Consider the following 144,179-nt stretch of genomic DNA (forward strand, 5'->3'; position numbering starts at 1 on the left):
GGGAAAAGGTGATCAAACTCGAGGTAATCTATTCTATCTTGATATGGATGATGCTACTTGTCTAGTTGAAGAATTTAATGATGTGTGGCTATGGCAAAAGAGGTAATGTCATGTTAATTTTGATAACTTAGTATCAATAACATGAGAAGAGTAAGAGGTTTTCCTAAGCTAAAGAAGCCTAACAATATAATTTGAAAATAGTGTCAGTTAGGCAAGATGACTAAGTCATGTTTTAAGAGTAAGACGCGTACCTCTAAAGGAATTTTTGAGATTTTTCATACTGACTTATGTGGACCAATTGATGTGCAAAGCTACAAAGGTGATAAGTACATCATACTATTTTTTGATGATTATTCTAGGATGATGACAGTTATGCTTTTGAAACAAAAATTTGATGCTTTTCAAATGTTTAAGTGGTACTTAGCAAGAGTTGAGAAGGAAATAGGTAAAAGTCTAAAATGTTTGAGATCTAACAAAGGGGGAGAATTTACATCAAATGAGTTTGAGATGTTTTCTAATGACAAAGGAATCAAAAGAAAAACATCTACCCCTAGAACCCCTCCACAAAATGGAATTTTTGAAAGGAGAAACATATTTGTAATGGATTGTGCTAGGACACTCATGATAGAGAAGAATGTTGCTTTGAAATACTAGAGAGAGGTTGTAAGTATAGTTGTCTATACCTTGAACCATGTGCAAGTCAAGAAAGGTACTCATTCAACACCATTTGAACTATGGTATGGACTCACCCAATGTAAAATATTTTAAGGTAATTGGAAGAAAGTGTTATATTCTCAAAGATTTCAAGAATGGTAAACTAGATGCAAAAAGTGAAGGTGGTGTATTCTTTGGCTGTTCTATAAGAATTAAAGCTTATAAGTATTTAAATACTAACACTAACAAAGTTGTAGAAAGTGCAAATGTAAAATTTGATGAATATAAGGAAGTACATGAGGCTGAACCTATGAAGGAACCAGAGGTATACAAATCATTCGTATACTTGTATGAAGGTATGTCTATTGATGAAGATATTGTAAATCAAGTTGCAAATCAACAGCAAGTTTCAATGACTGTCAAGTCACATACTATGAATGTCAAGTTGCATTCAAGAATCAAGCTACAATCAGGTGTCGAGTTACAGAATGAAGTTGAGGCACATTCTGATTCTAAGATTAGTGTACATGAAAGAGATATTGAACTACCTAATAGAGAAGTACATAGTGATTCAGAAGTTGATAGATCAAATGAGGAAAACAGAGCAGAACCAAGATTGTCAATGTATGTCAAGAGACATCACCCTGCTGCACAAATTATTGGAGATAAAGATGCAAGAATAATGACAAGGAACAAGTTGATAAATGATATATGTTTTCTTAGCATGCATGAACCTAAAACAATGAAAGATGCCTTAGAAGATGTGGAGTCGAGTAAAGCCATGAAAGAAGAGATTTAATAGATTGAGAAAAATAAGACATGGACTCTAGTTCTTAGACCAGAAGATAAAAATGTTATTGGCACCAAGTGGGCATACAGAAACAAGTTAGATGAAAATGGTGAAGTCATAAGGAATAAAGCAAGGTTAGTTTGCAAGGGGTATGCACAATAAGAAGGGATAGACTATGGAGAAACATTTGCTCATGTTGCAAGATTGGAGAGAGTACGAACTCTGCTTGCTTACTCTGCATACAAAGGTTTCAAAGTTTATCAAATGGATGTTAAATATGTATTTTTGAATGGCATATTGAAAGAAAAGGTTTATTATAGAATAGCTAGAAGGATTTGTTGATGCTAACAAAAACACATGGTATGTAGGCTACACAAATTTTTATATGGTTTGAAGCAAGCACCAAGAACATGGTATGAAAGGCTTCACAATTATCTTGTGAAGATTGGATTTGAGAGGACTGATGATAACAACAAACGGTACTTAAAGGCAAAGAAAAGAAAAGGTATTTTGCTATTTGAAATTTGTGTTGATGATATCATATTTGGAGGTCAAGACACTTTGTGTAAATATTTTGTAAATGAAATGAAGAAAGAATTTGAGATGTCTATGTTTGGAGAGATCAAGTTCTTTGTGGGTTTGCAAGTACATCAGATGAAATATGGTATATACATCACTCAATCAAAATATGTAAATGAAATACTGAAAACTTTTGGATTGGAAGATTCCAAGCCAATAAGCATACCTATGGTGACAGGACATAAATTGTCAAAGAATGATGATTCAGCTGAGGTGAATCAAACATTATACAGGTCTATGATTGAAAAATTACAATACGTGGTACATAGTAGACCTGATATTGCATTATCTATTGGGATAGTTGCAATATTCTATGCTAATCCCAGGGAGAATCATTTGATGGTTGTTAAGAGAATAATGAGATATCTAAAAGGAATGGAAGAATATGGTCTATACTACAAGAAAAATTAAAAAATTGAGTTGAGAGCCTACACTGATGTTGATTGGGCTATAAATATTTAATCCTACCCAACCCTAAAATGGATGATAGAGGTTGAACGGAAAAAAAATCTTAATTTTCTATTTCTAGAGATGGTTGGTAGCAAAGGTTGGCATGTGCGAGAACCTAAGAAAGACAAGGAGTCTAAGGTATTGCTTCATTTAGTGACCAAAGAGAAGAGATTGTTATTAGCAAGCAAGGAAAGAAGGCTTAAGGGTATGGATGCTTGAAGGGTGAACAAGCTATCAAAATTTCAATGCATTGATCTATTACTCAAAGTTCTGTTCTAAATTCTTTATATTTTGAACACAAGGATCTTGTGTATAATTAAATCTTATGTTTAGAGTTCATGCTCCTTATTGCTTACACCAGAAACTGCTTAGTATAGTTAGCACACTAAATTTTTTGTTAAAAATTGGAGATTACTTTGTATTCATGCAATATATTGTTTGACGAATGCAAAAATGAGTGTAGTCCTGAATTATTTTTGTTATGCTAAATGTAAGTAAGTACATTATGGAGATATACCAGTTAATTAATGATTGGTGTCCTAGGTGTTCTCTTCACTCCTTATGGTTGGGTATAATGTGGCTTTAAATGGGAGGGTTAGAGATGGATACACATAATGTTTTGTTTCTCTCTACCCGCAAGTACTGTTAGAATGGATTCGGTATGCTTTGTTTCTTCTATTACCTAATTTTGACCAAGTAGTGTGTGAAAGCCAAGTAGAATGGAGGACTGAAACAAAGATCTATAAAAGGATTTCACATTCTCGTTGATTAACTTGTTAGACAGAAAAAACAAGAAATTGATCTATGAGATACGTTGCTTCTAGCACCAACTATTCTCCTTCTGATGGCTTGTTGTCTTTGTTGCTTCACTTCTCTGATAGTTTGTCACTGCACTATTGACTCCAATAGCTTCTCTTCTATCACTTATCTCATGTCTCTTTCTTTTCTTTTTATGCTTACTCACTCATTTCACTTCCTGGCCTAATTAGGGTTTTTAGATTCTTCCATAAGATTTCTTTGACCTTTTCTCCCTTGTGACACCAATAGACCTTAATATCTCTGATAAGCTAAACTTTGTAATGTCCCCGATAACAAATTTGGCTCCAATAGTAATCACAACTTAATCATAGTATAATAGAATATAGTTTTGACCAATAATGACAACATCATAAAATTCATACCAACAAGGTTCTAGGATTTTGTCAAGGTAACACACAAACCATTAGAATTAAACAATAGCTTTTGGTTTTGATTGTGTATGTAATTTTTGCATCATAACTAGAGGCAATTGTTTAGTATATTTACAAGTGTCATGCTCTAGTTATATTTTTTTGTGTACAACTCAATCCATACCCATCTTTATTTACTCTTACACATTACCATAAGTTTTGTATATTCACTTTGTGCGTCAACTATTTTTCCTCTTAGATTTATTTAGTGTCATTTAAGATTGACTTAGTTCAAGCTTAAATAATTGTTGAACAAACCCAAAAATTTAATTTCTAGATTTAAATTGTAGCTTTCCACCCCTTTCTACTATTCATTAAAAGCCAAAATTTCACATGCTTGTATGATATTTCACATTGTTTAAAGTGCACAAAAGCTAAACTAGGAATATAATGTATGTACATGTGGGTGATAAAAATTATCATTTAGATCGCAATTTTATTTTCTAAAAGAGCATAGAGGCATGTTCACAAATACTCCATAAAGATGGTGAATATGGTTTGAAAATACTCCCATCATCATTAATTATAATAGTGTGTTGGCGCACGAAAACACAATTACCTATCATGTTTGAAATCTCCCCAAATATTTTCATAAACACTACTTGAGGATATAAAAACACAACTACCTAGCATTTTACAATCAAAATTGATATTTCAGATTGAGTTTATTTCACTCAATATTTATCCTAGATAACTCAAGATTGAACAATAAAATAGTTGAGGATGTGGGACTAACATATTAAGGATGTAAATTTCTAAATACTAAAAACATTTCTGATGAAACGTCACTTTATTTATACAATGCTAGTTTTATAACTAAGTGCCCAAATACTTGCGTTCATTGTTGGCAACACAAGGCAAATAGAAACAACAATTGATAGGAAAATTGCAAGAAGCAAATGATGAACGTATTGACTAGATTAATGAATTTGGTAGAGGAGAGGTACATCTATAGTTGATATGTCCAACCTACAATGGAACCTAAGTAGACTGAACAAACACTAATACCTCCCCATGCCACATTTAGATTAGGTGAGGAGATTAGTGGGTCCCAACATCAAAGCCTAATAAGGTACCCAAGTACAATGCATTGTAAAGAATAAGACAAAACCTTTGGGATAAAAAATTCTTTGTTAAATGAAGGTAAAAGATAAGTAGAAAGCCCCATGTGGAAAAATTCAATTGATGAGACAACAAATGGACTTTGAAATGGATATTTAAATCAATTGATATATTTTGAACTTATTTCTCAATCCTAATTCTATAATTTTTAACTAATAGTACTCTAAATGATACAGTACTACCATGGAGTGTGAAGAATGGGACTTGTCTAATGACAAGAACTACATCAAATGTACCAAAGATTTGAGCTCACTTCAAAGATCTATGGATCAAGCACTAAATATTATTGTCTTAGTAAACCACTAAAATTGATTACATGACAACATAAACGACTAAACATTATTGTCATCATAAATGGATTGTGTACCAACTAAAGTTCTAGATTAAGCTCACCATTTTTTTATTAATTACTTCCAACATTATGGATAGGATGGGATACTAATTAAGAAAATAAATGATGATTAAGAATTTCTACATTATTTTCACCAATGTTACAAGACTCAAACTCCATTTAGAGTCTACAAGCCAATCTTTACTAAGAGATTTGAACACACACACCACTAGGGCAACTGTCAACGTAGTAGTCAATGTTTGTAGAAACTCAGCAACATCATAAAAAGAATGGTGCAAAGTAAAAGAAAAAGTAGGCATAGCGAAAAGGTCCTCATGACAAGAGGGGTGAATCACCAAATGTAGTGGGAGAAACAAGAGTTGCATCTGGAGCAAGACTTGAAACAATAGCACAAGCATGACCCTGATTAATAGTAGGCACATTGTCAAGATTTTGTGCAAGGGTTTCTTCTTTGTTAGCAAACTATGACATCCTTAGAGGAATCAAAAAGCAATAGCACAAATTGTCAAATGATCATTTCTTGTAGCCTTCCACCAAGTAGCAACACCTTTTAGGTACAGAAGCATACAAATAGTTACTATGCACCTAGTAGAGTAAGGGCATCATAATCCAACACTTGAGCCATGGCCTTTTGCCAACCATGAGCACCACAACCCCTAAAGCAGTTGTAAGACATCCATATTAGTCAAAATTTAGGAAAAGGAAGAGTGGGCCATTGTAGCCATAGCTTCATCCACCTTTAGGAATTGACCATGAGCTCCCAACAACCTCAAAGCAAGACGTCTCCCACAATGGAGTGGTGAATTTGTAAGACAAACCCACACTGAACACACATTGGGTGGTTCAATAAGAGGGTTAAATAAAGTTGTCAATGGTTTCGCAAGAAAGGAGTGATTCCCCCAAAACCACTTGTTCAACCCCAAATGATAATCTTTAGAAGAAGAAAATGAAGCAATAAAAACCCCAAAACACAAGGGCAGAGCTCAATGTCACCTGAGACCAAAGGTCTCTTAGAGTAGGTTATTTAACAATACAAATCCAGAAGAGCAAGCCAAAGGGTTGCAAATATACCAATCAGTCCATCGCTCCAACCACTTCAAGGCTACAAACCCCGAACGCGAGGTTTTGGCACAAGCAATGGGATGATATTTCACATTTAAGGGCAAGGTGGTAGCAACAAATTTTGTAGCATGGGCATAGCTTCTTCCACCATTAGCAATAGATTTTGGCAAGGGGAATCACTCCACTATTACCCTCGATGCTAGGACCACCAGCATCGAGATCCAAAACAATAGCATACAAACGTAGCCTAGCAAAGGGAAACATGAGACTAGGACCAACACACAAAGAGATGGGGTGTCATTGTTTGCAAGCGAGATACAAGTGTTTCTGCAGATGTCAACAAAATCCCCAAGGCTAGGTTCCGCACACAAGCCAAAATCAGCCCTAGAAGTGGTAAGCCCAAAATAGGAAGAGCTCCAAACATCCCAACACAAGCGCTCAATGCCCAAAATAGGAAGAGCTACAGACATCCTAATGCAAGCGCTCCCAACCCCTCCAATAACATGTGAAATTGTCATCATCACAAGAGTAGCTCCATAGAGTAGCAAGCATTTGAAATATATAATGAGCGAGGAAGAGACATCAACGTTTGTGGTTTTAAAGTAATTAAAATGGTATTTCTAAAAGTTCAATTGTTTCCTAGCATCATTTGTGTCAATTTTTTCTTGCATATTTCTTGTCCAAAGATGTCTCTAATTGTTGTGTCATCATTTCTGTCCAATTTTTCTTGTACATTTCTTGTGCAAAGATGACTCATGTTCTAAATCCTTCTAGTTGATATACTACATGTGCTCAAACTAATGAATTCAATGTCATTTGTTTTACAACTTCATAGAGTCTACTCAACACCTCTTCATCAACCTTCAAATCTAGGTGAAATTGGGATGCTAGAGTAAGGTATTAAGCAACTCCATGTACTTCATTGATCAATGATATGCCATAGGGACCATACTTAGCCTCATTCCTTGAATAAATAGACCTAATTGCCTTCTTCACCCTATGCATGCCCTTATCATTGTAGCCTATTATGGGTTTCTCTCCACCAACTCCTATAACAAGAGGCTCTATGAACTGCAATAATTGTACAATTGAAGCTTTAAATTTTAAGTTTTAATTTTAACAATGAACATAAAAAGTTGTGAACACTAGTAAAGAAAGTCCAGAGAAATGAGAACAAAAATGTAACAGCTAATTTCCCACACAGTCTTCTTGGCTATAACAAACCAGTCTCGTATTGAACGCATTGCAACACGATAAAATGGGTTACAAATCTAGTGATTTCTGGATTGGCCAATTCTTTGTTATTTATGAAATTCGTCCCACAAAGCTTATAAAAACAAAAGTGATTTAGAACCGAAAATATTTAAAAACTTAATCACTAAATATAATTTAGTAAAATTGAGTAATTTTAGATCCTTATCATTAAGAGCCTTGGAACCCCACATTACAAACAATAACATCTATCATTATTTGTCAACAAGGAGACCCAAAACAGATTAATAAACAAACTAAGTACATAAGCTTTACTTTTAACTTTAAAAATTAAAATAATGTGTCATTCTTTTTAAAACCAAAACATAGAAATTAAAATTTAAACATCTCATACTTGTAAATGTAGGACTTGAGGCCAAAGAATTGAATTTGTAGGACTTGTAGGACTTTAGGCCAAAGAATGGAAGCACTGGATTCTGAACCTCATCCCTAGTCCAAATTCCAATGCTGGCAACACCTTCTATCTGCAGACTGATCTATACAACTTCCAAGTCTTCCTTCGATTCTGATTATGAATATTGTATGAACACAATCATGAGATTGTTTTGTTTGCAATTGCAGACATAGATTCTGAGTTCAATATTGAAACTAAATATTCAAAAATCGGGATTTTCAAAATCTGGCTTGTGAGATATTGCTATGGGCATGTAATATTATGACTGATGAAGGATGAAAAAAAGACTTTCTTACATGCATAACTAAACGATGCAAACAAAGCATCTACCCATAAGGCCTAACATCCAGACTCCAGAAATTAATAACTGAAGCAGATCTAATGTTAAATAGTACTTAAAAGTGATGCTGCAAAGACTTTTAAAATGACAACCGGCCCAATTATGAACAGTGTGTAAATGTTTCTTTATTGTTATGGAACAAGCAATTCGTGAAAGCATTTACAATTCAAGGATAGTTACTAAAATACTAAGTGAACAATAGCATTATACATTAAAAGATACTTCAAATTAACAAATCATATTCATTTACAAATCTAAATTAATTTTACTAGAAGTGATTAACGGATCTATGGCCAAGGGTACTTGGGTATGTCAAGCTTTAATTTTAATTACACTTTTATATTTATATAAAATCTGAAATTATGAGTCATGACAATGGTTTTTCAAAACAAAAACAGTGATAAAGTTTGCAAATGTAATGTATTGTTTTCAATTTCAGATTTGCTTTATGTTTGTAATAATAATATATGATAAATGTTTAGATGCATAACAGAGAAGGCATACTTTAAACATGAACAAGAACATCATAAATCATATCACAATGACATTGCAAATGATAAACTTTTGATTTGAACAGTGAAAGTTTATTGTTAATCAATATTGTATCAAAGTTCCAAACCAATTAGTTATTGAATTAAGCGTGATAAACAAGAAGTTGATATGCAAACAAAAAACCCAATAAAAAAAAAATTCAGAAATCTTAATCAAGGTCCTTAGCTATGATGCTCTCCACCGAATACCTGTTACTCGGGATATGTGTACCCGGTGTACTTGAGTACATGGGTACATGTACCAGGGGTGTGGGTACAAGTACCCATGCAACCTTGTCTATAACTAATGTAACCAGATAATATAAAATAAGAAAATATATCAAATCTTCACAATGTTACTAAGAACCACATGTTTCTATGCAATTTAAACCACTTTTTCTCTTGCAATTGATTGAATGCTCACTTGGAAGGTTACTGTTCTATGCCCCAGTTATTTCTACTCAACAACGTTATTTTTCAGGTTAAAACCACATGACAGCATTCACATGTTTTCCCTGCTGATACATGGGAAGTTAAACAGCTAAATCTATAACACTGATATCATATGTGCAAGCAAGATAGCATTTTTCAGGCTAAAACCACATGACACATGACAGCATTCACATGTTTTCCCTGCTAATACATGGGAAGTTAAAACAGTTAAATCTATATCATAGGTGGAAGCAAAAACATTGAACACAGGTAAGTAATTATGATGTATCATATTCCACAGCGCTATCAAATGCAAATGCTTTTACTCAGTAGAAAATTAATTCTAAGAAAATAGGGACAGTGAGACAAAGCAAACAGATATAATTCCCAGAACAAAGGAACAATGAGATTAAGCAACAGCAGATAATTCCCACAACATAGGAATGCTGCTCTTAAGCAACCAGAGATAATCCCCAGAATTAGGAACAGTAAAATCCAGTATTCTAAGGCTGTTCGCCCAATATAAGCAAATCTTCCTAGACACTCTACCAGACAATTCTCTAAGTGCACCTATTAATATCGATATAGGAACTGATAGGGCCAATAACAGGCCAGAAGGTAAGTTCTAATGTGGCTTACTTGAAACACAACACTATTATTTTACTCTCAAACCAGATTTTCAAAGTAAGAGTTGGCTCAAACTGTTTCTGTAGCACAAATGTAAGGTCAATAATAATAACCTTACAGACACGGACCTGTTTATATTCCACCATGTCCACTTAAAAGGATATTTCCAAATATGGCCAGATGAAATGGATTTTTCAATAATGTACACATCCAATTTACAAGACCCAACAAGGATGCCAATGCTACTGCACAGAAGTCCAAACTCTGACTTTTTGGACATGAAATCTATGTCCATTGTATTTCCTGGATATCCATGAAAATAAACATGCAATGCACAAGGAACTTCAAAATGTATCATATTCCTTAAACTGGCCCATTTTGACAATGTTTTCCAGTGATTGAATATATCCTCACAAATTTGCAATGCAATAACTCAAATTTTCAAATGCCAATAATATCAGCACTCCAAAAGCCAGCTCCCAAACCCAAGACTTACTGTCTCTTTTCCATATCGAAGGAAAGGCCTTCCATGCCTTTTAGTGTAGCTTCATAATTCCTAGGACTTGGCATGATCCTACCAGAACCTGATCGCTTCGGTTCTATGGGACTCACTTCAGCTCCACGTAGATGAGAGGATGAATCAGCCTCGGACACAACTGGTTGTCTGCTGCTTGAAACCCCTATTCGTCTTGATGTGCTACCACCTTGACTCATAAGAGAAGACAAATGGCCACGCTCTGGCCTCTCTGTGCGCCCACTTATCTGCAAATCCAAATTCCATGGTAGTTTTTAGCCAACATATCAGCCCACAAAGAGGCAAAACACCAGATTATTCAACCATTTAATTTCAGAGAATGCATAAACTGAAATTTGACAGTTGGTAGCTCCAAATTTGAACATCATGCCAAATTTTGTAGTTCTGAACCCAAAAACAATTTAAGGCACTCAGTAAGTGGAATGAATTTCCTGCAGAAGGGGGCAAAAATCTAACAAGGGATGCCAATAACTAATGAGCAAATGTCTAGAGAGGTTTCCATGAGTCTATACCATTATGATTTATTTGCAATACCATCAAAAAGTTTTGAATGCACAAAATTCAAGAATCACACAATTAGTAGGAAAGTAGCAGCTAGTTCCAAAGAAATCTATCTACTGCTACAAAACACTTCTTGGCAAATTACTATAATTTTCTCAGAAGTATTTGTTTAGCATGAATAAAAATTTGCACCATGTACAGATAAAACTCTCTGAATATCGTGTACAGATAAAACTCTCTGAATAAAAATTTGCATCTCCTATAACAAATTACTTTATAAGTACTACCATAAATACATAGAAAACATGTCCACATGAAACAAATCAGTTCCATGCTTAAAAAGATATTTTCAAATAAAAGGTGTTATCACAAACACCTTCTCAGAAGTACATTTTCTCAAGTCTTGAGACAATAGATAGAATAAGATACAAGAAACTTTCAAACATGAATACAGTCGAGTCAGCGTTGCATTATATAGTTTGTCTGAAAACTAAAGAAATATTTGTGTTATGTTAGCATTAGTTTAATATTGAACAAAATCATCTATGATGTAAGTGAGAATGAAGCACGGTTTTGTTCCTTTTCCTTTTTAACTTTTCGATTTCAAAAATTCACAGAAGCACGCACCTGTGGTTTGCAAACAGAAAAGACTGGCAAAATTGGGCATGAAGTGAGACTTCTATCTAGAAAGAAACTGTCAACGATGGCATACATGAAATCATGCAGAGGTAAATTGGAGTTTTGTGCTTCTTTTTATGACTTGTAACATGTGAACATATGACAACAAATGATCCACCAATACTTGCTATATTTGTATACAATGCAAATCAGTTATCAATGTTGAAAGTGATAGCATTCCATGCCAGAATAAAATTATCAAAAAGTATTCACCTTGAAGTTGACAATCTTCTTCCTTCATATGTCATAATAAACTAAAAAATAAACATATGTAAGCATTAAGCATTTATATATGCATTTATACATCAAATAAATCAGTTGAAATTAAGACTATAATCCATTCTTTTCCCCCCATAAATGAGTTTGTATTAGCTTTATTAGGCCTGAACATTGGAATGCCATGCCACCCAATAGGCTGGACTAGCCAACAAATAAGGACGAGACATGCTCTGGCCATATAGTTTGACTGCCAGTCATTGTCAGATGTCCAGCTCAACAAGCCTTTGCTTTTCCTTGGCAGGTCAGCTTTGACTTCAAAATTTGAAGCTTGATCGCAACTCCTGTTAACAGGGTAAGTGTGTCTATCAATGTGCATTAAATAACCCCATTGAATCGAATTCACTCGAAGAATAAACGAAAAAATTATAGCATTGAAATGAGATTAAAGAGACATCAAGATTGCAGCTTTGTCATTGATGATTTAAAGAAATTACAGCTCCATCATTGAAACAATTGGGTATTGGCACTGAGATAATGAGGCTACCTCTCAATTTCCAAAAACGGAATAGTTCCCTTTTAAACACCTGTCAGACTTACTGTTATCACCAACAAATGGGACACCTGATTCCACTATACCAACAAAAGAAACTAACACTTGTAACAAACTAAGCTTACATGGCATACAATAAGACACTAGAATAACAGTGGCAAAATAGTAAATTGTGATTTTAGTGCCATTTTATGAAGCATATTAGAGATTGACTTTCCTAACGCTAGTAGTATCGTGTATTCTTCAATATCCTACTTGAGAGTGGAGGAGATGGTATCTAATTTATTACTCTTCAATATCCTATTTGAAAGTGGAGTAGTATCTGTGTCCAATGTTCAGATGCTGTTCATCCAATTTAGTGTGTACACGCCAATGATAAGATGGTACCTTTAATTGTCAAAATGGTGGCTTCTAATACACATATTACTAGGTACCACTACAGAAATAAACACATTCAGTTCCTCCAAATTCTAAACAAATTTTGTTTGCCAATAGGTTTTCAAGGTCAATACATAAAGATCCTTGCATAATTCAGAATCCCTGGCTCTCCGGGTGTCCTTGTATTGTATTTCCTATTTTTGAAGAATTCTGACAGATATTCACTTGGAAGCAAATTCAGCCCTAACTGTATTTGTACTGTGCTTGACAGATTCCGTGTTGGATTGAAAGCTAGCTATTATAGTTTCTAAGATAGCCCTAGCTTCTACATGGACCAGTTCCTATGTGAAACACTACCATGAAATAGCCTCTCCATATGGACAAGGATATTATCTGTAATATACAACCCTAACAAGCTTATTGGAAATTCCGCACAGACATTATATGATGCTTGCAGCTATTGCTACAGTGTAAAATAGGGTGATTCACTTTGACCCTTCGTTAAAATCAAACAACAGAAACAGCTCAAAGGAACCAAATAAACCATGCAATAAGATAAAGGATTTTAATCTAGAACCTCTAATTTGGGGAAAAGCGGCTTGCTAGTGTAAACCAATCACTGCCTTGCTTAATTCAACATTTGAGCAGATAACAGAGAGCACAAATGAAGTCTGAAACCAGCCTAAGTCACAAGGTTCGAATTCGAGAAAAAAAACCAACATTAAATTGAACTTATATTAATTTATCTATTTTTAAATATAAGCAAAATATCTACAAATTCGACAAAATAGTTTGAAATTGCCAAATAATTAAACTGAATAGCTTAATATTATTTTGAAATAAAATAATCTTATTAAAAATAACAATATCATATTAAATATCACAAAGTTCGGATTAAGTTTGGGAAGTGTAAAAATTCACTCAAATTTGAACTTCATGGATGAAATTGGTTCCTACCCACAACCAACAAGGAAACTAAATGGACATGAAACTTCTGCATTATTGATCTGTGTTCTCACACACCCTATAACCCCCAACATCAATAAACTGACAGTTCCTTTTGATTTCAATGTTTTGTCTTTTACTGTGACGAGTGTTTGGCTATGATTCTACAATGACAAATACATCCACAGATCCAACTGGTCCCCAAAGTCACGACATATCAGGGACTTAAGACTCTGTTTCAATTTGCAGAAGCAGCCTTTTTTTTCACAGCTCCAAATCTCCAAATTGGCAAGCTATGATAAATGTCATAGTCTTCCATTTTATGGTGGTCAAACCCAACAATATTAGAAAGGCACTTTGCAAAAATAAAAGTCAAGAATCTGTATTACACACCAAAAGTGTGAGCGATCTGTATTCCTGACATTTAATACCCACATTCCTTTTCCTTAATTTCAATTGCTGCCCAAGTACATCTCAGAATGTAATCTTGATTTGTGATTTATTTGTTCACAAAGGAATTTTTAAAGAAAAATTCCAAATAATAACAAATTATTGAAGTAGTTCTTTTGCTAAAAGAAGAGATCCGAGTATTGAAAACTCCATATCTTTTGATCTATTTTGAAGCCACCAAAATAGATCTTAAGCTAAAAACTATTACAAATATAAATGTGGTTTAAATCAATAGCAGGCAATGGAAAACATATATCAATGTAAATTTACAAAAATGCATGGATCAACACATGAAGTGAAATGAGGAAATCAATTTAGAAACTCATCCGTTTTGAAACAAAAATCTAGAAAATGAGTGCAAAGGCATCAATAGTTGAGATTAATTGCAGGTCCATAATTGTCTTAGGTGTTGAGCCCAAAAGAGTGAGGATATTTGACCTCCTTGAGGCTCTTGAGCCCAACAGAGTGACTTTCAAGATAGAGATAGCAAGGCGAGAAAAGGGTGACTTTCCAGATAGAGATAGCAAGGGGCCATGTAGATCAAGTACAAGCATGTTTTCAACACCAAGGGCAAAATGAAGACTTCAAGCACCAGCGAGTTGCAGGTCATTCATCAAGAGGACAAGTGAGGTGGTGTTCGAGATCAAGGTCAAGCATCAAAAGGGACACCAAGATTTCATGTACAAGCAAGTTCAAGGTCATGCCAATAAGAAGATTTCCAACCAATAAAAAAAATTAAGTTTGCACGTCCCATGAATCAGCCAATCATATTATGACAAGAGTACATGTGGAAGGCATCTAGTGCCTCTAACTAACCTCTTTTTCAATTGGTCAATAAAAGCAACATAATTTTCTTATTGGCCCACAAAAGATTTCCTATTTGTAATTGGTCATTTTAAATGTTTGTAACTATTAACCCTAATTAGGGTTGTGTAAATTGATCTTGAATTGTTCTTGGCCCTTCATTGTAATTGAACAATAAAAAGCCAAGGCCTTGTCATTTGTAACTCAATTGTGACTCAATAGAGAGTGGGAGATAGACGTGTTGAAATTGTTGCCATATGCTATCAAAGTAATTGCTAATCCATTATTGGTCTTCATGGTGGATTTCTTGTGTTAATTTTGAGTATTGCATGGTTTCTTCATTTCCTCACTTGGATTAGATCTTATTTCATGTTGATGAGAAGTAGTATTTAGATGAATGGAAGATATTTTGGATTATAAGTTTGTCTCACTTAGACCAAACCACTAGCTACTTTTTGATTATAAGTTTATCTCACATGATTGAATGGAATATTTGTGAGATAAGGATGGTGTTAATGGAATGGTGATGGTTTGAACATCTTACATCTACCTTAGGAATGCACTAGCTTGGTTGATGTCGATGGCTAAACTAAGTTCTGTAGAGTCACAAAAGCATTCGTCAACTCTTACAATCTGGAAGCAGAATAGCTTTCTAAACCATTTACCCCTTTGCAGTTTGTTTGGTTTAAAGCGGTTGAAGTAGTTGATATCCATGCAATGAACAACATAATTCTCTATGTGATACCTGAAGGGCTGGCGTATCACATCATTACAATTGATGTGGAAGTCCTCATTTGATCACACAATCTTACTTATCATATGAGCATCCTTTGGAAATTCGGTGTTTCATCTCAGAATACACTGTGTTCAATTTTGCATGTTGTAGTGATAAAAACTCAAATCAACAGTTGGATTTTTCATTAATCAACCATTTCCTACTGTACAATTTCATTTTACCAAGATTACCACAACAATGACATGTAATAGCCTCCTTTGGAACTCTCCTCGGGTTTGCCTTGTCCATTTTCCTGAAAGGACTTGCCTTTGCCTTTGCCTAGAAAATGATTGGTCCACAATGCTTGTCTATTTGTTGCTCCCAAACTGTTATATCTGCCTGCCCTACTACAAGAGCTTGTTGCACAGTAGTTTTTTCATTGATAACCACCATATCCTCTTCTTCCATCTTGCGACCAATAGCCTCTAGTTGATCATAAATGTCTTTAATCTTCATGAGATGCTCCTCCAAAGACATTTTGTCATTCATCATAACTGAAAACAGCATATTGTTTAGAAAGAATGCTCAACCCTTGTCTAATGTTCATGGAGACTTTTCAGGTGCATCCAAATCTATGTACCAGTCTTGCCAGACATCACTTTTGTAAGCATGTCATTAGTGACTAAAAAACTTGATGAACCTCATTAACTTGTTCTAGTCGTTTTCTTATCGTTGTGGAATGAGCAGCTTTCCCAAAGAACTATCTAATCTAGGCACTAGGGCTCAAAAATTGTGAGCACTTGATTATTTCCATGTGTAATTCTTGTCATTGAAGCGCTGATTTCTTTCCAATATAATTTTGGTTAACAACGTCATCCCTCCCATTTTCCAATGCACAAAAAAAAAGAGAGATCAAAAGAGGAGCTGCAGAAAAGGTCTGACTGGTCAAAATCAAGGGGCCAAAAAATTGAAGGGTAATAGCCTTGCTTGATGGAGAGCTAACAAACACAAACCACTACATTTGAAGTAATAGCATGCAATAGGAGCTAAAAGAAGGCCTGATTTGTGGAAGGTATCTCACAATTATATACAAACATGAGCGCATTGGTAATACACCTTGATTTCCTATTGAAATCGCCATTTTAATTTATCTTGTCTCAGTAACTATTAAGAGTTTAGCCTTGGAAGCACTATCCCTCCAAAACCCATGAATTTATCTATTGATTTAACAACTCAATGTGATCCACCATACCTACTCAAAAGACAAAATGACCTTTGTTTTAATAATGAGGTAGCTTCCTATAATCTATTAACCTTGTCTTGGATCGTCTAAAAGAGAGAAAAGGCCTAAGGTATTCATAAGTCTCATGTACTCCATGTAGTAATAGGGAAGATCACATTTGCAGACTCTTGAGAAAGGGAAAACCAGATGCTGAAGCCACAACGGGGTTAAGCTCAACCTAAGTGTTGAAGAGAACTTTAAGGCGATCTCATGCACCAATTTAAGTAAAGTCATCTTCTCAATGAAGGCAGTAGCACAGACTTATCCTGGGATCTCCACCTTTATTCTTAGCAACTCCATGGCATGGGAATATAGCAAAGCAACCCAATGGTGGAAGGGTTGGGTGATACCATTTGGTCTAAGGTTTGAATAGGTTCAACAAAAAGTATCATGATAGATCACGATCAACTTACATTACACCTGGAAGAACATACTGTAACAGGACTAAGTTGAATCATCGAAGTGGTGAGAGAAACACCCCATCCAGAAACAACATTTTTTCCACTAAGCTAACTCAGTTGTTGCTTGGCTAAGTATCATCAAACTGCTAGATATTAGCAGACACCCTTCTTCTATGGTTCCACAATCTTCATGTCATATCCCCTGCCAGAATATTAGATCACAGCACTTGTAAGATCAAATTTTCATCATTCAAAAACTCATATTGTGGCCTTTATACAAATAAAGATAGAGCCAACTTAAGATTAAAAGATTTGATTAAGGACCAACTTGATAAAAATTATATTAACACCTTAGAGGTTAACCAGATCCAGGATCCAAAACTATAACCTAACCTTTTATTAAGGCAGGCCCAAGGCACAAAAGATTAAATAAGGTGGCCAACTTGTGATAATACATGAACACGGTCATCTAAGAGCAAAGAAATAAATAGCAGCGCTCTGTTATGGAGGAGTATATCTCTTTGATTGATTAAAACTTAAAAGGTGTAACCCCCACATCATTTGAGGAAGGCCAATATTGCTATTGAATTTTGTTTTCTTAAGAGTTATTTCATTTCCTCTAGAGCTACTTATTGACATTGGAATTATTTTGTTTTACTCCAGAATTATTTTTTAAATTTCTAGGTTTTTCCAAACAGTGTGATTGTAAATTCCAAATGATCTAGCTTTGCCAACTGTTTTACCGAAACAATATTCTTACTGTCATCTTCTGGAGTGTAACTGTCCAAATAAAGCTGAATAAATTGAATAAGATGTTGTGCAATGCACATAAGATTTAATAAGCTTTACTAACCACCTCTTTTCCAGTCCCAGTTTCATTTGCTGCTGAGCTTTTATGTTTTGGTGGGCCGCTTGGATTGACAAGGGGTCCAGAAGTTCTTCTCCGTAAGCCTTCAATCACTGCACTGTTACGAGGATTGTCCCTCCCATCTTGTCCTGCAAAAATCAATAATCATATTGTGCCCCAAATCCACTAACAAATTATATATTGAAATAAGAAAATAAACTGGCAGAGACCAATAATATATTTAAATTAAATGTTACATTGTTCAACTGTTCAATACAATTACGAATAATTTAAGATGTTGGAGTCACCTTTTGCTTTATAAAAAAGTTAGATACATAGTTGCATATAGCAATAGTAGAAAGGAAAGTAAACGAAAGCTAGTTTTAAGATATTAGTAAATTTACTAAATTAGAATGATATTTAATAATGTAACAGTAAAACTCATGTTACACTTCTGTTAGCATCATTGAATTGTAATTGCCATCATAATGGCGTGCAACTGTTGCCTATTATTCGCTATTTTTCAATTATATAAAACTGCCCTTTCTTTGAAATAGTTAAGCCTGTTCTCTCATCCCATTCTTTGCTCACACTAACATTGGTACTAAAGCCAACAGAATTTGATCCAGAAGAGAAGTTGGGTAGAAAAGGTAAAGCACATAGGTGTTCCAGGATTCTCCAGCAGACCATATAGTCTTAATTCCAAGATGTATAACGAACAAGATCATAATTTCCGAAATATCAAAACCAATTTCTGCATATGATAAGATTCAGAAGGATAGGAACAAAGCTGCAGGAAAATCTGATATGGAATTTGCAAATTTATACTCGCCAGCAAGTACAGTAAAAAGGAACTTTGATCCCCATCATATCATCAGAAAGGCCTTTGCGAGAATATCTGGGAAGATAATAGAATTTATAGGCTATTCTCAATTCTCGATCAGGCTGAGAGTAGCAGGGATTGCATCCAGTATCATAATTATGAGCCAACCAAATTACTTAACTGTGAAGTGGGCTTAAATTGAGTGATGAGACCAAAACTTGAGTATACCAAGAAGTGGGTTTGACAAATTCGTAGATTGATGGAGAGAGATCTGGCTCTGAGGTGAAGGAAAAGAGGATGATGGAAAAAGGTTTAGCCTGGTGAAGAAGCTGATGAAAAAGAAACCAAGAGAAGAAAGAGGGGAAAAGAATCAACAGAAAGAAGGCATACAGGAAAGCCTAGAAGAAAGGTAACTACCTATTCAAAAGAACCACATGCAAAGAGGCAAAAGGAAAGAAAGACTCGACCCTCTTCTACTTCCTCTTCTCCAATATCTCCTACAACTCCCTCTCAACCACAAGTTATTGCTACAATTCCTTTATCAACATCAATCATGTTCACCATTCCTACAACTGTTTCCGAAGACAATGTAACTATCTCAGATGATCCCAGTGAGCAAGATGAGCAAACCCGGCCTGATTGGAAGAAGCAAGAAATATACCAAAGGAAATCAGCTTCTCAAGGGACTGTACCTTTCCCTAAACTTGATAATATTGAGAAAATATTCAAGGATATGGAAGAACAATAGGGGGAAAACCACCACAGGGTTTTGCATAAAATTTTGGTCGTTGTTAATGATAAATATTGGCCCTTGAGGCATTAAATTTGGGCCTACCATTTGAAAGATTAAATGTATAGAAGGCATTGGTCGCTCTCATTGTAAAGAGGAAGTGAGAGTTATTGCCAAAAGACTGCCCAAATTAATACAGAAATTCATATCAGTGAAGACTTGTGTTGAGTTTGAACGTTAGGATGGATTCTTGCTTCAGTAGCAAGATGATTTGATGAGAATGATCTGAAAATAAGCAAAATGAGAAAACTTGCAGTTTTCTCGCAAGAAAACTCGGCCGAGAAAAATCCAAAATTTCAGCAATAAAATTGCCACTTCTCGGCAATAGTCACAAATTTCTCACAATAACAAATCAGATTTTGCAGGCGACACCAGTAAAACTGGGACGACCAGCATCTTGCCCAATCTTTTTGAGCATTTGCAGGAGAGGAGAAGGATTTTGGAGGAAAGAAATAGTATTTGGCAGCCATGTCGATCAATTGCAAATGGATTCAAAGCAGATTCAAAGAGATATTTCAAGCAAATCCAGATTCACAAGTAAGCTTTCTAAATTCTTTTTCTTTTTAATTAAAATCATTTTGTCTTGTGTTAATTGCATCTAACTTCTAAGTCACAAAGTTCACCAAAATCGGACAACGGCAGTTTGGCTGTCATTTTCTGGAAAAAATATTTCATTACGGTATCTTTAGGGTTTCCGGCATGTTTGTAGCCCGTCATCTTGCATTTTTAGGGTTTTCGGTGTGACTGTAGCCCCGTCATCTTCACTAATATATCAGTTGTGGCTGTAGACAAGTCTATAGGTGTCTGGTGGCTGTAGCCCATCATCTCCAAAGAAGGACACCCTCAAATTAAGGGAATTGTGGATGGATCACCGTTGGACCAGCACTTGTCAAGATTGAAGCACAGTCCAGATCATATGCAACTCATTCGACATCACCATAAGATGAATACACTACAGACTAAACAGCCTGTTGGGCCAAATCAAGGAGTGAGCAATGGCTGCATTAAGAGCATTGGTCAGGTTATTATAATATTAAAATATAAATAGCAGACTGGCCATCGTCTGGACCAAGTAGTGGCACAGGGCACTAATAAATAGCACTGGTCCCAAAATTAAACTATAAAATGTTAAAATATAGGACATCAGACATTACCAAGTTCCCACGGACATTTCCAAATATTGTCATTTTATTTCTAGGTTTCAATAGTTCATAACCTTATTATAATGCATGTAATTTTTATTTCTTTATCAATATTAAAACATTCTTATGTATATTTTCTTATTAGATAAATATAATATTTTGCTTATGTTTTATTAGTAAAATATTGATATTTTGTATGTTTATCTATTACTATAAATTTGTTTATTAATTACTTTTTTATATATATACAGGTAAGGCGAATTTTATGTTTGAATATTTTCGAATTTTTTGGGCCTTGCCGAACTTCAATGTTGTTGAACTTGAACTCAATCCTTGTGACTTAGTCTGACTTTATGGAAACTGTAGAATAACATTTGCAAAGTTCTCTAACGCATTTTAGAATCAAAGATTTAACACCATGTTTTTACAATTTTTCATAAAAAAAATAGTTTTCTCAATATTTATTTTAAGTTCCAGCTTGTATTTAAACTTATTCAAAGTTTTAATCTACTTTAGTTTGCTCCAAGATATGTTTATTAAATTTATAAATTTGTGGCTTCAATTTGTATTCTGCATGAGTAGGTTGATTCTTTATTAAATGGCAAACATATATTCCTCTACAACTAGAGCATCTGTCAGTGCTCCTATAGCTACATGTCCATCTGTTTTTGTAGGCATGTGCTATAAAAGGGCAAGAGACAACGCATGGAAATATGCCTTTGAAGGAACCAAGTATAATAGCGTAATGCACATAAATGTGAAGAACAAATTTCTGGAGGCATATCTCATTTGAAGTACCACCTTGCAGGGATTAAAACACGTAACAAAAGGATTTGTGATGAGAGCACGGAAGAAATAAACATAGAGATGACTGCCTTGCTTGCTGCCCAAGAAGAGAAAAAGTTGCAAAGGGAAAGGGCAAAATTGGCATTGAGTGCAGCCATTTCTGAATCGCAAGGTATGTCTCCATTTTGAGAATCATTTACTATTTTCTAATCACCATTATTAGTTTGAAATCTTTGGATTGTGCTAAAACAATGATCATAATGAAAATATGTGGGTTATGACCAGGTATCCCAGCCACCCTTGATGATGAAGCGGAAATTGAAGGCATAGTGGGCTCTATTCGTGGCTCAGGGCTGCACACCTACCATCCACTCAGCTTCCACTTCCATTGGTTCTAGTAGACTACAAAAATCTTCTCTTGATGGTTTTTTTGTCCATAGAAACACATCTGGAGCACAACCATCACTAGAGAGTACTAAATGGAACAATGATGTGCATCGACAAGTTGACATTCAATGTGCCAATTTTTGGTATTTTAACACCACTGCCTTTAATGCTGCAGCAAGTCCCTATTTTCTGAATTTTAATACTTTTACAATTTTACTATTTACTTATTTTTGTTGAATGTAAAAGAAACCTCGTCAAAGTTGCATATTTAATGTAAGTTTTATTTAATGCTTGTAGATTGCTCAAAATATTGTTTCTAGGGCTAAAGATGTGGTTAAAGATCAAAAATTACAATGGAAACAATTTGGCTGCACCATACTTTCAGATGGATGGATGGATGGAAGAAACTGTACCATCATCAATATTTTGGTTTCTTGCAAGGACAAGTAGTCTTTCTTAAATCCTTGGATGCCTCAAACAAGGAAAAGATTGCTAAAACTTTAGCTCTACTACTAGAACAAGTCATGATGGAGGTTGGAGCTGCTAATGTGGTACAAATAATAACCAATAACACAGCAACATATGTGGCAGCGGGTAGGATCTTACAACATAAGCATGGCACAATCTTTTAGTCTCCTTGTTCAGCGCATGATATTGACCTTCTTATGGAGGATATGGGGAAATTAACAAGGAAGCCCGGCTGTAGAAGGTGCAAGGAAGGTAAAAAAATATATCTAAAATCACCCTCGAGTCCTCCACTTGATGAGAGAATTCACCCATTGGAAGAGTTCATTAGACCCACGATCACAAGGTTTGCAACCAATTTCTTAATGTTGCAATGTCTTATTCGCTCTTTGAATACTTTGAAGCAAAGGTTTATGAGTCAACCATGGCTAAAGTCATGTTATTCTGAGAAGCCTGATGGATAGAGTATTGCAGAGTAACTCAAAAATTGGGTTACAAAAACATGTTCTCAACTTGCTTTCTAACCCTTTAATATTTATCTTGCAGATGCTTGGTGGCCAAATTGGGGTGGAAATGTCCCAAATCTGCAAAAACTTGCCATTTGCATCTTATGTCAGTCAAGTAGCTCATCCAATTGTGAGCGTAATTGGAACTTACTAAAAACCATTCACACAAAGAAGAGGAACAAGTTGGTACAGAAACGTCTAAATGATCTTGTCTTTGTGCAATATAGCCTTAAGTTGTGCTTAAGAAAGGTGAAGTCAACACCAGTTGGTCCACTTCATCTAGATGACATGGTTCCTCATGGTGATTCGACAACACAAGAAGAACATCTATTGTTTACAAGGGATGAGATATATGATTGGAGAGCCAAGCTATGGAGGAGGGTGATTTTGCACAAAGTTAGATGGCATTCATGAGGAGGGTAGTGAAATTGAGAACAGTGAGGACACTGAGAGTGAGGATTCAGATGATGAGTCGTGACCAGCACTAGCACCAACTACGTCCAAGAGGGATATCGAGTCACAGCCACATTTGAGGACTATTAGGGCTAGATCCCCTCCCACTCCCATAGTTTTTACTTGAGCTACTAGGAAGGGGAATAGGAAGATGTAGTTTCATATTGTACCTATTTGCTTATCTTTTTACAAAGACAATTAGCTATTTTTAGTTTGCTTCAAAGTTCAAAGTCTCATACTATGGTTGCCAGCCATCAATATTCCACACAAGGACGCGATTTTGTTACATATTGCATTTATATATTGCATTGATAAAAGTTACCGATTTATCTCCGATATTTGCCAAGAACTTTTTTTTGCCTCATTGATAAGTTGAGGTGAATATATAAATAAAGTATTATTATTTATTTAATGCTTAATAATGTGCTTTATTGTAATTATAGGTGATATGAAACTTCTTTATGGAAACTTGTTTTGTAAATACTGTAAACTTATTTATTGAGCATATTTGCTCATTGCTAATACATCAAATAATTTACTAATTACTTGTGTAATATGGTATCAAAGCTAGCTTGATTTTTTTTCAAAAAAATTTATAATCCTTCAAAACCCAAATAGGGTTTCTCAGCAATTTTTCCAAACAGCAAATTGCACTTGAGCGCTAGGTGGAATCAGGTGAAATTTTCCTCTTTCTCTGGCACTAGTTTTTGATCTATGATCGCAATTTTCCTTAACCAATTTTCTGGGCAGTTTTCCAGCAAATCGCAGCAAGTTTTTGGAGACATCTCAACTTGTTTTTCTTGATTATCTATTGCAAACAACGGCCTTTAGGGTTTTTACAACCCGTTGTCATTGATTCACGACCAGCAATGTTTGATTTCCACCAATTTTAGTCAAACCTACAAATTTTTGGGTTCTTCAAAAATGGCTAAGGGTTTTTGCAAAACTCTCAGATTATTTGTCAACTTAAAAAACTATCTGCAGATTTCTGATGGGTTTTTTGAGAGTTCAACTGGGTTGGCCTCTAATTTTTTTGGGTACCTCATTTTTCGTGCCTCAATTTCCCTATCATTGAAATTTCATTTTGATTTCCAATTCTTTCTGAGCTTTTTGGGATCTCCTTTGGGTCTTCATCAAATCTTTCCGGGTCTTCAAAAATTGACTCAAAATTTGTGCCTCGATTATTGTGCCATTGGTATTGAAATTTGTGATTGTCTCAAGTGCATTTATATTCGTGCATAGAATTTCATGTAATCGGCATCTTCATAATCCCTTGTTTTTTGTTTCTCAAAAAATGTGAAGATGGCATCATTGACAACATTATGTCTAAGGCAATCAAGGAGGGCATGTAGTTGAGCACACTGAGCAAAAAGAATCTACCTTTTACGCCTTCATGGGTAAAAGTCTTGCAGATTGTGTGAAATGTTTTGCCTAGTATATTGACTTAGGTGCTTCATGTCACTTTACTAATCAGCGTAATTGGTTCACTAACTTCTCTCATTTCACTGACTCGATTGTTTGGGGGACGCAAAGAATACACAATGTCAGCAAGGGCACTATTCAAGTACATTCTGGTAGGAGGGATCTCCTTTTCCTCAATGTATAATATGTTCTTGGAATAAAACAAACTCGAGTCAAAATCAAGAGCAAATTCATGAAAGAACGAAGGATCTAGCTACACGAGGACATGTTCAAGGAGAATCAAGAAAGATCAAGTTCATGGATTCACAAAGATGCAAGTGATTCAAATTAATTCCATGAGGAAATTTGAAAGGACAGAGAAATCTCAAGCTATGACATATACTTTGTCTCAAACCCAAACACCAAGCACGCAATAAGGATGATGAGGTGGCAATTGTTTGCTTCCTCCAACTACAAAATTTCAGTTTCAAGCACAATTAATAACAACATGCCAAGTGTCCCATTTTATCACTGGATATCAAAATCATTGTGATTTTCTTATTGGGTCATAAATTGTTGCTTCATGTAATTGGTTGCAAATTCGGCAACCCTAATTAGGGTTTGTGGGAAGAAATCGCAGCCCTTGATCTTCAATCAATCTTGGCCCTTCATTGTAATTGAGCAACTATAAATGGCCAAGGCATTCTCATTTGTCATTCAATAGTTTAGGGGGTGAGATTAGAAAGCTAGAGTAGAATAGGATAGTTAACGGAGAGACTTGATCAAATTGTTGCTAAGATGCTTTCAAAGCAATGGATGATTCATTGTTGGTTCTTCATGGTGAATTACTTGTTATTACTTTGAAGTACTGTGTGGTTTCCTCAAACTTTCAGTTCGAGTTGATTTATTTTCATGTTGAAGTAGTTTAGTGGAATGGATATTATAGAAGCAATTGGTAAATACTTGCTTGATATTAACAGAGACCGAATGGTCAATTTACACAAAAGAATGAGACAATGTTTCCTTTGGAAACGATCGTAAAGAATAGAAACATTCTATTCTAGAGAAAGCAAAAATCGAAAGCAAACTAAAGCTTATTAGATATTTACAATAGATAACCATTAACTGATAATAGACGACTTATCTATTATTGTAATAATGGAAGTTGTTGTGGATGTTTTCTTGTTTGACTCGAACAAATCTGAGCCACTAGCCTCTTGCCAATGGTAAGGGTGTCTTGCATGGTAAGTCGATGAAAACACTCAACTTCAATTGATGTTCAATCTTTGGTTTGCATCCAGCTGATGGATTGGAGAGAGGATATTGATGTGAAAATCATGTGTATTCCTTAGAAGCTTGCACTAGGTAGGTGGGGTTGTTGGTGAGATTACATCTAGTATTAGAAGTAATGGTAAGATAAACTGAAAATCATCTGTATTTCTTAGAGTCCAAGTCATCCATGATTCCTGGCATTCGTAGTTAGAAGTAGGCATAGGAGTAGTAGCTTAGTTACCAGATTCGTGCCCTAGAGGCCAGATCCGAATTCATATTGATCCAGGCAAGATCCTTGTTTTACACAGTGGGTTCGTCTGAATTCACAGCCCACAAATATGGACGAATCTACTGTGTAAAACAAGGATCTTGCCCAAATCAGCACGAATCCAGCATGAATCCTCAAGGATCCAACACGAATCCTCAAAGATTGACAGGTAGGCCAAGGTTTTAAGTGGGTCTAACTTATTTAATATGACTTTTTTTTAAAGAATTGCTTATATATATATATATATATATATGAATCCTCCACAAATCCTAATAGGGGAAAAAATCGCGAATCCAAGGATCTGATTCACGTGCCCATATCGGATTTGTATCCTGAATCGGTAACTAAGAGTAGTTATAGAAAGATTGGAAGATCAAAATCACATTTTCATTGCACATTGTGAAGCATCTTTAGAAGTGCCAAAGTTGATATCCATTAAAAGACTAGCACAAGTCCCTTTGCAATAACCAACATATCATATCATAAAACTGAGTGAAGTCTACGATTAAGAAGGAACCTTGAAGTCATTTCATGATCTTACTTTGCAAGCTTAGCATGAGACATGACATTATATCAAGAGAAGATTGAGTGTTTGGTGTTTCTCCTTGAAGCATTAAGTATTCAATTCTGCATGTTGTTGTGGAACAAAACTCACATCAAGTGCAGTCGCGTGGACTAGTAAGAAGCGGCAAGTTGTGGCCCTCTCCTTGATAGAAGCGGAATACCATAGAGCTATTAAGGAAGCTTGTGAGGCAGTCTGGCTTTGAAGGATGCTTGCGAATATGTAGATATCTCAAGCAGGTCCGACTCCTTTGTTTTGTGATAATCACTAACCATGTGGCACTCATCGTCACCTCATTTGGCAGCTTGTTGAAGTCAAATACATTCGATTGTTGTATGTTACAACAGTGGACCAGACAACAGATATTCTCACCAAGCCCCTCAGTCCAGATAAGTTTGGGGCTCTATTGGCATTGTTGATAGATTGAGCATTAAGGGAGGGTATAAAAATAATGTTTTATTATTTAATTAATACTCAATAATGTACTTTATTATAATTATAGGTGATAAGTCTTCTCAGATCTGAGCTGCAGATTCTTTTTACAAACTTGCTTATTTTGTGAATACTGTAAACTTATTTATATTGAGCACCTTTGCTGATCTTAGCTGCAGATTCTCTGTAGAAACTTGCTTATTTAAATATTTTGTGAATGATGTAAACTTATTTATATTGAGCATCTTTGCTCATTGTTAATACATTTACTAATTACTTGTGTAATAGGATTTTGAACTATAGTTTCAACCTTTTATTTAAGAACTGAAGTTCAATTATTCATTGTTAGTTTTGCATTGTTCGATGTTTTTTAATGAATGGCTGAAGATTGCATCTGTTTTGTAATAGCTGTGATTTAATCAGGTTGAGTAAAAACACAAATTTTAACTTAGCATCAACAAGTTTTCATTTAGTATTCTTTAGCTTTCTAATCCCTACTGTTTTGAAGTTTATTTTGGATATAATCTAGATAAATTGAAAAGCATCCATTCTTGATGATAAATCCGATGGTATTGAAGTTTCAGGTCATAGAGATTGTCAGAGAAATATTGCAGGAATAGAATTCCAACTTTCAAGTTTAAGTCCCCTTATGATACCAACAAAATCAAATACATTCACTCGAGTTATCCGAAGCACACTCAAGACCTGACTACCAGAACCTTGGGGTGATACTATTTGAGTCATCATTTACAGTTTCATTTCAAGAGAGAGTAGGACACCCAATGTATTTTATTCTGTGTTGGAGAGTGTATAAAGTTAACTCCAGTCAAAAATGGGAAGACATTGTAAAATGTGAGTTACAAGAAATAAGAGATTGATGAGGAAGAAATGCTATATATTTTTCTGTGTAATTGAAGGTTGTGAAAGGTTGTAGGTTGTTGAAGGCCATCAAAAATTATGGGCATGATTCAAATTATGGTCAGAAAAATCACAATAAAAAATTCAAAGTTTTGCAGATCACAACGAGAGAGAGAGAGAGAGAGGGTTTTTTTGACTGCAAGAAGCTTTTTCTTTTTAAGGATTTGCAAAATCAAAGGATTACGATTAGGGTGTCAAGAAATCTTTTTTAACAGAAAATCCTTGGGATCATCTCACACCTATGGGCGTGGAGGATACCATTTGAAAAGTCCATTCATATTCTCCTTCTCCCCTTTTGAGCCATTCTAAAATTTATGGTGCTTTTATAGCTAACAATGTGAGCATGTGAAGAAAGATTGCAAAAAAAGGGCAATATGATCTAATCCCACAAGCCACAAACGACACTACTGTGACAGCGACAGATCACAAACTCCCTGACGAGAAGTTTGCATTCACAGTTTTTTCAAACCCTAGTAAAAGGATTTGTTCATTCTTTGCTGCAAGTGCATCCATACATGTGTCAACGGGACTATTAAGTCAATTTTACTACAGGTGATATCAAACTTTTAGTACAAAGTGTCAAGTATGTTCCGTATAAACTAAAATTTGCAATCTATTAGCCAAACTACAGAAAATCTTAATATTCATGTTCCAATTCATGGAACAAAGGGTCTTGCTTGTGATATAAACCAGAATAAATTAATTGCTCAAAGAATTATTAGTCCAGGCTAAACTTGTTGACCCTGCCCTGCATGCTTCACTAGAGAAACCAGTGTCCAGTCATAAACCTAAGCAAATCAAGCCAGAAGCTATTGTCATGCCATTACTGAAAAATGTACTTTCCTCTTCATTAGGTGTTCCAACACATCGACCTTTGAGTGGTTCTTCACCTGTGTATCCAACAGAGAATTGAATGTCTCTAAATCAATAAAGCTTCAGCCCAAATCAAGTTCGTCTCAAATTGAGATATTGTCTGGAGGCAAGGTGTGTATTAGAAAGATATGTAACACTAAATACTAATATTGTAACAGTGTAATTCCCATTACACTTTCTATCAGAATCTGTTGTATGTAGCTACTTTCATAATACCTGTGTGGTTATCATCTATTATTAAACATTCTTCAACAATATGAGGCTTCCATCTTTCACTGAGGCAAGCTTTATCTACCATCTTATTTGTTTGCTCATACTAACAAATCAATATGAATTACAAATTGTAATAGGAGCATGAAAGTGAATAAGAGAAAAATAGTCAATCATAATAGGCGACCATTAATGCCATCTGTATGTTGCAATGCTTGAATCAAAAGAAACAACATTATTTACATCGCTCAATGTGAAAGGTTCAATAGCAGGAATAGGCAATTTAATAGAGGAACATTAAGGTTTGGGATGGCCAGACATGTCAACAATCCTGTAACAGTTGTCTTAAACGCACTCAATTCTAATGAAGAGAAGAACATTGAGGTTTGTAAGATCCTTGACACTGTCACAAAGCAGATACACTGAGCACATATTGAACCAAGATAGATGGGATACTCTGTTAGCAATAGCCAAAGAGGAAAGTGGTCTCATTAGTATATCCCCATCTGAAAGTTTAATCAATCATAAGAATTTAGAGAACCAAAGAAAAGATATAATCCCCCATTAGATCTGAACCAAGAAAATTGCCCCTGATCTTAAAAGGGACCCTTACAAGAAATGTTCTTCATTCTATACCCACGGAAGGAGAAAAAGCCAACAGTAGTTATCAATTACATTATCTTAACTTACTAGAGTAGGTAAAATTGCTGTTTAGATGTATTAGAATGCATTTTGACCTGGTTAATTAGATGGAAGTCAATACTGTTGATATAAATGAATGCAACGTATGTCTTATTGTGAGTAATGAAAAGTTAGGTTTCATCCTGTTCATATTATTTTCTTAAATGTCTTTAGAAAAGGTTGGAATTATTATATATCAATGCATCAGGAAAATGCAATTTCTAAGGGGGAGAGGATGTCACAACCCATCTTCGCATAACCCAAAGAAAATGGAAAAATGGAATCCATGTGGATTTGTTAGGTAAATTAACTACCTTAATGCTCTTGGGTGTATTGGGTCAGTTACAAATGATAAGAAGTTAAAAAGAAATTGGATTCTAAGTAATGGGGGGCGGAGCTGGAAGAAGGGAGGAGGCGGCCAGAATAGGAAGAACAGGAACATTTGAAAGTAGATAAAAATGTTTGTGAAGAAGCTGACAGGTAAAACAGAGAAAAAGGTACGGCTTCCTAAATCCATTACATGTCCATTCTTGATTGTCATTTCAGAGTTTATGAGTGTCTGAAATGAATGGAAATGTTTATGTTGGTAGATGTTAGTAGCATGTTATTTTAAATTTCTTGGAATTCATGATGCAATGAGTTAGATTGTGTAAGGAAACGAACTTAGTAACTTAATAGGCCAGGCTAGTTATCCATGATGCAATGAGTTAGATTGTGTAGGAACAGGACCCGTCCATTCCACCAAGAAATCAATAGCCATCAAAATGGACAAAGCATGTAGACCATTAGGAATCACAGCAAGCGGTCCCTTCTGTAAAATGGTGATTTAATGATGACTCCTCCATCAAATGCATCCATTACTAACTCAAACGCCTGGGACAAATGTCCTTATAGGGAACTGCATTTAGTAAGAACACTTTTAGGAGCTGTTAAGAATGAACGAGCCATAGTTCAAACTGTGACACCGCTGTTAAAAGGAGGTGAACTGTTGACACAGTGCTTGGAGATATGGTAATTCCTCTCATCGTGATTTGCTAAATAATAAGATATGAAAAAATTGTAAGAATAAGTTGTTTCTTGTTTCTTCTAAAACTGTCATATTGAAGCTGGGAGGTGATGGGCCATGCCTATGTGCAAATTATCTAACTTTTCGCTTTGAATGAATTGGTTTGTTTGATCTGGACAATAGAATGTATTCAAATGAATAGAACTGTAGAGAATAACAAGAAAACTGTAAAGACCAACAAGAATGAGTTGGAACTATCAGACAGTCACAATATCCATACCTCTGCTCTTGCTTAAAACTAAGAGGTTAATGGATTGGTAGTATGTGTTTATATTATTGCGTAAGATTGCTTTGAAACAAGTTAGGCCACTGTTCAATGTTTTAAGTGAAATGCAATCATGAAATTCAAGAGCGCATCGTTCCATTAACCGCCTCACCTGTTGTAACTTATAACACCTTGCGCTTAGAGGCTCAAATTAAAACTCATGTGGTGGTAAACATATTTGGATATGGACATATCACAATGGAATTTAGGTGCCTTAATGGTCATCAAATGCATACCCCACTGCTGTTATTCAATATTCCAGGGTGAATGCATTTTCAAGAAAAATGTTACTTATAGTACCGAACTCTATGAGGGTAGAATCTGTAAAGATGGAGGCCCATGAGTTATGTGGTGCTGGCTACCGTTTCAAGAGATTTGAGATCACTAAAAAGAATGCTGATAGGCTTGAACTTAAACATAATAAATTATGTCACATTAAACATGTGGTATCCGTCCACGGAATCATCAGAATGAGACTTACATTCTTTCATAGTAAGTCTATGAACCACTAGCTGAACAGTTAACTGATTTTACATTGTGAAGTAAGAATGAAAGACTGGCTATTGTGTGATTGAATGGGCATCTTAATACATAGTTCTAGTATTTTGTGTTGTAGGCCTGGATTCAACGAGTACTCATGGATCATCTAGCATATTAAATTGTATGTCTATGTGTAAATATGTTGATTTTATTTACTGCATATGTGTAGATACGTTCTTATTTCATTTGCTGCATATGAGTAGATATGTTGTTATTTCATTTCACTGCATATGAGTAGATATGTTGTTATTTTGTACTACATATGTATAGATATGCTAGTTACTTTTATTTTCCCTGCTATATTATATGATTAGGCTACTTAGACATATGTGGAAAGTAGTATGTTTCATGGCTATACCGGATCCATCCAATCCCCTTGTTCCGAGTTGCTAAGCTTCTCATGCCAGGGTCAAGTTGTTCTTCATGTCAGGAAGGACCTCGGGGAAGCTAAAGACTCCATAGTTGGCGTGGTAAAAGCATTTGGGCCACACTCCCGTCTCAAATAGTGGATGGACGATGTTTGATGGCTGTGGAGACTGGGACTTGCAAATGGACACAAGTTCGAAGGAACTTGTTTAAAAAACTCTTCAAGTGATGAAATGTATAAAATCATGTCATTGATGTAATTAATCATTTCATGCATCCATTGGTACATTGTACAAACAAACATATGGTTCTTATTGTTATGTCACGGATCTATGATGTGTAGGTCAACATCATAGAATTAACATCCTAATTGCTTAATTAAGACATTATTTATCTTTGATTTTGATTATAAACATGGATAACTAATTGATAATCTTGATTGTGATTTAATTACTTAAATGGTTGAAAAGTCAACTAGGGTTTTCTTATTTGAAATTCCGCATATCTTGTACATTTGATGAAGTGGCATTGCTTAGTAGGACATAAATCTTACAAATGGTATCAGCGCAGTGTTTAAACCTTAGGGCCTTGGGCTATTGTGCTAATGTGCGTAAAAGAGTATAGGTGCAGGTGTTTGATTTGTCACCATGAGCACTAGAGCTCTTGGGCCTTGAGTTCACTGTGCTTAGATGTGACCCCAGGTTACACAACTGTAAATCAACTAAGCTTAGTCTATGTGTATAGGTATAGACTCTTGGGTTGTTTATTGTCTGAGTTACAATTAATTCCAACAAGAAAGGATAGGATGCTTCTTAAGTATGTTGTGATCATGGGTTGACCTTGCATTCATTTAAAGATGGTCAAAATGGATTGTATGAACCATGTGTTTGCACAACATGCATTTTAGATTTTAAAATGAAGTATTTGATTCTTGCATGTGTGAAGCAAGAAGGATGTAAATTGATATTATCCATTGAGGTAGTCAATTGATAGTTAGGAATGCCTATAAGGTTATGTACTTGATTTGTGATAACAATGGAATGCCTTTTATTGTTTATGTGGCACATGTTGCATAGGTGGTGCAAGATATCTAATATTAGCTTCATGAGATTCTTGGAATAATGTAGTATGATATGAAGGAAGAACAAGGGATTTTGTTTGTAAAGATATTGCATGTTGCATTTTGTAGTTAGGATCAATGCATGAAATTATAAAAGGAAAGATATAATTAACAAGATGTGATGCATGTTTTTGAAGTTTGGTCATGTTCTTAACACTCCTTGGACGCAAGGCGTCATGTAAAATCTACTCCCTATGGTCTATCTTTTCTCAATGATCTATCTTTTGTGATTCTTGTTCACTTTTATTTTACTTGGTTTTGTTCCTCCTTTTTGGGCACTAAGTTGGAAATTTTAAATCTTGATTTCAAGATTTCTTTAATCTTGAGGTGGCTAGGGCATATGTGTGTTTTATGATGCTAGTCCTATGTTTGAAGTGATGTCGTCTATCATGTTCAGTGTGGAACATTGATAGGATGTATAAGGGAGTAGATTGTGAAGAACATGTCATTCTTCTTCTTGCATTAAATTTTTATCATTTTTGTATGAATTTTGGAAAGCTTACCTTCCGGTGTGGGTATTGAAGGTGGACACACAGGGAGCAGTAGAAGTGATGCTTTCCTTTTTCACTCTACCTGCCAATGTAATGCTGGTACTAAAATGCTTTGGCCAAAGCTATGTGCATCATGCTCTATCTCTCTACCACATCCATGATTATGACTACTTGGACATATGTGGGAAGTAGTATGTTTCATGGCCGCACCAGATACCTCTTGCCTTTGGTATTGGCATTCAGCAATTGGGAATTCTACGTGTTAGGTAGGATCCCAAGGAAGTGCCTTTTGTATTATTATTTGCGCATTGCAAGGTTGCGTATTCTACGTGTTAAGTAGGATGCCAAGGAAGTGTGAGGCTTCATGGTTGGGCGGGAAAGCACCTCGACCATATTTTATGTAATGTTTGAATGGTGAGTAGGTCAAACATCACAACTTGTGCTTATATGTTGGTTAAGCACATTTACTCAATGAAACTATGAATATTAATGTTAATATGTAACATTTTTTGACTTAAAATTTCGTTGAAATATTGTGGTGACGAGATGGGCTCGAGGGCCTAGGTCACAAAAATGAGAAAAATGGGTCTCCTTGTGTTCAACAGTTTGGTCAATACTCGGCGTATGAAATATAATCATTGTGGTATCTATCATTCCAACATGTAGGTCGAAAACAACTATAAAGATACATCAATAATTGGAAGATATTTTAACTACTGGTTGATTTGATTGATTCAAGCCAAGCTAAGAAATAAAGAAAGATATTAAAATTACATGATGCTCGCTAACTAAGAATACTGTAATCAAAATGTTACAATAGAAAACTAGTAAGGAAAGAAAAGAAAACCTAGACTTGAAGAAAAAATAATAATTAAAGGGGAGTACTCCAATATTACGAATAGAAATAGCTGCATGAGGAGATTACTCCTCAATGTGGTGAGAGCTGAGGAAGAACAAGCTGGCAACCCAAGCAGGAAGCCAAATCATTCAGTGTTTGTACTACAGCATGCATTGGAGAAGCCAACAGCATTCTCATCAATTACCATGGGGGTACCAATGCAGAATTTTAAAATGCTCTTTTGGGAGATTCCAGCACTAAAAAGGTCAAGGGTGGACAACCCTAGGAGGCAGATGATTACCCTTTAGAATCCATCCTAACACCCAAGACCGAGGAACTGCTGGTAGGAGAAAAGAAACTGGTAAAATGAACTTGACCCTGAGAACTGCATGGCAGCATGCAACTGAGGAGTGGCAAAAATAACCTACTTGGAGTTGAAAATGATAAAGCTGACAACATTTTTAATTAGCTAAGTTACCATTAACATGGATGTAAGTTGTGTATTTTATTTGCAATCGTTAAAGAGTTTGTTATGGTGGCGAAGGAATAGAAAAATTGTTTCAAGCAATGTATGCAGTAGTACCAGGGGAGAAAAACCATATGAGAAACAGTATAAGAAACAGTGAAGGCATCATTATCAAGCCAAGTGAATGTTGATATATGCAACTTCAAATGGCATCAGTAAAATGGTCTAATTCTATTAATACAATTGTCAACACCTGCAGTTGACTACATTAACTAAATTTCACAATAATTCCTAGACACCATCATTAACCTTTCATGCATGTCAATTATTTTCATCAAACAGTATCCATGACTTGAAGATGTTCAATATCAATCATGTTCATCAGTGGATCCGTGGATTCACGATTTTTTTCCCAATTATGATACGTGGAGGATTCGTGTGTGTGTGTGCGTGTATGTATATGTATATATATATATATATATATATATATATATACACACACTAAAAAATAAGAGAAATATACATAATTCTAAAACTAAATCATTTCACAGTATGAATCTATGATTCTAGTATGGATCTACAAATCTAGTATACCTGATAATTGATTTATTTTCACAATTATAAAGAAAATCAACACATTCACATTGAATTACTGAATTACAAAATGAAATTACGCTCACTGAGGATCCTCGGCCTGTGACTTGGATCTTTGGGGATACGGACAACCCTTGATTCTACCTCTGGATTCTCAGGCAGAATCAAGGATCCTGCCTGGATCCTCAAGGATCCAAACACGAATCTGGATCCAGTTTGTCTAGGACGAATCCAGCAACTAAGGTGTACAACCCAGTGCAAAACATTCTTTCTAAGAGTTCACTACACTAGAAGTCTGCAACTTTAAATGCCATTGGTAAAACTTTTACTTCAACCAATAATTTGAATTTAAAATTCTGTTTATCTATTTGACCCTGTTTTACAACTGTCAGAAACCCCTACATTGAGTACACTGACTTTCTCATAAATCCAATGTTGCCAACGTTGCACTTCAAATATGAAAATAATCCTTCTATCACTGTGTTCAAGCTTTGAAGCAATTTGGCTGGATTTCAATGATATTGTCATCTCTGTATAATGGAAAAAGGAATCATTTTTTTGAGCTCTGTCTTGGAAACTTAATAATTTTGTATGTATAGTGTTTTCATTTTAACTTATGATTTCCAACTACCAGAGTGTATAGACTATAGTGATAAAATCATAAAATGCATATGACTGAATTTGTTCCATTTGAAAACATTGGAAAAGTAAAAGGGCACTGGCTTTATGTTTGCACTTTGCATACCACCACAAGCAAGGCATCACAAAGAACGTTGAAATTAGGCAAAAGTTTTAGTTAAGATATCTCGAACAGATTTCATTTACAATACCTGAATGCTTATCAGCTACTACAGCGACAGCAGAGCTAGTCCCTACAGCAGCACCCTGAAAAAGAGTACTCATCAACACGGTACATAATAATTCATCATTAAAAATCCAAAAGCTAAAAATCAAATTAAATAGTACAGATGAGATATGAAGGCTAGTTGAACTTTACAATGGGTCGCTGAGGTGCATTGGCAATCTGTGTCTGTTGATACTTCAAAATGGTCCAGTCAAACACATAGTCAAACTGAAAGCCTGTATACAAACATAACACCAAATATACAACGAAGTATTTAAAAATAACACCTTGTACAATTACCCTCAAACAGAAGAGTCCAGCTCTATCATGGTAGTCCTCCCCTTTTCTATGGTGTTTCCAATTACATAAATAACAGTTTAAGAATATAAAATATATGCAAACCTTCTCGAATGAAAAGGTCACGGAAGATTCTCTTCAAGTATGCATAATCTGGTTTATCATCAAAACGCAGTGACCGGCAATAATGAAAATAGGAGGCAAACTCTGATGGGTAAGATTTACATAAGACCTGAAAAATGCAAATACAAGCATCAATCCTCTAGTCAAATAGAACCTTGATCAAGTAAATCTGGCCAATTCCCCCATAATGGCATAGTTCATTATTCAAAATTCAATACAATTATTACCTCAATAGGGGTGGCAACCTTTTTCTCGCTTATTTTTTCATACTTCTGCTTTTTTGTACCAGCTTTCAGTCCCTGCCATGGGAGACTGCAAACCAAAAATTCTGTTAACCCTATTATAACAGCAGAAAAAAATGAGAGCCTAGTTTATAATTTATATACATCCAGATTCTAACCAGCTTACCTGCCCCTTAAAAAATACATGAGAACATAGCCAAGGGACTCTAAATCATCTCTTCGACTTTGCTCTATACAATGAAAAATTTATTGCAAAGAATGAGAATAGTCAAAATATATTATAGAAAGGACGAAGCCTATAATGTTATCACACATACTACATGTCATAATCAACCTGATTAACACAATCAAATCAACAATTTGGACATACCGATTCCAAGGTGAGTGTTCATGCTTGCATATCGGGCAGTACCAGTTAAATTCTTGTTCTCTCTGCAACATATCCCTAATAATAATTAAAACGCTTATAAACAAGTGCCAAGTCCATTGGCAAGACATGACATTAAATGCAAGCACAAAGAACCACCATTTCAACTATGTAAAAGTTCTTTGATAAAAAGATATGTTGAACAAGAATACATAGAACAGTATCCAATGCAATAGAGCAACTAGAAAAAACTATAACTTTTTATTAACTGGTGTACTGTTTAATGCATGATACCATAAAAATATGACAACAAAAATAGGAACTGTTATTTAAGAAGCAAACAATCTATTCCAAACAATTATGGACCCCACGTCTATGCTAGAACTGGGCAGATACTTCAGTGTGTGGAAGTAGGCAAAATTATGCACACATAAATGTGCCTGTGTGTATGCATGCCATCATGAAAAGCCATGTACATAGCAATATTGTTTACTTTAAATTCCTTCAATTTGCTCCTTTGATGGATTTCAGGTCAGGCACTCAAATACGAGGAACCACCTTTGTCATCTTCCTGGGCTGAGAACTTGCCTGTTAGGATAATTGTCTAAGTAGACCATATGAAAATGGGGGGAACACTCAGAAAATCAAGAAAATTAGATCTAATAGAATGATATCCCAATGGCTTGAGATAGAAGATCAAAGAATAACAGAGTTAGGATGACATCTGATAGATGTCTCATAAAACATTTAATCCCCTTCTGCCACCTCCCCATCCTCAAAGCAGACATCAATATCTAATTGAACCTTGATAGAATAGCACTCATATAAGGTCTTTTATCCAAGAGATTATTATAACTACTCTAGAGTTGTTTGGCTTATATCCTTTAAAATGGGTGTTTATGAAATTTATTTTTCTGTTCACGATTATTTTTTAGCTGTTTTCATTTGAACGGAAAGGATTATGAGATAACAGACAGATTCTGGTATTGTTTATTTGGAATAGGGATATGTGTTGATATACTGTTCTAGTTCATACAACCAATTTCCACATCAAATTTGCTATCTTAATTTTAATGGAACTATGAATAGTATGTCAAAGTCTTTATTTATATATTGGTTAGATTAAAGAAGATGGTAAAGAAAAAGCTCTAAGCACACTCAGAAAGAATAAAGGGACATTAAAGTTCTCCATCCTCAAGTAGACATTAAAGTTGCCAACCAAACAACATTAACGACTACTCTCTCAAATCTTATTAAATAATTTAATCTCACAAACAAATAAAAGAAATATTCCCATAAAATAAAGAAGTTCCATATTTATGCAGTATGAATTTCTCTACTCCAAAGTGTATCACAATGATAAAATATTGTCCTTTTGATGTGGGAAAAAAGAGCATTTTGATTGAAGTATTATATTTCTAGCACTGTTTCTCTAAAAGGCAAAGGTGAGAATTTTATATTTATTTTCATTGTAATTTGTGGAGTTCGTTTTACAAAGGGAAAGAATTATTTGTGATATTTACATGCTCTAGTTTTGTTTCTTAACAAAAGGATATGATTCATAAATTATGCTAATTCATACAACTAAGTTCAAATGAAATTCACTACCAATGTTTCAATGGTACTATGAAGGGTGCATCATAATTTTTTCCTTGTATGCTGGATAGCTTAAACTAAACTCATAAGAATGCTTGCCTAACACACAAAAAAATTAAAAACATGTAATCTCAAATTTACCCACATGCAGATGAAAACAAGTTTATGACAAGTTCACACAAATAATCACGGTAATCCAGTAAGTCCATGCTGCAAGCACAGTCCCATAGGACAAAAGCTGTAAATGTTCAAAATATATAGGCAATACAGAAGGTATCATGTTCATTAGCCCTCCAAGATGAGTGAAATTAAAAAATAGCATTGTGACAAATTGTCAAATTCGGCTAGATTCAGAAGTAAACCATAACTTCATCAGATGAGATTCCGAGGACCAAAAGTAATGGTGAAATTTCCAGGCATATTTGAAGATTGATTCATAGTGAGAAGATCTGAAGAACAAAAATCTAAAGCTATGGAACTCTCAGAGTAAAGATCCAAAGTCAAAATCTGATTCTGTGTAGAGGAACAGACTCCATCAATCTGAATGCTTACCCTTTGGAAGCAAACGTGTTCAAGTTCATTTCCAAAGTAAAGTTGGGAAAAGAAGTGGCATAGCAACCAAATCAATAGAAATATTTCCAGTTTTTCTTTTTCGGAAAACATATGTCTCAATCATACTTTTCGCCAAGAATATGAAGCTTCTATTCCGGAAGATATGAAAATGTGGAAATACTAAATCCGGATGTGAAGACATTCTTTGGAAATACAGCAAAGTTGTTTCTGACGGAGTGGTTCGTGAAGTGTGAACCCGATGTAAAGAAAATAATAGTCCAAGCCCTCAAGGTGTGAAGTTCATTTTGCGGCTTCTCCAAGGAATGAGATAAATCACAAAGGAAAGCTTTGTGTGGAAATGAAAGCGATAGGGTATCCAAGGCACCGAAAGAGTATTGCTCATGATGCGATCCCGAATCAAAGGAAAAGGCAAGCTTACGAAAAGATAGGTTTGTGCTTCCTCCCCCGCACATAAAGAATTGTAGTGCAAACCTTTGTTCCGGATTCCAAAGTTAAAAGGGTTGCTTACATTAAAGCTTGAGCCAATCAATTTGGTAAGTAAATAATCTCACTACTACATGAGATTTAAGTGAATTTTATGTTCATCAAATTTATGAATCATCATATGGGTAGAGGTTAAATGATTTTTAGAGTCGTTAATCTACCCGATTTATTGCAAATCCGACCGTTACGACCGTTAGTTGTAAGTTATTTCGTTCATGTGGCGCCAATTTCTGAATCTATATGATTGGATTTCTGCCAAACAAAGATCCTCATGTCATAACAGCTATTTTGTCAAAGTAGTTTGTCTTCTCAATGTAAAACTATAAGCTGATGGCAATCAGAGCAGCCAGGTATGATCGTGTGATTGGATAAGAGAGTGAATTGAAGTACCTTTCTGATACTTGCTTCAAGTTTTATGACATGGGTGATCTACACAGAAGACTTAATACCCATCCCATCCATTCAATTACACAGAAACTGATAGAAAGTGGGTTAGTTCAAGCTGTCGGATTCCCCATGGTTGTACAAGCGCCAGAGTTGGTCAAAGACTGTATTGAAAGATATAATCTGGAGACAAAGCAAATATTGTTGCCTGACCAATCTATTCTGCTTTCTGTGATGAAGGAATTGATGCAATCTGCCTTCGGGATCCCAATGGAGTAAGAGTATTGTGACATTGATTTATTTTCATCTACATCAATGTTTAACGAGAAAAAGACTCTGAGGAGAGAAGACATGCAAAGAACATGGTTTCAAACCCCTCAAGGAAAAAAGAGTAAGATGCCAAGGACACTTTTTGGAAACAATCTAAAGAGGTAAATTGTTGATATCTTGTGATGAAGGGTGCTCCCCTTAATACCATAAACTCATAACAAAAAGAAACAACAACAAATGCAAGAACAAAATATGGACTTCTTATTTGCATCACAAATGCGGAATTACAGAACTCACAAGTACAATATGCTAACCCACATGAGCGCCTTCATTACAGTAATCTGTATGGCAAGTTGCAAACAATCACCCAGAGCTATCCTAGACAATGTTCGAACCTTTCTTAAATAGGCAATTTTATGAAGCCTGAGAAGCTTCTAGACATTGAAACTTAATACCTAGGGCCGATAGACCCTAACAATACATATAGAGTAGGCCAAATACATCTTTGACAATTATTTTACATATTTGTGGTAGGCCAACTTTGGAAGGCCATAACTCACGAATTGTTGCTCCGATTGGCTATTATAACCACTTTTCGAAAACCCCAGCTCCTGATCTTTAGCCTCAAAACAATGCAAACGCCCTTCCATCGAGTTTTCGGACCTCATTCAGGCACTCTAAGGCCTCCAACAATGAGCCTAAAGATTTTTCTACAAATTTTTCCACCAAAAATCGGCAATACCTTATCCGATACTTAACCTAGAGCAATGAGATTTTTATGGTAGGCTTACATCTCTAAAATGAACCTTCATGTAGAAAATAAGAACATTCCAAGCTTCTATGACAAACTTACTAAAAATAGCAAGTTCTCATAAATAGTAACCACCCTGTCTACTAGTCCTTATTAAAATAGAAAAGACTGAAATGAAAATATTTTTGGGTGATGCAAGATTGCTCTTACGCCCAAGATGCTCCTGCATCAGACACCCGAGGTAATTTGAGAAGTGACCCTGTCACGTCTCAAGTGTTCAGAGGAAAACCAAGACAGTTAACCTCCTCCTTTGCTAGCCATGATGAATCCTCTATTGGCCGCCCTTTCCATTTGACCAAGTATTCCTCATAAGTTCTACTCCTGGTACTTTTCCCAACACGACTGTCCAGTATCTCCTCAATCTCCTTTGTAGCCGAATTAGCTGCTAGAATACTCCACTGGGCTTCTGCAACTTCATCTCCATCACCTCCTTCATAATACTCTGTCAAATCTGAAATGTTAAACACTGGTGAAATATTCAATTCAGCAAGCAACTCCACTTCATAAGCATTTCCAGAATCATGCCTTTGCACTATCTTGCATGGTCCAAACTTCTTCATCTTCAACTTATTATATGTAACCACTGAAAAATGCTCCTTTCTCAAATGAACTATGACTTCATCTCCAATCTGAAATTCCTTATACCTACTTTTCACATCTGCCTTAGCCTTATACTGTGTATTCATCTTTATGATGTGCTTCCTTACCTCCTCATGGATATTCTTCAAATGTTCAGCAAATTTTTCTGCTTTAACACTACTTATCTCTCCTTTATCCAACTGCATCAATTCAGAAGCATTTCTAGGACTACTCCCATATACAATCTAGAATGGTGATTTACCAGTACTCCTATTGACAGAATTATTATATGCAAATTCCACCTATGGTGAAATCATATCCCATCCTTTTGGTTTATCTCCAACCAAGCATCTCAGCAAGTTTCCCAAACTGCGATTCACAGCTTCTGTCTGTCCATCAGTCTATGGATGATGTGATGAACTAAACTTCAAATTTGTCTTCAACTTCTTCCACAACGTACGCCAGAAATACCCAACAAATTTGGTATCTCGATCTGAAACTATACTCTTTAGCAGACCATGTAGTCTCACCACTTCTCTGAAAAATAACTCTGCCACATGAACAGCATCACTAGTCTTCTTGCAAGGAATAAAATGTGTCATCTTTGAAAACCCGTCCACCACCACAAAAATAGAATCATGCCTGCATTGTCCTCGGTAATCCAAGAACAAAATCCATGCTAACATCCTCCCACGACTTCTCTGGTACAAGTAATGGTTGATACAACCTTGTATTCTACTTCACTCCTTTCGCCATTTGACATACTCTACAACTATGTACAAACTTCTTCACATCTTGCTGCAACTATGGCCAATAATAATTCTCAACAACCAAAGCTATGGTTTTATGTCTGCCAAAATGTCCAGGCAATCCTCCACTATGCTTCTCCTTGATGAGATTCTCTCTCATTGAACTTATGGGAATGCACAATTGGCTTCCTTTGAACAATATACTATCCTGGATCATGAAATCCAACCACTTTGTCCTATCAAGTGTAACAAGTTCTGTACAAGCCTTACATGCTTCACCAAAATCAGGATCATCTAGATACAAAATACTGAGTTCCTTGAACCCAATTACCTCGATCTGCATTTCTGTCAACAAAAGTTGTCTTCTACTAAGAGCATCTGCAACTTTGTTAGACTTCCAACTCTTGTGTTTCAAAACAAATGTATAACTCTGCACAAACTCAACCCACTTCAAATGCCTTTGGTTCAATTTTCCTTGACTATTTAAATATTGCAAAGCTTGATGATCAATATACAAAACAAACTCCTTAGGAAGAAGATAGTGTCTCCACTTCTTCAATGCTTGAACTATAGCATAAAATTCCTAATCATAAAAAGAATATTTTCTATTTGCATCATTCAATTTCTCACTAAAGTAAGCAACAGGTCTACCTTCTTGGCTCATAACAACTCCTATTGCAATACCACTAGCATCACAGTCTACTTGAAACACCTTGTTAAAATCAGGAAGTGTTAAAACAAGATCCTCAGTAACTTTCTGTTTCAACAGATTGGAACTCTTACCTGCTCCTACAGTCCACTTAAATTCTTTTCTATCCCCTCTCATTGTTTTAGTCAAGGTTCCACAAATACTGTTAAAACCTCTTATGAACTTTCTATAAAAACTAACCAGTCCATGAAAAGATCTTACCTCTGTCGCACTCCTTAGAGTAGGCCATTCAAGGATAGCCTTCACTTTTTTTGGGTCCATTTTCAGACCTTCTGCAAATTTTTCCACCGAAAATCCACAATAATTTCTCCAATACTTAAACTGGAGCAATGAGATTTTTATGATAGGCTTACAACTCTAAAATGAACCTTCATGTATTAAATGAGAATATTCTGAGCTCGTATGACAAACTTACTAAAAATAGCAAGTTCCTATAAATAGTAACCACCTTGTCTACTAGTCCTTATTAAAGTGGAAAAGACTAAAATGAAAATATTTTTGGGTGATGCAAGATTGCTCTTACACCCAAGATGCTCCTGCATCATCTTGGCACTACTACTAAGATTAAAAGGAAAGCAGGAGATCCTGGATTTTATCGAGCATCACTTCCACTTTGTCCAGGTCGTTTGTGTTGAAGCACTACAAATCAACTTCGCTCAGATTATATGTGAGGAGCTTGCCTCTTGGCTAAATTTGGCAAAGGCATTCAGGCAGTTCTTTATGTCATCATATTTGATATACACCTTAGCCACACATCATCTCTAGCCTGGCCTTCGCAGTATTGAAGACTTTGATGAAAACATCAAGGTGTATGAATTCTATCCCCACCTACAATTGCAGAAGAGTTTTGAGGAGTATGTAAAGGTAAATGATGCATTCACAATGGGGTTGTGCAAATAATTGCAAGGGTGCCCTGAGTGGAGGCTTTCACCAAAAGCCATATCGGCAATCAGCAGTTCGGATGTTGTTTCATCCAATTTCCATCGTTCTCCTACCTAGGGATTGGTGCATTTGATGGCTTCCCAGAGAGACTCCTAGATATCCCGAAGATAAGGTAGTTCTTGTTGAGTTGTGTAGACAAATAGTAGAGGTGAATACCTTATGTTCGAATGTGAAGATAGTCAGGATTCCTTTTCCAATCGTGGTAGGACCTTATTCTTGTGCCTCAAGATCTGATACCCAGAATTTAGTTAAAGCCTTTAAGAACAGAATTAAATTGATTGATTATGAGGTGATAAGACCCCAGTATGACCCTGTTAACTTCATAAAAGATCATCTAAAGTTAGGGTATGCTCATAGGCATGTTCTGAATATTGAAGACTGTTGGGTTGGATGTTATGATGAGTACCAAACCAGATAAAGGTACTGGTCTAGGTTGACACTAGATGAGATTAATTTGTATAATGACATTGTTGATGTTAGTGATCTTGCAGATGATGGCTCTTACATGCGTCCCTCAACTTATGAGCAAGTCAAGAACACTCCTATAGTGTCAACTCCGCCTAACGGCCCTGTTATCGATACAATGAAAGTCCTAATGGGTGCTGTCATCAAAAGGATGGACAAATGGGTAGAGTGGACCAGAGCGAGGAAAAAGAGAACTGGAGCTGCAAGTTCTGCTAGTGGAATAGTTGCTGGAAGTGTCCAATCATCTGCTGCTACATCAACATTAGTTGGACCAGCACAATCTATTGGTGGAGGAGACCAACCTCCTTAGAAGAATGTTCAAATCACTCCAATCTATGAAGGAGGATTTCTGCCAGATACTGGAAAGGTTGGAGAAAAGAAAGATAAAGACAAAGAAAAAGAAAAGAAGAAATCAGTAGCCAAGGCCTCCTCCCCCGTGCTAGTCATCAACCTTGATGGTGACAATAACACTCTGGATGGCCAAGAACAAGAAGTATCCCAACAAGGTGACACTCTAGCCCTCTCTATTACTAAAGCAACCGCCTTTCCTATTACCAACCAAAGCAAAGTAACACCTCCAGTTGCGAAGAAGTTTTTTGATCCTATAGCCTTGCAGTTAGCACTTACTGTCCTTTCAACTAAATCTTGGTTGGAAGAGACTATTGATCAAAAGAAGAGAAGATGTGAGGAAAGTGCTCCATCTAAGGACCTTATTGTACAAGCAACTTCAGCTCAGCCAGCATCAAAGAAGGTAAAGAGAAGCAGAAGACTATAGCAGCACTAGCCACGGATTCTTCTACTGGTCCCGTACTAGTGGAGATTGCAAAACCTCAAAAGGAGGGAAAATTTCATGAGCTAAATCCTAATGATTTTCAGATTAGAACGAAAAAGAAAAGGAGAAATCAGTAGCCAAGGCCTCCTCCACCGTGCCAATCATCAACCTTTATGGTGACAATAACACTCTGGATAGCCAAGAATAGGAAGCATCCCAGCAAGGTGACACTCTATCCCTCTCTGTAACTAAAGCGACTGCCTTTCCTATTGCCAGCCAAAGCAAAGTAACACCTCCAATCTTTTTGATCCTACAGCCTTGCACTCAGCACTAAATGTCCTTTCAACTGAATCTTGGTTGGAAGAGAGTATTGACCGAAAAAAGAGAAGATGTGAGGAAAGTGCTCCATCTAAGGACCTTATTGTACAAGCAACTTTAGCTCAGCCAACATTGAAGAAGGCAAAGAGAAGCAGAAGACTATAGCAGCATTGGCTACAGATTCTTTTGCTAGTCACATGCTAGTGGCGCCTGCAGAACCTCGGAAGGAGGGAAAATTTCATGAGCTAACTCCTAATGATTTTCAGATTAGAATGGTTGACATAGGCATTGCACTGCACGATTCTATGGTCAACCTCTGGAAATCAACAAATGTGAAGCTTGAGGATATACTGGAGGAGTTAAGGTTAGAGAAAGAGCTATTGAAAGCCTCGAATAAAGAATTGATGGACTACATCAGAGCTGCACTTGAAAGAAACTCTACAAGCACATTCAACCCAAGTGTAGAAGAGAACAACAATTTACTACTTAAGCTACAGCAAGAGAGGAAATTTGGGCAAGTTGGTTGTGCCTGGATTGATAAAATAAAGGCCTGAGGTCCCCCTCTCATTGAGAACCTTGGAAATCTGATGTTAGACACTAACAGATTGAAAGTAGTATCAAGCCACCAGACTTCAATGCACAAAGCATCAGAGAGCCTAACAGAGCAATTGACCTTATTGTAAAAGGTGATTGACATGAAGACGAATGTTGTCGTGACCCATGGTATACTCAAGTCAGGCCAGAACCATTGCTTCATTGGAAGCAATCGTTGGAATTTAAAATTGAGAGCTCAGTTAAGTCTGAGCATTAGCTGAAAGATGTCTATGATTTAGTGAAGAAAGTAATGGACAAGATATTTGAACATTTAAAGGTGTTGCACACTGAATCGTACGTCACCAATAATGGCCAGTTGGTAGACATCGAATGAATAAAAACTAAGATTCTGGCATTCGTTGAAGAGGCTACTGACCCATCAAATTTCCAAGTGGCCAAGATTCCAGAGATTTCAGCAAAGGATTGTGTTCTAAGGAGTGCAGCAGAGAAGCTCCAATGAAGGATCTCCAGAGTGGAAGAATTGACAGAAATGCATGATTACTGGATGAGCAGAGCTGACAGTATTCTCATCCCAAGTGTCAATGAGCTGAAGAATGTAACTGATGCAATGAATGCCTACAGAGCCAAAGTTGTAACTCCAAAGAACTGATGCTCTGACAAAGTATTACATTCTTGACAAGTGTCACCTCTTCTCTCTCTCACACTTTCTGATATTGTATCCATTCTTGGCATTTTCCTCGTAGGCTAAAACTTTGTAACGGATGACATATCCAGTCAATCCTATTCTTAGAATGTTCAAAGATGCTCTTATTAAGTAATCATGAAATGTAACTGGCCAATTCTAAAAGAGCCTATAAATGAAACTTTTTGATGATATGGGCAAACCCCTGTAGCTGGGACTACTGTGTGAGACTCTGCGTCCATCTTCTAATTCTGTCATTCGTGTTAATCTAGTTTTAGTTCTTGTATGGTGCTTGGAATGAAATGTGTTGTTAATAAAAGCTGCAGGATTGCAAATAAACTGGATTTTATTTCTTTCTTTTCAGTGGTTATCAACTTTATTTCCCTCATTTACAGTATTGTCTCATTTCCTTTGCTCTATGCAAGTTAGTTCATGTGCATTTTCATTACTGTGTGAGAAATTCGGGTTTAGTTAATGTAAGTTGATGAGTAGGAAACAAACAGTTATTGTGAAATCTCACTAACTTGGGCGATCCGGGTATTGCTTAGTTAATCATACTCTCTTCTTATGCAGTATGCATTATAGATAGTCTTGCATTGTTGCATCTTGCATTCAAGTAGATTGAATAGACTGCATTTAAGTGTTTGAAAAGCTTAAAATTGACTTGTGTGCATTCATAGCTGTGAAGCTTTGTGAGTCATCGTCTAAAATCCGCCTGGATTGTTTAAAGTTTTGGGCAATCTGGTCATACCTCTTCTGCTCTCTAGTTAAAAGCATACACCTAAGTCCTGTTGATCTGCTAAAAACAAAATTCATTGCAAACCTTTGCATACAAGGGAGTTGTACCTTTTCAATTCAGTGTTCCTTGATAGAACAACTACATTAACCCATTATGTCGTTAACTACTTTGTCTTTCACCAAATTGCCCATATTAGGTGTCAGGGTATAAACCAAATCAAGGAAGACAAATTGTAAACCAACAAATTTTGAAAAAAAAAAAAAAATTTAAAGAGTTTTGAAAGTGTTGTTATTGTGCCAATGAATTTGTCTCAAAATTTACATTTAATATTTATAAAAGCTCAAAATTTGATAGACTGCAAACAAAACCCTCATTTTTGTCAATATTGCTTTTTTGTTAAGTTTCAAATTTAATATTATATATGTTTTTAATTTTTTACAAGAGTTATTGCAAACGAGACGCAAGAATGTGCACATGGCAAAGATAGGGAAAGATGTGGATGAACAAATAGTGTATCACTGTGAGATCCCACTCATTGCAACAAATTCAGTGCATCATGGCTTCATTATTCAAACAAAGAGTTTCTTAGTCCTATTGTCACTCCTTTGGTTGGATCCGTTTCCAATGCACATGGCTGATTAAAATCCCCAACCTCCAATTTGAGATGCAAAGCAACATCTAGAAATTACGTCATTTGTCTTTTTGTTAATACTAATTTTGGCATCTTAAAAATATCAATAAAATGATGTGCATCATGATGTTTTATGTGGTTCTAAAGGTGCTCATTTGGTCTAAGTCTAAGATACTGATGCACTAGGGAATCAGCCAAATGTGGGTGCATTGTTATGCATGGATGCATTTGAAGCCTACACGGATGCTGCCAGGAAGCGCATTCCCTGCCTACGGATGCAATCTGAATAGCATCTGGGCGCATCTAGAGAGCATCTAGATTTTTAGCACCCAATCACTTAAGTGACTTTAAAAAACATGTTTAATTGATTTGTTTTATTATATTTTTCCTCATTTTCGCCCCAAAACCCTAAACTGGCCCTTAAAAAGGCCATTCATTGCTCATTCTTCTCATTTTGCTTGCAGCTGGGCTCTCTTCTCATTTGGTCTCCATTTTGGCATTTTGAAAGCAAGGTCATTATTTTTGAAGAGGATCATTCGTAGGGAGTCTAATAGCTTCTACAAAGGATGTCTAAGCATCTAAGGTAAGCATTTGATCCATTTCATGAGCTTTTCTAATGATTTTTTTTAGATGTTCATGATTTTTTCAAGATCTTTCCTTTTTTTAAAGAAATGTAGAAACAAATTTAGCTATATTTTTTTAGTATTTCTGTATCATATATTTGCACTTGTATGTGTGATATTCATAATTTATTTAAATATTTCTAATTTAATTTTTTAATTTTCTTATTAGATTCAAAGTTTGTATTGTGTAAGAATGGCTAACAATCAAAGTTCAGCGGCAGGGCAAGGTGAACAAAGTGATAAATTCAATATTGATGTAGCATCTCCATTATGGAGACACACCAGAAGATTATCACAGGTTTCAAGTCGTTCATACATTTGGAAATGCAATGTATGTCGTAGTAAACTATTCAAAGCTCATATTCTCGAGTCAAAGCTCATTTTATGGACCCTACTGGTAAAGAAGTAGCATTGTGCAAGGGAAGCAAAGATGGAAAAAGGATGAAGAATGCACAGTTAGCTGGATTTATAAAAGAACAAGAAGTTGTTAATCGTTTAGTGAGCAAATCATCAACAAAGAGTAAAGCTAATGTGCCCATTGATCATGTTTCATCCTCCAAACATCCATTCTTGGATGTGGGAGAGGAAGATGAAGAAGTAGAAGTTATTACCCGCAAAAGAAGTTTGTTGGATCAAGCATTCAAAATGGAGGCAAGAGAGCTTGTTGATGAAGCAATTGCACGTTGCCTTTATGCCAATGGTCTTCTTTTCAATTCGGTAAGATTGCCATATTGGAAGGAAATAGTTGTCGCCATCCTTAAAGCACCAGCTGATTAGATTAGCCCTAGGTTTGAAAAGATGTGTACTACTCTTTTTGCAAAAAGAAAAGATTTCTATAGACAAAGCTCTTCAACCAATTAGGACTCCTTGGAAAACTTCTAGTATAACTATTGTCTTATGGATGGAAAAACACAAGAAGCCGATCATTGATTAATGTGATTGTAATTTCCCCCAAAGAGGCAATGTTTTTTAGGGCTATTAATTGTGAAAGACAAGTTAAGAATACAAAATTCATTTCTAGAATTATCATTGAGGCAATAGAGATGGTGGGCAAGGAGAATATGGTCCAAGTGGTCACAGATAATGCCAGGAATTATAGGGGTGCAAGGCTTTGGTTGAGCCTCTATACGACCATATTTTTTGGACACAATGCACCGTACACTCTCTCAACTTAATCATGCAACAAATTGGCACACAAATACAACGGGTGAAGCAAATATACCAAGAGGGAGAGGAGATCAAAATGTTTGTGACAAACCACCACATGTCACAATCCATATTCAGATCATTCTCCAAGTTGGAGTTGTTGAAGGTAAATTTAAAATTTGTAATTAGTTAATTTCATTTATTTATTTATTTTGAATAAGTTTTATATTCATGTCCAAATATCAAATTATTACTTGTTTATAACTTTGTTTTATATTTCTTGTCATATTGTCAGCTTGCTTAGGTTGCTAAGACTAGATTTGCATCTCAAACTATTGTTATGAGACAGACTCCTCAAAGTGCGAACAACATTGAGCCAAATGTTTATTTATAACCAATGGGGTGTATGGAAAGCTTCAAATTCAGAGAGAGCCTTCAAGGTTCGGGGTATATACAATCTTGGATGAGCATTGGTGGGCTCATGTGCAATTTGTATTGGATTTCACCAAGCTTATCATGACTATGCTCCGCTTTGCTGATACAGATGCACCTTACTTGGGGGATGTGTACAATGGCATGGACGCCATCTAAGTCACAGGATTCGGCGAATCCCAAGCATGAGATTCGGATTTTGCCGAATATTAATTTTTCCCAAAATATTCGATGAAAATCGTCAGTGTTCGCGGACAAAAATTGGGATTTTTTTTTAATTGTTATAAACATTTAAAAACTACTATTCTAGGCATTTGGCAACATATTTTAGGGTTTTGGAACCATTTTTTTCAGCCCTAAAACGCACAGAATTCTGAAAACAAAGGATTCAACAAAGGTTTTAACAATGGTTTGTACAGTCATGTAGGGATGGAGTGTGCACATGCGAAATTTCCAGCTCTTGTAGACGATTGTGCATAGGCTCCTGCAGACGACAACAATTTTCCTTTTGCCTGCAATTTTCCGGCTCCCGCGTCTGCAAATTCCTCGAATGTCTTCTTAAATTTATTTCATGTAATTATATAGTTAAGTTTATTTCATGTAATAATATAAAGTAAGTCTTTGTTAAATTTATTTTAATGCAAAAGTCTTGGTTAAATTTATTTAATAATGTTATGTAATAAAGTATTTATTAGGTTGATTTCATTGTAATGTATAAATGTATTGTTTGTTTTATTAAATTTATTAAGTACAAATGAAATAATATTCACTAATCTTAGGTTTATTTCGTTATAATGTAATAATGCATATATTATATTTATTCATTTCAAATTAATTTTTGTTTTATTAAATTTGTTAAGTATAAATGAAATGTTTTAAAAATATATTATTTTTGAAGTAATACAGTTGATTCTTTAAATTTTAAAATGTTTGAGTAAATAGGTCATTAGAAATGTATTTAATCAATCTATTAAATTAATGTGAAATGAAATTTTTATTTTATACTTAATATATACTATGTTTTATACTCTATAAATGTGTCATCATGTTTATAAAGTTTTTAAATCTATTAGGCAATTTTAATTATTTTGATAATATATGGGATATATTAAATATATTTAAGAAATAATTAAAATCATATAAGACGAATTTAATTCGAATTTTTTTCCGAATTTTTTCTCTTGTCGAACTTCATTCGAATTTTATAGTCGTCGAACTCGAATTCAAATTCGAACCTTGTGACTTAGGACGCCATGGTAGAAAACATAATACTTTCCATACAAGCACATGAGACTAACCCCACAGAAAGTGAAGCCTTGTACAACAAGGTGGAGGCAATCATTCATCATTGTTGAGAGAAGATGACTACCCTCATTGCACCTCCTTGCATATGCCTTATCTCCCACGTACTATAGCCAAGAAATGCTTGCTATCTTGAATAGAGTTGCACCATATGTGGATGATGGAGTTGCTACTAGGTGCTACACTCCATTTGCAAGACTCTTCTGAGATGATGAAATGAACAAAAAGGTGAGGCTAGAATTTGTAGAATTTGGCTTGCTTCAAGATCAAAACATACTCCATATGCAATATAGGACCAAAATAACATGAGAGCTATCACATGGTGGTGCATGTATGGTCAACCATTCAAGAATCTACAACCTCTTACAATCAAGATCGTCTCCCAAGTTTCCATTTATTTTTTATTTAACAATTGTATTCTACAATTTAGTGTATAACATTATTTAATTTGATTTTCATTTGTGTGTTTAATTTTATGAACAATATCCAGGTTGCAAATTCTTCCACTGCAGAACAAAATTGGGGTACATACTCCTATATCCATTCAATGAAGCGCAACTGGTTGGGCTCATAGAAAGTTGAGGACTTGGTTTAGATACATACCAACTTGTGTCTTTTGTCACGTAAGAAGGATGGATACGAGAAAGGGTCAACCAAGCTTTGGGATGTAGCCCCTGAATGTGCAAACTTAGATGCAACACTTCAGGATCTTACTGTGATGACAGATGATGATGTTGATAACATCATGGCATGTGCATCTAGCACAACAAGAACCATGTTTGGTTAGAATGAACTTGCAAGTGTTGTCGCTGAAGGAGATGATGAGAATGTGGATTTTTTTGTAAATCCTTATGATTCTGATTGACTAAATTTGATTTGTAAATCTTGAGCCTTGACTCTTGATTGATCAACATTGAACAATGAACAATGTTTTGAATTTGTAATTCAAATTGCATTGAAATCTTAACTTGAGTAATTTACTAATTAGACATTATTATTATTATTTCAATTTGAACTATCAATGGTGAAGTATCATGCTAATTGCTATCGAATGGTTTATTTTGTATATTTCTTGCATTTATTTGCATACATAAATTATAGTATACATACATACATACATATACATATATATACATTTTAAAAATATATATATACATATTTATAATATGGACAAACCAAAACATATCCAAAATCAAAAATTAAAATTCCACGCATCAGCATTAGAACCAACATCGGGAACTTAGGTCTTAGCAGTAGGGGTGTCGCCTCTCGAACCCGCTCTATACTATGACATGGAATGCCCCTTGGGTAATACTCCCAGGTCCCGACAAGGTGTGTTACCCCTAAACACCTGCTAAGGGTACCACCCCTTGACCTTACTAGGGGTGTTGCCCACAAACCCCCCATTTTATTTTTTATGTCTACAAAAGCTTTGAATTTCCACAGTACGAGTTATTATCTACACTCTTGTCATTAGTCTTCTTTGATATTACTCAATTCATCTAAAAAACAACCTTTTCTTTTGGGGGGTGATGTAGTCAACATAAAATGCCTATGCTGTGTTTGATAATATAAGTTATTTGTCAATGTATTAATTTGTGTTTGCACATATATGACCAATGTCTATTTATGTATCTGATCAAATTAGCTTTTATTGATGATGTTAAAGTGTCTCTAAGATTTATTCAATAATGGGTGCATGAAACAAGTTTTAATTCCTTTAAAATCTCTAAATTGCAAGGGTTTTTTTCATTTGACCAAGTCACATGTCGAGTCACTCTCACCAGTCCAAGTAGGAACTTAATTTACTTTTAGTTGCAAAGCAGTTTCACCTTCTAATTGGAAGAAATCTTTACTGTTACACATTGTTCCATTTTGTGCTGTCCTATTAGGGACAAATGAAAAACACTGACATACAAAAAAACTCTAAGATACCTAACAAACTTCATAAAATGGAATACTATTTTATATTATCAATCTCTACTTCTGGCAATTGTACATAATGTAAATTAGAGTACAGCAAAGAACAATTGCTAAATAAATAGCAACACTATCAATGTGCAGGGTAGTCACCTGTAAGGAATATGTTGATGGCTGACTGCATCTCTGTACTTTTTTGCTAGCCCAAAATCAATTACATAAACCTTGAAAATGTGAAACAAAAGTAAATGGAAGTATTTGAAAGACATAATAAAAACTATATGTCTTAAGGAAACCACAAAAACATCTTTAGAACATCTACAGGTAGAGAAGGAAAACCTGATTTGCTCTTCTACCAAGACCCATAAGAAAGTTATCAGGCTTTATGTCTCTGTGAAGAAAGCATTTTGAATGCACAAATTCAACCCTGTTTATCTGCAATATATAAGGTGCCCATAACACTGTCAATAGTTTACCATTACAAATTTTTCACAATAATATACATACATTGAAAGCTAGTAATTCGTAACAGGTCACACCATTTGATCTGCCAGCATTAGTACAGTCTTTAGAGAAAGCTTCCGACTACAGAAATTGAAGAGATCTTCAAGACTTGGACCCAATAAATCCATAACCAAGACATTGTAGTCACCCTCAACACCAAACCATCTTACATTTGGAATTCCAGCTGCAAATAAGAATGGGAAAACCAAGAAACTGTTGAAACAATATGAACCTTAAACTCTTAGAACTCAATACCTGCATGTTCCTTAAGAATAGACACTAGACATTAGTCACAAGGAAGGAGATCCCCTTACTTCCTCCTTGCAGGATCCTGTACAGCTTAGACTCGTAGTGAAGTTGTGGATGCTTAGTCTTCACATTTTCCTGAGAAATTCAATACAGTGTAGAATAAATATATACAGCACATGAATAAAACCATCTACACATTTCAGATAAGTTTCAAACTTCAAAAACATTCTGAGTAATAAGTTATCATAAAGCAGCTAGAACTACTAAAAGTTTACAATATGATACAGACCACAGACACATAACAATATCAGGAGTTGAGGTTCGATAAACTAAAAAAATGCTGGAATCTCTCAAAACTGATCTTCAATCGAAAACCAATACTTAGAAGACCAAAGAATCTTCTTATGACCATTGAAACTGACTGAATAAATAAGTGGACTTGAAAAACAAAATCCTGGGGCACATGCAACATGACAAAAACATAGAACCAGAAATATCACATTTTGAAATTATTTTTTAAAAATGATAATCTGTTTAAAAACTAGAAAATAAACAAAGAAAGTAAAAAGATACTAAGTTATACTCATGTAATGATGTGTCTGTTAATAAATTCCCCGTATAAAGTAATATTTTCAAGCCTGAGATAAAATACCTAAGTCCCATTATTTCTAGAGACTTGAGCAAGTTTCAGTTCTTTAACCTCTTTTCCCTTTTTCATCATCATTATCCAAAGGTTAAATTCTGCGATCTATCGTTTCTTCGTAACTTTCTATTGTATGCCATGTGTATGATTTCTACAACAAAACAGTGCTGAAGAAATCCACAATTAACAATGACAGATTATCTTTTGTCCCAAAATAATGACAAATTGCAGTATTAAGCAAGCTTGTGTACAGAATACAGTAAGATATGAATCACAAGTGGTACATCTATTCTATACATTGTGTACGATAAAAGTTCATATTGGTGATACATGATTGGATGAGCAGCAATTTAACACCTAAATTTGCACTTGTTCTTGTGAGTTCTTCCAATACATTATTTCTATTTTAATGATTCAAAGTGCTATAAAGTGCTAATTGATTTTAGTCAGATCATCATAACCTAGTCCACAGCTCGAATTCAACTCTGTGACCTGTTTAAGGCTCTTAGGAGTTGATCCAAGCTAGTTAGTGGGAAGTGTAATACCCCAAAATTGGCTCATTGCCATGATACCAATTCTGGTCTATTTTGATCATTCCTAAAGTCCTATTTCATTAGACACATTCTTGATCTAACTCGCTGCTTGACTTAATTGTCAGATGCAAAAGACCCTAATCTGTATTCATCACATTTCTTATTTAATTCCTATAGTACGTACTCATATTAGTCACATTAAACCTACTTGATTTAATTATAATTTAATTTAAAAGTATTTATACTTTATTAAATTAAATTATCTCCTAAGGCTAATGTACTATGGGATTAAATTTATTTTATTTAATAAATATGCCTATCTTGATTAATTAAATGTAATTATTTAATTAAATGGGAAAGGTATTTCTAATTAATTAAAGAAAATTATATAATTAAATGGAAAGCTATTCTTTAATTAATTAAACAAAGTTATTTAATTAAATAGGAGTAATTCCCAATTAATTAAATATAGTTATTTAATTAAATAAGAAAGTGTCTCTAATTAATTAAATGAAATTATTTAATTAAATAGGAAATATATTTATGAGAGCATATCTCATTTTATTAAATTAAATCTCTCCAAAATCCTTCTTTAGTTCAAAAAGGGAAATTCTCAGTTCACTATTGATCAAAAAAGAATTAAATCAGCTTTAATCCTAACCGTTAATTGAAATCGATCTCAACCGTTGATGGATTCCAGGAAAGTCTATTTAAAAGACCCTCATCTTTTCATTTTGGAAGAGGATGAATTTGGAATTTGCATCAAATTGCTGCTGGAATTCATACTCACATTTGCTCATATTTTACATACATTTGCATCCTTAGCTTAATTTCATTTAGCATAATATGCATATGATTAATCTAGTTTCCTTTACTTGTTCTTAGATTAGAATGCATTTCTCATTCTAGATTAATCTGCATAATCATATAGATTAATTTCATTTCTTAAATCCTTCATTTTTAGAGGGTCTGGTTGCTTAACACCTCAAATCTGAGGATATCTAACAAGTAAAATCCCTTTAGATAGAAGGCAACATGTCGCCTTGCCAGCTGATTTTCGGATGAACAATCCAATGTTCATTTCGGGATGGCTCCGCAAATAAAGACCGCGTTGAAGTGTGTGTTAGCAGAGACCGCATTTTCACGCATACATTTTTGGCACCCACCGTGGGGCAGAGAAAATCAGTTTTTCTGGCCTCTTTCTGCATTTTTTTAATCATTTTTTTGTTCTCTGTCTGTAATGTTCTGTACAGATTCGGGAATCTTCACGCGAGACTGTTTATTTTCGCGCAAAGATTCTTTTCGTATCGCGCAAGAAATTGCTTGAGTGTGCGAAACTTCGTGCGACACCTGTTTCTTCGCACGGGCCGTAATATAATTTCGCGCGGGTCATAAAACTTCTTCGCGCGGACTTTTAGGAATTTTGCGCGAGACTCTGCTGACAGATGCTTTTTCTTGCATTAATTTTCGTGTTTTCTAGTTTTCTGTGTTTTCTGATTTTTTGGAACAGCATAACAACGGTTTGCGGGACAATTGGAAAAGTGTGATAAAGTTGCTAAAAACAGGTAAAACCTCTACTAAGTGTGTTGCGAGGATTACCAGGTAATTCTCTTTGAGTGATAACACTTCATTTGGACCTAAAACGAACATCTCTCGTATCAAGCTTGTGAGTGTTTCCTTCCATGTTCTCATTTTACAACACATGCATAATCTGATACTAGGTTGTGATCTCCATTAATTTTCATCTAGCAGGCTTAGTTACTAGTGATAGATCTAATTAGCTATCTTGGGTTATTGAACTCGCTAATCCGCCGGCCCCTCGTTTCACCCTGTGGTTGCAAGATCAGCACCACATTAAAGAGGAGGGGTCTACAGGAAAGAAGCATTAAATGCTCCACTAGGCAACCCTTTTGTGCTTTCTAGAACTCACTAGTTTCTGAGTTGTGGACTCGTTTTGGCTTGTGTGAGGGGTTAAATGTTCCACATCTTTGGACTCACCTCACATTAGTTAAAGCGTTAAGTGTACCACCTTGTGCTCTTTGACTACTTTTGGATAGATTTGCTTTTGGGAATTAACATCTGTACACACATAGTAATTAGACCCCCATGAACACTATTCGTGGATCTTGAGAGAGTGGGTTCCTAGTGAAACTCCTCTCTACGACGGATTCCTTGTAGGTGGGGAGGATACTTTGAGCATTTCGCAGATAGATGAATCTTCAACTTGTTGTTTGAGGCATCCTTTCTCCGGAGAGGTTGATAGATCACTGGGAGTTGATATCATAGATCTTTAAGAGATACTCTTAGTTTAGCGTGTCGGATTAATTTGTCTGCTTTGATTGGGCTAAAAGTGAAAAGGTGTCAAAACCTTGAATTTGGAAGCTAAGTCCCCTTGTGGTACACTATTGTGAGTCGGTCACCTTTAGAGAGGGTTAACCGTGGTAGACAATCCCTCTACAGGGCAAACTGCGTTGACGGAACCTCGAGCGATAATAGCCTTTTTTGACGTGGTAGCGACAACCGCTATATAAATGTCCTTGTGGAAGAAATCTCCACGGGTGTGGTTCATTGTGGGTTGTCAGATCTCCCCCACAGCTCTTGAAGATTAAGTTCTCGGACTGTGTTAAAACCTCGGTGCGCCGGGATTGGAGGTCACCCCTGTGAGTCATAAAAGTTGCAAAGTCAAAACATTACTAAAAACCTTAGAGAGGCCAACTTTTATTTTCTAGGGATGTATGCGTGATTGCAAAACTTTTCAAAAACATACACAATTAGCTCTCTTACGGATTAGCACAAACTAAGTCACTTGATTGTTCATGCGCAAGGTTGCTTTTGCCCTTACTCATTGTTTTCAGACGTGCTTGAAATCACCTGCTTGCTGTTCTACGTGCCTGTTTATCTGCCCGGTTACTGAAACGATCAAAAAAAAAATTGTCAAAATCAGTTGTTGTTGTAAAACTGGTCTGCCTTCTTGCGCGAAATCATTTTGGTCTCGCGCGAAATCATCTAGTCCTCGCGCGAAAACATTTTCTTCTCGCGCGAAATTAAATTGCTGTTATGAGTCTTCGCGCGGCCCGTGAACTTCTTCACGCAAAATTAAACTACTGTCACTGACCTTCACGCAAGACGGAAACTTCTTCGCACGGCCTGTAAAACTTCTTCGCGCGACCCGTAAAGGTTTTTCGCACGAGATCTTGTGTTAGCATTGCCAATTTGGGTCTGTTTTAGCTATCTACGACCTGCACGCTGTCCTTTTCTGCGTCCGTTTATTGCTCTTTGTTTGCAAACAGTCCTGAAACAGCGACACTTCGCTTAGCTGAAGACTTGTGTCTTGCTCCTTGACTAGTCTTGTCTCATAAGTAACTTTTGGTCCTTGTCTTAATGCTTGTCATACTTTGTGTCGCATTGGTCGTAATCTTTGGCTGTTCTAGCCTTTAAATCAAACCATTTGTGCCTTAGTGAACAACATTCTTACATATTATCTTGTCCTTTTTGAGACTCAGTCTTAGTGTAGTCCTTGTCCAGGTTCTAGCTTCTTGTCCTTGCCTATGACTGTGGCAACTTGACTTATGTTCTAAAACTTGGTTGTCACTACTTGAAACATAGTACATCAAAATGGCTAATAACCAATGTGCTAAATCCAATATTCCTAGTGAGGAAGAAAAGCTACTTATTGCAAACATGAAGCAACAAATCCAATCAATGAGCACTCAACTTCACAGACTAAAAGAAGAGGAAAACACGTCATCGAACAAATTCTCCTTGAGAGAAATTTTCCCTTCCTTCTATGACAACCAAAAATCACATTCTTGTGATCTTGAATCTAAGATATCTGAGAACCCTTCACAAACGCTCAAGAAATCTAGGAATATCTTTGAAAACAAACCTTGGGAACTTAAACCAAAGCGTGATTTCACACCTTTGGGAAAATCTTACGAATTAACCTTGGAAGAACTTCTTGAAGAAAAACTCATTATTTTACCTAAGGTCACTTTGGCGGGAGTTTCCTTTATGAGTAACTATTGTGCCTATCACAAACATAATTTACATAAAACTTCACATTGTCAAGAGCTGAAAAACAAGATCCAAGATCTCTTTGACAATGGTATAATTCAAAAATCTAAGCTCTCAACTACTAAAGATTCAACTCTCAAGAAGGATTAACCTCATGAAACCATATCTAGTAACGGTTCAAACACAACTTCTACTTCTTCCAACATACATCCACCTTCTAAATTGTCCAATCTTTCCAACACATATTCACCAAAAGAAGAACTCGCTACTCCCTTTGTTGACTATGTGTACCCTCAAGGACTGCCTTTGAAAGAAACTCAAGCCAATAGATACTGGGCTGCAAGTCTTTTCACTACCTTCACAGATCATACTTCTTCATACCCTACTATGCTTATGAAGTCCACTCCAAGTAATTTTCCTTCTGAACTTCAAGAGCCTATTTTGCAGACTCCAAAAATATATTCGAATACAGATTTAGATACTCCCTCATCCTTGGAATTGGTTTCATGTCAAGAGGACTTCTTAAATGATGAAGAAACAAGTGTTGATCAAGACCAAGATTCCTTCATCCCCTTTCAAGTCTTCCAAGATCTCATGCCTCCATCTCAAGAGCCAAATAGTCCTCCATCGCCCATGTCATGCACCTCTACCAAGCAAGATCATGATATTCCTTCCACCATCCCTAAGGAGACTATTAAAGAACAAGAGAAGGATACTTTTCCTATGTTACCTAAAATTCCTTTTGAAGAGAAAAGTGTTCCCTCACTCTCTTGTTCTACCTCACTACATTCACTTCCAAACTATGCTCAAGCTTTAAATACTCCTATAATAGTTGCTCATAAAACTATTGATGGCTTTGGTCATATTGCTCACTCTAAAGATGCTGAATTCCCTACTCATGGTCCATTCACATCTTCTAAATCTATCCTTGGTCCCTATCCATCTAAGCTAAAACCTTCAAGTCTTCCATCCATATTGGGACCTTATGTTCCTCTATCTCCTACTTCCACTCTTAGCCCATTACACGTTCCTCCTACCTTACCCCAAGATCAACAAAGATACACATACTTGAACTCTTCACATCCACCTTCCCATCTAAACCAGTCATATTTGCCTCATTCATCCATAAATCCCAAGTCCTTTGAAAGCAATTTGGATGATCAACTCAAACATAAGTGCATGAATCCATCCTCAAAAGTTCACACTATCTCCCCTAATCGACATGTGAATGTCAAGAAGGAAAATATGCAAAAGAGACCGCAAAGGTCCACTATTCAAAGAGCTCAACCAAAGAAAGTATGGGTTCTTAAATCTATTATTGAAGAAATGTGTTCCAAAGCATCTAATGAAAAATCAAAAGCTATATGGATTCCCAAGTCTCTTTTGAAGGACTTGAATATTGAAAACAAATCAAAGTTGACATTTAAGCTTCCAAAGGCTTTCACTCCACCTTCTTCCCAACATCTTCCTAAAAAGGTTTCAAAGCCTTCTACTCCACCTTCCTCTGAAATTATTCCACCACCTCATACATCTAAACCTCATACTATTTCATCCATATTTCCTCCATTATTCCATCACCCTTCAAGGTGTGTGTCAATGTTGATCTTGCTCACTTTTTCTTCTCACCTTGCGCATCCCTTTCATTACCCTATCCACTCCACTTTTTCTTCTCACCTTGTGCATCCCTTTCATTACCCTATCCACTCCACCTTCTATCCTCCACCTTTTATACTTCCATCCCATTTATCTTATCCATAGCCTAAACCTTGTCCTCCATATATCTTTTCTACTATCTCCCTCCATTACCCTATCGACATCTTTGAGCGTACCTTGTTATGGCCTTGGCTTATCATAACTTACGTTATAGGAGTGCTATCTAACTTGAGAAAGGTTTGAATTCTTTCCAAAAACTCTAAAAATCCAAAAAAAAGAAAAAAAGAAAAAAAGGAAAAAAATGTGCCTTGGTGAAAACCTGGAAACAGGCGCCTTGGTAGCAAAAGTAAAGAAAAATAAATCCGTCCTATGGTGAAAACAACTTCTTGTGGCACCTTGGACAAGTACCATGATAAAAACCTGGTAAACAGGCATCATGCGTAATTCTTCCATCCATGACATCCTATCATGATCTTGCTTATCCTTTAGATGTCCTCATTCCTGAAGTCATTCACCCATAACCTCCATAACAAACTTTTCTATCCTATTCAGTTAACCCTTTGGTCTTGATCAACGAAAGAAAGAAGAAAACTCGATTCTTCGCAATCTCTTGACATGGTTATTTTCTTGGATTACTTACACGATACCCTTCATTACACCATGAGCTCATATTGTTATATCCTTTTCCCTAGCTTGGGTAATCTTGTGAAAACTTTCCTTGAGGGTAACATTCACCACTTCATACTCCTTGCCTTATCCATCTCTACTTATCCACTCGCTTGCTACTACATCTTGTCCTACACCTTGCTAGACACTGAAACAAAATCAAGGTGATCCTTCTTGAGAGCTAGTAATCTCTAAAAAAATCATAAAAATTGGAAAAAGTCTTCAAAAAAATTGTTACCCTGGTGAAAACCTAGCAATAGGCACCCTTTGTAACACCAAAAAAATTGAAAAACAAAAAAGAGTGTCATTGGTGAAAACCTAGAAATAGGCATCATGGTAGCAAAAAAAGAGAATCCTGCCAAGAAGGTGAAAACCTGGTAAACAGGCGCCTCTTATTCCCAATGCTCCATCTTGCAACGCATCTTCTGGCATTTTGTACAATCGCTTTTATGCTTTCATTTTCCTGCTTTTCCTACTTTCAGCTCATGTATCCATGGATTCAGTCTTGTCACAGCTCGAGGGCATTCCCCCTTTAGTGTCACTATTTTTGAGATTCTCCTCATAAAATCTCCTTCGCGACAGTCACCAACGGTTCTCACTGCGTCTGCCTACTGTCGCTACTGTCACTATTTTTGAGATTCTCCTCATAGAATCTCTCTCACGACAGTCACCAGTGGTTCTCACTGCATCTACCTACTGTCGCTAGTGTCACTATTTTTGAGATTCTCCTCATAGAATCTCCTTCGCGACAGTCACAAGTGGTTCTCACTGTGTCTGCCTACTATCGCTAGTGTCACTATTTTTGAGATTCTCCTCATAGAATCTCCTTCGCAACAGTCACCAGTGGTTCTCACTGCGTCTGCCTACTGTCTCTAGTGTCACTCTTTTTGAGATTCTCCTCATAGAATCTCCTTCGCGACAGTCACCAGTGGTTCTCACTGTATCTGGCTACTGTCACTAGTGTCACTCTTTTCAAGATTCTCCTCGTAGAATCTCTTTCGCAACAGTCACCAGTTGTTTCAGCTGTGTTTGCCTACTGTTGCTAAAGTTATGTCTCCAGGTTCCTTTATGGAAAATCTCTTGCGTCAGTCACCAGTCGTCCTGGCTATGTCTATCTACTGTCGCTCAGTCTTTCTTAGGTTCTTCATCGTGAAGATTCCTCTTTGACCTCAGTCACCAGTCGTTCTGGCTGCGTCTGCCTACTATCGTCACCCTACTGAAGAGATCTCTTTCAAACATGTTCTGGACACTGATACTTGACATCAATCCCAAAACATTGAACTCAAAAATGATATACTTGTTTGGATATGCTGAGCATTTTCTTTGTTTGCTTTGTTTTTCTTTATCATATCCCCTCGAGCAACTCGATGATGTCATCTTCGACTAGAGAAGTAATGACTGGGGGCATGATCTTTTCTTTGCTTTCTGTTTGCGGTTTAGTTCCAATAAGTTGATATATTCCTATAAGAGGGGTGTCCACTATAAGAGCCTCCATCTCGTATTGGATGGCCGTGTGTACCTCAACTCCTTTTATACAGATACGTCAATGACATTGGTTCTTCTCCTTGTTTGTTGGAGTGAACTCTTCATGCTATAGTACATACTGATACTCATCCTATTAAGTGAACATACGGGTCACTGCGAGTATATCTAGCACACTTCTGTCTCAGGTTACGAACGCAAAGGTCGTTGCGGACAGTATAAATACTGAGTACTTAGCATAAGATGGATCTCCCGTGTGTTTGGTGTGTCTGTTATGCAAGCAACATTCAGGTCATCCTAGCGTCTATGCTTTGATGCTTATGTTAACTTGCTACATTAAAAGGGACAAATGTTCTGGTCATTTTGGCTTCTTGTGTCTCGAATGCTTACATTTAATCTCGACAAACCAATAACGTATATTATATTCATATTTCCATGATTGCAATGTCAGTGGGAATTGTATAACATACGAGCTTTATTTTATATCCGGTGATGATTAAATATCGAGGCTTGGTAACCAGACCTAGGGTTGCATTTAACATAGTCTTGCATTACATACTTCACTTGCATAAGCATGCGATTCAATTGCAAATCTACTTTCACCTTCTCTGATGACGGATTGCTGATCTCTTCAAAGTATCATGTTCTTTCACGAACTGCACAAATGATTGATTAATCACCCTCTTGGCTACTTTGGTTGCTCTGAACCCATTTTTCGGGATCGAATTCAAAATCTGACACACTTAAGTGGCTCAAAATGCATTTTTAAATTTTTTGTGCAATCCAAATCTTTCTGATACTTTGCAATTCTTGGAATCTTTTCAACTCAAACTTGGTTTTTTGGATCTCGAAATCACTTCGGATCAACCTCCAAATTTCTTTTGATCGTTCTGATCTCTTTATATTTCTTCAGATCGTTCTGATCTCTTTATATTTCTTCAGATCGTTCTGATCTCTTCATATTTCTTCAGATCATTCTGATCTCTCCGAATTTCTTCAGATCGTTCTGATCTCTTCATATTTCTTCAAGATCGTTCTGATCTCTTTATATTTCTTCTGATCGTTCTAATCTCTTTATATTTCTTCTGATCATTCTAATCTCTTCTATATTCTACTAAACCTTGGATTTCTTCTGTATCTTTCATCACTCCCTTACATCATACTTCTGGTGTGTCATCTTTCGATTTCGCTCCCGAGGGGCCAGGATGATTACATCATTGAACTAAATTTCAACTCATTTTGAGTCTCATTGCTTGGGGCATCTGGTTCCCATTTTATGTCCTTCTCACTTGGGGCATCTCATTACTCGAGGCATCTTGTCCCCCTCTTTCTGGCATCCTTGTCATCTACTTCATCTTTTCATCATTTGATCACATCTTATAACATTTCTACTCTGAGTCTGATGGACAGGTATCGGGACAGTCTAAACCCCGACTCCTAAGGATCAAGCCTCGTTCTGGGGATGATTCTGTGACTCATAATTAGATCTTATAAACTTAGGTATCTAGGTGTTCTACCTGGATCCCTTAGGATTAAGCTTCGTGCTGGAGATGATCCTTAAAAGCTTATCTGTTTCAACTTAGGTATCTAGGTGTTCTACCTGGATTCCTTAGGATTAAGCTTCATGTTGGAGATGATCCTTAAAAGCTTATCTATTTCAATTTAGGTATCTAGGTATTCTGCTTGGATTCCTTGGGATTAAGCTCTGTTCTAGAGATAGTCCTTAAAAGCTCATCAATTGGTCTCCGTAGAATCAATTTCGAAACCAATCTCTTTTTTTTTATCTGCGCATCATACTTTCTGATTTTTTTTGAATTGAATGTGCTGCTTGCACATTCATTCAAAGAGGGGCAAAATGTAATACCCCAAAATTGGCTCATTGCCATGATACCAATTCTGGTCTATTTTGATCATTCCTAAAGTCCTATTTCATTAGACACATTCTTGATCTAACTCGCTACTTGACTTAATTGTCAAATGCAGAAGACCCTAATCTGCATTCATCACATTTCTTATTTAATTCCTATAGTACGTACTCATATTAGTCACATTAAACCTACTTGATTTAATTATAATTTAATTTAAAAGTATTTATACTTTATTAAATTAAATTATCTCCTAAGGCTAATGTACTATGAGATTAAATTTATTTAATTTAATAAATACGCCTATCTTGATTAATTACATGTAATTATTTAATTAAATGTAATTATTTAATTAAATGGGAAAGTTATTTCTAATTAATTAAAGAAAATTATTTAATTAAATGGAAGGCTATTCTTTAATTAATTAAACAAAGTTATTTAATTAAATAGGAGTAATTCCTAATTAATTAAATATAGTTATTTAATTAAATAAGAAAGTGTTTCTAATTAATTAAATGAAATTATTTAATTAAATAGGAAATATATTTATGAGAGCATATCTCATTTTATTAAATTAAATATCTCTCCAAAATCCTTCTTCAGTTCAAAAAAGCAAATTCCCAGTTCACTGTTGATCAAAAAGGAATTAAATCAGCTAACTCCTTATTCTACTCAAATTAAATCAGTTAACTCCTTATTATACTCAAATTAAATCAGTTAACTCCCTTTAATTTGGGAATCTTCCTTTATGACTGAACTTCACCTTTAATCCTGACCGTTAATTGAAATCGATCTCAACCGTTGATGGATTCCAATAAAATCTATTTAAAAGACCCTCATCTCTTCATTTTGGAAGAGAATGAATTTGGAATTTGCATCAAATTGCTGCTGGAATTCATACTCACATTTGCTCACATTTGCTCATATTTTACATACATTTGCATCCTTAGCTTAATTTCATTTAGCATAATATGCATATGATTTATCTAGTTTCCTTTACTCGTTCTTAGATTAGAATGCATTTCTCATTCTAGATTAATCTGCATAATCATATAGATTAATTTCATTTCTTAAATCCTTCATTCTTAGAGGGTCTGGTTGCTTAACACCTCAAATCTGAGGATATCTAACAAGCAAAATCCCTTTAGATAGAAGGCAACAGGTCGCCTTGCCGGCTGATTTTCGGATGAACAATCCAATGTTTATTCCGGAATGAATCCGCAAATAAAGACCGTGTTGAAGTGTGTGTTAGCAGAGGCCGCATTTTCACGCATACAGGAAGAGTATCTAAAATTTGGATACCAATCACATCCCTGCTGATCATATTTTCCCATTCACTCTTATTACCTTTTTTACTATAAAGACCTCAAATGATAGAAATAATATTTGCCATGATCGAGCAAATATGATAATTTCAATTCTCGGAGCTGCAAAGTGTTCAATGTGAAAACATTGGAATTTGAACAGAGCTCATTGGAAATTATATCATTTTGTCATCATATCATGGGTTTTTCCATCACAATTGTCTCTTAACATCATATCATGAAGGCATCTTCATCACCATCTTCCAGAGCATTCATTGATTATAACTATATTATGTTGTTTTCCAACCAATGTATACAGGTAACTCAATGTTGCAAATCATTGTATATATTATTAAATTATCTCATTTCATATACAATTTAAAACATATTCATTGAATTCAGCAGTTTTCTACAATTGCCTTTGCTCGATTTGTCTTCTTCTGAAATCTCAATCTTATTACAGATTTGAGCATGAACATGACATCTTTCAAAACCCTTACTGATAATTCTGCTTTCAATCTAGCAGATGGTGATACCATATAATTGCACAGCCGTGCACTGTTCATTGAGCATTGGTGACTTTTCAATAATTTTAAAGTTCAGAAAGTGCATTACTGGGTCTTCAATCCTCTCACATTTAAAACTTGCCAGTGTTGGCATCAGTTCTTTCTCTAACGCCCCAGCTTATCACTTCCACTCACATACCCCAACACATTACCCCTTGGCATCATGCTTTTGCCTCTTTACTGCAGCATATATAGTGGCTCATGTCCGCAACAACATAGATCTACTCCTCTCCAGTCACCCTCCAGCAAACAAATGCATATTACAAGCTTCTTCATTATACAGCAGCTCAATCAGCCTTGGATGTTAAGAATGGACTCTAGTACAAGCACCTTGCTTCCCCTTACAATCTCCCAGTTTGGCCATCCTCACCTTAGACAATCCTTTATGAGCAATATCGGATCTCATGTCAGTCCTCTCAGCCTGATCAATGATAACACCCATTCTGAGATATTAGATGAGGCTTGTTCCCTTTCTATTCTGCTTATACTTTGTCAGGATCGTCTTCCCCCTATTTGGATATTTGTATTAGTTTCTGGACTACGTGCTAGTGTGGTCAACAGCTGCATTCTATTTTTGTTTTCGCCACTTACCCTTTTTGGTCCTATCCATGATTTTCTCTTCCTAGTTCTTTCTATTGTAAATTGGTGTACTTTCAGTTTAATTCATGGTTGAAAAACTTGGACACCACAAAAACTTAGTCAAACCAAAAAAATTGAAAAACTCAGCGAAAAAATTGCCAAATAATTGGCACTTTTGTAAAACATTTGAAAATATATAATTTCTTAAATATTCTTAAACATACACCAAATTTGTAGAATAAATACTGATTTAAAATTTGTCTAAGTCTGGTGAGATCTGATCTGAGATTTATCAACCTTTAGAGAGGTCACTCGCCAAAATTCAACTAACTATCCAAGTCTGAGATCACATGTTAGTTAAGTGTATGAAGTAATGGAGATCAACATTTATCAGACAATCATTTCCATCCACAGAGGCCAAATTAATTTTGATGTAAACCCTTTTTGCTCTTATCCAGTTAAGATGAAAAATAGTATAATATCGTAACTATTACAAATATCATATCAAAATTTATATTAAAAATATATATATCATTAAGAAACAGAAAGAAAAATAATATAATATAAAATAATTTGTAAAAATATATGACTAGGAAATGATTAACTTTAAATATAATGTATAAAATTAATATAATATTATATTTTACCAGCCATGTAAACTGACTGGTAAAAATAACTCACTCACTCTGATTAAATATTATAAAATGATAATTCAGTATTTACTATTTATTATATCATAATGTAGTGTTTATGATAATATGACTGGTAAAGTATAACATAATTATTAATACATATTTATAATTAGAATACATATTACAGCATCTAATAACACATACTAATTAGCATACTAAAATATTAAAATAATTATAATATGCCCAAGTATCTAATATGCCTAAGTATCACAGAAACATGAGTTAGAGTCCAGAGAAACCTGGAATTCAGAATTCCTATGTCATGGCAACCAAAAAACAGCATCACTGTTTTGTATGTGCAAACAAAAATCAATATGCCCATAACAGATGAGTGAGAGACTGCTGACTGTCATGGCAAATAAAAGCCCAAGTTCACTGCAAGTCAATACACATTTTCCTGGCACCACTCACATTTTGACTCTTGTTTGACCAATTTTTTAACAGAAAACCCCACAAATTTTCCAATTTTCTGCTGTTAAAATCTCGACTCATTAATCATGTACTCACCCCCAATTTTAATCGCAATTTTCAACTATGGTTCCATTGACCTATTTTTTGCTTATAGAAAATTCTATAATTTCTTCCATTCTCTCTTTCTTTCTGATGAGTGAGAGACTGCTGACTGTCATGGCAAATAAAAGCCCAAGTTCACTGCAAGTCAATACACATTTTCCTGGCACCACTCACATTTTGACTCTTGTTTGACCAATTTTTTAACAGAAAACCCCACAAATTTTCCAATTTTCTGCTGTTAAAATCTCCACTCATTAATCATGTACTCACCCCCAATTTTAATCGCAATTTTCAACTATGGTTCCATTGACCTATTTTTTGCTTATAGAAAATTCTATAATTTCTTCCATTCTCTCTTTCTTTCTGAATAATTGTATATTTTATTGTTAAAAAAAAAAGATATCCTAATGCAGTCCATTTACTTCCACTGCCATGGACAATTATCCCCTTTTTCCTACCATGGGCAGCAGACTGTCTAGATATTGTTGCATAAGAAAAAACTAAAAAGTATACTTCATCGGTCAGAATTTGAATCATTCAATAACACAAGTCTCAAAAAGTATGCCAAGAAAATGTTCTCTTGCTCTATTTTTCCTTAGATGGAAAGACTACATCATTACTGGAACATCAGTCCTCAATATCACCACATTTGCCCCTCTTGCTCTTGCTCTTGCTCATAATTCAATGCAGCTTTCACTTTCCTCCCCTTCTTGCAAGGGCAACTTTAATCTTCATTTCTTTTAAAAGGAGCTGAATCCAACTCTGTGACCTCTCTTCTTTAAACAATGTAGCCAGATATACTGCTTTGGTCTTCTAAGAGATTGGTTTTAAGAGAGGCACATTAAAATATACAAGGGTTCCCCATCTCACCTTGCCATTTAGCAAAAGGAAGATGTCATCTGCTCGCTAAGCTGTGCCAGTTCTATCCTCTATACATAAGGCACAAAAAATAAGAATTTGCAGTATTATGTAAGTGGCATCATTATTTTGGCTCATACTTATCAAGCCAATTACACGCTATGTTTCTGACACTAGTATCAAGTAAGAAAGAAAAAAGAAAACATATTAGATCTCTCAAATGACTAGGTACATTTAACTGAAAAGTATAAGCTATGTAGTTAAAAATAAAACAAAAACAGGTAAGTGATAAAAAAATAGAATGGTTCACAAATGAAACCTAGGCAAATCAATTCATGCAAAGCAGCAAAAGCTGTATAACATTAAACAAACAATAATCATAAGAAGGAAATCCCTCCTCAAAAAGAACCTCGAAAAGAGTTAAAATGGAGGGCAACAAAGAATGAAGCTCCACCATTCAAGTCAAGAATGAAGCTGCACAATAAGTGGCCCTATGCATATTCTGACGATCTCCTCTACAGAATGGCCCAGGTTAGGAGTGTCCTACTGAACAATCCTAGCAATAAGTAAGATCCCTCTGCTACTCCTAACGCTACCAATACTGCATACATTGAAAAAAACTTGATACTGTGCATCATACCTTGCGCCATGGACTGAAAAAGGTAGGATGCAGACACTATTACTCTGAAAATCATATAAATGATGAAACAATTTTCACACACCCTCTGAGCAAATTGTAATAACATAGAACACAAGATATTTGCTCGCCACAAAACAAAACTGAATGAAACAGTTTAGGATAAGGCTCTCACATTCATTCATATTCTTTGTGTCAACTGATTACTGCTATGACATTGAAAATTTACTGATTGCGGGTTCAGATAGGTCAAGAAAAGTACTAATGACATGATGCCTTAAGTATCCAAGCAGATACACGAACTGTAAAATGCAAACACAACAAAAAGTACCGAACAATCTTAAAATTAAAAGTGCAAACACAACAAAAAGTACTGAACAATCTTAAAATTAAAGTGAAACGGTGAGATAGAAATCACTGACCTATGTTAGTAAAGGAGTGCAAACAGAAACATGGCTATAAAAGATAAATGCAAAAGAAAAAATTGCACATGACCCCCCAAAACCCATAGATTGCATAATCTAAAACATACCAAAAGCACTAAATTGCTAAATAGGTAAACAAAAATGAAACCTAAATGATTAAGATACAGAGTGTTTATTATTGTCTAATATAGATCATTTTGTATTTGTCCCCTCTCACACACACTGTTCTATTTGTCTTTCATCATTATCATGTTTGACTATTCCTTTTCTTATACCTATAGATGTCATCTTCCATCAGGTGAGTTCTTATTTTGACGTTCTACCTAAAATGACTAACTTTTATTTTTAGAAGGCTGCCCAGAGAGTCCTTCCAATGCAAAAAACACCACAACTAACTATATTCATCAAGTTGAACAACTGTATGCTATAGCAGTTTAATGGCTTTTAGTAGCTGCCATTAAGTGACTTATTATCTTGTTTTTTAGATCTTAAATTTATCAGATAATGTTAATAATACAATTGAGATTAAGCAAGTTGTACGTTGTCTCCCTCAGTAGTACGACTTCTTGTCTAATCATTGCAGTTTCTCAAACACAATGCCCAGGTAGACGGTTGCTGACCATCATTTCAATATATCCCGTTGGAAAAAAATCCAGCAATATTCATATGGGGTTCCTAAAGTAGCTAGAGTTGTCAGTATGATTTTGTGAGCCAATTCATGATCAGCATCTGCATAAACAACCATATGATTTGAAGCTTATCTACTGCCCCTACATATCCTATCCCACACATGAGAAGCATCCTTACTTGGCATTGTGTCCCTCTAAGAAGGTCACTTCTTTTAACTTTAAATAGGAAAAAGGAAGGATTATTGTGCTATTTTAGGACACAATGCCTTTTCAATGAGGATCTTAATTGATCATCCTGTACCTATCAATGTTCTTTGATGATGATGAGATGCCCATCTCATATTCTTTGTGGATCGTGTTTGGGGAGTTATATACTGTTACTCCCCTCAGAAAGCATACATCTTTCCTTCTAGGCTTCTTAACCATGAATTCATTTACTATTGAGAAAAACTGAATGTTTTCAAAGATTTTATCATTCATCAAGGCTATATTTGACAGAATTAACCACATGGGCTTAAATTCCTGTTCGGTCAACTCAAAGTATCAACATAATAGTTGTAAATTCATATTACACACCGTATCCACCAAGAGGACTGGGATTTGTAAACAATGTTTGTAAAATAGCCATCAACTATATTTACGACTGTTCAAGATATTCCTCAACACAAAGGAAGAAAGAAAAAACAGAAATAAGCAAAAGTAGGTCAATGGGGCTGGGCCAAAAGCAGAGGACCCCTAGCACATGAGCAGTAACTGCTAACAATCAATTAAAGAAGCATAAATATTACGAAGAGCTAATAGAAAAAAATTCAAGTCCAAAATCATAGATGCTGGGTACAAAGGATTAAATTGAAACAGAAACAAATCAATTCTCCAAGTAATCAGAATTCAATTGCATCATTTTGAAATCAAAGAGAGCAACACGAATGGTTCCATCACCACACATAAGTTGTGAGCATATTTAACCAAGAGAAACCCAATGCAGGAAGAAATACATCTTCCAAAAGGAGTTGAATCCTCTACATAACAAGTCAGTATCAGGTAAGAATCAAAATGCCAAACTAAACATGGAAATGAACTCATTGCAACATCTGTACTCCTCTGGTCATTTTGAGTCCAAGATTCCAAAGTCAGCAAATCTGTTATGATATCATATGGACTCATTTCCCTGACATCAAACAAAGTTTCTATTCATCCCTTCCTTAGATATGAAAACTGTTCAATACATTCACCAAACTCCATTCCCAACATTGATTTGATCAAGAAGGCACAATGTTGCCTTGAGTGCCTTCAGTTATAGTACTTGAGAATATTTCCTGAAGGATTACACATCCTTAGTCCAACTACTTCTACTCTATCATGCCCTGACATGTATACTAGGTGCCTCATTTAATTATGTTCATCAGAGAACATCCTTTACTATTAATCCATTTCAAATTGTCATTCCTTTACATGAGAAGCTCTAGGCCCTCTAAAAGTTTATTTGAAAAAAAAAGGAAACAATTCTCCTATAGCCTGCCACCTTGGGCACCTCCTTTAACCACAACTTCCTTTAATTTCATGACGGAAGACAATTTTCAATTGAATGCATAGTCACTAGCTCATTTAATAAGCTCCAAAAACCATAGCTCAATGGCTTTAATTTCTTCGATTACTTGTGAAGCTTCTCCTAGCTCAAATCAAGCCAAGCCATGCCAGCCAACTTTGAACTGCTACTTCCTTATGTTTAATCATGGGCATGCTTTGTATCAAGCTTGAGAGTCTCTACAATGATCTTGAACTTGAAATCATATCCCTCAAATTTTAATATATTTTCAACCTTTCTTGCATCTATATTTGACTCTTCTTTGTTTTCTTCTTGCTACAAATACATGAAATCCATTTTTGTTGGAGGTAAACTGTTAAAATATGTATATCAAAGGGAGATATTTGTGTTCAAGTCTGCACTGCTCTACTGTACAAATGTTAAACATATACTAAATTCTCTTCTTGTGTTTCTATCATACCCACTACAGTTGCACCCATTTTCTATTCAACACTTTTACACCTAGAAAGCAATTGACCTTTTCATCTTGGCATCCATCTTTCCCATCAATTTTATAAACATCCCCTTACTTGGGCAAAGATAATTTGAAATACAAGGAATATTCTTTATTGTAATCTACACAAACCGAAAATGGTGTGTACAATCCAAGTTTCATATTACTATGCTTGATTGTGCTACTTAGCACACATACTCAAATGTATTCAGTCACAACTTATTGCACATTCAGGAAATGAGATATTGCCGTAGAGATACTTTTGGTTTTCAATGTGTTGTTGCTTTTAAAGTGTGCTCCTCTCAACAGGTTTGCTAAAAGATCGATATATCCCAAAACAATTGCTGAAGTTGAATTATAATTCAATTCAGATTTCCATTTGGGTAACTTATTCTATTATACAATGGTGATAAAACGAAGATGCAACATGGCATGCTCCTACTCAGCTACCTAGTAGAACATGGGGAGAATTTGAAGAGAAAAAATTATCGTATGAAATCGTAAGGCTTGAATCCTTAACAAAATATTCCTGCATGGATTGTACAATGCAAGATCCAATATATGTGGGAACAGTCAACTGAACTTAGCTGATAACTTGAAACATATGAAGTCAACGTTAGAACTATTGACTACAGTATAATTACATGTATCCCTATGTGACAAGATTGATGTGAAATCACATAACTTGGAGCCAAAGAAGCTTTAATATGATTTAAGACAATGGCAGGTTAAGAATATTATAACTGCTGACTGGATCTCTGAGCTTCTGATTGCCAGCATGGTCTAAGAAGCTCTTCACATATAACACAAATCATAATTTAGACATTGTATGCAAGAGAAACAATATAACTAGGCAACCTCAGCTTGATGATGACTTCGAAAAAAGGTACAGATGCAGGCTAGAGAAATGTGCTAAATTTCTATTCAGCATCGTTTGACATTGTCTATGAATATAGCTTCTGGAAATCAAAAGTAATCACTGCAGTCATGATTTGCAGTCAAATCATCTGATGCATCAAATATTAAGAGTAGAAAAGAAAAGGATGGAAATCATGCATTGATGTGCTATAACTTATAAGCAATCATTCTGAATGTCGTCAAAATACTGCCAGGTTTCCACGCATATTTTCTGATTCACGAGTTTGATTAACAATAGGAACATCTAGTCATATATGTGACTTGAGCATGTGTGCATGATTTTATGTCAATAAAAGGCAAAGATAATTCATTTAAAAGCAGAAATTCAGTCAAGGAACTGCACTAAACTTGCCCTCATTAAAATACTGCCAGGTTTCCACGCATATTTTCTGATTCACGAGTTTGATTAACTATAGGAACATCTAGTCATATATGTGAGTTGAGCATGTATACATGATTTTATGTCAATAAAAGGCAAAGATAATTCATTTAAAGGCAGAAATTCAGTCAAGGAACTGCACTAAACTTGCCCTCATTACATGATAGAGATAAGTGTTCTAAAAAAACTATCAATTGAGATCAAGGTGAGGGAAATTTTCAGTAAAACTCAAAACACTGATCCTAACCATACAGCTAGTCTGCTAGTCTGGATTTAGGAAAATTATCCATGTGATAAGCAGATAATTTAGAATTGACCAAACAGAGACTCTGATCAAAAAATAATTAGTCCTTTACTTGCCCGATGTTTTCAATGTTTCACTGATAAGAAGCCATTACAGTGATAAAAACTTCACTCAAATAAAGTTACTGTCATGGCATGCATCACAAAAGGCAATCACATGACTCCATGCGCTTTAGAAAAATGTCATCTTCTAAGCTGCTTAACATTCGAAGCAAAATCCTACATCGTGCTGAAACATTACACATCACAAATGTTGTGCAATGCAATCTTTGACCTTGTATGGCTCACAACAGTAACGCTAAAAAAAAATATCCTAAAACGGGTACAAAATGGTTATAAACCAAATTTTATAAGTTCTACACAGCCAGTTCTACAGCCAGGCAAACAGTCCTGACCTTGTAAACCTCTCACTAATAATATACAACGGGAATTATCCTAAAACAGATAAACTTGTTTGCTGCAAAGACTACAACTCACAATTTGTGATTCTACCCCCCTCAATTATAAGAACCTCAATTAGTTGCCCTAAAACAGATACACTTTTTAGTTACGACCACTGCAAATCAAGGTTTCCCGATAATTCACACACAATTATTGCCAAGCATCAGAGTTTCTCAATTGACATATGCAGACATACGTAACTGTATCAACCTTGGATACCTCTCACCTATAGGATTCCAGAAAATTTACCCTAAAACAGCTCTTCATTACCTACCAAGGCTTCGAATCTATTTCCACTTAAAAAACTTCCATCTCCAGGGTCATGCAACAGTGTTAACCCCGTACGTCTCTCAATTACAATATCTCGCATTAAATGAATAAATTGACAAGACGCCCAGCCTAGATATCAGACCATGCTACCGCTATTCATCGGTACCCACCCTAAACCGAAAAAAACGCTGAAATCAATGGATCGAAAAAGAACAACTGAATTCTACGGTTCAAACTAGAAAGATATCCACAGAAATTGCCGCATCGGCCCCGGGATTCACATTTAAACACGCTATAAGGATAAATGTAAAACAGGGTTAGAAGCTTACAAGCTTGATGGCTACTTCTTCGTTGGTCTGGATATTGGTACCTGAAAATTTACCCCAATCAGCCACTAAGAGCGCCAAATTCAGCGTAAAAGGAAAAGGTACAAAGGAAATGAAACAAGAAGAAAACCTAAATAGATCTCGCCAAACGACCCGCTGCCAATCTTGCGGCCGAGCCTGTATCTGTTTCCCACGCGAGGCTCCATCCAATTTCCGCTCAAACCCTGCTAAATTAAAAAAGCTATTTTCTTCTCCTTATTCCTTTGATTTGTGTATTTACAGTATGTGGCATCTGACTTTCCTTTTGCCCCGATCCGGCCGTTTCATCGGCAAATCCATTCCATCAACGACACTACCACATCCTGTTAGAGCCCGATCCTTTAATGTCCATGTTCGCGTTAAATATGCGTTTTGCGTATTTATATCTGAATATCCTATTCCTTCGTATCGTTATTTTGGAACAGTAAAAAATAAAAGGAGGGTCTTTGGATGAGCAACAAAACTCCCAACCCACCTCCGCTTCCGCCTCGCCGGGGAGAACGCCACTCACGCCACTCCATTGGACTTTCCGTCAACTGCCGTTTTGTCCGTTTCCGTCCGTTACATCTCTTTAATTTACGACAACACGGCAAGGAATTTTCTTTCCCCTAAATTAGAGAATTTCAAACATCCGCTAACTTTTGGCTAAACATTTTTTTAATACTGCGGAATTGTACGTCCCGGATTATTTAGTTAATTAGAATTATAAATATTTCCAGAGTTTGAAAGAATTAGATGAATTAAAAATTTGAAGAGTATAGAAGTCCGGCCTCCAAAGAATCTACTAGCTATATTTAAATTAAATTATATAATTTAATAGTTATGAAAATACTACCTACTTAATATACCAAAATACTTAGCATTAATTAGTTAAATACGAGCAAACACTAGACATTGACTAATTGATGTAATTTTAAGAATATTCTTTTTTTCTTTCGTTTCTATCTATATATCAAGAATTAACTAATTAATATAATTTTATAAATAAGAATTTTTTTCAATTGTTTTCGATCTATATATGAAGAATTTAAAAATATCACATAATAAATCATAGCTTGGGTTGAATATTTAAAATGAAAGAGGAATAATTAAAGCCATCTACTCATCATGCGCCAACTTGCAACCATGTAAAATCTTGTTCCATTTACATGTAAAGTGGCACCTACGAATATAATATAGATACATAGTTGTCTTATTTTTATTTTCATTTTTATTTGTTTATTTTCATTTTTATTTGTGAGGAGAGAATGTGGAGAGAGATTTTATTACAATTAGACCTCTAGATTTTGACATGTTCCTTGTTCACATGAACATTTGAAAATTTCTCACTTTGTCACATGAATGAGCAATTGTATTTTTTTTTAATTATAAACAATTGTATTTTTTTTAATTATAAACAAAACTTACAAGATGAATAAATCTAGAAGGAAAACAACATTTCCTTTGTGTAAATTTAATTTTTTTTTTCAGTGTGCAAATTTAATTAAGCCGAGAGGCTTTCTACAGTGGGAGCAATCTTCAATGTAAACATTTTCTATTTTGAAAAAAATTTGACGTTCATTTACATGTCAGAAAAACAAAATAGAAATAAACTAATTATAATTATAATTAAACTAATTATAAACTAATTATAATTATATAGAGAGAAATATAAAGTATTTTTTTGGCTACAGAAAATAGAGTTAGAGGTAAACAGCACAACATAATAACTAGCACTTGCACCTTTGAAGGGTGCAAGGGTTAAGCCGATAGTCTTGTATTCTTTTGATGGCGTTCTTGAGTATTTTATACTTTTGATGATGTTCTTGATTATTTAACATTTTGGGGTATCTATCAAAAGTGAAAGTAGGTTGAATATGGAGGCATGCCTAATCATTTCACTCTAGATATATGTATAGAAGTTAGTTATTGTCCCACGATTATGTTAATATCCTCATGTAAACTTCCCAACTTCATCCTTCAAAATGTTATGGACAATTTTAATTGGTTACATACTTCACTCTCTTATTAGACACTTCAAACCATTTTGAAACTTTTACAACTACTTGTTTGACAAATGTATTATTTAGGCTCATATTGCTAACCCATTGTAATTAAAATCTCAAATCTCATTTTTTTGTGTTTAACTATTTATACAATAATGATCTTTTTCTATTTCTAATAATGATGATCATGTATTGTGACCCAAAATGTTGATGCTTAAAAATACACACAATCAAATTCAGAAACAATGTTTTTTTTACAAGTGGATGTACCTAATTTGTAAGATGCACTAGCTTCTAAAAAATTATAAAAAAATAAAATACTCAACCAAAAATTACAAAAAAAATTATACAACTTATGGATCTCATTAGTATATATCTTTATACCAAACAACATTTGAAAGTACTATACACACACACACACACACACACACACACACAATAGATACTATATTATGGTTACTACAAATTCCATTCATTCTTGTCTATAAGAATTCTCTTAGATGCAATGAATACTAAACATTCCCTACATTCTCATGTTTCACCAATGTGAGCATTACTTAGAAAAAATGTTACTATAAATTCCTTTCATTCTCATTCCCGTGCTTGACCCACATTCAGTAAAATGAATACCCATTCCCTACATTCTTGTGTTTCACACATGTAAGAATTACTTAAATAAAATAAGTAGTACAACTTCCCTTTCTCATTATTGTTCTTATCCCGCATTCACTTCATTCTCATTCTTGTGCTTAATCAATGTTACGCTTAGATGCAAAATCTCTACACTTCTATGTTGAAATAGCTTGCATTCCCTTCATTCTCCAGCTTGGACATAACCTATGTGAGCATCATTCAAATGTAAATGAGTACTACAAATTCCCTTCTTGGTACCTCTAAACCACTATTTATATAAGAATATCAAAATTTGAATAGGTGAAAATTATCTCCTATCATTACTTAAACTTTAGACTGCTCCCTTAATTTTAGTTGAGAAATGGTTTGGTCATTATTTGTTTAGCAAATTATTATTTTTTAGATCACACATATCATATATATATATATATATATATATATATATATATATATATAATTTATTTATTTTTAAAAATTATTTGCATACTTTCTTAAAACATCTTGAGGACTCTAGTGGTTGCTTGTTAAATAGAATTTATTTTATATGTTCTTACAACTCAATTATCTTCTATGGGCTAAAATTTAAGGTTTTCAATTTTAGTTTATTTTTGTAAGAATTTGCCTTAGGACAAAATTCACCCAAGACCAAGGAACTCAAACACAAGCACAACAGTAGACCAAAGAGAGAGTATGATCAAAATGACAATATATTCATTCAATATGTCATATGAAAGTACACTAGGAGTGCCTATATATAAAGGCCTCTAGAGAGCTTCTAGAATGCATAGAAGTCAGCAACATGATAAGTCATACAATCAGGCACATGTCCATCAAATATGGGTTATCCTCCATTAAGCACGGAAGTAAGTGTGATGATGTGAGGATAAGCCTACAATGGTGTAGCATGCAAATTAATGTTGTAGACAACATGTGCGAAAATGGGAGTGCGAATAACCATGTTGTCTACATGACAACTCAGTGAATGATGCAAACTCCAATGTTGTAGACACCATGTGTTGAATTAGAGTTGCATACTTCTGTGTTGTCAACATGACAACTCATGAGAGTACACAAACTCCTAAGTGTCTCACCTAAATAAATAATAAAATAATGCATTGACCTAAGTAAACTTAAGTAAAGTGTAAATAGTAAATACTTATTTACACCAACACCCCCCCTTAAGTGCAACTTAGGGGAATGCCCTTAAGCTTATGAAATCTAGGATGCAATGCATGATGGGTCCCAGCTACTAGGCCATATTAGGTACCCATGTACATAATGAAATGCAATTTCTCATAAAGCGGAGAAAGAGGGAAAACCTCATGGGAAAAACCCTCCTCCAAAAAGAGAGATGAAAAACACATATAATGTATGGAAGGATGGAGTAATCAAGACCCCTCCATTACGACATACATCCAGTATATACATAAGAGAATGACGAAAAGAGGAAGAGAGAAAGGATAGGCTCCCCCCCTAAAGAAGAATGCTTGTCGATGAAGAAGTTGATCCAAGACTACAAAATGGTGTTCCTCCCCTTAGGAAGAAACAAGGCCAAGGGTACAAATGAGACACTTCCGTTGTGCGTGGAAAGAATCCCATAGGTAAGTGATGTCTCTGAAACCTGCTCAATTGGCTAAAGAACATGTCTCAAAGAACTATTTGTCTCCTCAGCTGTGAAGAAGCCCTCTGCAACTGATGATCATAAGTATCCACAAACACTTCAACCTGTAACGATCGATCATGTAGAGAATGAACAAGAGGGTCAGATGGAGCCCTCGTGACAACTGAAGAAGGTGCTACTACATCAAGAAGAAGAGGCAGATCATCAATATTGTCCCCCAAATCTATCACAGGAGCTAGACCTGGAAGACTGGATGTACCCTGTTGTGTTGGACCTATCACTATGGTGATATATGCATGTGGACTGGATTGATGTAGTGACCTCTCACTGCGACTGTCGATAGAACCCCACGCGTCTGAATCTCTTGAAGCACGATCGCTAGTGTTACTATCAATTTCCACACGATATGATGTGCGGAGAGGATTAGAGGACAAGTTGGATGAACTTTCCTCAGACTGTACATCCTTCTCCACAAAAATTTGATGTGTCTCTGGATCCAATAGTCTATATGCCTTCAAATCATCTTCATAACCAATGAAAGTACAAGGTCGAGGTGATTGTGCCTTGCATCCCCTCAAAGATATCTTTTCCCATGCAGGACAATTAAAGACTTTGAAGTGTGTCACAATAGGTTTTCTACTGCACCATGCCTCAAAAGGAGTCTTGCCATCTAAGGCTAGATGAGGAGATCTATTTAGAATGTGAGTGGCACTACTAATTGCTTCGACTTCTAATGATGGATTGAGAGACTTAGCTTGTATAATGCAACTTGCCATAGACTTAAGAGTTCGGATCCTCAAAGCTACAACATCTGTCTTATGCGGACTAAATGTTGGTGGATTCTGAAGATCAGTTCCCTCAAGTTTGCAAAATCTGTAAGTCTTCTGTTCACACACATGCTTCCATTGTCCATTCTTAGAACTTTGATGGCTTTTCTCGATTTCTGTTCAACATGAATCTTGAAGGCTAGAAACTTGTCCAACACTTCATTCTTATGACAAAGAAAGTATACCCAAGTGTATCTTGAAAAGTTATCAATGAAAGTCAATATGTAGCGACCCTACCTGACTACAAAAGGTCCTACTAATACCATTGAACCATCTGTAGAACACCTGGTGCTCTTGAAGACTTCCCTTTCTGTAACTTCCCTTTTGGATGCATATCCACTAAATTTGTTGAACATTCACCATGGGAAAAGTTAATTTGAGGTAGACCTTTGAACATTATGTATGTACAAAGTTGCTAAAGATAGCAGAAGGAAAGATGTCCATACCACTCATGCCATAATTTGATTGTTGAATTGGATTGTGTTAACAAGGCTTGTGAAGGAGACTTAGGCACAAAGTGAGAGAAAGAGTACAACCTTTTGTCATGATTAACTTTCCCCACTGCAACCAATGAATCATCTTTCAAATTGTGCACCTGCACTGAGTCGAGAAGGAACTCAACTCTATGTCCATCTCCAAGGTGAGTGATTTGGTAGATTAATAGGAGATTTGAACTTAGGTTTGGAACATAGAGAACATCTTGAAACTCTCCATTTTCCATTTCCACATTTCCTTTCCCTTCAACTTCCATTTTAGTATCATCTCCTACGAAGATGTACAATACCTTTGACTGCTTCATTAAAGAAAAATTGGCCTTTGAAGAACCCATATGATAAGAGGCACCTGAGTCAAGGATCCATTCCTTTGAAGGTTTTGAATTTTCCATGAGTGCTTCCCCTTTGCCCTTTGAATCTGAAGAAGACCCTTTATCCTTATAAGCATTAGGCAGTGAAACATTATGTTTCTTCATGATGTTGGTCAATTCATCAATCTTCTTACGATAACACTCATGTTCTTCATGACCCATTGTCTTGCAACAGGCACACTTTTTCTTGCCCTTATTGTTGTCCCCCTTCTTGTTGGAATTTGAGGAAGACTTGCCTTGTTGATTGGATTGTGGTGTTGTCTTTTCTGCATCCTCTGATTTGTTTTGCTTCTTATTCTTACCCTTTCCTTTGTTCGAAGATTGTCCAGTTGAATTTTGAGAACCCTCATTGTTGGCCACCAATGCTTTAGACTTAGGTGAACTAAGAATCCTCATTCATAGCAACTTCATTTCTTTTGTTTCCAATAGATCAACATATTCATCGAAAGAGACTTTCTTATAGGCAGACCCTAATGTAGTCTTTTAGGTGTTATAAGAAGATACAAATGTGGAATACTTTGATGGTAGCTTATTATGTATGAGATAGATCAATTTGTCATCTTTGATAAGACTCCCACAATCAGTAAGCTTTGTGCTTAGTTCATTCACCTTAATGATGAAATCTTGTATAGAATCAAATGACTTAGGACCTAAGGAGACAAGCTCATCTTCAATTTTGAAAACATCCTCTTCAGACACTTTACCATATAGGTTTTCAAGGGTATCCCAAGCTTCCTTGGATGTAGAAGACTTCTTAATTTGATACATGATCTTGTCACCAACCACCAAACATATATCACCTAGGGCTTCCCTATCCATTGCTACCCAAGTTGAAATATCACTTGATGATACATTATCACCTGCTAGTTTAGGAAGTGTACCATCTACATATTGAGAAACTCCATTGTGCATTAAATGATACCACATTTTGATGGACCATGTAGCATAGTTATGTGGAGTTAATTTTGGAAACTTAAAATTTCTCATGATGCAGAAAATGAAAGAAAATGAAAGAAAAGAAGGAAAACAACACCAAGAACACCCCCCATTTTCATTAAATCAAGAAACCCCCCCCAAAATAGATGCTTTTGGCACTTTATAAGTAGTGCGATTACAATGCCACTTGCCAATTTTAGCCTTTGTGGACTTCTGATTTTTCTTGTTATAATCTCTTGAAAGATTAGAAATCTAGAACTTTACAATTTGAAGTAATACAAAGCAAAGAAAGGCCTTATTTCTGAAAGTGACACTTTTGTCCACACAACCTACAATTTGACTACAGATTTGGAAAGTAGATGAAAAATAGCATACTTTCAAAAAAAATAGAACTTGTTTTTGAGTCTAGATGTGCCCGTACGGAGCAATTGAAGTTGCAAAATGCAGGATTAAATAGGTATAGTCGCCAAAAGATGCAATTTCTGACAAATCTGTTCACCAAAACTAGAAAAAAATTGTGCCACTGAAAATTTTAGGAAATTCTATCCAATTAAAAATAATATTGCACCTAATTTGGAGTTCGAATGACTAAAATATGGCCTCTCAAAGTTGGACTGCAAAATCAAAAATCAATCTGGAGAGGGCTTGCATCAAATTTAGGCTTGTAGGTTAAATTTGATGATCATACGACCATCGTAGTAGTTATAATTTGCCTTAGAACGATGTTTAGACAGTTGCCAAATTTAGGCTTGTAGATGTGATGATGTCAACGACTCCAAGCCTTAGGATGATGTCAGGATCGTACGGTGTTGTACGAATCATACAAAACTATACAAACTAGGTCAACGTGGCAAGCTTGCACGGTAGTAGTACAGAAGCCAAGTGTTAGCTAAGTCAGATCCCACGTATGCACTGACTGGATGCCAATTGGTCTGATGATGTAATTTGTTAGTGGTCGACATGTCAGTTATGTTGACTGGATTGGTTAACAGTACAAATTGCTGACATTAGATTGACCACGCTCGACAGATGACTTGAATTTAGGTACGACAACTGGTTGTTGATGTATTCCATGCTAGCAATAAACTGTTCGGTGTTGGTAATTTATGAAATTGATGTTGGGAATAAATTTTTGAGGCCGCCGATTTTATGAGTTTTTGCTAGCTAAAAACTTCACACTACAAACACCAAAACATCTTAACCTTCATTGTCGGGGTGGAAAAATTTAGTGAATGCTAGAGTTGTTACAAATATACCACATTCGTGGGGTGGGAACGTGCAGAGATGTATAAAATTCTGCTCGTGCAGGGTTCAAACAAAGAGTTCCCCCGGCAGTGGGTTGAAAGCTAGGCCGGATTTAAATGGTTGATGTCAAATTTGCTTGTTGTCCATGTCTAGAAAATGATAGATGTGCCAGATTATGATGAGATGCCTGCCAATTAGGAATATATGCTTGTAAAAACAAAATTTATCCCAAATTTGCAGGGTCGGGGTGTGATTGTCTAGTTCTGCTAAAAAAAATTCTCTATTTGGGCAAAAAAATTTGAAAATACCCAATCAAAAAATAAATTGCAAAGATTAAATTAATTCAAATCTGAAAATAAATACATAGATCGAATTAGATCATACCTGGTTTGCAAATTGGTGCCTTTGGGTGCCAGTTTGCAAAAAAAATTTGCCTCATGATCAACTTTCACCTAGCATAGGCAAATTTATAGTTGATCTTCACCAAATCAACATTCCAGACACAATGGCAAGGTCAGATCTGGCTCTAAATGCTCCCAATTTCTACAGATTCTTTGGATTGAAGTCGAGGTGCTGAAGCATGAACGATCTCGAATGGCTATGTGTAGAGAATCTCCCTAAGCTCTGATACCATGTAAGAATTTGCCTTAGGGAAGAATTCACCCGAGACTAAGGAACTCAAACACAAGCACAACAATAGACCAAAGAGAGAGTATGATCAGAATGACAATATATTAATTCAATATGTCATATGAAAGTACACTAGGAATGCCTGTATATAAAGACCTCTGGAGAGCTTCTAGAATGCATAGAAGTCAACAACATGATAAGTTAACATCATTAGATTTCCACAATCCATTAGTAAATAAGAAGTTTTCTAGATTCGATTGTGTGTGCTTTGTTACAATCAACAGTTTGGATCATACTACATGATCCATCATCAGGATGAGAAAGAGCAAGATAGTAGAGATATGCCCTTCTCTACTATCTCTATTATCCTGCTCTATGATCCTCACATCATATCTCTACTATCCTGCTCTTTCTCATCCTGATGATGGATCATGTAGTATGATCCGAAACGTTGATGGTAAAAAAGCACACACAATCAAATCCAGAAAACTTCTTATTAACATGATAAGTCATACAACCAGGCACATGTCCACCAGATATGGGTTATCCTCCATTAAGCACGAAAGTAAGTGTGATGATGTGAGGATAAGCCTACAATGGTGTAGCACGCAAATTAATGTTGTGGACAACATGTGCTAAAATGGGAGTGTGAATAACTGTGTTGTCTACATGACAACTCAGTAAATAATGCAAACTCCAGTGTTGTAGACACCATGTGCTGAATTAGAGTTGCGTACTTTTGTGTTGTCAACATGACAACTCATGAGAGTACACAAACTCCTAAGAATCCCACCTAAATAAATAATAAAATAATGCATTAACCTAAGTAAACTTAAGTAAAGTGTAAATAGTAAATACTTATTTACACCAACAATTTTTATCAAAATGACTTCTTTCCTATAAGAAATGCACCTTTACTATAGGTTCTTATCTTGTGGATTTTTCTATCCCATAATAATATTCTCATCATATTGACATTTGGCTAAAATGAAGGATTTTAAGATTATTTTGACAGACATTAAATATTTTCACATTTGGTTTGTTTTTTATCAAAATGATTTCTTTCATATAAGAAATGCATCCTCAACATAGGTGCTTATTATGTGTGTCTATCACATTATTTAACTTTACGGGAGCTTTGGTTACTTATACTCCCACTTGGTTGACAATAAATTTGGTAATGGTGGCAAATTTGATTGGAGTATGGCATTGCCACACGAATTACCCTTGTGGAGATCTTTTACCATACAACAATATTCCTCAAATCTTTATTAAATTCTAAATAAACTAAACATATAATAAGTGAAAGAAATAAGATATAAATGATAATGAAATGCCACTTAAATTTATATATATAGTTATGTATAAATAAAATAATTTTTGAAGATAGTAAATTAATTATTTTAAAATTAATAAATTAACTTCGTAGAAGTATCTATATCAATATTATGTTTTAGTGGAGGCTTATCAAACCTTTGAGACCTTGCTTTTGAAATCTTAATGATAATATTTTATTTCTAAAAATAGTCTAAAGATAATTGAAACTTTATAATACTAATGTACAAATGAACATCATTTCTTTTTTAAAATAAAAACAATCTTTATTTTTATTAAAATTATTAATATACAGTTATATAAATAGAATAAATTAATAATAAGTTTTTTCTAGAAAATTTTGTTACAAATTTTAAGTGTTGGTGATGTATAATTTATTAAAATTATCTATGTAATTTATTACAAAACATGACAAAATAATTATTTTCTTAAGAATTTTCATACATCTTATTTATATGTTCTCAGTGTTGTAATCTAAAGATACGATTTAGATTTTTTATATTGGCTTAACTTTCAAGCCATCTATAAATGTCTTGTAATGAAAGGTTGAATGGCTTAATTATAGGAGAATTTTATTCTAATTTGTGATTTTGTGATTTTTGGTCGATTTTTTCACAATATGCCTTATGTCCTCAGAGAGTTTTATATTTTGAAGTGTAATAGCATTTCACATGTTTTAAATATGGATATGAAATTAAATGAATCCATTCCAATAAAACCAAATCAATCCCAAAGATAAGGAATTTATACAGTCTATATTAAAGAACTCTTGAATTTGAAGAGAGATAAAAAGTAACCTAATAACAAATGGTTAATTTTTCCTTAGAATTTCTCACTGAGCTTCTTGTTGTGTATGCTTGCCTTCTCCAATCACTTAATGAATTCTCTTATTTGGAAAACCTATTATCCACCAAAAGAACTTGATTTCTTAGCAACTTTGAATGCCATGTAAAGATAACTGGCATCCTAACTTTGTGTACTCCATCAACCCATGTGACTAATTAGGAAGCTGCAGCCAATGCTATTTTCCTATAGTGTCTTTGGGAGACACACCATGAGTACAAGATTCAATTAAAGTATCACCTATCGAGACTTGAAAACCCTAAATAACTTGAGCTCTAGCAAACAAAGGTCAAACAAAATGAACCTACATAAATTTCCTCACTTTGTGCTAGTTTAGGATATGTAAAATGTGTTAAGACTTTAAATCTGATGTACATTTTGTTGTGCATTGATTGGTAACCATAATCAAAGTTTGGCCCATCCTACACTTCCTTGCTTTTGAAAGGGCAATGATCTCAAAACTTTTTTTGACACCATTTTCTTGTTTTGTGGCGTCCGACACCGCCAGATTGTCATAACAATCCGACAATAACTCTCATACTAATAAGCCTATCGGTTGAAATATCTAGCTATACAATTTTTTATTGTTGAAAATAAATTATGTAATAAAAAAATTATTTATTTAAATATAAGATGATTTTTTATTGGAAGGTGTCTAATTGTGAGAAATTATGGTTGGGATCACTTTAGATCAATTGTAGTTCGTCAGAGATGAGAAGTATGGAGAACAATATCATTTTGAGAAATTTAATATAAAATGATACTTGAAATAAGTATAATGTTGCAATGATCTTGGAATTTAAAGAAATATTCTTTGTTTGTACTTTGGTTCAATGAAAATAATAAACTATCTTCATGATATGCACATCCTCAAATTAGTGCTTCTTATGATCCTAAATGTTGCATGCTTTTGTCTTTTAATTAGCTATCTTCTTTGCCTTTCTCTAAATACCAAGAACCAGTGATATTGAAAAGTGCCCAAACAAAGATTATAGGATCATGTGGGTTCTCCTAAGTCAACCCCTTTGAAAGACTAATTAATGGTTAATATAATAATCAAGAGTAGTAGTATGTGTACATTAAGTATCCCATATTGATGTTATAAGCTAGATTCATTTCAGTGCTCCAAATGAAGTTTGTGTAATGACATGTGAATTCTTGATTATTTCTCTTCATAAATAAATGCCTTTAAACACATGAACATGCTCATAAATAATGTCAAATATGTATCCTATTATTGTTAACAGATGGTGGTGTCACTGATATAAAACATTTAGCTACTTGGAGCTAAGAACTTATTGATATATAATTGTGGCATTGACCTTCTATGTCAATCCTCTACTTAGTGTATTAGTGTTGTTGTGAGACTATGAGATGAGATGGTACCATTAATGAGTGTGTTGTCAACACTCTTTGACATGGTATTGAAGAGATAGAGAGGTTGTTAAGAGTAGGTTGTATATCAATAGTGTTTCTATTTTCGAATTGGTATATGCTACAAAAGACAAAAGTTTGTGTTGGTGTTAGATGTTGGTGATCAATGGTTGAGAATTTCTATATTGTGGATGTCCATCTACTTTGTATTTATGTTTGCACTATTGTGTTCAAGATGTTGCATCGTAGTGAAGTGTTGTCATTCTATTGATGATCATAGTTTGAAATGAGAGATAGTAAATTACATGATATCATGATGGTGTCATATGGAAATAAGATGACAATTAGAAGCATCGTAAGATAAGAGTAATTAAGATGATGATTAGATGTACATGGCATTGTGATAAGAAGAGCTAAGATGAGGATTAGTAGTGCAATATTAAGATAAGAGGAATTGAGATTAGGAATAGAGATGTGGCATGGTGTTGTTTTAGTTGAGCTATTGAGTTATTTTGATTATTAAAGACAACATTTGTTGATAAATATTTTGCTAGTTATTTGGAATAATGGTATGTATTCATCTACATTTGATGGCATAGGCTTAAGGTTTAGAACATAAATTATATATTACATGGATTTCATACTACTATCTTATCAAGTCCTCAATATTGTCTTTAATATTTTGTATGCGTTGTTTATTGACAATTTGGGTACATGTTAGGAGTGACCTGAAAATGGTCCACATTTCTCAATATTAATGTTTCTTGGGGTACAACTTGGAGGGATAGCTTGTAAAAAAAATTGAGTGTCTCAATTCATTTTTTCTTGTAGAGGTGCATCACAAGAATTTGTTATTAATGTTATACTTCATGGTTATTCTTTCTTGACCTTCTATTTACGTAGAACTTTATGTTAGAGTGGTTGTGGCCAATTAGATTGTTGAGGAAACATGACATATATTACTAGGAATAATGTCATATGTTCAAGAGACACCTTTGTATGATCCAAATAACATGATTGAGCACTTTGGTGTTGTAATCTATCTAGGGTTATTTCTTTGGGTTTTTTGTGGATGTTTGGTTGACAAGGTCTTGATAAGTAGTAGATGTTTTTGAAAATTCAATTTTTGAGAGAGAAGGTGGGCTTTGCAATTGTACAGCTCCCAGTGAGGTGTTCAACGTATGTAGTTGTACATGGTGAAGACCCCATGGTGTTTCCTCCTTTCTTTATGTGGCTTTCATGTTTTTTGTGTGGCCTTATGTCTCCTTTGTAATTATTTTTTATTCATCCTTGCTTTTGTGTAATATTTTGTGCTCCATGTGTTGGGTTAGGGTCTAAGGTATTATGTCACTGGAGTCGAGTCCCCTCGACTCCCAGCCTGGTTTGCCCGTGTGCAAGTTGGGAGTGTTGCAGAATGATGGCAACCCGGATTCAGGGACAAATATGGACAAGAATGGTCTAAATAATGATTGTTAAGATGGTCATGATAAAGTAGCACCAGAAAATGATAAAGGAGAGATTAGACCTTCATACAAGGTAGTGCTTTCTGAACAGTCTAAACCTTAATACCTGTTGTCAACAACTTTTAATAGAGTATTTTGTAGGAAAGAAGGTGGTTTTGGAGGATCCACAACTGATGGAGATCGATTGGATGGGAGAGTAGATGAAGATGGATCCATCAAAAACCATTGAGATGGTAAGCCTACTCCCCACAAATTTAGAACTCTTTGTCTCTCTCTCTTTCCTAACAAAGACATGGTTATGGCCACTAGGAAAGAACATACGTGTTTGAAAAACATTGTTATTTTCTTTGTTTGCTTAGATAAGGATTCATTGCCTTCGCACAATTTTTTTGATGATTGTATTGCTAACATTTGGGGAAGGAAGTTAGGAATTCAAGTAAGTTTATGTAGAATGATTCAAAAAGGCTTATTTGTGGTATTTTTAAAATCACATGGAATGCAGGAAAGGGTTTTAAAAAAGAATTACTCAAATATGGGTTGGTCTCTATTTAGGAACTTTCAACGGCTGACCAAAGGCAAGATTGAGCAAGTTGTGGCTTGTTCCACTGCACATTGGATTACAATTAGGAGCTTCCAACCAAAATTTTGGCCTTTTATTGCACTAATTATGCAACCTATTGGTTTAGTTTTACAGATTGAGGATGCTAGGTATACCCTACCTCATCTAAATGCTAGGATTTTTCTTGCCCAAGCACCTAATATAGAATTAGTAGATTTTATCTTGATGGAATTCGAAGAAGAAAAAATTGTCTAGGAAGTGTCTCTTATAGGAAATTTATGGTTGTGTTTTCATTGCGAAAATAATGTTCACACAAAAAATAATTATTCGCCTCTTAGTAACTTGCAAAACCCTAGATTTGACAATAATGTCAACTCTAATCCTAAGGATGACAATAAGTCAGGCCAATCTAAAAAGGATGATTCTAAAGTAAATAATTCTTTTAAGGTTGATGCAGTGGATGTTAATAAGGATTCTCTCAAGGATCCTAATGAAGCATTGTGTAGTGATGTAGTTAAGGAGACTATTGATAGTGGTAAATATGTTAGTTTGAATAACCCTTTGTTTGAAGATGATTTTGAACTGATGTCAGTCTCAAGCTCTGGTATTTCCAATTCTGTAATTGATTGCCAACCAAATTCTAGTACTGAAGTTGTTAATGTTGGGGTTAATAAAAAATCTTCACTCCCACCCAAGCTTAATGTAAAACAATATTCTCTTAACACCATTAACGAAAGAGCTAATAATATTAGGACGAGTTCTAATGGACCCCTGAATAGAGATAAGGAACTGATTAGGACCCTAAAATCAATTGTTGTTCAAAAGAATAATGGTACCATAATAGATTCAATGAACGAGGAGCCATTTATTGAAGTTACTAACAAAACCTCTAAGAAAAAGAGGGAAATGATTGAGCGACGACCTCCTTCTAATGATAGTAGGAAATCTAGAAAATATATTCTAGGTTTCTTTAATAGATTGTATAATAATTCCAAACATCAACAATCCAAATGATGCACGTTCACAGTTGGAATGTAAGAGGTCCACTAGTGGAATCTTGGAGGAAATTATACAAGATTATTGGTAAGAAAAAAGCTATTGATGGAACTAAGGAGGAACAAATACAAAAGAGCGCCCTGAACTCCACTCAAAATGGACTACAACTTAAGGGTTGTGATCCTTAGTTGGAGGAGAGGCTTGTTCGGTTTAAATGCCAGTTAAGAAGAATTCAACAATACAAGATTAAAGGGAAAAAAACCAAAGCTAAGATGAATTGGATGAAGGATGGAAACAAAGGATCTAAATATTTAATTAATATTATATTAGCCAAACATAAAAGAGAATTAATTGAGAATATCCATATTAGAGGTGATCTATCTAATTATCCAAGTTGCATTAAGGATGCTTTTTTCAGTTTCTATAAGGATCGGTTTACTTTAGAATTTAAAGAGAATAAAAAATCAAATCTAGAGAAATGTCTCAAACTTATCCCAAAAAAGATTTCAAATAATGAAGTTTTGAAGCTTGAAATGCCTAGAACTCTTGAAGAAGTAGAGAATGCAATTATTTCTCTTGCAAATGATAAATCACATGGCCCTAATGACCTTCCATCTAAATTATACAAACATAATGTGGTGTGGATTGGCCCTGAACTCCTGGAATTTTATGAAGATGCCTTCAATCTAGGGTCACTAGGTGTTGACATTAACAAACATGCTATTAAATTATTGCCAAAGGGTGGTGACAAGTCTCAAATCAAGAATTGGAGACCCATGACATTATTGAATCTATCCTACAAGATTGTGGCTAAAGTTCTTGCTAGAAGAATAGGAGGTCTTCTTAATGAATTTATATCACCAACTCAAATAGGCTTCATTAAGGGGAGATTCATTCTTGAAAACCTAATTACAAGTTGGGAAGTAATGCACTAGGCTAAGAATGATGGTCAAAATGTAGTGATGGTTTTGCTAGACTTTGAAAAGGCCTTTGAGATAATTGAATGGCCCTTTGTTATGGGTATGCTACAAGCTTTTGGTTTTCCTCTTTATTTATGCAAATAGATTGGCATTTTACTTAAGGATTCTTCTACAGTCATTAAGTGAATGGTGAGCTAACCAACAATATTACTTGAGAAAGATCTATAAGGAAGGGATGTGTAATTGTCCCTTCCCTATTTGTTATTGTTGTTGATGCCTTGTTCTATATTCTCATATCTCCTCAACTAGGACCTCTAGTTAGAGGCATCACTCTTCCTAATCAGGAGGTACTCCTTAATGCCCAATTATAGATGATACTACTTTGTTTATTGAAATGGATGAATCAGTTTTGATAACATGAACTACAGGCTTCACTTCTTTTGTTTGGTCTCTGGGGCTAAAGAGGCTTCAATCATTATAATCATTTTATCAGGCCATAAATTGTTTACTTTGTGTAATTGGTTGTAAATTTGGCAACCCTAATTAGGGTTTGTGGGAAGAAATCTCGACCCCTAATGTAAAATCTCGGCCCTTGATATTAAGAATCAACTAATTGATATAATTTATGAATAAGAATATTTTTTCAATTATTTTATATCTATATATATGAAAAATTAAAAATATTTCAAATATTAAATCATAGCTTGGGTTGAATATTTAAAATTAAAAAGGAATAATTAAATCCATCTACTCATCATGTGCCAACTTCCAATCATGTAAAATCTCGTTCCATTTACATATAAAGTGGCACCTAGTGTTGTGATGTGGAGCCTAATCAAACTCAGAGGTTAATTTCTCTCACTTTATTCGGTACAATTTATCCCTAGATTATTACTATAGAGATTTGGGGATAGTGCCCCTTGTGAGGTGTGCACTCCCTATCATAGTACAGGGTGGGGTCGACAGGTAACACCATCGCGTGGGTTTTCGGGCAAAAAATGAATTTACTATTGCAAAAGGTGTCGGTTGTTATTTTTCTTGGATGACTTATTTTAGCCCTAATTTTGTAAAATCTTCTTCGATTTACATATAAAGTGGCACCTAGTGTTGTGATGTGGAGCCTAATCAAACTCAGAGGTTAATTTCTCTCACTTTATTCGGTACAATTTCTCCCTAGATTATTACTATGAAGGTTTGGGGATAGTGCCCCTTGTGAGGTGTGCACTCCCTGTCATAGTACATGGTGGGGTCGACAGGCAATGCCCTCGCGTGGGTTTTCAAGAAAAAAAAGAATTTACTATTGCAAAAGGCGTCGGTTGTTATTTTTCTTGGATGACTTATTTTAGCCCTAATTTTGTAAGTGATAAAATCTTGGATTAAATGCCTTAGGGTCAGGGATTTCATAATGTGTGACGAGATTGTAGCTTCTTGTGGGGGTATTGAGTTGTAAGGGAATGTGAATTGTAATCACTGGATAATAATAATATTGGACTTGTTGTTGGTGGACGTAACCTAGAGATTAGGTGAACCACGTTAAATCTTTGTGTCTTGTATTCTGGAATGCCCCACCTGGAGTTCTATGGAACAAGGATAAAAAAAGGCTAATATAATTTTTGTTTTTTGTGTTAAGGTGCAACAACAATAACAACTTGCACCAGAAAGCAACAGAAGACTAACATAAACTGACAGCAAAGATCCCCCAATCATCACTAGTAATCAACTTAATATCAATGATCACATGAATCAATAAAATATCCAAACTAAATATTTTTTTTAACCCAAAGTTAAAGTTTCTAGCATGGTTAGACATACAAGTCCATTTCCAACTAACCGTAACCTAAACAAGAATATAAAGTAGGGCCCTCAAATGATCATGCAGAAGATAAAAGCTCAAGGTTACAACCACCCATCTATTGGACACCATACTGGCAGACCAATGTTGGACCCTAAAATTTGGCTAAGTCTGGAATCTTGAAGTCTTGAAATTTACTATGTATGGAATCTTGAAGCACCAAATTTTTTTGGATTCTTTATCTTAACTCGTAGAGGGTTGGAACCTATCTCAAATGAATCATCACACATATATAAAATATATCTTAAGTATAAGAAAGAATAAGGAAGAAGAGAATGCCAAGTTATATGATATATTTTATATATAGGAAGAAAGAACTCCCAAAAGGCTACCCAAATCTCCTTCAAGAGTACATCGAACAAGTTAGAAAGTGCTAGTTGTTTTCCTGAGCAGGTTTCTCCCCCATGCGATACTTTACTGGTATCGTATGATACTCTTCGCTACTATATTGTGATACTTTACTAGTGTCGTACGATACTCTTCACTACTATAGTATGATACTTTACCAATATTGCACAATGTTGGAAAAATATTGCCCAAGTTTAGAATATAAGGCCAATTAGCCATCTAAGAGGCAAGGTAGGCTTAGAACCTCCACACTGGGGTGTACCAGAACCACCAAGCTTGGGGAATGATCACTCAAAAGCATAAAAGAGATCAAATAACCCTCACATACTAGAATAAAGAAGCAAAGGTATCTATCCATCTAAACCATAACATCATAACCAAAACATGAACATAAGCAACATCGTAGTGGAAAGGAATGAGGAACCATAAGATACTATCTCAAACATGATATCAAAGGAAAAAATATCACAAGGAAACATACTCTGGAATCCACAAGGAATTCAAGTGAAACATCAAGCTCTAAACTATCCAAAAGAAGGCCAACTCTATACGTTGATCCCTAGTAGTGGTATAGGTAGCTATGCCTCCCAACCATGCAGAACCCATAAGATCACTCCCACCATGTTGAAGGAGATAGTGGTCCAACACAAACACAAAGTACGATCATCCAAGGCTAACACTAAAGCCAAGTAGAACAAGGGATTGAAACCAAGATCATAAGACCATGCAATACAACAGGTCTTGGTTAGACACTCTATGGGATAACTATGTAGGGACTCTAGTGGAATATAGGTTGCTTGGCATAAAAATCCCAATCTATTTCTATGCGGTAATATCAATTCCACTCAGGAGGCCATGTACCATGCCCTTGGCTCAACCGTTTAGGCACGCACCCTCGGCTTAACCATTTAGGTGTTCTCTTTTCTTATCATTAAGTTTTATTACCCCATTGTTAATTTTGGTTATCACTTGTTAGAACCTCTTCACATTACCTTGTTGAAATACTAGTGACCTTGGGGTATACAAGCGAAGCCACTCCACATGTCTACCCTACATACTCATGCTCGTCACATGATGAGTGCCTGTAGGAAATGCAAGTTCCCAACCCAACCCCCGAATGAAAAATCACTCAACCAACCTCAATCTGAGAGTTTAGATCTCGCAAGATCCCATCAAACACATGTGCACGTGCTCACGTGTGGGAGTAAAATTCCACACCAAAACAAGCTAAACAAGGGTTGGATGAGAAAACAAGACACCAAGTTTAAAAACACACTCAATTAAGCATATTGTTGAGAATATAGATTTGACATGAATCCCAATGAAGTTAGGGAAAAGTAACATGATTGGATTGGAAACCTAGAAATAGTTAAATCCACAACCAAAATTCTTGTGCCAAGAAATATCCAAGAAATAGGATGACACACAAAACAAGGTGATGCAAAATTAGTCAAAAATGGAGGTTGTTGAAACTCGACAAAATTAAAACCCATTGTCAGAATGGGGCCCAAACTCCCAAAAGTCCAATAAAATTTGAGTTCCAAACTCATGTGCAAAAATGGCTAGCATAACGGCTCGAAACTTCTAAAATAACAAAAATGAAAACCCTATTTGCTCACACACGCCCAACTGGGCCAAATAGACAAATGGAAACAGAGCGAAACACTAGTTCTTAGCCTTTGACCCTAAAGCAATCAAGAACTGAGGCTGGAATAGACCAGAACCAATAAATCAAAAAATCCCTACCTCATAGCTAAAAGGGCCAAAATAGAGAATGACATTATAAATAACTAGAGTGCCTATGCTGATGAAAAGCTCGGCAAGAGAAGAGTTTCTCGCTCTGAATCCAATGCACCTATCCTCATGATAACACCATGATCATAGCTCACCCAACATACAAAAAAACTAGAAACTCACATGGCGTTTGGAGAATTTGCTCAAATTCCTTGGTTTTCAAATGTGAGAAGTGAAATCAATTTTCCCTTTTTGGGTCATATATGCACTTTTTAAAACAAAGTGACATATAAGAGAAAGGAAATAACATAAGTAAATAAATTCCTATTCACCTCAATTAAATATAGTAATTCCAATTAAATGGAATTCAACTACAAAAAAATTCCCGGTAAAACAAAATAAATTTAAATCAATATAAAATATCCTTAAAAATAATTAAATCACAATATTTAATAACTTTCGCGACCACTACATATTCCTAAATGCACAAACACTTCACTAGTCTAGTCACAAATGTATAATGAGTCCAAATTTACCAATTCACTAGAAGTTTTATTATTTTAATTAAATAGGATAAATCGACCATATAGGGAAGACATTGGCTATATATGAATGACCAAACCACTAACTCCACATGCCACTGCTAGAGATATAAGTCTTGCACAATAAACAAAATGATCAAGCGTTGATGCACAATAATCATATAGTCGAAGCAACAATATGCAAAATCATGTAAATACTCATTTAATTAATTTCATTAAAATAACCTATTTAAATCATTCATTTGCATCATAGTGAAAGTACACTGCAAGAATGATATAAATATTTGTAACATAAACACATCAAACACAATCCGATAAAGTCCATCATATATTCGTAAATAAAGTTTACATTTGAGTATAAAATAACCAGATATCATCATAAGGAATCATGTCACATCACTAGCATCATCATGTAGCTATGATCAAATTGAACAATGTAGCATCTAACATCTATTAGCTATGATATTGGCAATAAAAAATACTCTCAAATTATTGAAGCATCTCAAATGCACATAAACATGAGTATCATAAAGTGTCATCGAACAAAGTAGATCAAGGTACAATATGCAACATAGGAGGCGCTACATATTCTCTTATGTGCAATTTATTATTTTTTGATATTGGTTATATTTGCATGTAATTGTTATTTCTATCTATGGTTAATCCTAGCAAGTGGTATCAGAGAGAGGTGTTATCAATTTTTAATTTTTTAAGCTATCCTCTATAGGAAGTTCTCACGGTCGAGTGGGAGTCTCATGGTTGAGTGGTAGTAATGGAAGATGATGGTAAGGTAAAGGTTGAGAAGTTTAATGGGCAAAACTTTTAGTTATGGAAGATGTGAATGGAGGACAACCTTAATCAGAAGGATTGATAGCTATCATTGGAAGTAAAATCCAAGAAACCAACAACTATGACAAATGAGGATTGAGAGATTCTTGACAGAAAGGCACTTAGAAGCATTCGTTCATGCCTAGCACAATCTGTGGCATTTAATATTACAAAGTAAAGATGACTAAACAGTTGATGCAAACCCTGACAAGGTTGTATGAAAAGACCTCTGCTTTAAACAAGGTATTTCTCATGAAGCATTATTTAATATGAAGATGATAGAAGGTAGATTTATTGCAGATGATTTAAATGAATTTAATATGGTTACCAATCAATAATCTTTTGTAAATGTTAATTTTGATGAGGAAATTAGGGCTCTCTTGATTTTGTGTTCTTTGCTTGAAAGCTAGAATGGATTGGTAATGGTTGTTAGTAATTTTGTCTCTAGATATAATACCCTAAAATTTGATGATGTGATTGGTGTTATTACGAGTGAGGAAAATCATAGGGAAACCTCAGGTGGATCTACATTATGGAGTGCTTTGAACACACAAAGTGGAGGCAAAATGACTAAGAGAAGAAACAATTTTGGAAATCATGGAAAATCAAGAGGAAAGAAGTATCAATCTAGAGGATCAAGAGATTGTTGGTATTGTGGGAAACTAGGGCACAAGAAGAAAGATTGTTGGACTCAAAAGAACAATAAAGGAGACAAACAATAAGGGAACAAGGAGGAAAATGTGGTAAGTAATAAATCCAAAGAGGTTGCTTTGCTTCTTTCTTTAAAAAGTGTTTATGATTTATGGGTTTTAGATTTCAGGGCTTCATTTCATGCTACTCCCCATAGAGGTTTTTTTAAAAATTATGTCCAAGGGGATTTTGGGCTAGTTTATTTGGGGATAATGAACTTTTTCAGATTGTTGGAAAGGGAAAAATTAAGATTAAGTTGCAGAATGAGAATCATTGACTACTACATAAGGTGATGAGGGTCATATTGTTCCTTTGACATTGACTAAGGAGATGTGTCCAAAGACACAAGAAGAGGAGGCTAAAATGTCCAAGGTACCTTATGCTTTAGTTTTACATAGTTTAATTTATGCTATGGTATGTACTAGGCCTTATATTGCACATGCAGTGGGAGTTGTTAACATGTACATGAGTCATCCATGGATTAAGCATTTGAATGCAATAAAATGGATTCTCATATGATTGAGAGGAACATCCAATAATTGTTTACATTTGAGGAACTCTAATACTAATTTACAAGGCTATGTTGACTCAAATTTGGCAGAAGATCTTGATACGAGGCAGAGTACTTCAGGTTATGTATTTACTATTGGGGGGACAACAATGATTTGGATTTCTTAGTTGTAGAAGGTAAATTCTTTATCCACTACAGAGGCAAACTATGTTGCTACTATAGAGGTAGTCAATGAGATGACGTGGCTTCAATTTTTCATAGAAGGGTTGGGTCACCCTCAAATGGACAATTATTTTATTATAGATAACTAGAGTGCCATTCATCTTGCAAAAAATTATGCTCTACATTCAAAGGAAAAATACATACAATTGTGGTACCATTTCATTGAATCGATTTTGGATGATAGACAGTTAAAGCTGGAGAAGAAACATACAAATGATAATCCAATAGATATGTTTACCAAGGTAGTGACAAGGGAGAAGCTGAACTCCTCCTTAGCTTTGATTGGTCTTCTAGACTGAATGGAATAAAAGAACAAAAGAGTCTAGGGTGGTTTGATATTCTAGTGGGAGCTACAGGTTTAGCAATGCTACGATGAGTCTCCAAGTGTGAGGTTATTGGTGTGGAGTCCAATCAGTCTCCAAGTGGGAGATTATTTTGATGTGGAGCCTAATTAGACTCAAAGGTTAATTTCTCTCACTTTATTTGGCACAATTTCTCTCCAGATTATTACTACAAGAGTTTGGCGGTAGCACCCCTTGTGGGGTCCTAGGTCTCTGCCCAAGGTGTGCTCCTTGTTGTTGTACAAGGTGGGGTCGAGGGGCAATGCCCTCGCGAGGGATTTTGGGGCAGTGCCCTAGAAGCCAAAAATGAATTTACTATTTTAAAAGGCATCGACTGCCATTTTTCTTAGACGACTTATTCTAGCTCTAATTTTGTAAGCGACAAAAGCTTGTATAAAATGGCTTAGGGTTAGGGATTTCATAATGTGTGATGAGATTGTAGCTTCTTGTAGTAGTATTGAGGTGTAAGGGATTGTAGATTGTAATCACTAAATAACAATAATATTGGACTTCTTGTTGGTGGATGTAGCCTAGGGATTGGGTGAACCGTGTTAAATTTTTGTGTCTTGTATTATCTTTTGTGCAATTTATTATTTTCTGATATTGGTTCTATTTGCATGTAATTGTTATTTATGTCTATGGTTAATCCTAACACCTAGGAATATAAATATAGATACATAGTTGTCTTATTTTTATTTTCATTCATATTTGTGAGGAGAGAACGTGGAGAGAGTTTTGATTACAAATTAGACCTCTAGATTTTGAATTCTTCCTTGCTCACATGAACATTTGAAAATTGCTCACTTTGTCACATGAATGAACATTTATATTTTTTTAATGATAAACAAAACCAAAAAGTTGAATAGATCTAGAAGGAAAACAACATTTCCTTTGTGTAAATTTAATTTATTATATAGAGAGAGAAATATAAAGTATTATTTTGGCTAGGGAAAATAAAGTTAGAGGTAAATTGCACAAGATAATGAATATTTAGGCTTTAATGTATATAAAAAAATTTTGGTTAAAAATAAATTATTTAAGAAAAAAATTATTTAATTCTCATTTAAATATAGGGTGATTTTATTTATTTATTGGAAGGTGTCTAATTATGAGAAATTATGGTTGGGATCAATTTAGATTAGTTGTAGTTAGTTGGAGATGAGAAGTACGGAGAACAATATCATTTTGGGTAATTTAATATAAAATGATAATTGAAAGAAGTTTGATGTTGTAATGATCTTGGAATTTAAAGAAATATTCTTTGTGTGTACTTTGGTTCAATATAAATAATAAATTAGCTTCGTGATATGCTCATCCTCGAATTAGTGTTTCTTATTTCCTAGATGTTGCATGCTTTTGTCTTTTAATTAGCTATCTTCTTTGCCTTTCTCTAAACATCAAGGACTAGTGATATTGAAAAGTGCTTAAGCAAAATCATAGGATCATGTGGGTTCTCATAAGTCAACCCCTTTGAAAGACTAATTAATTGTTAATATAATAATCAAGAGGAGTAAAAAGTGTCCATTAAGTGTTCCCTATTGATGTTATAAGCTAGATTCAGTTTAGTGCTCCAAATGAAGTTCATGTACTGATATTTGAATTCTTGATTATTCCTCTTCATTAATAAATGCCTTTAAACACAAGAACATGCTCATAAATAATGTCAAATATGTATTGTGTTATTGTTAACATATGGCAATGTCATTGATATCAACCATTTAGCTACATGGATCTAAAAACTTATTGATATATATTTGTGATGTTGACCTTCTATGTTAATCTTCTACTTAGTGTATTAGTGTTGTTGTGAGACTATGAGATGAGATTGTACCATTAATGAGTGGGTTGCTAGCACTCTCTAACATGGCATTAAAGAGATGGACAGGTTGTTAAGAGTAGGTTGTATATCAATAATGTTTCTATTTTGGAATTGGTACATGCTACAAAAGACAAAAGTTTGTGTTAGTATTAGATGGTGGTAATCAATGGTTGATCATTTGTATTTTGTGGATGTCAATCTACTTTGTATTGATGTTTGCACTATTGTGTTCAAGATGTTGCATTGTAGTGAAATATTCTTATTCTATTGATGATCATAGTTTGAAATGAGAGATAGGGAATTACATGATATCATGATGGTGTCATATGGGAATAAGATGATGATTAGAAGGCATTAAGATAAAAGTAATTAGGATGAGGATTAGATGTACATGGCATTAGGATAAGAAGAACTTAGATGATGATTAGAAGTGCGACATTAAGATAAGAGGAATTGAGATGAGGAACAAAAGTGTTGCATGGTGTTGTTTTATTATATCTCATGTGACTCTTAATGAGCTATTGATTTGTTTTGATAATTGAAGAATGCATTTGTTGATAAATATTTTGGTAGTTATTTGGAATAATGGTATGTATCAGTCTACATTTGATGGCATAGGCTTAAGGTGTAGAACATAAATTGTATATTATGTATTTTGTACTACTATCTTATCAAGTCCCTAATATTGTCTTTAATTTTTTTTTATGTATGTGATTTATTGACAATTCGTGTACATGTTAGGAGTGACCTGAAAATGATCTACATTTCTCATTGATAATGTTTCTCAAAGTATTGTTTAGAGGGATGGCTTGTAAATTTTTTTTGAGTGTCTCAATTCATTTTTTTTCTTGTAGAGGTGCATCAGAAGAATGTTATTGATGATATGGTTCATGATTATTCTTTCCTGACCTTCTATTTATGAAGAACTCTATGTTAGAGTGGTTGTGGTCACTTGGGTTGTTGAGGAAACATGACATATATTACTAAGAATGATGTCATATGTTCAAGAGACATCTATGTATGATCCAGATAGCATGGCTGAGTACGCTAGTGTTGAATTCTATCTAACATTAGTTCTTCAAGTTATTTGTGGATATTTGGTTGACAAGGTTTTGATAAGTAAGAGGTATTTTTGAAAATTCAATTTTAGAGAGAGAAGATAGACTTTACAACTGTACACCTCCTGGTGAGGTGTTTAACATCTACAAGTGTACACAATTCAGACCCCATGGTTTTTCCTCCTTTCTTTATGTGGATTTCATGTTTTTTCTTGGTTTATGTGTGGTCTTAGTGTTGGAAATATAAGAGGAGTAACTTAGAGGGGAGGGGTGAATAAGTTACCAGTAAAAAAATTTCCAAATCCCTTAGATGTCAATACAAACTTCTTAACTCAAATCCTTTCATGACTCAATTAGAACTAGATATTCACTTTAAATCAGTTAACAAAGCAATCTTGAGATATTAATGTGTATTAAACGTTAGTAACTTAGTTGCAGAAAGATAAAGCAGTAAGAAAATAACATGAACACATGAGACACCAAGATTTAACGTGGAAACTGAATTTGGGAAAACCACCAATTCAACTAGTTATTACTTTTCACTTTTCTGAAGTGAGCCTTGTTAGGCGCCAACCATGTTAAAGGTTACAAAACACACTATTAGGTGTGACCCAGTTAAAGAATTTGAATCATCATGTTAGGAATGGCCTTGTTAGAGGTCTTTAAGACCCTTCAATATAGAAATACCACCTTGCTAGAGGATTTACAAAATGACTGTTAAGTCAACTTTGTTAAGAGATTTCTTCACTACTACAATTGTTAGAGAGTAACAATGATTGACTTGATCAATGAAGAAACTGATTTGTAGATTCAAATCATTGTTTTGGTTTATCCTCTAGATTCTTCTTGATCAGAATATTCTTTGCAGCTCTTTGGATGTTCTTCCCTTAATTAGATATCCTTCTCTATTTGCATCTTATCTTCTTCCAGTTCTTCATACTTCAATCCACAACTTGACTATTCATATATATTGAATAGGGAGAAAGTAAGACCTATCCTAAACCCAAATTCCCAAAAGGAATGATCCAAATTGATTAACTACAAGGAACTAATCAATGCACAAATGCATCAAGCAATGGAGAATAGGGAAGAAGGAGGAGATCCTATAATCTTGGTTATGGAAAAGTTAGTACTTGAAATATGAAATAAATAGAAGACAAATACTAACCTTAAAGTAGGGTAAATTTGGAAAATGCCAATTTTTGATGTTTGTGTACAATCCCAGAGAATTGTACAACTTGATCCGAATTGGAAATGTCAAGATGAAGAAAACCCAAAACACTTTTTCCCTTTTGAAGGTAGGTCAACCTTGACCCATGTAGAGGGGTACAATCTTACCTCGGGGCATAGTTGTGCCCCAAAAAGTTGACCTTTACATGCACTACTTTGACAAAATTTGTGTTCATAGATCTCGCAAGTTTAATGAAAAGGGTATCCAAATGTGCACTTTACTTTGTTGTTTTACACTTGTATCTATAGGAAAAAGGGTTTTGTTGCTTGGATGGGGGGTTTTCTTAGTCAAACCCCAGTTTGGAATCAACCTTGAAATATAATTGAGATTGCAATATGAATAAACAAAGTAAATGAAACTATTCACCTTACTTATATTGAAATCTTTGTGGAGGATTTGAATCCTTGAATCCACAAGTACAAATGCTCCAAATGATTGTAGAAATGTATGTAGGATGTCTCAAATTAATGGCATTAGATCTTCAATACCAATCTTGAATGGATCTTTTCATAGAACAAGGCTTGGATGAATATGGATGGAGAAATCTTAAACAAGAGGGCTCCATAGAGATTGAATCCTTTAGTGGCTAACAATGGACCTCCTTGATGAATTGGATGCTTAAACACTTTAATGCTTGAATGCTCAATCATGAAAATGGATGTTTTCATGAAAAGTAGATAATAAATTTGTTCATAGATAGTGGATAGATCATTTTCTCATATAGTAGATGTCAAAATGAGGGAAGAAGGCTTTCTTATAAAGAGATCTAGGACACAAACTTCTAGAGAAGGTCGACATGGGAGTATTAAATCCCAATTAACCCTAACCCTAGAAATGGACCTAGATTAAATATAATTTAAGAGTGTACCATTCAAAAACCCAAAACAACTGACACAGAAGTGGGAAAATGAAACTTTCCAAAGCCTGATATCCCTAAACTCCTAAAAATTGAAAAATGGACTTGGGATCAGGGACGAGGTCAACCCTACCCTAAGTCAGGGTTGAGGTCATCCTTGACCTAGGTTAGGGTTGAGGTTGACCTTGACCTAGAATGTCAAAGTCCTCAAATTCATTGAGGAAGTTGTCATAAATAGGAAAACAACTAGATCCATGCAAATATGTATTCAAGAAGCTTGACATGACCCCAAACCACTTACTCAGAGGGCTAAACACTCTTAACATGGAAGTGCTTCCATTTTAAGACGATACATTTAGCCCCCACTTTAGCAAGATTATGGACTCGATGCAAACTCTTGGTAAAATAGATCATAATAAAAAGATAATCTTATTAGAATCAAAGAGACAAAGAGATCCTTAAGCCCCCATAGACTCAAGTCTTAGTCAACTCCAAGATCACAATAAGAGAGACATATCTAGAAAAAGAGAAAGAGTGTGATTATCTTGCCCAATGAAAACTTATGTCCCATTGTGAATCACACAAGAAAACTGCACAACTGGAAAGATGGAATTGAATTGCCTAGTGAATGTGGTCAACCCATCAATGATTTACTCTCAAGAATATTCTATTCTATAAGAGTAAAACCAAAAAGAAAAAGAGATCCAATCTTAAGAATGCCTTCGACCTTAAGGAATCAAAATATATTTAAAACAGGAGGGATCAAGAGGTCTTAAAATATAAATCCATGCTTTAAAGATTAGTCACTAATCCAAAAAGGGAGAAAAGGTATCTTGAAAAATAATAAATATGTATTGAGAAGTGCATGTGTGCAATAAGTGAGCAGGGTGTATGCCCCTATGTTAAAGTCATTGCTAACACTTTAACAGGAGTAATGGCTTTGATGAAAACATAAACAACTCCACTAACTACATTTCCACTATGAGATGCCCCTAGATGAAGACAAATCAAGGGAAATACCACATAAACATACATAGAACACATAAGGGATCTACCTACTGTGGGGTCAATATGATCATAAGATTATATATATATATATATATATATATATATATATATATATATATATATATATATATATATATATATATATATATATATATATATATATATATATATATATATATATATATATATATATATATATATATATATATATATATATATATATATATATATATATATATATGTATGTATGTATGTATATGATATTATTGAAAATGAATTGACATCATTCCCCAAAGATTGTAGAACTACAATCACAAAGGAGGAAAGATCACGTAAGAGATACAAAGAAGAATCTTTTCAGACCACGTCTAGGAGACCAAAAAGAATTAGTGCTACCAAGTCGTAGATCCAAGCAGATTACACAAGGAAACATGTACAAACAATAGCATAGGTACAACATAACATGAAACAACATATGGAAGAATATAGATACATATAGATGAATAATACAACAAGTTAGATTGGTTTATCACCTTGCACCGACAAAGCAATAAAGATCATATAAAAGAATCTAACAAAATTTAGCAAACACACCATAGAAGAAACACAATACAATAGACAAACTCACAAATAGATACCATGAAGGACTAACCAATCAAGGGCGCCACCTACTCTCCCCATCTCATTCTCTATCATTTAGGGAAGGTGGGTAGCTCGTAAGAGGGACTATATCCAACATAGTAGGAATGATAGCTAGTTTCAAACAAGGATCCTCTTGAGAATCAGAATGTTCAATGATAGGTGTAAGTATCAATTGTGAGGAAAGCATATTAGGTAAACCAATGTCAATGTCAATAGTTTCATATTCATCATTAACATCATCAACATCATTAAGAGTATATTCTTCATCTAGATTAATCGAAATAGGATCTAAGATACGAATGGAATCATCAAAATCATGCATCTTAACATCATTATCAACAACAAATTCTTCTAATGGATCATGCATAGTTGTATCCAAAGAAGGTAAAGATTTTTGAAGACATAATTATGAGCACAGTGCTTTATATGACGTTCATTAGTAGATCAATTACGTTTTTTCTTGCTTGAAATTTGTTGAGAACCAAGAGGAATAATTATTGGATCCTTCACAAGTTCTATAGGAGGATTAATAAGATTACCATAAGACTAACAAGCAATAGGAGGAGCTTGATTAACAGTTATAGAAGCCATAGATAAAAGAGGTCTGGAAGGTGTAGGCAAATGACCACGATTAAGATCCATAGGAGGTAAATGTAACTCAAGAATCATACGATGCTTATAGGCTTGATACGAATGGAAAAGATGATCAGGACAAGAAGGACATGAATTAGGTAATGAAGGCCAAAAGAAATCAAGTGTAGCACAATCCCTGGGCCTAGAAGTATGATATAAGCTATGATTAACCTTGTTCACTTCACCATCATAAATAGATTCAAGAAATTTATGAATAGGTGAAGCAAAAACATGCATGACATTTAACCATGGCAAACCAAGCTTAACTTGAAACTGATCAGAAGTAGGAACAACAACAAATGTAGTGTTCACAAATTTTCGACAAAGTTCAACCGGTAAATCAATAGAACCAAATGATGGATAATGAAAACCATTACAAGTTTGAATTCACACATCTCATGTATCATAATAATCACATTGAAAACCTTTCATAAAAAGATTTTCTTCTATAATCACATTGACTAAGGAGGTAGGATCAACAAGACAACTACAAGTGGGTATCTCAACAATATTAGCATAAATACAAAGGGGACCATTAGGAGCTTTAATAGTCTCAGAATCATCAAAGGTAATCAAAAGTTCTCGAGGTCATTTTTTCTTAGTTTGTTGTCGAGGTTTAGGTTGAGGCTTCAATTTAGTCTTAGGTTTTAGTTAGGGTTAAGCCAAAACTTGAGATTGAAGCTGAGGTTGAGGTGGAGATACAGATTGAACCACATGCTCCACTTGATTAACAAAATGATTAAGATCATCCATCTTTGAATCATACACAATATCCATAGAAGATGGATGAGAAATAGTATTAGTATCATGTGTAGGTAAATGATTCATATCGATGTGCAGATTTTGATTAGGAGGAGAAATAAATTTATTCCCAATGCCATCAAAATTATCAATAGATAAAGTAATAGACTCAATTAAGTCTTGAATCTTATGTTTTAAAGAATAACATTTCTCAGTATCATGGCCATTCTGACAATGATATTGACAAAAACCTCTAGAATCAAAAGATTTAGACACCACTGTAGCAGGTAAAAGAGGTCGAATAGGAGGTAAAGTAATCATATTAGCAGTTAACAACCTATTCATAATAGAATGTAAAGATTTAGAAAGAGGAGTAAATGTACTATTTAATCAAAAAGTAGTGGATGTAGAAGTGACATTGTGAGATGTAATAATAACTTGATCAACAACTATATTTGCTTTTTTATTTATCTTGACATAGTTGTTGACTTTTTGAACTTTATTTGGATTAGGAGCAACATCACTTTTATCAACATGAACATGAGCTATTGAAGTGGTGCTCTCAAATTGACTCACTTGTAATTGATAACAATGAAGCATTGCACAAAGTTGTTGAAAAGAGGTAAATTTAGTAAGCATAATCTTATCTCTAATATCCTTTTGCAAATTTGAAATAAACATATGTTGTAGGCAATCTAAGCATGCAAATGCTTAAATCTACCAATAAATTCAGCCAAATTTTCCTTAGAATTTTGTTTTAGATTAAGGTAAAAGCAGGTTTTGAAGGGGCCCATAAACCCTTTACATCAAAAAGAAAGATATACCATGAGGCTCTACTAGGTTTTAAACAGACATGAAACCAGCAGTACAATTAAACCAGGTTAAGCAAGGACCTAAAACCAACAGAAGTGTTCAGAAAGAGAAACCAGCGAGGACACCAGAACTTGGAAAGAAAACAAACTGGAAAGAAAGGAAACCAAAGAAGCCTCCTAGACTAGGAAAATCACCTAGGATTGCTGATCAAATTTGTTCTTCTAGTCACAACTTCCTTAGAAATGTTCTTTCTCCAACGCTTTTTCTTGAAGCAGGAGAAACTCAGGCTTTTGTTATCTAATGAAATCCTAACAATATCCAGCTTATGAATATTGTTTAGCCCCCTAATATACCAAGTAATGATTTTCATATCTATTTTTTAGGGGTAAAATCCAGAATAATTGCTTGCCTGCCATCAGCAATATTCTGCATACTTTCTAACTCTTTGGTTTTCTTAGTGGTTCTTCTTCCAAATTTTTCTGGAGGACCAACATCTAGTTTCACCTTGGAATGTTGTTCTGCTCTTTTTCTATATTTATCCAGAGTAGAAGCAAGATAATTTATCTTGGTTTGTTGAACTATTTCGCTGCTTCTAGTCTCTACCCCTTTAGTAATGTTCTTTATATCAAATATTTTTCTTTGGTTTGGTTTATGCTTTGAGTTATCTCCTTTTTCAATCACAACATCTAAGGGAGGAGGTTCATCCAAAGGAAGGTCATAATTAGCCTGAGATAAAACTTGGAACTCCCTGGACTGAGAAAAAGGAAGATCACCAATCTTTAATTTATTTCTAGCTTCAGCCAAGAATTCACTTTCCTCTAGCACAGATTTATCATCTAAATCTCTCCTTTGATCTTCTATCCTTTGATAAATAACAAATTGTTTTGATAAATCTGCCAGATCATCTATTCTTTGCTCAGGCATTGTGGTATTAGATTGAAAACCATGTCCTTTTTTCTCAAAGATTGCTTTCTCAAATGAAGGTTCTTTATCCACCTTAGCATGTGATGATTTAGAATCTTCTTTGGGTTTCCATACTTTCTTTTGCTGGATCTTGGTCTTTTTCACGTTCGAAACACTATTCAGATGCTTTTTACTTTTGGAGGGACAATTTTTAACTAGATACCCCTGTTTCTTACAAGCATAGCAAGATTTAGGCAGATCTTCAAAAATAATTTCTTGAGTCTTTTTACCAAGTTTGGATATTAGTTCCACCTTGTTTGGGATATGATTCAGGTCAGCCACTTTAACATAAAGTCTAGCACTTTGAAGTTTGGTTCTCGAAACTGTAGCATTATCCAGTGCCACTAATTCACCAAAAGAATTGGCAATACCTTTAAAAATGTCCTCATGCCAGAATTCTAAAGGGAGACCAGGAAGTCTAGCCCAAATGGGGGTGGTTAAGAAAGAATAATATGAAAGATCCATGTTAGGCTCCCATTTTTTAATTGTGAGAGAACATTTACCAAAAGACCATGGTCCCCCACAAAGAACCATATTCATATCTTCAATGCAATTGAAAATAAAAGAGAAGAATCCATTCAACATTGGGGCAATATCAACTTCTCCTCGAATAATCCATTTCCTTTTAACAATTTTTCTAAGAGATTCAAGAACTGGTCTTGCTCCTAAAAATTTTCCCACTAGGGTGAGATCCATGGAGGACACGGAAAAATCAACTAAAGGATTTGGAATAAAAACTTGAAACTCACCTTTCTCCCAGTAAGACTTAGCAGTCACTGACAGGAAAATAGGTTTTCTTGTAGGTTTCTTTCCAAAAAGAAAAGACCAGGGTTTCAGCCTTTCTGAAAACTTTTCCTTGTTAGAATCAACAACATCTTTCTCCTTCTTGAGATTTTGCCCCGACCCATGAAAAGAATCCAATGGGGGGACACGAACCCCACAAAAAGGACCAGATTCGTGCAATTTCTCTCCAATATCCATGTCAGCCAGAGAGTCTGACCCGAAATTCCTCTCAGAACCCCCAACAGATCCTCCAAGGACAAAACATCCTGCCAGATTCTCTTTGACCAGTTTCCTCCCTGCCTGCAAACCAGATATTTTAAATTTTGATTGAGCAAAAAAAGGATCAGATTCACACAAGATCTTTCCATTATCCACATTGACCAAGGATTATGTCCCAACATTCTTCTCAAAACCCCTTCTAGCGCCTGGAGGGTCGGTTCCTCTTGCTAGATACTCTCCAAACAGATTCTCACCTACCCCACAAAAAGGACCAGATTCGCGTAACTTCTTTCCAATATCCACATCGGCCAGAGAATCTAACCTGAAATTCTTCATAGAACCCCCAACAGATCCTCCAAGGATAGAACATCCTGCCAAATTCCTTAGAATTTTGTTTACAATGCATCAAATCAGTCAAAGACACTTCCAGGCCAATGTTGTCTTGAAATTGTTAAATAAAAGCATTGGAAAGTTGTGGAAATGAATTAATAGCATAAGGAGTCAAGGAAGAAAACCATTGTAAGGCCTTTTCACAAAATTTTTGAGAAAACAACTTGGCTAAAATGTTATGATCATGAGCATAATCACTACAAAGGATTTGAAATATTTTAACATGATGAAAAAGGTCTCCCTTACCATTGTAATTCTCAAGACAAGGCATATCGGCTTGCTGAGGAATTGGATTACGAATAATAACTTGAGACAAAGAACTTCCCATGTCACAAGTAGGAAAACTAAACTTGTTTTGAGTTAAGATAACAAGTTATTATTGTAAAGATAACACAGTTTGAGCCAAACTGATAATTGTTGAATCATTAGATGAAATAGGAGAACTAGCAACATTAGAAACACTAAGAAAAGTGTATGAAGCTACATGAATGGAAGACACAACTAGAGGAACACTAGGAACTATAGTTGGTAAAGAATTGGAATAAGTAAGAGGAATATTATGATAAGAAGGTTGTGATGTAGGAAGGGACATATAAGGAACACTCATATGAATAGAGGAAACCATCGTAGTCACCAAAGGAGGAGTATAAGTAGGAATACTAGGGAAAGGGACATAAGAATGTTCTACACTAGTGACAGGAGAAAACAACCCTAAATATTGAGCTTCTTGACTTAAAGGTTTAACATTTGAATGCACAAGGTGAGTAATACCACATAAGAAATTAACACCTTGATCACTATCACAAAGAACTTTATTAAGAGCCTCAATAGCTTGAATATAATATTGATTATGGTTTTCTTGAATAAGCCAATTACCCAATTTATCAAGTTCATTTGAAAGTTTTTAGACTTGTTTAGGAGGAACTCTTACAACATCATCCTCGTCATGAGATGAGTAAGAAGAGTTTTGCTCCATAATAGGATTAGAATAAGGAAGAATCAAATTCTCATTCGGGATCCTAAGGAAAGGAGAAGAAGTCTCAGGCTCAAAGATAACCATAAGTCTATGACTTCATCTAACCCAAATATTAGAAATAGGACTAGAAGTAATAAATCTCATAAACTAATGCAATGTAAATGAACTAATCTAAGAAAACATAAAGCATAAATATTTTTGTATTCTGAAAGAAATTTTGCAATTTTTTTGTATTTTAATTAAAATGAAAGACCATAAATGAAATCTAATATTAATGCAAGAAAAGACCTAACAAATATGAAATGAAATATTACACCACAAAAGACAATAGGGCATCTAATTCCACAAAAGAAAAGAGGGTGAGCATGTCGGGTTCACCAAAATAAATAGGGAGAAAATAGGACCTATCCTCAACCTGAATTCCCAAAAGGAATGATCCAAATTGATTAATTATAAGGAAGTGATCAATGCACAAATGGATCAAGCAATGGAGAATAGGGAAGAAGGAGGAGATCATATAATCTTGGTTATGGAAAAGTAAGTACTTGAAATATGAGATGAATAGAAGACAAATACTAACCTTAAAGTAGGGTAAATATGGAAAATGGCAATTTATGATGTTTGTGTATAGTTTCAGAGAATTCTACAACCTGTTCTGAACTGGAAATGTCGAGACAGAGAAAACCCATAAAACTTTTGTCCTTTTGAAGGCAGGTCGACCTTGACCCAGATAGAGGGACACAATCTTACCCTAAGGCACAATTGTGCCTTGAAAAGTTGACCTTGACTCGCACTACTCTGACAAAATTTGTATTCACAAATCCTGCAAGTTTGACAAAAAGGGTATCCAAATTTGTACTTTAATTCACTATTCCATGCTTGTATCTGCAAGAAAAAGGTTTTTGTTGTTTGGATGGTGGGTTAGCCTTGGTCAAACCCTAGTTTGGAACCAACCTTGAAATATAATTGAAATTGCAATATGAATAAATAAAGTAAGTGAAACTATTCACCCTACTTATATTGAAATCCTTGTGGAGGATTCAAATCCTTGAATCCAAAAGTACAGATGCTCCAAATGAATGTAGAAATGCACGTAGAATGTCTCAAATCAATGGCATTAGATCTTCAAAACCAATCTTGAATAGATCTTTGCATAGAACAAGGCTTGGATGAATATGGATGGAGAAATATTCAACAAGAGGGCTCCATAGAGATTGAATCCTTCAATGGCTAACAATGGACCTCCTTGATGAATTGGATGCTTGAACACTTGAATGCTTGAATGCTTGAAATGCTTGAATGCTCGATCATGAAAATGGATGTTCTCATGAAAAATAGATAATAAATTTTCTCATAAATAGTGGATAGATTGTTTGCTCATAGTTTATATATAGTAGATGTCAAAATGAGGGAAGAAGGCTTCCTTATATAGAGATCTAGGGCATAAACTTCTAGAGAAGGCTGACATGGGAGCATTAAATCCCAATTAATCCTAACCCCTAGAAATGGATGTTTATTAAATGTAATTTAAGAGTGTACCATTTTGAAACCCAAAACATCCGACCTAGAAGCGAGAAAATGAAACTTTCCAAAACCTGAAACTCCAAAAATTGAAAAATAGACCTGGGGTTAGGGATGAGATTGAACCTGACCTAAGTTAGGGTCAAGGTCTTCCTTGAACTAGGTCAGGGTCGAGGTTGACCTTGACTCAAAAAGTCAAATTCCTTAGTTTCACAAAGAAAGTTGTTAGAAAAAGAGAGAGAGAAGCAAAACAATGGAAAAATAGCCAAATCCATACAAAGACCTATTCAAGGTGCTTAACATGACTATAGACCACTTACTTGAAGGGCTAACCACTCTTAACATGGTAGTGCTTCCATTTTAAGATGATACATATATGAAAGCCAATGTCAAGTTAGCTTGAATACCGTTACAAATAAACAAATAACATCAACTAAGTTGACTTACATAAACAAAACAAAATAAAATTATTTTGTTGTAGGTTGGCTGCCATTGGAACTGGGTCACTTAGTTACCACTGAGTTCCTTGGTAACTGACCTAACTTGGCTTACATTGAACCCGTTTGGCAATAGACCTGACTTAATTAACACTTGAATCCTTCAATGACCAACCTAGCTCATTTTGCACTTGATTATTAAACTTGGCTTCTTCTGAACTTCTACTTTACTGCTATTGGAGTTCTCTGAGCTCAATTACTAATGGTAGTGCTTGGTTAGAGTGTAACATTTGTTTAACATAAATGAATATACAATTGGATAATTATTTTTAACACTTAGGTTTCCTTTGTAATTATTTTTCATTCATCCTTTCTTTTGTGTAATCTTTTGTGCTCTATGTATCAAGTTAGGGTCTAACATATTATGTCACCGGAGCTGTGTTCCCTTGGCTCCCAGCCTAGTTTTCTTGTGTGCAAGTTAGGAGTGTTGCAGAGTGATGGCAACCTAGAGTTGAAGATGGATATTAATAGGAATGGTCTGAATAATGATTGCAAAGTTGGTCATAAAAAGCAAAATCTGAAAATGATAAATGACAGATTAGGCCTTCATAAATGGTAGTGATTTTTGACCAATCTAGACCCGAATTCTCATTGTCAACAACTTTTAATGGAGTATTTTGCAAGAAAGAAGGTGTTTTTGGAGGACCCACAATCGATGGAGATCAATTAGATTGGAGAGCAACTAAATATGGAGTTGTTAGAAGCTGTTGAGATGGTAAGCTTGCTCCCCATGACTTTAGAACTGTCTCCATCTCCCAATAAAGACATGGTCATGGCCATTAGGAAAAAACATATGCAATTGAAAAAAAATGCTATTTTATTTATTTTCTTAGATACAGATTCCTTGCCTTTAGGAATTTTTTTTGATGATTGAATGTTAACACTTGGGGAATGAAGTTATGAATTCAAGTAAGTTTTAGAAGAATTATTTGAAAGGGGTTATTTGTTGTATTTTTAAAATAACACGAAATGCAGGAAACTGTTGAAAATAAAGAATTACTAGAATATGGGTCGGTCTTGTTTGAGGACCTTTTAGTGGTCAACCAAAAGAAAGGTTGAACAAGTTGTAGCTCATTCTACCCCACATTGGATCAAAATTAAGAACTTAGAACCAAAATTTTGGCCTTTAATTGCATAAATTATGCAACCTCTAGGTTCAGTTTTACAAATTGAGGATGCTAGGTATACCCCACCTCAGCTAAATGCCAGGATTTTGCTCTCCCTAGCACCTGATATAGAATTCCTATATTTTCTCTGGATGGATTTAGAAGAACTTTTTTTTTTGGGAAGTTTCTCTTTTTAGAAATTTAGGGTCGTGTTTTCATTACAAAAAAGAATGGTCCCACAAAAAAGTGTCTCTCTTAACAATTTGCAGAACCCTAGATTTGATTGTAATGTCAACCCTAATTCTAAGGATGGTGGTAAGTCAGGTTAGTCTAAAAGGTATGATTCTAATGTAAATAATTCTTCTAAAGTTTTTGCAGTGGATGCTAATAAAGATTCTCTCAACAATCCTAATGAAGCATTTCCTAATGTTGTAGTTAAGGAGACTATTAATAGTGGTAAATATGTTAGTTTGAATAACCCTATTTTTGAAGATGATTTTGAAGTGATGCCAACCTTAAGATCTAGTATTTCCAATTCTCTAACCAACTGCCAACCAAATTCCAGTACTAAAGTTTTTATTGTTGGGGTTAATGAAATATACTCACTCTCACCCAAGCTTAATGCATAATAACTTGATCTTAAAACCATTAATGAAAGAGGTGAGAATATTAGGAGGACTTCTAATTTACCCTGAATAGAGATAAGGAACTAATTGGGACCCTAAAATAAGTTGTTTCTCAAAAGAATGAGGAGCCATTTACTAAAGTCAGTAACAAAACCTCTAAGAAAAAGAGGAAAATTATTGAGAGACAATCTCTTTCTAATGATAGTAGGAAATTTGAAAAAGATGTTCCAGATTGTTTTAATAGATTGTATAGTAATTCCAAATCTTAATAGTCCAAATGATGCACGTTCATAGTTGGAATGTGAGAGGCCTATTAGTGGAATCTTGGAGGAAATTATACTAAATTATTAGTAAGAAAAATTCTATTGATGGGACTAAGGAGGAACAACTACAACATAGCACCCTAAACTCCATTGATAAAGAACTACAACTTAAGGGTTGTGATCATCAGTTGGAGGATTGGCTTGTTGGGATTAAATACCAATTAAGAAGAATTCAACAATACAAGATAAAAGGGAAGAAAATTAGAGCTATGATGAATTGGATGAAGGATGGAGACAAAGGCTCCAAGTATTTTTTTAAAATATTATAAGAAGCAAACATCAAAGAGAATTGATTGAGAATGTCTAGATTAGTGGTGATCTAACAAATGATACAAGTTGCATTAAGGATGCTTTTTTTAGTTTCTATAAGGACCTATTTACTTCAAATTTAATGAGGATAACAAATCTAATCTAGAGAAATGTCTCGAGTTATCCCAAAAATGATTTCGAATAATGAATCCATGAAGCTTGAAATGCCTAAAACTTTTGAAGAAAGAGTGTAAATATTTCTCTTGCAAATGATAAATCACCTAGCCCTAATGACATTCCATAGGAATTATACAAATATCATGTGGAGTGGATTGGCACTAAACTCCTAGAATTGTATGAAGATGACTTCAATCAGAGGTCACTAGGTGTTGACATTAACATAGATGTTATTAAATTATTACCAAAGGGTGGTGACAAGTCTAAAATCAAGAATTGGAGACCCATAACATTATTGAATCTATCCTACAAGATTGTGGCTAAAGTTCTTGCTAGAAGAATAGGAGGTCTCCTTAATGAATTTATATTACCAACTCAAATAGGATTCATTAAGGGGAGATTCATTCTTGAAAACCTGATTACAAGTTGGAAAGCAATGCACTAGGCTAAGAATGATGATCAAAATGAAGTGATGGTTTTGCTAGACTTTGAAAAGGCCTATGACATAATTGAATGGCCCTTTGTTATGGGTATGCTACAAGATTTTGGTTTTCCTCATTTATGTAAATGGGTTGGAATTTTACTTAAGGATTTTTCTATAGTCATTGAGTGAATGGTGAGCTAACTAGCAATATTACTTTAAAAAGATCTATAAGGCAGGGATGCCCAATTTTCCTAACTTCCCTATTTGTTATTGTAATTGATGGCTTGTTTTATATTCTCACATCTCCTCAACTAGGACCTCCAATTAGAGGCACCACTCTTCCTAATCAAGAGGTACTACTTAATGCTTAGTTTGCAGATGATACTAATTTATTTATTGAATTGGATGAAATCTATTTTGATAATATGAATCATAGGATTAAATGCTTTTATTTGGTCTTTGGGATAAAGCATCTTCTCATAAATCCTCCATTACTGGTTGGTCTCCCTCGCCCTAGAGTGGATTGTGAGCAAAGGGTGGCAATGGTTTGGGAAAATGAAATTGTTAGGTATTTGGGAACCCTATTCTCTATTGATCCATCTCTTAAAGATATTTGGGCTTGGATCTTCTCCAAAATTGAAAAGAAATATCTAAAGTGGCAAACTCATCTCCTCTCATTGGTAGGCATAGTGCAAGTGGTTTAAAAAGTTTTATCTTCTCACCATATTTACTTCTCTTCTGCATGGGTTTTTTCCAACTATCAAACTGATAGCTTGGAAAGGATTATGAGAGATTGTGTGTGATCTGAAGGGTTAGGGAACAAGAAAAGGCATTGTGTTAAATAGGAGTTTTGTTGTTTATGTAACAAAAATGGTGGACTGGGTATTAAAGATTTGAAAGCTTAGGGTATGGTATTGAAATCTAAATGGACCATTCAAGCCCTCTCAAGAGACTAACCATGCAAGTTTTTGGTTACAAATAATATCTCTAGATCAATAATAAAAAAAGGTAAAAGTTGGATCAATGTTCCTTTGTGTGATAAAGTGTTTGGGAATTTCTAGTTATTTATTTTTGGCTCCAAAGTCTTTCAATCCATTTGGAAGGCATGGTCCCAGGTTAGAAATCTTATCCTATTTAGGGGTGGAAGTGGTGTTTCTCCTACATATTTTGTTTTGAACATATCCATTTGGTGGGGAGCTAAATCTAATGGTAAACCTCTTGCATTAACTCAAAGTCATTCTGCAAAAAAAAGGTATAAATATGGAATCTCTTTAGTTAAAGATATTGTGGTTGACAATAGGTTAGGGTATTGGAATGAAATCTCAAATAAATATCATATTCCTAATACTCAAAAGAAAATTTACTCTATTATTGCTAAAGTTGTGGGTAACTTCTTCCTCAAAATACTATGAATACTAATAAGTTTTTGCAGTGGATCAAATGGAAAGATGCCAATAAACTTCGTAAAGTTTCTTCTAAGAAGATATATAATATTCTTAAGTATGATTGTTCTATTTTTGATAGGGTGAACCATGGTTGTGTGTTGGAGTGTTCGGTCTGTAGGTGGTAGTTTATCTTTAACTTTTTCTAGCACTCCCTTGGTGAGCCAAAAAAAATTACTTTCGATGGTTACTACTTTTGAGAAAACAAATTGTTGGTAACACTTTTCCACATGGATTAGGTAGCCCTATTATGTGTGGTGTATTTTCTAATCTAGAATCTTTTAAGTATCTTTTTTCTGAATGTGTTTATGCCCATGGTGTTTGGTCCATTTTCCTTGGGTCACCCATTATCTTGAACAATAGACATGGTTTGTCTTGGAGTGGAATTTTAGCTGGTTTTGTGTAGTCTTTTGATCTTAAAGCTAACATTTTTTCATTTGTTTTAACTTGTGAAATTTTATGGTTCCTTTGGAAGGAGCAAAATGGAGAGATTTTTCAAAAGAGAAGGAGACAACTTATTGAGTTTGGATGCAAACACATACATTTCAAATCATGTCATAGGTTGATGTCACTTAAGAAATTTCCAGAGACAGGTTCATGGTGTTGATGTAGGAGGGACAAATCTTGATCCACAAGGAGGACCTAGTTTCATGTCAATAATTTACTATTCACAAGGACATGCTCAGTCATAGAGAATTTGATAACCTGAACCAATTCATCAAAGGATTGAGTATTGAAGATATATATACTGATAAAACAAAGTGCTCCATGTTCAAACAACACCCACACATGTCCTGATGTTTGGAAGGACACCTCTCCCAAGTTGAATTTCAATCACTTTGTATTAACATATATTATAGATTGTAGGTTACATCAAGTTATAATTAAGTATAATCAATAGGTAGCTACTTAGGTGCTACCCAATAGTTTTTTTGAGTTTTTTTGAGACTATAAAATTTTAAGGTAACACATATACCTTATATATTAGTGATGTAACCCAGCTACTTTAACTATGTTAATACCAAAAAAAGTAGGAGGTATTTTTCACAGCAAGTCAAACTGTGATATTGCTATCAAGATTTAACCGTGTAGTTATTAAGTCAAACTCATTAACACATGTTTCATGAGTAGTGATTCATATGAATCCATCTCTTATGAGAATAAATGGAACACTTAGCACTCATTGGATCTAGGTGATGTTCATAGAGATGAAGTATCAAGACTTCCCAAAAGGCCACCCATCCTAGTACTACTCCAACTTGAGCACTCTTAACTACAAAGTTTTCTCCATGGTTAAACCCACTCAACTTGCAACCCCATTTGCAAAAGCTTCACCAAGTGTTGAGCCTTATTGACCATTCATTAGAAATCCCCTTAATCTCATCAATTGATAAGTAGGAGGTATTTTCCACAACAACTCAAACTGTGATATTTCTATAAGGATTTAACAATGTAGTTTTTGAATCAAAATCATTGAACCATATTCCATGAGTAGTGATTCACATGAATCCATCTCTCATGAGAATAAATGTGTAAGAATTTTCCTTAGGGAAAAATTCACCCAAGAACTAAGAACTCAAACACAAGCACAACTGTAGACCAGAAAGGAGTATGATCAGAATAAAAACATATTCAATTCAATATGTGTATTAAAGTACACTAGGAGTGCCTATATATAAAGGCCTCTGAGATGCATCTAGAATGCCTCGGAATCAGCTACATGATAAGTCATACAACCAGGCACATGTCCACCAAATATGGGTTATCCTCCATTAAGCACAGAAGTAAGTGCAATGATGAGAGGATAAACTTACAAGGGTGTAACACACAAATTAGTGTTGTAAACAACATGTGCTAAAATAGAGTTGTGTACTTCTATGTTGTCAACATGACAACTCAAAAAGTGTGCAAACTCCTAAATGTCTCACAAAATAAAATAATAAAATAATGCAATATAATAAAATAATGCATTAACCTAAGTAAACTTAAGTAAGTGTAAATAGTGAATACTTATTTATACCAACACACCCCCTTTTTGCAACTTAGGGGAATGCCCTTAAGCTTACGAAAACTAGGATGCAATGCATGATGGGTCTTAGCTACTAGCCCATGTTAGGTACCCATGTACATAATGAAATGCAATCTCTCATAAATCAGAGAAAGAGGGAAAACCTCATGGGAAAAACCCTCCCCCAAAAAGAGAGATGAAAAGGGATGCATGGATGGATGGAGTAATCAAGACCCACCCCCCCCCCCCATTACGACATACATCCAATATATACAATAGTAAAGAAGGAGAAGAACAAGACTTCATAAGAGGAAAATGTCCCCATCCCAAATGAAGAATGCTGACCAATGATTGCTGCTCCAAGGAAGAAGTTGGTCCATGAATGCAGAATGTTGTTCTTGCCCTTAGGAAGAAATAATGGCAAAGGTACAATCTTGAAGATGTTTGCTGGTCCTAAAACCTGCTCAAGTATCCCTATGCTGATATTAATGTTTGCCCCTTCCAACTATGCTAAAAAGAACGAATGCAGATCTGGTAAGGATGTCTGTTCAACCTGTTCCAATGAGCCATCTATCTCCCCAACTGATAAAGAGACCTCTGATAACTGCTATTCATAAGTATCCATAATCACGCCAACCTATGAAGATTGATCATGTAGAGAATGGACATGAGGGTCAGAGTGAGCCCTCACAACAACTGTAGAAGGATCATATTCATCAAAGAGAAGATGTAAATCATCAAGACTATCTCCCAAGTTGCACTGTGTGACTCCACGAACAAACCTGCAATGTCTGCCATGTAGTCATCAATTAAAGTTGGAGCTGGAAGATGAGATGTACCTTGCTTTGCTGGACCTTTCACTGTGGCAATGTATACACATGGATTGTACTAATGACGTGACCTCTCACTACAACTGTCGATAGAACCCCACATGTATGAATCTGTTGAAGCACTATCACTAGTGTCACTACCAGTTTCCATAATGTATGAAGTGTAGAGGGGATTAGAGGATAAGCTGGGTGAACTTTCCTCAAAGTGTACATCCTTCTCCATAAAGATCTCATGAGTCTCTAGATCCATAAGTCTATAAGCCTTCACATTATCTTCATAGCTGATAAAAGTACAAGGCCTAGGTGCTGGTGCCTTGCATCCCCTGGAAGATAGATTTGCCCATGCTGGACAACTAAAGACTCTGAAGTGACTCACAACTAGTTTTCTACCACACCATGCCTCAAAAGGAGTCTTACCAACTAAGGCATTATGAGGAGACCTGTTAAGTATGTGAGTAGCACTACTAATGGCTTCAAATTCAATTGTTGGATCAAGAGACTTGGCCTTTATCATGCAACTTGTCATGGTCTTGAGAGTTCTAATCCTCAGTGCTACAACATATGTCTTGTGTAGACTGAATGCTAATGGAATATGAAGATCAATTCCCTCGTGTTTGCAAAAGTCCTTAAGTCTTCTATTCACATATCTACTTTCGTTGTCCATCCATAGTACCTTGATGGCTTTCGTTGATTTGGATTCAACATGACTCTTAAAGGCTTGAAGCTTATGAACCACTTCATTCTTATGATGAAGGAAGTAGACCCATGTGAATCATGAAAAGTCATCAACAAAAGTAAGGATGTAGAGGCCTTGGCTGACTGAAGTCACTGCAAAAGGCCCTGCTAATACCATGTGAACCAACTGGAGAACAACTGGTGCTCTAGAAGACTTCCCTTTATCAGACTTCTCCTTGAGATGCATATCCATTGAACATGATGAACACTCTCCCTTAGAAAAGTTGATGTTAGGTAGACCTTTGACCATGTGTTTGAAGCAAAGTTGCTAAAGATAGCAGAAGGCAAAATAACCAAACCGCTCATGCCATAGTTTAGTTTGTGAATTAGACTGAGTTAACAAGGCTTGTGAAGGAGACTTAGGAAAAAAGTGGGAGAAGGAATAAAGCCTCTTGTCATCATTGAATTTCCCCACTGCAACCAATGAATCATCTCTAAGACTATGCACCATCACTGAATCTGGAAGGAACTCAACTTTGTGACCATCTCCAAGGTGAGTGATTTGGTAAACTAAGAGGAGATTGGAGTTAAGGTTTGGAATGTAGAGAAAATCTTTGAATTCCCCATTATCCATTTCCACATGTCCTTTTCCTTCAACTTCCATTTTGGTATCATCTCCCATGAGGATGTGCGGTACCTGTGATTGCTTCAATGAAGAAAAATCTCCCTTTGAAGAACCCATATGGTAGGAGGCACTTGATTCAAGTATCCATTTTGAAGAAGAACTTGAATTTTCCATGAGTGATTGCCCTTTTCCCTTTGAAGAGGTTGGAGTTGAATCCTTGGAAGTACCTAGCACTTGAATTTTGTTCTTCCCAAGTAGGTTTTCCAACTCATCAATTCTTTTCATCTTGCAATGATGCTCGTCATGATTTGGCTTTTTATAATATGCACAAAAAAGTTTGTCCTTCTTTTCATTACTCCCCTTCTTGTTGGAAGAAGAATTGCCTTGCTGTGTCTCAGATTGTGATTTTTGCTTCCACTGCTTGTTGTTGTTGTTTTTAGAAGTCTTCTCTCCTTGACTTGAGTGGTGCTCATCACTAGCCACCAATGCTTTGGTCTTTGATGTTGTGAGAAGTCCCAAATCCATCAAGTGAGATTGTTCAACAATCAACATCTCTACAAATGCATCAAATGTAGGCTTCTGGTAAGCAGTTCCCATGGTTAACCTATGAGTATTAAAACTCAAAAAAAATGAAGCATACTCTAAAGGTAGCCTCTTTAGAATGTGATGAATCAACTTGGCATCCTTCATGGGATTTCCACAATCTTTAAGTAGTACCCCATACTCATTGGATTTGTTGATCTAATCCTGAATTGTGTCAAAGTTCTTTGGATCCAAGAGAAGTAGATCATCATCAATCTAAAATCCATTTTCCTCATCCAACTTACCATACAATGCTACAAGTTTATCCCAAGTTGGTTTGGATTCTGTACAACTAGCAATGTGAAAGAAGAGATCTCTATGTACACAATTCCTAATAGCTCCTAAAGCTTATTGATCTTGTTTTTTCCAATCAATGAGTTCTTTAGCATCAATAGGTTTAGGTATTGTACCATCAACATAAAGACTATAACCTTTTTCCATTAATCTACTCCATGCAATATCTTTCCATGTAGAATAATTACATAAAGTTAGAAGTGAGCATTTAGGTGAACCCATGATGCAAAAATTAAAAGAGCACACAAGAGAGAGACATAATACACAGTACACATCCCCCCCTTTTCACTCAATCAAAAGACACCCCCACCCCAAAAAAAGAGATGATTTTGACACTTTATAAGTAATGCATGTACAATAGGCCACTTGTCAAAATGAACAAAGTGGACTTCTAATTTTTCTTTTTACAACTACCTTTTGAAGTTCAAATCTGTCAATAAGCATCGTAGCTCAGATATACAACAATTCTGAAAAGTAATCAAAGCGTTATAATGCAAAAAATGTCCTAGTTCTAAAAGTGAGAGTTTTTTCCACACAACCCAGAATTTGACTATAGATATAGAAAGTAGTTGAAAAATAATGCACTTTCAAAAAAAATAGAACCTATTTTCGTGTCCAGATGAGCCTGTACGGAGCATTTGAAGTTTCAGAATGCAGGATTAAACAGGTATAGTCATTAAAAAATGCAATTAAAAAAAATCCTTGCACCAAAAATAGAAAAGAACACCACCATTGAAAAGTTTAGAAAATTCTACCCAATTTTAAAAAAAATTGCACTTGATTTGGAGTTTGGATGTCCGAGTTATGGGCTCACAAATTTAGGCTCCCAAATTAAAAAACAATCTAAAGATGGGTCTGGAAGGAAAATTGTGTGCTTAAATTTGATGATCAAATGACCATCAAAATAGTTATAAAATCCCTAGAAATGATGGCCAGATGACTGTCACTTTTAACCTTGTGAAATGATGATGTCAGCAAAAAAAAGACCCCTTGGTGACATGGCAATACATATAGTACACGTAGCAGTACGAAAACCCATGTGGCAGGGTATGACCTAGTATAGAATGGTGACATGGTAGGTGAGTTAGATGTATGGCTACTTAGTCAGAAAAGATGACGTGATGCTGAGTTGTCCACTTGTCTCTTCAAAACTGCATGCTGATGTGGTAGACACTGTAAATGGGTGCCACGTCGAGAGCAGTTGTTTGATGAGTGTCCTGATTATAATGGGCAATGTGGCAACCTGGAGTCATAATCTCTGATCTAGCTGGATAATATTAATGTAGTGGCCAGAAACTTATTTGTGGTAAGATTTCCTTACCGAGCCAGAGTATGTTGCTGGAGATAGTAAACAATTGCCAAGGTGAGATTTTTTGCCACCAGGAAATGTTAAGCGGTGCCGATGGTTGGGACTTTAGTCCCACATTGAGCACACACAAACTATTGAGTGGTATAGAAACCAATGGCCAAAGGATGTAAAACAAAGAGGCAGCTCGCGGGGCTACTAACCAAAAGTAGCCACTAGAGGTATTGAATTGTGGTCAGCCAAAATATGCAGAGTGATCTGTCGAATATAGATAGAAGCCATCGATTAAAGGAATAAATACCACAAAATATTCCTCTACGCAAGGTCGGGATCTGACAGCCCAATTCTGTAAAAAAAATTCTTCGCTAGCCAGACTGGGCAAAAAAAAATTCCAAAAAAAATACAGTTGAAAATGCAAATTAAAAAATTGCTTATCTAATGATCATACCTGTGTTGAAAATCGAGGCCTTTGGGTGTTGATTTGCAAGAAATTTTTTCCTGACAGTCGACTTTGGGCTAAGGTAGTTGAATTTATAGTCAATTTTCACCGAATCAACATTCCAGATGCAATGGCAAGGTCAGATCTGGCTCTAGACACTCCCAAATTCTGTAGTACTTTGGATTCAGGCCGAGGTGTTGAAGCAACAATGGTCTTGAATGGCTATGTGAAGAGAAAATCTCCCAACTCTAATACAACGTAAAAACTTTTCTTAGGGAAAAATTCACCCAAGAACTCTAAGAACTCAAACACAAGCACAACTGTAGACTAGAAAGGAGTATGATCAGAATAACAATGTATTCAATTCAATATGCGCATTAAAGTACACTAGGAGTGCCTGTATATAAAGGCCTCTGAGATGCATCTAGAATTCCTGGGAATCAACTACATGATAAGTCATACAACTAGACACATGTCCACCAAATATGGGTTATCCTCCATTAAGCATAGAAGTAAGTGTGATGATGAGAGGATAAGCCTACAAGGGTGTAACACATAAATCAGTGTTATAGACAACATGTGCTAAAATAGAGTTGTGTACTTTTGTGTTGTCGACATGACAACTCAAAAAGGTGTGCAAACTCCTAAGTGTCTCATAAAATAAAATAATAAAATAATACAATATAATAAAATAATGCATTAACCTAAGTAAACTTAAGCAAGTGTAAATAGTGAATACTTATTTACACCAACAAAATGGAACACTTTGCACTCATTGGATCTAGGTGATTCTCACAGAGTTGAAACATTAGGACTTCCTGGGAGGTCACCAATCCCAATACTACTCCAGCTTGAGCATGCTTAAGTACATAGTCAAATTTTGATTTTTACCAAGATTTAACTATGTTACTGGAGGACTTGACACATATTGGTGCTAGGAAATGTTTGTATGAGTTTGGTGATACTTGGTGGTTTTGTTGATATTCAATAGTTTGGTGGTTCTTCTGATGCTCGGTCATGTCTTGGTCTTTCTTTGACTGAGTTGTTTGTGATTGGTTTCTAGTTTGAGCCAAACTTTGCATTTAATTTGGTTATATGTATTTAATGGTCGTTGCAAGCTAACTTGTGGATTAAATATGTATTTAATGTAAGGGTTTATTAAATTTTTAACTTGTTATGATGACTTGTGGCTTAGTTGGGTATAAGTAAGGGGTCTTGTGGAGTCTTAAGCCATAATCATCCAGATTGGAGAAGAGGATGAAGAGGAGGAGCAAACTTTGAGAAGAGTTTGTAGTTGTGGCTTGGGAGACAAGGAGATTTCTTGATGGGCTTGCAAGAACAAGTTTAGATCTTCCTTGATGGTTCCTACTAGAAGGTTGTTGTGTTATAAATATGGAATTGCTAAGGTTTGGCTTGGATCTTGAAGGATCTTGCACAACTATTACTTGCTTTGTATTTGTCCATAACCGAGAAGGCCGTACAACCCAACACATTGCATGCAATGAGTTATTTTATGAATAAAGAGTTGTGTTTGGTATCAAATCTTATATCATGTGTTGTGTTTCCACTATGTGGTTATTTTCTTGGGGCTAGGACATCTCCTTTGGGGATTCTCCTATCTTGCACTATGTCAAGAATAGAATATACAAATTCATTAGGAATGCTAGATTCTATCCATAGACAAGATATAATGGAGAAGTTCCTAGGGCTGCCTTAGTTTGAATGTGATCTGCCTAAAGGGTGAACCTGAGATTTTTGTGCCAATCTCTAGAATTTCTCTCTACAAGATGTTTAGTAACCTTTAGAAGGTTTTGTTTGGTTGATTATGCTACTATGTTACCTTGTAGATAGTCATTACTTGAGTATTTCAAGGTAACATTTTTTTCATAAGCCCACTCTAGGAGCTAGGTGGAGGCGAATGTTGTGTCATTTTTGTATAGAGAGCAAAAGGCATTCCAAATTGAGGGGAGATGTTCTCCTTAATGAATTGAATTACTATATATGCCATGTTGTTTTTACAAGGAATAGCTTTGGACCACTAGGTGCAATAATTTGTCATAGTCAACATGTACCAATATTCATAGATGAATTGGAGTTTATCTCCCGAATAAAATCAAATTCCCATTGAGCGAATGTTCTAGATTTAAAAAATAGCTGAAGGGGCATTATAGGATTACACTCTTTGGAAGGAGTGGTCTAGCAAGTGTGAAATTTTCTCACATGGTTATGGATATCCTAGAATAAATAGGGCCAATAATACCTAACCCAAAAATTTGATAGGTCGCATCATCAACTGAGCCATGTTTAGTCCCGAACTGCCCATGGAATTCTATAATTATTTTCTTTGCCTCTTCATGATCACAACATTTTAGATATATGCCTTCAAAATTCCAATGAAATAGGGTCCCTTCCTTGATTATGAAATGCACACTTTTCAATTGAAGGGCACAACATTTGTGGGCTGAGAGTCACTTTGAACATTTGTTGTATAACAAGAGGTATACCAAATTGGACTACCATGGGTCTTGGGTTAGAGTTTCCATGGATAAGTTTGGCATTCTAATTGAGGTTCAATTGAGGCCATGGATTTTTATAATCCTTTTCCACACACTAACTTCATGGGATGCATTTCCAAGTCATACCCTTGGAGAATGGCCATCCACTTCCCATATTTATCACTCTATTCACTCTGCACAAGCAATGATTTGACCGCTTGATACGACACAATTGCATGCACTTTTATTTGAAAGTTGATCTTCTTATATGATAGTTGAAAGCCTTGATATGACTATTGATGTGTTTGGCATTCTTGAGTATTCAAAGTCCAAAATCTACATAAACATCAAAAAATTCAAAACTAGTGAAATGGTGAGTTAAACATTTGATGAGAAACTTCTTGAAAATGATGACAACACCATCTTCTTGAATCTTCACTAGTTTGTGACTCCCTACACAACTCTATTTGTAACTATATGAAACTAAACTATCTCAGTTGAACACTTGTGACCCACATCTAAACTAGTCTCGTTGCTCCACTATTCTACTTGTTCTACTATGTTGTTATCCATAATTGTCATGATAGACAATGTTTCGATTGTTCTAGCCATTCTCTCGACTATTCATAACTTGGAAAAGATCACCCTTGTTGTAACTTACACCTAAATTGAAATGGTGCTTTAAGTACGGTCTTAGTCTAAATCTGTCAAAAAAATTATGTTTGGCTATTCACATAAACCTAGGACATCAAAATTGCTAATAAAAAATGCATGAAATCCAATATTCCTAGTGAGGAAGAAGAGATACTTATTGTAAACATGAAGAAACAAATCCAACCAATGAGTGCTCAACTTCAAAGATTGAAGGAGGAAGATGACACATCATCGAAAAAATTCTCCTTGTGAGATTATTTACCTTCCTCTGATAACAACAAACCATCAACGTCATATAATGTTGAGTCCAAGCCATCTCAAAACAACCCACAAACACCCAAGAAATCTAGAAACATCTTTGAAGAATAACCTTGGGGACCTAAACCAAAGCATGATTTCACCCCTTTGGGAAGATCATATGAATCAAATTTGGAATAACTTCTTCAAAAGAAACTTATTGTTTTACCTAAAGTCACTTTGGCTAGAGTCTCCTTTATGAGTAATTATTATGCCTATCATATACATAATCTACATGAAACTTCACATTGCATGGAGTTGAAAAATAAAATCCAAGATCTATTTGATGTTGGCATAATTCAAAGACTTAAGAACTTATCTATCAAATATGCTACTCTCAAGCTTGATCAACATCATGAAAACATGTCTAGTAATGGTCCAAATGCAACTTCTACTTCTTCCAACATGCATTCACCTTCTAAAGTGTCTAAAATTTTTGACATACCTCCACCAAACAAAACACCCACTGCTTTTGCTATTGACTATGTGTACCCTCAAGGGATACCTCTAAAAGAAACTCAAGCTAATCTTGATTTGGCTACAAACCTTTTCTATACTACTAAGACTACATATCTTCAAACTTCATGCAATGCTATGCCAACTAGGCCCACTCCAACTAGCCCTTCATCATCTCTTCAAGATCCTACCATGAAAACTCCACATTCTACCTTGTCCCTAGAAGTGGATCCATATCAAGAGGATTCTAAAAAATATAAAGACCAAGATGAAGAACCCTCTCATCTCCCTCAAGATATCATCCCTCCATCTCAAGAGCCACATAGTCTTCCATCTCTCATATCGTGCATCTCTACTAGGCAAGATAAAGACATTTCTTCCACCATCTCTAACGAGATTATTAAAGATCAAGAGAAGAATACTTTTCCTATGCTATCTAAAATCCCTTGCGAAGATCAAAGTATTCTGTTACCCTCTTGTTCTACTTCTCCACACCCACTTCAAAATTATACTCAAGCTTTAAGTTCTCCTATCAAATTCATTTCTCCTATAAGAGTTACTCATGAGTCTATTAATGTCCTAGGTCATGTTTCTTACTCTAAGGATGCCGATACCCCTATCCACTATCCATTTGTATCTTCTGAATCTATTCTTGGTCCTTATCCATCTAAGATAAAGCCTTCAAACCTTCCATCTACTTTTTGACCTTATGTTCCTCTATCTCCTATTTCGACTCTTAGCTCATTATCTACTTCTCCTAACCTACCTTAAGATCAACAAAGATACAAATCCTTGAGTCCTTCACATACAACTTTCCATCTAAACTAGCCATATCAACCTTCTTCATCCACAAGTCCCAAGTATTTTGGAAGCAATTTACATAAACACAAGAATCCATTTAAAATTAATCACTATGTCTCATCTACTTGACATGTGAATGCAAAAATAGATCTGTTCAAGAGACCATAGAGGCCCACTAGCAAAACAAAAAAATAAAAGAAAATATGGGTTCCTAAATCCATCATTGAATAAACATTCTCTAAAGAATCCAAAAAAAAGGATAAAAATGTGCTTTGGTGAAAACCTAGAAATAGGTGCCTTGGTAGAAAAATTAAAGAGACATAAATCTATAATACGGTGAAAACCACTTCTTGTGGTACCTTGGACAATTACCATGATGAAAACCTAGAAAACAGGCATCATGTGTAATTCTTCCATAATCCATCCATTCCATATCTCCTCTTTGATCTTGACACTTTATTTGTGAGCATTGGTTATCTTATCCACCAAGATTCCTATCAGGATCCTTCTTATCCCAAGTCACTCACTCATAGCCTCGATAATGAACTTTTCACTTACTATGTTTTCTTATCACTATCCTATCCACTTGACCCCTTGGTCTTGATCAAAAGAAAAAAGAATGAAAAAATATGGTTCTTAGAGGCCTCTTGACATATCCACTCTTTTGGATTACTTGCTTTCATAAGTCATCCAATCTCACCCATTGACTTTCATTGATTATCCAAAACCCACTTCGTATGGCTATCTTACCTTTTCCCTAGCTTGGGTACTCTTGGAGAGAAAGTTCTTAAGGATCACTTTCACTTGCTTCATACTTCTTGCCTATTCATATCTTCTTATCCATTGGTGACATGTATTATACTGAAGAAGTTGGTTCCAAGTAGGATCCTTTCCCTTCTCACTCCTCTCTAGAGTCTTCTTGTGTCAACGAAGATCTTCAGAGAGAGCTTATGTGTTATGTTGGGCTAAGGACCTGACCTTTGTATCTAGAAGAACTTTTTGCCTTTCTTCTTCTATCTATCCTTCTTTGAATACTTCATCAACATGCAACTATTCATATTCACCCTCCTCTTTATTTTGACTCTTTATTTTTGCCTCAATCATCAAAGGAGGTGGAGCTACTGATCATTTATCTAATACCATTGTTATGTCATGTGCTGGTGGAGGAATGCCAATATGTCCTTGAGGTAGATGAGGTAATTTATTCTAATCCTCTCCTAATGACTCATTCCTAAGAGTGTCCCTTATTTTCTCACCTACCATCTCAGTTCCCATAGGCATAAAGTCAAAATATGAGAGGTCAAAAATATTTGCTCCCTCACATTCCATTTCCTCTATCCATTTTTGTTGCTCATCCTTTGAGGTTTCAACCTGGATAGGCTCCCTAAGTATAGATGGAGATATTTGAGTTGAGATCCTTCTTCTCTCTTCTCTAGTCATAGTGGCCAAGAGAGTTCTTTTATTCAAAGGGACAAATTCAATTTTTTCCCCTTCTTCCTCGTCCTCCACTTTTGGGACAGTTTCTAGAACCTATGGAGAGGGAGTTCTCTTCTTCTTGAGTCTTCTCCTTTTTGCTCCTACCACCTTTGTTTCTATTCAGTCTCTCTTGGGAATTGACAAGGAGGATTCTTCCTCTAAGGCTCAGGGAGGTGGAACTGATTCTTGTTCTAGTGGTTCTTGTTGTTTCTCTTGATGAGCTTGTTCTGACATTTGTTGGGCTTCTAGTTCCTAGACAACTGGTTCTGCTCAGGCCTCAACCACTTGATCTCTTTCCCTAGGGGATTCCTTTCTCTTAGTCCCCTTTCCTTTTCTAGTCTTAGAACACTTAAAATCTCACTCATGTTGGTGTATCATTTCCAACCTCATTGGCAATTTGACGGGGTAGGTTGAAATAGAGACCTTCATTCCTTTTCCTCTCTTTGGTCTATTTGTATCCTAAAGATGTATGGCCTAGGGAATTAGATCCATCCAAAATGGTTTATTGATCTATTCCCTTATAATTTCAGCCACATGTTGACCCCAATGATCCATATCACCAATCTTTGCATTCATGATGGGCCTATCATAGATCTTATCCCTATTATATAAGGGATCCATTATCTTAGGGACATATTTGTCCCAAGCCTTTAGGGGTATCTCCATGTTTAGCACCTTTTCTACCAAGTGTAGACTCATTCTAAAATATTCCATAATATGAACATCATAGTCATCTACTATATTCATCCAATGATCTTCCAATGTTTCTTCATGTACAAATTTCTTCCTTACTAGATGTTTCACCATCTCTATATTATCAAAAAAATGGGCGTAGAACTTGATAATCCTCCAGGGGATATTGATCTCATTCTGAGTCAAATATAGCAATATCTTGCTTCTTCTTTACTTAAAATGCTCCAATGTTGATTGGCCATACCCATGTTTTCTTATGTTGTTTTCTTACTCTGTCATATGCAGAAGTGAGTTCGCAAGCTATCTCTAGCAGGATGAGCCTATCTAATGGGTATCTCAGGAGATTTTTAGGACACAAAAGAGTACTATCTACTCATAGATAATTAAAGGTCTTAAACTAGATGTAATAGGCACCAACTTCTATTATTCATGTTGCACCATCTACTGACATCCTCTTCCAATAATCCCCTTCTATGAATATGATGATGGCGAATATGAAACCATCATTGACCACCCTATATTCCACATTTTGTAGTGGGAGTTTCTTCTTCACAAGCTATGGATATACTACATAGGGCCAAGCATTTGTGTCTTGCATGCTTCCCTTTCTGTACAACCTGGGTAGTCTGTGGTCCTTGCTGCCAATAGATACACCATATAAGAAGTCATGTAAAAATGCGAATCATTCTTGAATGAGATCAATTGCTCATCTAGATTATCACTAAGGATGGTGGCCCAATCAATAGCCATGTTTATTTTCCTAATAGTCTCAATAAATTATACCATCCATGTCTCCAAGTGGCTTGCCTTAGGAAGACCCGTGGCTCTACTTAAGAAAATAATTGAGTATCTGACATCATCAATCATGTATTCAGATATCATATCTACCTTTCCTTCTCTTTGGCCCAAGGGTGTCCTGTCAATTAGGTACTTAGATTGTACCAATTCCTTGGTCTCTGCCTCATTTTCTCTATACCATATGTCTACACCTTCACAATAAATCTAGAGGTATTTGTCTACCCGTGGAAGGTGGAAGACCTTTTCAATGTTTTGTCACCTACGATCTAGAACGATCTCTCCTGTCACACTCTTCATGACCTTTTCCTCAAGTACACAATGTTGAGCTAATTTCATGACCAATTCAGAGGATTGAACTGATGTAGGGTGTCAAGTGACATTCACTAACCCACTTTAGATGAGAGCTTCACACATCTCTGATCTCTCTTTTGGTTTGTTGCACAGGATGAGGAAAATATTCCAATCAATGTGTCCCAATTTAGTATCTTGAATCTTTGTGTGTTTGTCCTAGAATCAGGATTTCTTCGAGGCTCCTTGGTACTTGAAAGGCACTTTCTTGGGTGATATCTTTTCTACCATGGAATACAATAATAATGCCATTATATCTACACAATAGAAAGAAATATCAATATATTGATGTTAGAAGAACATTATGACACTCAACTGAGACTCAGACTGGCAAAAAATTGAGCAAAAACCAACTAAATTCACCAAAAACCCCTTAAAGGGCCTAATATGTGCACTAGTGCACCTAGCGCACCTTTATAGGTGCACATGATGCACAAGTGCACTTTAGAATGGCCTATACAACATAATTTACATAGTTGTAAACCTTGCTTATGTGCGCAACTGCGCACATGCAAAGTTTGCCATGTGAAGGATTTTGGTGTTTATTATGTACACCTACTAAGGCTGTACACATGTGAATGTGTGCATGTGTTCACCTTAATTGGGTGTTTTACCTTTGCAAGGTTTGATGAGCAGAGGTACAAAGTAGTGGAGTAGTGAAGCTCGCTAGGGTACGAAGGTGCGGTTGTAGGGAAGAGCTAGAGGCAAAGTGAGGATAAGAGAGGGATGTGCACATGTGCAAGTGTGCATGTGCGCCTCCTTAGGGAGAGGCAAGTACTCATTTACGCACTTAGGGCACATGTGCATGTGCGTAAGTGCACATATGTGCACTTTATACACTAAGGGGCCTTCTAACTTGTTTTTTGTCTCTGTCCCCATACTTAACACTACCCACTTAGAGACCTAGGTTTGATTCAGACATAGAAGGGGGTCCTAGATGATCGACGTGCTTGATTGGGGGCCTCATAGAGGATTTTGAAACTAGGGGGTCCCCATTTTGTGACTCAAAATGGGGCATGCATTGTGAGGCCACAATAATAACCATATACAATAACACCATATTTGATAACTAGGGAAACCCTTGATCAGAGGGAAAACCTTGGTGGGGATGGTACCTATAAAATGATGTACTAATATATAAATTCCTTGTAAGAAGATGGATTTTTTTAGGAGCTAGTGAAATACATTCAGTACATATCAGTCCATGTAGGATACTTTGAATCCTTATGAGGAGATTCCAACCCTGTTAGGAGTTGTGGAAGGTAGAAGGACCCACTATTCAAATAGCTTCAGGGGCAAGACCACCAAACTCACTATCCAACTAGCCTTTGTATTATTCCTTTAAAACAATAGCAAATGATCAACTATCCACTGACACTCTCTGCCAAATGTATGTTGGAAATGTAGTATAGGCTAGGTGACTGGGGGGGGGGGTGTGAATCAAGAACCAATAAAACTTATACTTTATTTTACCAATTAAACATTCACCATGTAATCTAATCTAAGTGCATGCATGAAAGACTGGAAGTAATAAAACATTCACAATGCTTGACACAATATTTGGTAACCTAGAAACCTTCCAAATAGAAAGTAAAACTGGGTTGGGGATGATACCCACAAGTTTTATTACTGTAGTATAAAGTTAGCCTTCTAAAGCTTACAATTGATCACTTTTGATGATCTTCCCTGTTAGGAGCAATAAGGATTGTTAGGTTCACCTTATGAAAGGATTTACAACATACAATGAAGTATGCACTTTATTAGGAGATTTAGAATGAGACTATTAAGTCCACCTTGTTATAGGATTTGATTGATGCACATGTTAGGATGAATCAATGGCTGATCTTTAATTTGCAACTTAATTTGCTGAATGTGATTCCTTTGAATAATAATGATCACCTTGTTGTGATGGATAATTATCTTCTTTTTCTTATACTTCTTGTAGCCTTCTTTGATTCGCACTCATCTACTTCTTTTGCTGGTTTTCATTGATATTTGGATATGATATAATGCATTACATATATACCAATCCACTTAATTACCTTCTAGAGTTGGCTACAATATCGAATTCAAACAATCTTCACAAAATCGACTCACTACTGTAACTTGGGTTTTGAAGGCTGCTCAGGTGATGTTCTGACACTTGGGAACACTTGTCAATATTGGGAAAACTTTGGGACTTGGTTGATGTAAATACTTGGTCCATACTGATCACTTGGGGTAATAGGAACTCAGTCAGCATTGGATGACTCAGCGAACACTGAAGAACTCGGTAGACTCAGTTGACACTATATGGCTTGGTCAACACTACCTTCATTCACTTCATTAACACTACAAGCTTGACAGACACTGATAAGCTCGGCTTACACCATAGAGCTTGGTTAACATTATACTCTATCTTAGATGCTCAGTAGATATTGTGAAGCTCAACATGAACTACATTCTAACTGATTGAATCAGTAGCAACTGAAACACTTGGTTTACACTGCTAACAATAAGATAAGCTTAGTAGCAACTATAGAGCTCAGCAGCAATGTAAGCAACTGACTAAGTGTTGAGTCACTAATAGACAAATGATTTGACCATAAGGTCAAAAATATCCCCCTTTGGAATTAGTGACAAAAACACTTATCATATCAAAAATATAAATACTCAAAATACAAGTCAAAACTCCACCTATCAACAATCTGGGTCTTCAACTTGGTTTTGACTACTATTTGCTGCTGCTACTGCTCGGTAACTTCTTACTCTATTTTTTATTTTTAAAAATTGTTTTTGTAAGCACATTTACTACTTTGTATATACATATTTTATATTTGTACATGTATTCCCCCTTTGCATATACAATTCTCCCTTACATATGATAAGCATTTACATTCCCCCTTTTTTGACACAAATGCCAACAAAAAAAATTGCAAGGTAACACACCAAAATGTGAGAAGAAATCATTGTGTACCTTCAAAATTATGGACATAGTCTTGTTCCCATTCTCTTGCAAAACTTTTGATGCATGTAAGGCTATCTACACTTCTGGTGAAAGTTCCATCATATGATCAACTATGGAGAAATTGTTATCATGGATCAATGTCTTTGCATGTGCAATATGTTTTTGCATTGCACCCATGTTGGGAAGGATCATGCCTTGAATTTATATAAGTGTGGCCCTTATCTTGGTTTCTTCCCTTAACAATTCAGCCTAAAGATCTATCAGATACCTGATCTTTACAAAATGTGCAAAATTGCAGCTAGGGTCAAGTGACAATTGATGTGTACTTTCCTTCAAATCAACAACTATCTTGGCTAGCTTATCTTTTATTTCCTTTGTAAAGTTAGATATATCACTTAACTTTATAAAAAAAGTAACAACATTATTAATAGATACTTCAAATGTAGCAAGAATAGTAGACAATTCTACTTGGTCGATGGCTATCCTCTGTGCTACCTTCTCCAAAACTTTATTCTCAAATTTTCTTTATGCCCTCTATAGAAGTTTATCTTGCCCATTGATGTCCTTATTGTACTTGTGAACAACTTCAACCAATTGATCCAAAATAGGTTGGTTCTCATCAATCTCAATATTCAAAGCATCCACAAATATTCTTTTGATGTCTTCAAGTACCTTGTTTTTCTTCTTCTTCTCTTTTGCTATTTGGCCCCTTTTTTCCAAAGCTCACCAAGAGTACCTATTTGATCATGAGTCATATTGGAGAGATCCCAATCTGGTATCACAATGTCCTCTTCTAGATCAATCTGTTCATTAGAGGCTTGTACCTCTTTACTCTTTTCTTTGTGAATGGAAGGAACAATTTCCTTTCCTTTACTCAATACATCAATGCTTAGTTGAGGCTTAACCTCAATTGTCATTGCACTTGCCATGGTAGTAACAATAGTAGAAATAGTAGAAATAACAATAGAAATGGTAGGAATAGTAAAAAATGTGGAAGAAATATCACTAACAATAGGAATGTTTGCAATACCTTGTTGTGACTCAGTTAGGCTTGATGCTGGAGTGATTTGAGTCTACTACTCAGTAGATGAAGTGATGGAAACTTCACTCATCAATGCACTCGATAATATTTCTCCAATGGTTAGTTGAGTGCTTGGTGAGGAATTTTTTACCTCAACTAACTTGATAGAAACCTTCTCTAAGATAGATGGCACTAAGGCTTTTCTCAGAGAGTTAGGAAGAGAGGCCATCACCTCTGCTGCTATCTTTTTAGGATCTGAGTCTTCAAAACTTTGGATTTCAGGAAGATTACCTCCTGTTACTTCTTGATCCTCTTCATCTTCAATATCATCTCCTTCCATTTTTCTACTTCCTCATCATCTATATCTTCATTATCTTTTTCCACATTTTCTACTTCATCATCAATTTGCACAGTCTGATCACTAGGCTTGTGTAGCCCATAGATATTCTTCCATGCTATAGTGTTGGATTTCACAATAGATTTTATGTTCTTTGATAGGATTATTAATGTATTGAATTTTGGTGTAAAATTTTGCTCATTTTTCTTCAATGATTCCTTTACTTCCTTGTTTGAAAGGTTAGGCATAAGTTGCCTCAGAGTCCGTTCTCTGATTTTTTTTGCAACATTAAGTGCATTCTCCCTTACAGGTGTAATTGCCTTCAGAATATTGTCAAGAACTTTCTTGACCAGATCATCAGGAGAGTATTTCCGCTTTACCATTTTTGTCACTAGGGCATCTTTTATTTGTTTCTTCTCCTCCGCACTCTTAGTGTCATACTTAAGAGTTCTAAAAGATCCTATACCTCCTCCTTCTTGTAGTCTTTTCAATCTTTCTACAAATGTAGGGGAATTCTTCTAAAATATAATTTTCTTTGCTTCATCTTCTTCATCATCATCACCTAACTTTAGTTTCTTCCTTGATTTAGTTGTTCTTTTGGTGAACACAATAGGGGAGGACTTTGCAGGTTTAGTGATTATGACCTTCCCTTTCTTCTTGGAAGGTTCCTCTTCTTCAAGTTCTTCTTCCTCTACATGCTCTTCCTCTCCTTCTCCTTCATCAAGGTCATCTCCTTTTCCTTCTATTAACTTAAGTATCTTTTCCTCCTCCTTTCTTCCTCTTTTCACTACTTGGGGAAGATCAATTTCAAGAGTAATTCTAGCCTTGGCTTCCTCATAAGTTCCAAAAATAAGGTGCCTTGGGGTCAACAGGCTCATTCAAGAGAGCTTCAATGATGTCCCTTGTATCATCTATGTTTACTTCATATCCCAGGGGCTTATCCCATGCCACTCTTGGCCTGACTGCATGGCTATGGGCTTTATCACAGTCAACTAGAAAACAAATATCTTGCTCATAGTCTTCCACTAATTTCTTAGGAATTCTATATTTTCTTTACACTTTCTCTTTGAAAGTTTCAAAGTAGGCATCCATTATACTTTCAAAGTTATCACCCATTTTTGCTATAAATTCATTAATTTGATATATCACTGGTATATCCTTCTTCCACACCATAATTCCTTTGGAAGGAAATAAATTTTGCACATAAAAGAATAGATAAGTCAATAAGGAGCTGAACTTACATGTTGTTCTTTGAGACTCAGATGCTCTCCATGTTTTTGCTGAATTGGTTCAACAACAACTGAGCAAGGTCAAAGGATAGGTTTTTCTTTACCACCTTAAATGCTAGGTCAAAAACTTCACAAGGAATGCTATTTAATTTGCTTCAGCTGTATATTTTGTGAGTAATCACATGAATACCAAACTTTATTTTCATGTCTCTAACTCCATTAAGTTTCATGTATCTGCCATCCCACTTGAAAAGATTTCTCTTAGTTAGTTCAACCTAACCTAGGGTTTTTGTAGTCTTTGCCTTGTTCAACATTGACAACCTTGTTATCCTATGTAACATCTTCTTTGTGATTTGAATAGGGTGATCTAACCACAAATTCATGTCATGGACTCGGCTCAGGATGAGTCTAATCCATTTCCCTTGGAAATCCCTTAGCATATGCAAGATATGTGTTAACCCTTCTATTTCCAAATGCTTGTTCTTAAGTTTCAAGTTCCTATGCACACACAATTCATTGAATGCCTAGTTCATCTCTAGGGTTCCTAGCTCTTGAATTGAATAGTGATAAAATGATTGAATTTCATAAATTAAAAGTTCCTTTGGAGGAATCTATGACTGTGCTCCAATGGGATCAAGTTCCTTTGCGATTATTAGACTTAGTTTGTATGCCAGAGCTTTGCAATTGAATCCTCAAACATCAATAAATCCTTCTTTTTTTAGCTATTGGAAGATGTCATTCTTGCTTGGTAATGCTATAAACATGAAAGAAAATTTCAACAACAATAGCTTCAAATTGCTTGGGGATCTAGAATGCTCTTAACTCTTAACCCTAGAAAATTTGGAGTGGAACAATGACCTTTGATTTCTCCTTTAACCAAATTCAATCTTTAAGTTTCCATTAATGCATCATACAATTATTTGCTCAATGACAAGATATCCTCCATTTAGTTGAGTCTTTATCACTCGAAAGATACCTTTAACCTGTAAAATTACCACCACTTAATCTGAACTTGATAGAGGCACCAAATCAACATCTATATTCAACACTAGGTAAGGTTTTTCAACCCAACCTTTCTCGGTAAGGTCTTGTGACCTGACTTTCTTGATAAAGTTTTCAGTTGTCATATCTACTCAGTAATCCTTGTGCATCTTGAGTGTTGATATGGATATTCTGCTTGTTGATTAGAATTGATGTGAGTTGTCTTCTTAGAAACACAGTTCCAGTAATCTCCATAAAGAACTAGGTTGAAATGGTTGAGTCACCCAACTCATTGACTTGGGTGTCAACACTTTCATTACTCTGATTTGCATCCTTAAGATATTTCCTTACCCATTACTACCTCATCTGACTTATGATATTGTCATCCTTTTCTTTCTTTTCATCTTTAACTCTTCCTTAGTTCATACAATTCTTGGCAAGATGTCCAAGTTCTGTACATATAAAACATCTCTTTGTAGTGTCTCTCTTCCTTGTGTGATGTTTTATGTAGTTTTATCCAATGTGCCCAAACTCACCATAGTAGTGACATCTACACCATGTGTTGTAATCCTTACCAAATATAGCTTTGACAATTTGTTTTGTTGGGTTCCATTTCTTGGTCTTGCACTCTGAAGATCTGTGTCCTTGTTTGTTCCAATTGTGACACTTTCCTTCAAACTTAGATTTCTCTGTGCATTCACTTGCTCTATGTCCTAGTTTGTTACAACTATAACACTTTCCACTGAACTTTGATTTATCATTGCTCCAAAACTTGTTTGATGTATGTCCTATTTTTCCACAATTATTACATGTAGGCCTTTTGTTCTTTTGAGCTTTTTACTGAGATGATTTACCTTCTTCTATGTATCCTAATCCATCTTTGCCTTTGTGTCTAAATTGATTTTTCTCATTCAATTGAATCATGCTTTCATGAGATTTCATCATCCTCTCATTGGTTTGCTTCTCTATGCTGAGGTCATTCTGCAATCTTTCATTCTCTGTTCTCAAGTTGATAAGCTATTAATTTGCATCATTGATTTGATCAATTAGATCCGTTTGATGAAGAGATAGTTGATTAATTTTATTGTCCTTTTCTTTTATTTCTTCTTTGGCTTTGTCCTTTTGTTCCATGACTTCACACATTATGACCAATTGAAATTCTTATTCACTTTTCAACTTTCTGACTTCTTCCTGAAGAGTAAGATTCTTTTGAAGTAGATTTGTGATTACTACGTCAGCTTCATCTTAACTTATTTCTTGACAAATGTCTTCAATTCTTTCTTCAATGTAGAGATTGTCATGCATCAGTGCTGCAAGATCTTTTCTTCTTTTTAGGGATTGAGAGAATCGCTCCTTCATTTTCTTGAATTGATCTATGTCCAATTGTAGATCCAAATTTTCATTTTCAATAGCTTTCTTTAGTCTATAGGCTTCCATTGTCTCTAATATTTTCTCAAGCTGCTAAAATTTTGATGTGAGAACCAATTCTTTGATACCAATTGTTGGCAATGTAGTATAGACTAGGTGATTGAGAGCGGGGGGGGGGGGGGGGGGGGGACGGTGAATCAAGAACCAATAAAACTTATACTTTATTTTACCAATTAAACATTCACCATATAACTTGATCTAATTGCATGCATGGAAGACTGAAATCAATAAAATATTCATAACACTTGATACAATATTTGGTAACCTAGAAACCTTCCAAACAGAAAGTAAAAATGGGGTGGGGATAATACCCAAAAGCTTTATTATTGCAGTATAAAGTTAGCCTATTAAAGCTTACAATTGATCACTTCTTATGATCTACCTTGTAAGGAGCAATAAGGACTGTTAGGTCCACCTTGTGAAAAGATTTACAACATACAATGAAGTATGCACTCTTTTAGGAGATTTGGAATGACACTGTTGAGTCTACCTTGTTAAAGGATTTGACTGATGCACCTATTAGGATGAATGAGTGGCCGATCTCTAATCTGTAACTTAGTTTACTGAATGAGATTCATTTGAATAACAATGATCACCTAGTTATGATAGATAAGTCTCTACTTTTCCTTATACTACTTGTTGCCTTCTTTGATTTCATTCATCTTCTTCTTCTTCTTGTTTTCATCGATATTTGGATATGATATAATGCATTACATATATACCAATCCACTTAATTACCCTCTGGAGTCAGCTACTATACCAAATTCAAACAATCTTCACAATGTTGGCTCACTATTGTAATTCGAGTTATGAAGACCACTCGGGTGATGTTCTGACACTTGGTAACACTTTTCAATGTTGGGCAAACTCTGGCACTCGATTGATGTAGATGCTCGGTCCATACTAGTCACTTGGGGTAATAAGAACTCAGCCAACACTAGATAAGTCAACAAACACTGAAGAACTCAGTAGACTCGACTGACACTACATGGCTTGGTCAACACTACCTTCATTCACTTCGTTAACACTACAAGCTCGATAGACACTGATAAACCCAACTTACAGTATAGAGCTCAGTTAACATTATACTTTGTCTTAGATTCTTGGTAGATACTATGAAGCTCAATGTGAATTGCAATCTAATTGATTGACTCAGTAGCAACTGAAACACTTGGTTTATATTGGTAACGGTATGATAAACTCGGTAGCAACTATAGAGCTCGGTAGAAATGTAAACAATTGACTAAGTGTTGAATCACTAATAGGAAAATGGTTTGACCATAAGGTCAACAATGTAATCATTGTGGTCATTCATTGTGCCTCTTTTGCACAAAATACTTCTTAGATCTCAATACCAGTTCCACAAACTCACCTCACAATAATCCGTTAGCTCGCTTACTCGCATGTAATTCACACTTATAATTCACTTTCTTACTTCAACACGTTACTTCCATATTCATCAATCACAAGGAAAATAAATTTCCTTTATACCAAGTCCTAAAATTAATTAATTGAGTCAGCCTTGAGGATTTCCCAATTTACAATTACAATAGGACCTCATTAAGATAAAATAATACATGATACATTACATCTTTTCATAATCACATAACTTTGTCGGCTCATAGTCTTTAAAAATATTTCACACATGTGACCTCAGACTTCACACACTCACTAACATCATCATCATGATGTCTTCTATCTCTGTAGAAGTTTGTATAACTAGATTCTATCCCTGTTAGGAGATATAACTTGATTACTAGAAACTACTTCTCAGGAACTCTATATGTATACTGTCTTATGTAAATATTGAATAATTGTTACCATTTTTTGAATTTTTGCATGATTTTTTAACCATAGCATCAAGAAACTTTGTAGAAAATGCCATTGTCATGCCCATTTTTTTTTCTACAAAAAACTTACTTAAATTTAATAAATAAAAGACAAGATTTAGATTCGATGTTTTAGATCTGTAGTAGATATTTTGATACCATAATCTTGAACATTAATTAGCTATTTCTAATGAAATAATTTACAAATTTTACATCCAAAACAATTTCTCAATTAGCAAAAGCTTACCAAACAATTCCATAAATAACATTAGTTTTAAAGAAAAGATTTACAACTTCTCAAATGATAGTAGCATAATTCCTATAATTTCTATCACAAACTTCTTTTGTCATACACAATTTAGATCTATTATCAAACTCTTTAAAGATATAATTTCCATTTAAATTTATTTACAAAAGTACAACAATAATTACCAAAAGCATTCACACAAATGCCCATTTCCACCCTACCATAATGACATCATAAGGCCTCTTGTGCCCTAGCCATATCCCCAAGCAAGAGAGCTCATTTCAACCAAGAGATCATGAATGCAATCCTAAGAGTTCTCTCTAAAACATTATGGAATCATTCTTCTAACAATATTTCATCTTAATAACTAAGAACTACTCTAAAATGCATATAAGTTACTTATCTTTTCAAGAGCTCTCCCTTTAGATAGATCTTCATCTCCAACCAAGAACCATTCCTCCTCTTCCTCCATCTCCTTTTTCCTCTCCCTCTTTCTCCTATTCCCCCATCCAAGAATGAATCCTCATTCCATTTCTTTGTATCTTCTTCTTAAAACCCTAACTATCCCTTTCTATCCCCATTATTTTAATGATGGCACGAGGCTGTATGTCCCCCAGTCTCCTACTCAAATGTCACATCTCCTAAAAAGGGG

The 144,179-nt window shown here is 35.2% G+C and overlaps 1 protein-coding gene across 4 annotated transcripts; it reads right to left on the minus strand.

Annotated features, from left to right (window-relative positions):
• Positions 1-9,567: 9,567 nt before the first annotated feature.
• On the minus strand, positions 9,568-77,286 carry LOC149576781 (casein kinase 1-like protein 2). 4 transcript variants are annotated; one of them, XM_089819862.1, is made up of 14 exons: positions 77,026-77,286; positions 76,899-76,939; positions 55,226-55,295; positions 54,947-55,095; positions 54,747-54,842; positions 54,561-54,631; positions 37,730-37,791; positions 37,526-37,589; positions 37,345-37,429; positions 37,100-37,226; positions 36,851-36,933; positions 36,684-36,738; positions 18,148-18,287; positions 9,568-10,595 (listed from the first exon to the last, which is right to left on the minus strand). In XM_089819862.1, the coding sequence occupies exons 1-14, from the start codon at positions 77,099-77,101 to the stop codon at positions 10,326-10,328; spliced, it is 1,389 nt and encodes a 462-aa protein (XP_089675988.1). In that variant the 5' UTR covers positions 77,102-77,286; the 3' UTR covers positions 9,568-10,325. The 4 variants fall into 4 exon arrangements, with proteins under 4 accessions (XP_089675988.1, XP_089676000.1, XP_089675980.1 ...); XM_089819874.1 differs by having other exon boundaries at positions 9,568-12,107; XM_089819854.1 differs by having other exon boundaries at positions 18,145-18,287.
• Positions 77,287-144,179: the final 66,893 nt, after the last annotated feature.

This window comes from Cupressus sempervirens, chromosome 1, assembly GCF_028749045.1.
Source record: "Cupressus sempervirens isolate cs-2001-9-10 chromosome 1, ASM2874904v1, whole genome shotgun sequence".
NCBI classification, from domain to species: Eukaryota; Viridiplantae; Streptophyta; class Pinopsida; order Cupressales; family Cupressaceae; genus Cupressus; species Cupressus sempervirens.

Bases quoted from the DNA above. Each gene is read 5' to 3' on its own strand.
- LOC149576781 (XM_089819854.1), bottom strand. From the start codon at position 77,101: ATGGAGCCTCGCGTGGGAAACAGATACAGGCTCGGCCGCAAGATTGGC. The intron at 54,632-54,746 runs GTTTTCCTTCTC...CACATTTTCAAG, and splicing joins TTGGTAGAAGAGCAAATCAG to GTTTATGTAATTGATTTTGG. The intron at 18,288-36,683 runs GTATTGTAAATG...TGATTTTTGCAG, and splicing joins AGTAGCTGATAAGCATTCAG to GACAAGATGGGAGGGACAAT.